This window comes from Phocoena sinus, chromosome 9, assembly GCF_008692025.1.
Source record: "Phocoena sinus isolate mPhoSin1 chromosome 9, mPhoSin1.pri, whole genome shotgun sequence".
Lineage (NCBI taxonomy): Eukaryota > Metazoa > Chordata > Mammalia > Artiodactyla > Phocoenidae > Phocoena > Phocoena sinus.
Window position 1 is genome coordinate 89,698,232 of NC_045771.1, and position 144,179 is coordinate 89,842,410.

At 40.1% G+C, this 144,179-nt stretch overlaps 1 protein-coding gene, 1 non-coding gene and 1 pseudogene across 3 annotated transcripts; 2 read left to right on the forward strand and 1 right to left on the reverse strand.

The window, feature by feature from the left end:
* The first annotated feature begins 32,154 nt into the window (after positions 1 to 32,154).
* Positions 32,155 to 32,257, forward strand: LOC116759891. Its single transcript, XR_004351563.1, has one exon. It is a non-coding gene; the product is annotated as a U6 spliceosomal RNA (small nuclear RNA).
* A 19,493-nt stretch (positions 32,258 to 51,750) lies between these two features.
* Positions 51,751 to 95,814, reverse strand: NAMPT (nicotinamide phosphoribosyltransferase). 2 transcript variants are annotated; one of them, XR_004351397.1, is made up of 13 exons: positions 95,447 to 95,814; positions 86,750 to 86,906; positions 84,686 to 84,789; positions 82,376 to 82,504; positions 76,903 to 77,061; positions 76,199 to 76,335; positions 71,570 to 71,795; positions 69,336 to 69,455; positions 65,633 to 65,773; positions 64,310 to 64,444; positions 58,793 to 58,921; positions 55,777 to 55,925; positions 51,751 to 55,029 (listed from the first exon to the last, which is right to left on the reverse strand). XR_004351397.1 is itself a non-coding variant. In XM_032642788.1 (11 exons), the coding sequence occupies exons 1-11, from the start codon at positions 95,501 to 95,503 to the stop codon at positions 58,811 to 58,813; spliced, it is 1,476 nt and encodes a 491-aa protein (XP_032498679.1). In that variant the 5' UTR covers positions 95,504 to 95,814; the 3' UTR covers positions 55,975 to 58,810. The 2 variants fall into 2 exon arrangements, 1 of the variants encoding a protein (XP_032498679.1); XM_032642788.1 differs by lacking the exons at positions 51,751 to 55,029; positions 55,777 to 55,925 and having other exon boundaries at positions 55,975 to 58,921.
* Positions 95,815 to 126,813: 30,999 nt separating this feature from the next.
* LOC116759170 lies at positions 126,814 to 127,434 on the forward strand (annotated as a pseudogene).
* The last annotated feature ends 16,745 nt before the right edge of the window (positions 127,435 to 144,179 follow it).

Sequence of the window (144,179 nt, forward strand, 5' to 3'; positions counted from 1 at the left end):
GTTTGTTTTTTTGATATTGAGCTGCATAAGCTGCTTGTAAATTTTGGAGATTAATCCTTTGTCAGTTGCTTTGTTTGCAAATATTTTCTCCCATTCTGAAGGTTGTCTTTTCATCTTGTTTACAGTTTCCTTTGCTGTGCAAAAGCTTTTAAGTTTCATTAGGTCCCATTAGTTTATTTTTGTTTTTATTTCCATTTCTCTAGGAGGTGGGTCAAAAAGGATCTTGCTGTGATTTATGTCGTAGAGTGTTCTGCCTATGTTTTCCTCTAAGAGTTTGGTAGTGTCTGGCCTTACATTTAGGTCTTTAATCCATTTTGAGTTTATTTTTGTGTTTGGTGTTAGGGAGTGTTCTAATTTCATTCTTTTACATGTAGCTGTCCAGTTTTCCCAGCACCACTTATTGAAGAGGCTGTCTTTTCTCCATTGTATAGTATATTCTTGCCTCCTTTATCAAAAATAAGGTGACCATATGTGTGTGGGTTTATCTAAGGTAATTATTGATATGTATGTTCTTATTACCATTTTCTTCATTGTTTTGGGTTTGTTATTGTAGGTCTTTTCCTCCTCTTGTGTTTCCTGCCTAGAGAAGTTCCTTTAGCATTTGATGTAAAGCTGGTTTGGTGGTGTTGAATTCTCTTAGCTTTTGCTTGTCTGTAAAGGTTTTAATTTCTCCATCGAATCTGAATGAGGTCCTTGCTGGGTAGAGTAATCTTGGTTGTAGGTTTTTCCGTTTCATCACTTTAAATATGTCCTGCCATTCCCTCTGGCTTGCAGTGTTTCTGCTGAAAGATCAGCTGTTCACCTTATGGGGATTCCCTTGTATGTTATTTGTTGTTTTTCCCTTGCTGCTTTCAATATTTTTTCTTTGTGTTTAATTTTTGATAGTTTGATTAATAGGTGTCTTGTGTTTCTCCTTGGATTTATCCTGTATGGTATTCTCTGCACTTCCTGGACTTGATTAACTATTTCCTTTCCCGTATTAGGGATGTTTTCGACTATAATCTCTTCAAATATTTTCTCAGTCTCTTTCTTTTTCTCTTCTTCTTCTGGGACCCCTATAATTCGAATGTTGGTGTGTTTAATGTTGTCCCAGAGGTCTCTGAGACTGTCCTCAGTTCTTTTCGTACTTTTTTCTTTATGCTGCTCTGCAGTATTTATTTCCACTATTTTATCTTCCAGGTCACTTATCCATTCTTCTGCCTCAGTTATTCTGCTATTGATTCTTTCTAGAGGATTTTAATTTCATTTATTGTGTTGTTCATCACAGTTTGTTTGCTCTTTAGTTCTTCTAGTTCCTTGTTAAACTTTTTTTATATTTTCTCCATTCTATTTCCAAGATTTTGGATCCTCTTTACTATCATTACTCTGAATTCTTTTTCAGGTAGGCTGCCTATTTCCTCTTCATTTGTTTGGTCTGGTGAGTTTTTACTAAACTAAGATAAACAAGTGCTAAAAACTAAGCTAAGATGAAAATCAGAAGCAAATCAGTCTCAGACAGGAAACCTCAAGCTACAGTTGCTCCTGAAGTCCACCACCTCAATTTTGGGATGATTCGTTGTCTATTCAGGTATTCCACAGATGCAGGGTACATCAGGTTGATTGTGGGGATTTAATCCACTCCTCCTGAGACTGCACACAGAAATTTCCCTTTCTCTTCTTTGTTCGCACAGCTCCTGGGGTTCAGCTTTGGTTTTGGTGCCACCTCTGCGTGTAGGTCACCCTCAGGCATCTGTTCCCTCACAGACAGGATGGGGTTAAAGCAGCGGCTCACTCGGGCCGTGGGGAGGGAGGGCTATGGTAGTTATAATTGGAATGCTGGGTGAGCCTGTGGCGGCAGAGGCCAGCGTGATGTTGCAACAGCCTGACGTGCACCATGTGTTCTCCTGGGGAACTTGTCCCTGGATCATGGGACCCTGGCAGTGGCGTGGTGCACAGGCTCCCAGGAGGGGAGGTGTGGATAGTGACCTGTACATGCACACAGGCTTCTTGGTGGCTGCAGCAACAGTGCTAGCATTTCATGCCCGTCTCTGGTGTCCGTGCTGATAGCTGCAGCTTGTGCCTGTCTCTGGAGCTCGTTTAGGTGGTGCTCTGCCTTCTGTGGGCAGACAGGGAAGGAATCCCCTCTCCTCGTGCACCCCGAAACAATGGTCTCTTGCCTCTTAACAGGCCCAGACTTTTCCCCAGACTCCCTCCTGGCTAGCCATGGCGCACTAGCCCCCTGCAGGCTGTGTTCACACAGCCAACCTCAGTCTTCTCTCTGGGATCTGACATCCGAAGCCCGAGCCTCAGCTCCCAGCCCCCGCCTGTCCCAGTGGGTAAGCAGACAAGCCTCTCAGGCTGGTGAGTGCTGGTTGGCACCGATCCTCTGTGTGGGAATCTCTCCACTTTGCCCTCCGCACCCCTGTGGCTGCGCTCTCCTCCGTAGCTCTGAAGCTTCCCCCCGCCCACCACCCGTCTTCGCCAGTGAAGGGGATCCCTAGTGTGTGGGAACTTTTCTTCCTTCACAGCTCCCTCCCAGAGGTGCAGGTCCCATCCCTATTCTTTTGTCTCTGTTTTTTCTTTTGCCCTACCCAGGTATGTGAGGGGTTTCTTGCCTTTTGGGAAGTCTGAGGTCTTCTGCCAGTGTTCAGTAGGTGTTCTGTAGGAGTTGTTCCACACATAGATGTATCTGTGGGGAGGAAGGTGATCTCCACGTCTTACTCCTCTGCCATCTTGAAGGTCCCCCCCCACCCACTTTAATCTCCAGGCAACCACTGCTCAACTTTCTGTCACTATAGATTAGTTTGGACTTTAAAGAATTTTATAGAAATGGAATCATACAGCTTGTAAGTGTTTTTGTTTGACTTCTTTAACCAGCATTATTGTTTTGAGAGTCGTCAACCTTGTTGAGTGTATCAGTAATCCATTCCTTTTCATTGCTGTGTAGTATTCCATTGTATGGATATCCCACAGTTGGTTTATCCATTTCCCTCTTCATGAACATTTGAGTTTTTCCTAGTTTTGGGCTATTACACATCAAGCTGCTATGAACTCTCATGTGCAGGTGTTTGTGGGGATGAATGCCCTCATTTCTAGGCTAAATACCTAGGAGTAGAATATGGTCTGAGTATGTTTAACGTTTTTAAAGACTTTTGTACTGTTTCCTAAAATAGTTGCTCCATTTTACTTTCCCACTATCAGTGTATGAGTGTTCTAGTTCTTTCACACCTCAACAACCTTGCTATGTTTAGTTTTTAAATTTTTAGACTTTTGAACAGGTGTGTAATGTTATCTCTTTGTTACATTTCCCTGATGCCTAATGATGTTAAGCAACTTATAAAATTTGTGTTTATTTGCCATCTTTGTATCTTCTTTGCTAAAGTGTTTGTTCAAATTCATTGCCCATTTTTATGTTGGTTGTTTTCTTGCTACTGAGTTTTGAGAGTTCATTATATATTCTGAAAATAAGTCCTTTATTGGATATATGATTTTAAAGTATTTCCTCCCAATCTATGGCTTGTCTTTTCATTCTTAAGAGTGTCTTTCATAGAGCAGATGTTTATTTTTATTTCTAGTGATGTATGGTTTAGCAATTTTTTCCATTTATTGGAATTGTGTACTTAGTATTATAGCTAAGAAATCTTTGTCTAACCCAAGATTTTCTCCTAGGTTTCCTTCTACAAGTTCTATAGTTTTAGGTTTACATTTAGGTATATGATCAGTTTTGATCAGTTTTAATTCTTGAATGTGGTGTGATGTGTGGATTAAAGTCCATTTTGGGGGTGGGCATGTATATAGTTGTTTCAGCATCATTTATGGAGAAAATGGTCCTTTCTCTTCTGAATTGCTTTTGCACCTTTGTTGAAAATCATTTGTCCCTAGTGTGGATCTACTTTTGGGCTCTATGCTGTGCCATTGATCTGTTTGTCTATCTTTACACTAATACCACACTGTCTTGATATCTGCAGCTTTATAATAACATTGAAGTCAGGTGGTGCTACTCCTTCAACTTTCTTTTCCAAAGTTGTTTGTCTATTCTATGTCCTTTGCATTTCTCTATGAATACAGTCTTTCCCCATTGTGTGTGATAGGTTTTTCATAGAAGCCCTTTCTCTAATTAAGAAAAGTCCTTTCTATTTTGAGTTTGCTGAGAGTTTTTATCAGAAAGATGTTGGATCTTGTCAAACATTTTTTGTTTTATCTATTGAGATGATCATGTGGGTTTTCATTTTAGTTTGTTAATATGGTGAATTATATTTATAAAACATTGGTAGATTGTTTTTTTAAATCAATTTTTATTTGAGTGTGGTTGCTTTACAATGTTGTTTTAGCCTCCACTGCACAACAAAATGAATCAGCCATACACATAAAGATATCCCCTCCCTTTTGGACTTCCTCCAATTTAGGTTACCATAATGCATTAGGTAGAGTTCCCTGTGCTATACAGTATGCTCCCATCAGTTGTCTATTTTATGCGTAGTATCAATAATCTATAAGTGTCAATCCCAGTCTCCCAATCCTTCTCACCCCACCCCTTTCCCGCTTGGTATCCATACCTTTGTTCTCTATGTCTGTGTCTCTATTTCTGCTTTGCAAATAAGATCATCTATACTATTTTTCTAGATTCCACATATATGCGTGATTATATGATATTTGCTTTTCTCTTTCTGACTTACTTCACTCTGTATGACACAGTCTAAGTCCATCCACGTCTCTACAAATGACCCAATTTTGTTCCTTTCTATGGCTGAGTAATATTCCACTGTATATATGTACCACATCTTCTTTATCCATTCTTCTGTTGATGGATATGTAGGTTGCTTCCATGTCCTGGGTATTGTAAATGGTGCTGCTATGAACATTGAGGTACATATGTGTTTTTGAATTATGGTTATCTCTGGGTATATTCCCAGTAGTGGGATTGTTGGGTCATATGGTAGTTCTATTTTTAGTTTTTTTAGGAACCTCCATACTGTTTTCCATAGTGGCTGTAGCAGTTTACATGCCCACCAACAGTGCACGAGGGTTCCCTTTTCACCACACCGTCTCCAGCATTTATTGTTATTGATGATGGCCATTCTGACCAGTGTGAGGTGATACCTCACTGTAGTTTTGATTTGCATTTCTTTAATAATTAGTGATGTTGAGCATCTTTTCATGTGTTTATTGGCCAACTGTATGTCTTCTTTGGAGAAATGTCTATCTAGGTGTTCTGCCCATGTTTTGATTGGGTTGTTTTAAAACATTGGTGGATTCTTGAATGTTAAATTAACCTTGCATTCTTGGGATTCAACCTCCATTGGTCATGATGTATTATCCATTTTCAACAGTTGTCTTTTAAAGAGTTAAATAAGAAGAAAAAATATTGGACCAACATGGTTATCATTTCCAGTGTTCTGCAGTCTTTTGTATGGATCCACATTTTCACTTGGCGTCATTTCCATTCCTTTCCCTCCTCATTCTTACCTTTCCGAAGGACTTTACCATTTATTTTGTAGTGTGGAACTGCCAATGAGAAGTTCTTATCACTTTTATATGCCTCAGTGTGTTTATTTCACTTACATTTTTATTTATTTTATTAAAAAATTTTTTATTCATTTTTTTTGGCTGCATTGGGTCTTCGTTGCTGCATGCTGTCTTTCTCTAGTTGCAGTGAGTGGGAGCTACTCTTTCTTGCGGTGTGCCAGCTTCTCATTGTGGTGGCTTCTCTTGTTGCGGAGCATGGGCTCTAGGCATGCAGCCTTCAGTAGCTGTAGCACGCAGGCTCAGTAGTTGTAGCTCACAGGCTCTAGAGCGCAGGCTCAGTAGTTGTGGCACACGGACTTAGTTGCTCCACGGCATGTGGGATCTTCCCAGACCAGGGCTTGAACCCATGTCCCCTGCATTGGCAGGCAGATTCTAAGCTACTGTGCTACCAGGGAAGCCTGCACTTACGTTTTTGAAAGATACTTGCACAGGGTATAGATGTTTTTTTTCTTTCAATACTTTAAAGATGTTGCTTCATTTTTGGCTAACTTATATAGTTTCTAACATCTTGCTTATTTTTGTTTCTCTGAATGTAAAATGTGTTTTTTCTCTGTTTTGTTTTAAGATTTTCCCTTTAACACTGGTTTTCAGAAATTTGATATATTATGTGCTTTGGTATAGTTGTATTTATATTTCTTGTGCTTGTGCAAGGAGTTTGTCGAACTTCTTGGATCTGTTTATAATTTTTGTCAAATTTTATAAAATTGCAGCCATGATTTATTCACATAGTTTTGTTTCTCCCTCTCTTTTCTCTCATTTGGAGACTCTAATTATATGTGTATTAGGCCGCTTGATGTTTTCCCACAGTTCAGTGATGCTCTGTTTATATTTTAGTCTTCTCCCTGTGTTTTATTTTGGGTAACTTCCACTGCTATGTCTTTAAATTCATTAATCTTTTTCTTATAATGTTTAATATGCTTTTAATCTCATTTTTTTGTACCACATATATTGTAAGTTTCATCACTAGAAGTTGGATCTTTTAAAAATATCTCCAATGTCACTATTTAACATGTTCAATATATTCTCCAGCCTTCTGGACATAAGGAATATAGTTATAACTACTATTTTATAGTAGGTATATACTATATTCCTGAAGTTGTGGCCTGTATTTTGAAATTATAACACATCTCTGTGAGGTAAAGAATCTGATTGGCTCAAAAAAGCTTAAGCCTTTATCTCCTATGTAATATAGCTTTAAAAACCTCTAAAGACCTTTTGTGCTAATTGGGCTGTAGGGCAGTGGTATTCAAATTGAGAACTGTTACTTTAAAAGTTATATAAATGGTCATTTTTCTTTGTCAGACAAAAAATCCTCAGACTCCATGTTTGTATCTTCGCCCTTTATGCCCAAGGCAAGTATATCAATAAACGTGTTAAATTCCTTGCCTTCCAGAATGTTGCTAGAGATGTATTATTGGCAAGAACAAAAATGGATCTGAAGCATCAAGTTCTAGGGTATGAGTCTACACACAGAACAAACAAAATAGAGCAAATGGATTTGGGTGATGGAACCTGGAGACATTTGTTAGGATTCTGGCACTGGAGGAACATGTACTTCTTGAAGGTACATATCAGAGTGTCAGAGGGGCTGGAAGCCACAAGATTAACACAACATATTGTGGTTCATCAATTTTACATGTTGATAAAAATTTATAACACGGTTTAAAAGTAAACAGATATATTATGATATAAAATGAAAAATTTGCAGGATTTTAAGGTAAAAATCAGACTTAGAAAAAGTATTGAGCCTTGGGTTACCTTAGGCCATGCCCTCAGAATTCAGAAGGCAGAGAAAAAGTATTGAGCCTTGGGTTACCTTAGGCCATGCCCTCGGAATTCAGAAGGCAGAGGAGGTCTTGATCGTTCTCCTGCATGGATAGGGCTATTTCAGTGGAAGAATTGAAGAGCCTTGCTCTAAAACTTCAGTACCCCTACAAGGGGGAGAGAAGGGCCCCTTATGGGAGGACTGCCACTGTGCAGGGGGCATGGAAAGAGATGTTGATGGGCTGAACCCATGCAGATACCCTGAAGAGCTACCAAAATGGGGAGAAGATCACCTCACTCACCCATCCATCCCTCCTTCCCTCCATCCACGTATTGAACCATCTATCCCTCCTTCCCTTTCCATCCACCCACCCATCCACCCACCCATCCACCCACCCATCCACCCACCCATCCACCCACCCACCCATCCACTCATCCACCCACCCACCCACTCATCCACCCACCCACCCACTCATCCACCCACCCACCCACCCATCCACCCACCCACCCACCCACCCACCCATCCATCCATCCATCCATCCATCCATCCATCCATCCATCCATCCATCCACCCACCCACCCACCCACCCACCCATCCATCCATCCATCCATCCATCCATCCACCCACCCACCCATCCATCCACCCATCCATCCATCCATCCATCCATCCATCCATCCATCCATCCATGCATCCATCCATGCATCCATCCATGCATCCATCCATGCATCCATGCATCCGAGTAATCAACCAACTATCAGTCCATCATCCATCTTATAAGCCTTTATTAAGTGCCTCCTGTGTATCTAAGATACTAATACTTGATGAAAACTAAAATGGATAAGAAATGGACTCTGATCTCAAGGAATTTAATGTCTAGTGCAGGAGTTCTCAAAGTTCTTCCTGCTGCAACATATATAATTACAAAATATTTGCTAAATTTATGAGCAGTGCCAGATATTGTTCAAAGTGGTTGACATGAAATAACTCATTTAATATTTACAACAACTCTTTGATATAGGTACTATTATTATTTCTCTTACACAGCTGAGGAGCAGGTGGACTGTGTTCTCTGGGCTGAGAGTCATTGTCTAGAGGGACAGGCATGTTTATAAATAATTATAATGCTATAAGTGTAATTGGAACATAAGAATAGTGAGACTAATTGTTTCTAAGGAAGCGGGGATCCCTGATTCCATATGGAAGACCAACTGAGCATGGAAACCCCAACATGGAAATTCCTTTTCTTTCCTGCTAATTATCACAGAATCACAGAATCTTGGGCCTGCTGCACGTATACCTTGTTTTACTGTGCTTTGCTTTACTGCACTTCACGGATATTGTGTTGTTCACATATTGAAGATTTTCTCCGCGTTGAGCAAGTTGGTCAACACCGTTTTTCCAATAGCATCCGCTCACTTTGTCTCTCTCTGTCATATTTTGGTAATTTTCGTAATATTTCAAACGTTTTCATTATTATAGTTGTTACGGTGATCTGTGATCAGTGATCTTTGATGTTATCATTGCAAAAAGATTATGACTCGCTGAAGGTTCAGATAATAGCATTTTTTTTTAGCAGTAAAGCGTTTTAAAATTAAGATACGTACATTTTTTAGACATAATGCTACTGTACATTGAATAGACTACAGTATAGTAGAAACATAACTTTTTTTTTTTTTTTTTTTTGCGGTACGCAGGCCTCTCACTGTTGTGGCCTCTCCCGTTGCGGAGCACAGGCTCTGGACGCGCAGGCTCAGTGGCCATGGCTCACGGGCCCAGCCGCTCCGCAGCATGTGGGATCCTCCCGGATCGGGGCACGAACCCGTGTCCTCTGCATCGGCAGGCGGACTCTCAACCACTGCGCCACCAGGGAAGCCCTAACTTTATAACTTTTATATGCACTGGGAAACCAAAAAATTCATGTGACTCACTTTATTGCAGTATTTGCCTTATTGAGGTGGTCTGGAACTGAACCCACAATATCTCTGAGGTCCGCCTGTGTGTGACTTTTCATAGCATTTGGCCTGTTTTCAACAGCTTCAGTGGCAAAGCACTCCTGGCCTCACAAGGCCTCCCATTTTGTCTTTGGCCAGGCCTGAATAGTGGGAAATTCTATGTTTTATCAAAATCTACCTCCTGATAATTTCTGAAAACCAGCCCTAGTTCTGTTTCTTAGGGCATTTTTTCTTAAGTTTCTGTGAATGGGATGTTAATAGACATCATATGGGAAATAGAAGAGAGTTGTGTACACAATAGATATGGTAAATAAATTCTAACACAGGTTTCTATATTAGAGGATTTTCTCAGAATCTTGTTTTCTTTTGTTTGTGGCTGTGCTACATGGCCTGTGGGATCTTAGTTCCAGACCAGGGATCGAACCTGGGCCTGCTGCTTTGCAAGCGGGGAGTCTTAATCACTGGCCCACAAGGGAAGCCCCAGAATCTTTTGTATGCTAATGTGCTTTGTGAATCTAGGAGGGAGATTGCCTTTGTGGCATTTTCCAAATTTATTCACCCTCCCAACTCTTTTTTTTTTTTTTAACATCTTTATTGGAGTATAATTACTTTACAATGGTGTGTTAGTTTCTGCTTTATAACAAAGTGAATCAGTTATACATACACATATGTTCCCATATCTCTTCCCTCTTGCGTCTCCCTCCCTCCCAGGCTCCCTATCCCACCCTTCTAGGTGGTCACAAAGCACCGAGCTGATCTCCCTGTGCTATGCGGCTGCTTCCCACCAGCTATCTATTTTACGTTTGGTAGTGTATATATGTCCATGCCACTCTGTCACTTCATCCCAGTTTACCCTTCCTCCTCCCCATCTCCTCAAGTCTGTGCTCTAGTAGGTCTGTGTCTTTATTCCCATCTCACCCCTAGGTACTTCATGACCTTTTTTTTTTTTTTTCCTTAGATTCTATATATATGTGTTAGCATACAACTCTTTTCTTGATAGGCCCGTATTTACATCCCATTGGAAATAGCTGGGGAAGTAAGGCTCTGATGTCTCTCAGTTAGAATTAGCGTGATCCTCCTTTCCCAGGCCAGCTTTTCAAGTGCTTGGGCTTGTGCTCCAAATATAGTATTTTCCAAACTAAACATCTCTGCAACTTTCAGCTTCCTTCATGGTTAGGTTTGCAGACCTTTCTGCCTCTGGTCACCCGTCTCCAGTTTGCCAATGTCCCCCCTAAAGTGTGCGGTTCACGGCTGAGTATGACAGTCCTGTGCTAGTCTTTGGGTTGGTTCCATTGGACACAATCAGAACCCTCAGAACACTGTCATTCTGGTTTTGTTTTCCACCTGACTGGTGGGGGGGTGAGGATTAAGTGACTCTCAGCACAGAAATGATGGATGGCAGGGCAAGAGAAGCTTGTGGAATTTGGAGCTGTTCAAGGAAAAACTAGAATGATTTTTATTTTTGAAGGTTTGAAATGTCTTAAATAAGCACAGGTTTGAAAGCCTATTATGTGCAAGGCACTATGGAGGGTAGAAGAGATGTAAGCCATTAGTCTTGCACGCAAAAAGCTGATTGTTGAACTAGGGAGATGGTTAACGGAAAAGGCCAAAAATACAAGATAGCATCAATTATGCAGATTAAGTAGGGTGGTAAGGATTTGAGGAAGATTCACTGTTGGCTGCTGTTTTTGTATTTTCTCCACAATATCCCATATATCCAGTGAGGGTGAGTAAACATTGCTGATGGGCTGACAGAGACATGCCTTGCTTTGAAGAGTCTATAGCTTGGTGGTGAAGTGAAGGTTTGATCAGTGACTATTTTTTTCCCGGTGATATTCTATAGTATTAGAAGTGTGTTTTCTGGAAGAAAATAATGTTTACTCCAAGTCAACAGTGATGTCCTGAACTGGAGAGAATTTCTAAAAAAGTACTATGTGTAAGTGCCAAAACAGAGAAGTTTTTTTAGAGTACAAAGTATTACTCAGAATCAGCTAAGGAACACAAATATTTTCTTCTCAAGGCAACTCCCGCCCCCAAGGCAGAGCGGTGTGGTGGCTAAGAGCACAGCCTTTGGAGCCAGACCGCCTGGTTTCCACTCCTGTCTTCCACTTCTCAAGAGAATGACCCCGGCTACGCACTTAATTTCTCAATGCCTTGTTTTCTCCTTTCCCTTCCCTTCCCTTCCGTCCCCTTCCCTCTCCTTCCCTCCCCTCCCCTCCCCTCCCCTCCCCTCCCCTCCCCTCCCCTCCCCTTCCCTTCCCTATGGGTCTTATCTCACAGTATTGCTGTGAGTGTTAATGAGGTTCTATGTGGAAAACAGAATATTCAGGATATCCCTTTTTATTTACTTATTGCTATAAAATACATCACCCCAACACTTAGCTTAAACACCAGAGTCATCATGTACTTTCTTTCATAGTTTCTGTGGATGTGGAATTCGGGAGCAGCTTAGGTGGGTGATTCAGGCTTGAAATTTCTTGTTCAGGTGCAGCAGATGTCTTCTGGGGCTGAGGTCATCTGAAGGCCGAATTGGAGCTTGAGGATCCACTTTAACTCACGTGGCTGGCAGTTGGTGCTGGCTGTTGGTGGGAGGTCTCCACGTACCTTCAGGTGGGCCTCTCTGCAGGGTCACTTGAGTGTCCTTATGACATGGCTGGAAGCTTCCCCTAGAGTAAGAGCTCTAGGAGACCAGTGTGGAACTGCAGTGTCTTTTTTAAAAAAAATATTTTATTTATTTGTTTGTTTAGGCTGCACTGGGTCTTCCTTGCAGCATGCAGACTCTTAGTTGCGGCATGCATGTGGGATCTAGTTCCCTGACCGGGGATCAAACCCGGGGCCCCTGCATTGGAAACGTGGAGGCTTACCCACTGGACCACCAGGGAAGTCCCTGCAATGCCTTTTATGACCTTTATGACCTAACTTTGGAAGTCACACACTGTCACTTTTTTTCTACTCTTATTCAATGGGGAGGGGACTACACAATGGCATGATTACTAGGTGACCATCGGTGGGGACCATCCTGGAGTCTGGCTGCCACACCCTTCGAGGAAGTACTGTGTTCTACTGGTGACTGATATTAGGTATAGGATACTTAAATACAGAAATTTTTAAAAAAATTAATTATTTTTGGCTGCTTTGTTGCTGTGCGCAAGCTTTCTCTAGTTGCGGCGAGCTGGGGGTTACTGTTTCCTTGCAGTGCGCAGACTTCTCATTGCAGTGGCTTCTCTTGTTGTGGAGTACAGGCTCTAGGCGTGCAGGTTTCAGTAGTTGTGGCACGCGGGCTCAGTAGTTGTGGTACACGGGCTTAGTTGCTCCGCGGCATGTGGGATCTTCCCGGACCAGGGCTTGAACCCGTGTCTCCTGCCTTGGCAGGTGGATTCTTAAGCACTGCACCACCAGGGAAGCCCTTAAATACAGAAAATTTTAACATCATATAGTCCATATAGATACTCAGCATTGTTTTCTCAAATGAGAGTTTTGTTAACATGACTCCATTGCTATAACTCACGTTATCAGGGGTTTTGGTTTGCACTCCCCTCAAAGTAGAGCCTGAGACAAGGACTTGGGTACCAGAAATTTATTTGGGAGGTGATTTCAGGAAGCCGGAGGGAGGGAGTGGGGATGTGAGGCAGGGAAGAAGGGAAAGCCGATATAAGGGTGTGTTATGGAGGCTGCTTGCTATGGTGAGTGTGGACTTGATGCCTCTGGGACCCACTGAGTAGCGTGCAGAATTCCTCCCAGCATTATCCTCCTGAAGGGAGCATACACCAGCTTCCAGCTCCCACTGACTGAGGGTTTCCCCTGGGAGGTGAACTTCCCTGCATGTCAGATCTGTACCTGCAGTCAGGCTAAGAGGCCCCTACAGTGTTAGGGAAGGCTCTGAGATAAAATGGAAACCTCAGCTCTTGCTGGAGGTGGGATGCTGTCAGCACAAGGTGAGTGTGAGCTCACAGGTGGGCTGAGGGATGTGAGTGGACCCCAGAGGCGTTTGCTACATCAGGTTAGGAGAACCTGGGAATTAAGTGGATGTGTTAGTTCAGCTCCCCCAAGTAGCAGATGTCAAGAGAAGATTAGATGTGCAAGGAATTTAATGGGAAATATGCCTTGAGGAAGATGGGGGGATCTGGAAGAGACTGGGAGAGCTATCAGACAGTAATGCAAGTCTGAGCTCTGGGGAGGAGAAGGGAAGGAAGAAAGGCTGGGTAGAAAGAGTCCTAGATTGTGGGGCAGGATTAAGAACGGTTCAAGCCAAAATCTCCCATCAAAAACATCCTGGGCTTCAAGGATGCCTGTCCTGATGTCTAGCCCGTGTGCAGCATGGCCTCGGGTTCACCTTAGCTTGGCCATCAGGCAATTATGCTCCATCAGTCAGGTCTCAGGCATATTCTCCTGGCAGCCACCATTAGTTTTGTGCATGGACAGCACAGGTAGTTGCAACAAGTCTTGTACTTGGGGGAACCAGAGGTCACTCACACTGAGATACTAAGATCTATCCTTCCTCCTTTGTCTGCCATAGTGTCTGAAACTCCTCCATAAGAAAGGGATCCCCTTGTTTAATTTTTGCCCTCTCTTCCAGCTCAACTCTGAGAGGAGTTACATACTGAGTCACTAACACTTTAGTATGAACAAATTATCCTAGTTATTTTATTTTATGACAGACAGAAAGAATCTGGGACAACATGAAAGCATGCAGGATTTGGGTGAATAGCACTTAAGGGAAGGGACACAAATGTGAGGGATAGGGGACCTCACTGGGTCCATTTTCCAATTCCTGCTGAGAATGGAAAAAACCAACATTCAGACTCTCCATAGTGAAATAACAAGAGAAACGTGCTTTCAGCAAGTGTCAGCACTCTTTGTCCAGCACCACTGTCCCCTACCGCCTTAATATTTTGAAGGAGGGTATATTTTTCTGGGTCGTTGGAGATAATTAAGTGAATGTTGTTAAGGTGGTTGGAATATTTGAGTTGGGAAGGAGGGAAGAGACTCTGAGATTTTTCAGAAGTTGGTCCATGAGTCAACTCTATCAGAATACCTAGAGCTCAGTAATGTACATTTCTTGCTTTCCCTCCCCACCCATGTCCCCCAACCCCAAACTAATTGAATTAGATTCTCTGGGGATGGGGCCCAAGAATCAGTATTTTATAAGCATTTCTGGTGATTTTTGTGAACACTAAAATTTGAGAACCACAGGTTCAAGGGGACTGTAGCTTCTAACACATAATCACAGCTGACCCATATCTTCTCACCTGAATTCCAGACACCAGCTACCTCTGACTTCCAACTGTGTCATTGACATTCTTTCTGAGATATGTACTGGGCTTCTCAGACTCAACATGTCCATAGCCAAATGCCCAGTTGCCTACCTGGCCCTCCTAGGAGGCTTCTCCACCAGCCTTAATAGCACCACAGTTAATGGCAACTCCATCCTTTCAGTTTGCTCAGACCAGATGCTTCCTGCCTTCTCCCTTTCTCTCGCTTTTTATATCCATCCAACTAGCTCAGCTTCAAAATACAGTTGACCGTTGGACAGCACAGGGGTTAGGGGTGCAGGCCCTCTGCGTGGTCAAATATCTGCATTATAACTTTGTAGTCAGCTCTCTGTGTCCATGGTTCTGCATCCTGGGATCCAACCAACCATGGATCCTGTAGCACTGTAGTGTTTACCATTGAAAAAACTCTGCATATAACGGACCCAAGCAGTTCAAACATGTGTTGTTCAAAGGTCAACTGTGTAGCCGGAATCGTTATACTTCTTTTCACCTCTGCTGCTACAGCCCTGTTCTGGTTGCCATAATCACTCCTCTGGCTTTATATAATAGCCTCCTAAGGCTCTTTCTGCTTCTGTCTTTACGAGTTGTCCCTTCCTCTCACCTCTAGGCTATTCTCAGCAGTCAAAGTGACCCTGTACTCAAATCCACACCATGGATTCCCCATCTTTCAAGTAGGAACCAAAGTCTTTATAGTGGCCTACCCTGGACCTTTTCTTCTACAACTCTCCTCATTTGCCCCGCTCCAGCCACGCTTGACTCTCTGCTCTGCTGGAATGCATTAAGCATGACCCTGCCCCAGGACTTCTGCACTGGCTGTTCTTCCTGCCTGGACCACTCTTCCCTCAGATATCTGAAGAGCTCCCTCCCTCACCTTCTTTCCTTAAAAGTTACCTTCTCAGGGAGGCCTACCATGACCACTCTATTTAAAGTTGCAAACTTTCACATTCTGGATCCCCTTTACCTATCCCCCCCCCCACTTTTATTGAGATATAGTTGGCATATACCACTGTATAAGTTTAAGATGTACAGCATAATGGTTTGACTTACATATATTGTGAAATGATTACCACAGGAAGTTTAATTAGTATCCATCATCTGATACAGCAAAATGAGAAAATATGAAAAGAGAAAGCAAAAAAAGAAAAAACCATTTTTTTCTTATGATGAGAACTCTTAGGATGTACTCTCCGTGCCTTTCCTCTCTGTTATACAGCAGTGTTAACTGCAGTCATCACGCTACACATCACACCCCTAGTACTTATTTATCTTGTAGACGGGAAGTTTGTGCCTTTTGACAGCCTTCCTCCTACTCCCCCTTCCTCCACACCCCAGACTTGGGTAACCACAAATTTGTTCTCTTTTTCTATGAGTCTGAGTTTTTATTTTTTTGTATGTTTTAGATTCCACATATATGTGAGATCATATGGTATCTGTCTTTCTCTGCCTGACATTTCATTTAGCATAATGCCCTCAAGGTCCATCCATGTTGTAGCAAATGACAGGATTTCCTCATTTTTAATGGCTGAATAATATTCCATTGTGTACATGTATACATATATATACATTCACACAATGGAATATTATTGGATATATATATGGATATATATATATATGGATATATAATGTATTCTTTATCCATTTGTCTCTTGATAGATGTTTCCATGCCTTGGTTTTTGTAAATATTGCTGCTATGAACATGGGGGTGCAGATATTTTTTTGGGTTAGTGTTTTTGTTTCCTTTGGAAATAGTCCCAGAATTGGGATTGCTGGATCATATGGCAGTTCTATTTTTAATTTTTTTGAGGAACCTCCACACTGTTTTCCATAATGGCTGCACCAGTTTACATTCCCGCCAACAGTGCGCAAGTGTTTCCTTTCTCCACATTCTCACCTGCATTTATCTCTTGTCTTTTTTTTTGCGGTACGTGGGCCTCTCACTGTTGTGGCCTCTCCCGTTGCGGAGCACAGGCTCCGGACGCGCAGGCTCAGCGGCCATGGCTCACGAACCTGTGTCCCCTGCATCGGCAGGTGGACTCTCAACCACTGTGCCACCAGGGAAGCCCTCTTGTGTTTTTGATGGTAGCCATTCTAACAGCTACCAAATGGCAGCACCAGAATTTGAACTAAAGCTGTGTTAGTTCAGAGGCCTTGTGGTTAGCCAGTACATTGTTGCTTCACAGTGTAGACATACCTAATGATTCTTAACCGCTGTCCTATGCCTCTTTACAAATCAGTTTACAAGCTTAAAGCTGTGGCTCACACACCATTTGTTTTTAAAAAGGTTTATTTTGATTTTACTACTATTACATCACTGTTTATTTAGCTAAGGGTTTCTGTTGGCAATTATGGGAGCATGTACCCCTTATCCTTGTGCATTTCTGAGATTTGAGAATCTGCTGATCTGTTGGCACCGCCAGTTCTTAAGGCTGGTGGAAGAATCCTTTCTGTAACTTCAAAGACTGTTTCCTCTCTCCTTCCATTGGACTTCTGTGACTCTTTAGCGGTCCCTCTGAAGGCAGTCAGCAGGGCTGCCTTTTTTTTTTTTTTTTAATTAATTTATTTTTGGCTGCATTGGGTCTTCGTTACTGTGTGTAGGCTTTTTCTAGTTGCGGCGAGCAGGGGCTACTCTTCATTGCGGTGCGCGGGCTTCTCATTGCGGTGGCTTCTCTCGTTGCGGAGCGCGGGCTCAGTAGCTGTGGTGCATGGGCTTACATGCTCCGTGGCATGTGAGATCTTCCCAGACCAGAACTCGAACCCGTGTCCCCTGCAACGGCAGGCGGATTCTTAACCACTGTGCCACCAGGGAAGTCCGGGCTGCCTTATTGTATTCTACTTAATTCAAGACCGCTGATTTCTTGAGTATTTCTGCCCTCGGCTCTGAGGGCACAGAGGATTAAAAACACGGTCCTTGCCTCCTTGGCTCATGGTAGAGCCAGGGAGAATGATGGAAAATGACACAGCAGCAGAGACAGCGTCTCCTGGGCTGGCAGGCAGGAGCTGAGCCCTGCTGCGGCAGAGGCTGGCGGGACAAGTCTGCCCAGCGTAGAGAAAACTCCCTGGGGAAGGTGAAGTGCAGGGTGCAGGTGGGAAAGGAAAAGCAGCAGCAATTCTAGCAGTAAAGAAGAGAGCTCGGGGCTTCCCTGGTGGCGCAGTGGTTGAGAGTCCGCCTGCCAATGCAGGGGACATGGGTTCGAGCCCTGGTCTGGGAAGATCCCACATGCCACGGAGCAACTAGGCCCGTGAGCCACAATTACTGAGCCTGCGCGTCTGGAGCCTGTGCTCTGCAACAAGAGAGGCCGTGATAGTGAGAGGGCCGTGATAGTGAGAGGCCCGCGCACCGCAATGAAGAGTGGCCCCCGCTTGCCGCAACTAAAGAAAGCCCTTGCACAGAAACAAAGACCCAACACAGCCAAAAATAAATAGATAAGTAAATAAATAAAATTTAAAAAAAAAAAAAAAAAAAAAAAAAAAGAAGAGAGCTCGAGATAGGGCTGGGTACAGTCACATGTGGTTTATTTGGGGGACGCTAGAGAACTCAGTGTGGGCGGGGTGCGCTGCAGTGATTGGATTCCAACTGTGAAGAGCCAGGGATGACTCTGTAACCCTTATGGAAGGAAGGTTTTGAAGGAGGGGATCCACGACCTGCTTCAGATAACAGTCTGCAGGTGGGGTGGCAGGGGTGGGTGGGTGGGGATAAGGGCCCATTAATCCGTCTAATCCGCTTTTCTGGAAGGAAACCTCTGCAACAGAGCAGAGCATTTCTCACTTATCCTTGTGTGCTGGATAGTGCCCTAAGCCTGTCAGTGCTCTGCTTAGAGCAGACAATCAGTAAATACACAGTGAAAAAAATGTTTACATACACACCCCCCAATTTATATTTCTCTCTCTTTTTTTTTCTTCTAAGTAGGGCAATTAAGAATAGATTCAGACAGCAGGAGGAAGTTCTCTGATCTCACACTGACTGCAGGGGACTATAGGCTTCAGTTTCTTTGCGCATTGATGGCGCTCATCGTGAGATGAAAGCATTTCCTCCTCTTCCTTTTTCATGGGTTTTATCAAAATTTTGACTGCTCCGAGCATCTTCCTCATCAGCACAAATGCATTTGGTACGGAACTAATAGTAGAATATTTTAGGGGTGGATTAACACGGAGAGCCTAATGGCTAGCTATCTGGGTTACCAGTGCTACTGCCTGCATACAGGTAAAGGGGAAAAGGTAAAACAAATTCATTTTCTTGCATCCTGGATTTCTTTTAATTTTCTCAGACATAATTCATAAATTCAAATAGACCAAAAAAGTATATGCTTTAAAGAAAAATGGGAAAGCAAGAAAAATCCCTACCAACTACAGTTTTGAAGAATGGAAATATTATGGATTTTTTTTCTTGACTTAATTAATATTCATTTTTAGTAGAAATGTGAACACGTGCCTACCACATTTTGTTGATGCTTGTGGATTTATTTTTAGAGAGAGGGAGAAACAGAGAGGAAGTTAGACTCAGAGACTGTCAGACATTTAGCTCCTTGTCTACATTAGAGGGTTTATTGAGATTTAGAATAAAAATTAGCAAGAAGCAGATATTATCCACAAAACGCCAAAGCTTAATCTGTGGCCAAAAGACTTGGCCTGGCACTTAGAGGTAAAGTTTAGCCCCTTTCTCCATACGAAGAAAGCACATCTATTTCCTATTCTTTGGGCACCATTTCCCCAAAGCACACACACTCATTAACTGATGGTTGTGATGGAATTCTGTCCTATTTAGCTTCAACCACGAGATTCTTAACCATTTAAAAGTTATTCAGAAATAAAAACCCGCTCTAGTCAATGGAGAGACCACTTTATAGGTCTGTATTATGCTCTATTTATATTTATTCTATTAAGTCCTCATTGATCCTGGGAAAATGATGAAGTCTTACATTTTTGCGTTGTTTTATTGCTTACAAAGCATGTTTCATTCATTACCCTATGGAAATCTTAATACTCTAAAAGGAAGGCATTTTTATTTGATTACACAGTTAGGAAACCAGAGATTCTGCTATTTCTTGAGATCACTTGGCTAGCATTTCACAGTGTCATGTCTAATACCTTTATAGTCTGACTCCTGTATCAAGGTTTGCTCGAGAAAAAAAAAAAGAAAGAAGGAAAGAAAAGAGAAAAAGGACTATAACACTACAGTAAACCTGCGAATCTTAATAGGGAAATCAGTTGTGTTCTAATTTCTAAGTACTTGATTCAAGCAGAAATTGAAATAAAAAGTATAAAATTTAAAATGAGCCACTCACATTTATTGATGACTTACTTACCATGTGCTAGGCATTGAAAAGTACATGCATCATCTCATTTAATTCTCCTGACAACCCTAAGAAGTGGAGAAATACAGTCGCTTCTGATTTTCTAGATGAAGAAAGAGTTGAGAGAAAAACAATTAAAAATAATGTTTACTGAGGGTTTCCTCTGCGTAGTCATAGTGCTATATGTTTTACATACAATTTCTCAGTTGTTCCTTAAATCTGTGAAGGAGAAACCCATTTTATAGATGGTACAACCAAGGCACAGGGAAGTGAAGTGTCTTGTCCAGGTTCACATAGCTAGTTAAGTGGCAGAGCTGGGATCTGAACCCAAATAGTATTCCGCCCAGAATCTGGGCACTTCCCACCTAGCTAGTGCTGCAGGCCAATCTCTTCTCATTCTGTTTTGGTCAAAGGTTGGGAAGATGTGTGTCATTCAGGGTACTCAGGGCTCCCATGTCACGGGAGCAGCATCATACCTTCTCGGACAGGCTGGTAATGAGCCACCTTTTCCTACAAGAAAAGGAAGAACTTAATAGGAACTTTTACAAGGACTTTGGTGTGGGGAGAGTCTGTCTGGAAATACCACATTATTGGGGCCTAAGCAGTAAATATGCTTCAAAGATTTTCACCGTAAGGCAGGGGTTTGGACCAGTTAGAAGTGTGTTTACTCCCGTGAGTCTGAAGAGAGAACAAGGTTAGGTTAAGTAGCTATCAATAACAGTTGACGGTAAGCAAAAAAAAACAACTCTGGGACCGTGGTTGTCACAGTCTCTTAAATAGATTATCAGGCTAATTCTTACTACTTGTTTATTTTATATTATTTGTTATTGGTTTCAGGTGCACAGAATTGGATTAATATAATCCTGCTTTATAACACACTGCACTGGTGCTTGCGATTTGTTTATACTGATCATTGTTTTAAATAATTCTATTTTAAAGCATAGTTTAGTGCTTCTAGGTACTCTGGACCCAGAGCTACAGCTCTGGTGCATGGTTTATCTGTGGAATCTTTTCCCACATTCTGGACATAAAACCTAGAAGGAAGTAGCTTTGGAGAATCAGCCCTGAAACCCAGAGGGTGGGGGCAGTGACCCTGCCATTGGTAAGAAGCTTGTCTCCTTTCCACCAGGGGTTAAGGTCTCAGGGCAGGGTCAGCCAGGGGCTTGGTAAAGACAGAGTATTCATGACATCCTCTGCACATTCCAAGGAGATGAAACAAACAAGTGGTCATTTTCCAGGAAAATTGAGGCCGTGCTTCCAGTGCCCTGAGAATCCTCATACTCAGCATTCATCTGCCAATTAAAAAAGCTGCTCATACACTCAACCCTTTTCCTTGGGAGGGCCAGCTGGGGTGAGGCCAGCACAGCTGCTTCTGAAGGGCAGTTGGGGAAAATGCATCTTGCCCGTGGCCTGGTTAGAAGTCTAACCAGGCACTTACGGGGAGAAGTTGAGGTTGCCTTGCAGAGAAATTGCTTCCCATCCAGGAAGACTTTCATACTTGTCTCTTTCTTCCTCATCACAACTTCTTCTTTCTGTGTCTGTGGAAAATATATTTGTTCCAACTTCCCCGCCCCCAAAGTGGATTTTAATTGTGATACCAAAGTGGGACATTTTGCGTTTCTAATGGTTGAGCTTATTGGAAAGACTATTCCTCTCTCCAGGGCATTGGGGTTAGTTTTTTTTTTTTTGGTTATTTGTTTCTAGTTTGGCAGCACATTGCAATGGCCAAGAGCATGAACTCTGCAGTCATGTTTACCGGTTTCAAGTTCCAACTCTACCTTTTTTTTTTTTTTGCGGTACGTGGGCCTCTCACTCTTGTGGCCTCTCCCGTTGCGGAGCACAGGCTCTGGATGCGCAGGCTCAGCGGCCATGGCTCACGGGCCCAGCCGCTCCGCGGCATGTGGGATCTTCCCGGACCGGGCCACGAACCCGTGTCCCCTGCATCGGCAGGTGGACTCTCAACCACTGCGCCACCAGGGAAGCCCCCAACTCCAACATTTAGTAGCACATTTCTTTTAAACCTTTGGCAACATATTTAAGTTTGCTAAATTTTAGTCTTTTTCTGAGGTATTGGGAACTACCTCATAAAGTTGTCATGCAGATAAATTAAAGCATCCTTTGTAATTCACTTAGCACAGCTCTCAGCACATAGTAGGTCCTCAGTAAATGTTAGCTGTAGATGCTATTATGAAACGTAGGTCTTAATATACTTGTACTTTTATTTCTCCTGGCTGGATGCCCCCAAGTAGGATTTTTGGGTTCAAGAGTGTGTGCATTACACATTTTATTTTATTTATTTTTTAAATTTATTTAATTTATTTTATTTTTGGCTGCGTTGGGTCTTCTTTGCTACACACGGGCTTTCTCTAGTTGCAACGAGCAGGGGCTACTCTTTGTTGCGGTGCGCGGGCTTCTCATCGCGGTGGCTTCTCTTGTTGTGGAGCACGGGCTGTAGGTGCGCGGGCTTCAGTAGTTGTGGCTCACGGGCTCTAGAGCTCAGGCTCAGTAGTTGTGGCACACGGGCTTAGTTGTTCCACGGCATTACACATTTTAAATCATGGTGTCTGATTACTATCTAAAAAGTTTGCAGCAATTTATAGTCCTATTAATTAGTGAACAGAGTAACCTTCTTCTCCAAACCTTACCAACATTGGGAGATAAGGAATCATCTCAATTTTGGCTAATTTGATGGGTGGAAACGGTTTCTTATTATTTTAATTTGCATTTTCCTGATCTTTAAAGAGACAGTGCATCTATACATAGATTTATTGGCCATTTTCGGACTCTCTTCTACATCTGAACAGTCTGTGTTTGTTCACAGCTTTTGTCTATGGGATTTTACAAATACTGCTATTTTGAATAAACAAATATTACTAATTTATAAGAACTCTCCATGAATTAAGGATATTATCTATGTTGAAAATATGTCTCTCATCCTATTATTTGTCTTCCTTTTCTCTTGTGATCTTTTGTTATACTGCCATTTACATTTTTTTATATAGAGTGATGTAACCATTTTTCTTTTATGTCTCCTGGGTCTTCTCTTATTTATCAAAGATGTTTGAGTGCCGTGTATATCCTAGAATCATACTCTCGTTCTCATTTCACTACAGCAATGGCTCTCAATTTTCTGTGGGCATCAGAATCACTTATGAAGCACTTTAAAACTGTGTTTTCTTGGGCTTGATCATAGGATTTCCAGGAGTGGAGCTTGGATGCATGCTTATGAAAAAGGAGAGTCTCATTTTGAAAAATGAGTCCTTCTTAAAAGTAGGTTCTTTGTTTCCCCCATCCCCACCCCAAAAGCAGGTTCTTAAATTGGCAAAATGCTGATATAGTTGTTGAAGTTGGATGCTGTTATTGGGGCCTAGTAGGTGGCCCCAAGATGTGCCTCAATGGCATACTGATAATTTTGAATGAAAGTTATTTAAGAAATGGCCAATGCAAGAGGGACACTGTGACCCTCTGCTGTCTCCTCCAAAGCAGGAGATCAATCTCTCACGTGAAAGGTGTACTCCTTACACCTGCAGGTAGAAGGACACCCTTATTTCCAGAGGTAGGGAATTTGGGCCCAGAAGCCTGTAAAAGTAAATCTTGTTACTTCTTTAATTTACTACCCCAAGCCCAAACTCTGTTTAGATTTTTCACTAATTGAGCACCTCAAACCCAAGTTTCTTTGTTGTGTCAATTCCTCACAAATTTGTTGCTTCTTTGTCTAAAAAGTATAAAAACTGCCTACTTTGGCTACTTCTTAGGTTCCATTTCTATGAGACCTCTGTGCACATAATTAGAATTAGTTTCTTTTCTCTTAATCTGTCTTGTGCCAATTTTATTAGTCCAGCCACAAGAACTCAAGAGGGGTAGAGGGGGAATTTCCTCCTCCCAACACTATAGATGGAATGTTTGTATCCACCTGAAATTCATATGCTGAAATGTTAACCCCCAGTGTGATGGTTTTAGGAGATTGGGCCTTTGGAAGATAATTAGGTTATGAGGGTGGATCCCTCCTAAATGGGATTAGTGCCCTTATAAAAGAGACCACACAGAGCTCCCTAGCCCCTTCCCTTCCCCTATGTGAGGTTACAGCAAGAAGAGGACTGTCTGTGAACCAGGAAGAGGGCTTTCACCAGAACTCAACCATTCTTATTTTTTAAAAAAATTAATTAATTTTTGGCTGCCTTGGATATTTGTTGCTGTGTGTGGGCTCTCTCTAGTTGTGGCAAGCGGGGGCTACTCTTCATTGCGGTGCGTGGGCTTCTCATTGTGGTGGCTTCTATTGTTGCGAAGCACGGGCTCTAGGCATGTGGGCTTCAGTAGCTGTGGCACACGGGCTCAGTAGTTGTGGCTCCTGGGCTCTAGAGCGCAGGCTCAGCAGTTGTGACACACGGGCTTAGTTGCTTCACGGCATGTGAGATCTTCCCAGACCAGGGCTTGAACCCGTGTCTCCTGCCTTGGCAGGTGGATTCTTAACCACTGTGCCACCAGGGAAGTCCCAGAACTCAACAGTTCTTGCACCCTGATCTTGACCTCCAGCTACCATAACTGTGAGAAATACCTTTCTTTTGTTTGTACGCCACCCAGTCTATGCTCTTCTGTTACAGCAGCCCAAATGAACTAAGACACTGGGTGGTAGGCACTTGAGAATTCATTATCTGTTCTCCTTACTTTTGAATATGTTTGAAAATTTCCATGAGCAGAGTAACCTTAAAAGAAAAAGTTCTGATAGCGTGTGAAGCTTATCAAAGCCGCTGTCCTAATCAGAGTTGGCTAAGCAGCAGAGATGTCAAATCGAAGGTCAGCTAGGAAGGGACATGGCCTCCTCGTGGTGCTGTTGAGCAATAGTGCAGACGCCCATGTGGGCGCTGAGCCAGAGCACGAGCAGCCTGCCAGGCCTGTGCCGGGTCCTCGGACCCTGAACAGTAGGGCCTCCTTTCTTTCCGATTGCTTCACAGCTTCTCTCTCAGTTCTGCAGGACCCCGTGAAGAGGCAGGAGCAGATATTTCCGTTCCTTGGAGAGGCAAGTAAAAAATGGAAGTCAGTCTTCAAGTCTCTCTTTGGGAAGGTAGCAGCAGATGGTGGGAGTGGTAGTGTTCTCACTTGCCATCAGACTGGCCTCTCTCTCCCTCCATTAAAAACCCTTTGTCAGTCATCTTACACGCACTCCAAACCTTCCATTTTCATCTCTCTCTCTCTTTTATCCCCAGCATGACGTTCTTTTCCTAGTCATGGTAACTTCTTGGTCTTGACTGTGATTTGCTTACTTACGCAAATCTGCAATGAAGTGTTAGGAACAGTATTAAAATAGAGGCCCTACCGCAGTGACACTTACCTGGAGCCCCGTACAGTACCTATTATTAACAGGATGCACAGTTGAAGGAGGGGATAAACACAAAACACACATAAATCAACCTGGGATGCTTCACCCAGACTTTCCCAATCCCTAGCCCTCACCTCGTGCAAAATACTACTCAAAACACAGCTCAGGGGAAGCCCAGGACAAACTGGCTGTCCATTTGTCAATGTGTAAGGCTAAAGATAACCAGGTAATTAAAGAGAACCATCAGTGCAAAGGAGGAGTTGAACCGTGAAGAAGCAGAACAACCTTCCACTAGGGGAAAATGAGATAATGCTGGGGAGGAAGAGAACTTTTGAGGTGGTCTCAGTAGAGATGGGAGAGATTCAAGAGGACATTATATCCATAAACTGAAAGCAGTTGCCATTGAAAGGGATAGTCAGAAAACTAGAGTTCTTGAAATTGAAATCTTGACAATATGATTATCAAAATTAATTTCAGGGACTTCCCTGGCAGTCCAGTGGTTAGGACTCCATGTTTCCACTGCAGGCGGTGTGGGTTTGATCCCTGGTCAGGGAGCTAAGACCCCACATGCTATGTGATGTGGCCAAAAAAAAAAAAAATTTTTTTTTTTCAAAATTCCACAAAAGTCTGAAAAATAAAATAGATGCAGCCAAGGACTGAATTCGAAATCTGGAAGATAAAGTTGAACAAAGAAATCTTCTGAAACTTAGAGACATGATGTCAAAAGAGATAAAAGAAGGTTGGGAAAAGATCGAAGCAGTTTGCCCTCCAATTCCTCTAATAGGAGTCTCAGAAGATGGAAAGAGAACACGGAGAGAGGATGTGACTTTTCTCAAAAGAGAGAAATGACTTGGTCTTCAGATTGAAAGGGCCCATCTCGATACATATTGGTGACACTTCTGCCCTACAGGGATAAAAAAAGAGTATCCTTAAAGTTTTCAGAAAGAAAACATAAAATCGCCTGACTAAAGCCACAATGGATCAGAAGACTCCAATCAGCAACACTGGACGTTAAAAGAAAAGGGAGCACCAAGTTCCAGGTTCTGAGGGAAATGATTTGAACATATAAATATACCCCAGCTAGGCGAAGCCTAAAAATACCTTCAGACACAGGCAAGGACTCTGAAAGATTGTCTTCTCTATCCTTTTTCTAGAACAGCTACTCAGCGCTGTACTAGAGCCAAGCAGAAAAGGAATCCAAGAAAGAGAAAAACATGGGCTCCAAGAAACCAGTCTAGGAGGACAGTGACATGACATCCCAAGACAATGACAGTTGTGTCGCACACCTAGACAGCAGTGAGTCCAAATTAGAACAGAAAGTCAGAGGGCTCCATGGAAACAGTTTTCAGAAAGAAAGTGGGTAATATAACACAAATCTTGTGATTAGGATCTAGAAGTCTCACCACAGCCTTCGATCAATGAGATGGTGGCAGAAGTCTTTTTTTTCTCCCCCCCCACCAACAAGAAAAAGAATGGCCACTAGATATTCTGAGAAATAAAAGGAAACACTCTACAAGAAAGTCATGGTCTGAATATGAAGCAAGTCAGATTTTGAGCAGCTAGTGTATATGAGAAATAGTGATACACCCTCTGAATTAAATAGCAATACAATCTGTCGATACAATCTGTTTGAACTTGTAATGGGTACTCGGTATACACATTTGCCTGTGTTGAGTGTGCTTTTTTATTCCTGAAAGTGGTTTGCCATTTTTATAGCATATTTTCTTTACATATCAGCTTTTCCCTAATAATTCTTTTGAAGAATCACCCAGAGAATAAACTTAGGTGTAAATTTTGTTCTCATTGTTTCTCTTTCCCTCTCAAAAAAAAAAAAAAAAAAGAAATATGATTTTGTGGTTTTTAACATAGTATTGGTGACTTTGTTTTTTTGTTCTTATGTCAAAGCTTATATTTATTGTCTATTTTATATTTTTTATTTTTTAAGTTAATGTTTATTGGAGTATAGTGGATTTACAATGTTGTGTTAGCTTCTGCGGTACAGCAAAGTGAATCAGTTATACATATACATGTATCTACTCTTTTTTAGATTCTGTTCCCATATAGGTCATTACAGAGTATTGAGTAGAGTTCCCTGTGCTATATAGTAAGTTCTTATTAGCTTTCTATTTTATATATAGTAGTGTGTATATGTCAGTCCCAATCTCCCAATTTATCCTCCACCCACCATTCCCCATTGGTAGCCTTAACTTTGTTTTCTACATTTCTGACTCTATTTCTATTTTGTAAATAGGTTCATTTGTACCGTTTTTTAGATTCCATATATAAGCGATATCATATGATATTTGTCTTTCTTTGTCTGACTTATTTCACTAAGTATGACAATCTCTAGGTCCATCCATGTCGCTGCAAATGGCATTATTTCATTCATTTTTTTATGGCTGAGTGATATTCCATTGTATATGCATATCACATCTTCTTTATCCATTCCTCTGTCCATAGATATTTAGGTTGCTTCCATGTCCTGGCTATTGTAAATAGTGCTGCAATGAACATTGGGGTGCACGTATCTTACCTTATCTTTTATTTATTTATCTATTTATTTATGGCTGCGTTGGGTCTTCGTTGCTGCGTGCAGCCTTTCTCTAGTTGTGATGAGCAGGGGCTACTCTTCGTTGCAGTGTATGGGCTTCTCATTGTGGTGGCTTCTCTTGTTGCGGAGCATGGGCTAGGCGTGCAGGCTCAGTAGTTGTGGCTCGCGGGCTCTAGAGTGCAGGCTTAGTAGTTGTGGCACACAGGTTTACTTGCTCTGTGGCATGTGGGATCTTCCTGCACCAGGGATTGAACCCGTGTGCCCTGCATTAGCAGGTGGATTCTTAACCACTGCACCACCAGGGAAGTCCCTGGGGCACATGTATCTTTTTGAATTACGGTTCTCTCTGGATATATGCCCAGGAGTGGGATTGCTGGATCATATGGTAGCTCTATTTTTAATTTTTTAAGGGACCTCCATCCCATTCTCCACAGTGGCTGTTACCAGTTTACATTCCCACTAACAGTGTAGGAGGGTTCTCTTTTCACAACACCCTCTCCAGCATCAGTGGTTTGTAGATTTTTTTTTTTTTTTTGCAGTACACGGGCCTCTCACCGTTGTGGCCTCTCCCGTGGTGGAGCACAGGCTCCGGCCGTGCAGGCTCAGCGGCCATGGCTCACGGGCCCAGCCGCTCCGCGGCATGTGGGATCTTCCTGAACCGGGGCATGAACCCGTGTCCCCTGCATCGGCAGGCAGACTCTCAACCACTGTGCTACCAGGGAAGCCCTGTAGATTTTTTGATGATGGCCATTCTGACTGGTGTGAGGTGATACCTCATAGTAGTTTCGATTTGCAGTTCTCTAATAATTAGTGATGTCGAGCATCTTTTCATGTGCCTCTTGGCCATCTGTATGTCTTCTTTGGAGCAATGTCTGTTTCGATTTTCTGCCGATTTTTTGATTTTTTTTTTTTTGATATTGAGTACATGAGCTGTTTGTATATTTTGGAGATTAATCCCTTGTCGGTAGCTTCGTTTGCAGATATTTTCTCCCATTCTGTGGGTTGTCTTGTTATTTTGTTTATGGCTTCCTTTGCTGTGCAAAAGCTTTTAAGTTTAATTAGGTCCCATTTGTTTATTTTTGTTATTTTCATTAGGAGGTGCATCAAAAAAGATGTTGCTGTGATTTATGTCAGAGATTGTTCTGCCTATGTTTTCCTGTTAGAGTTTTATAGTATCAGGTCTTACATTTAGGTCTTTAATCCATTTTGAGTTTATTTTTGTGTATAGTGTTAGAGAATGTTCTAATTTCATTCTTTTACATGTAGCTGTTCAGTTTTCCCAGGACTACTTATTGAAGAGACTGTCTTTTCTTCATTGTATATTCTTGCCTCCTTTGTCATAGGTTAGGTGAACACAGATGTGTGGGTTTATCTGTGGACTTTCTATCCTGTTCCACTGATCTATATTTCTGTTTTTGTGCCAGTACCATACTGTTTTGATGACTGTAGCTTTGTCATATAGTCTGAAGTCAGGGAGCCTGAGGACTTTGGATTTTGATTGGACAGTCATTTAAGCTCAGCATCTGGAAACTTAAACTTATGGACATGAAGAAGCATAAGCTTAAAAAAATACCCATTAACCTTAATGTCAGTCTCATATTTTCGTAATCTTTTTGAAGTGTTCCTTAGTAACTAATAGGTCTTGTTTTGAAGAAATATATATATATATATGTATAAAATTCAGCCACTCCTCTAGTTTCAGTTCACTTTTTTTCTGCTAACTCCAAGCAAAACGAAATGAGAGAAGTTTTTAGAAATTTTATTTTTTTATTGAAGTATATTTGACATACAACATTCTATTAGTTTCAGGTATACAACATAATGATTCAACATTAAAGAAATATTTACAGCAGTTATCTTTGGGTTGTGGGATTGGCATGGTGTGTGTGTGTGTGTGTGTGTGTGTGTGTGTATAGTTTCCTTCTTGATGCCCCACTTTCCACCAATCATTGCCTTCACACTTGCAGACTCATTTTTTTTTTAAAGGACCTCACCTACTTACTGATAGCAGGTGTAGGTTTTCTTGTTGAATGCTCCTGCCTACAAGATTTTAGTTTCTCAAGGACCAGGCCTAGGCCTCTATCCTGTTCCTCTTCCTCTGGCCTGTCTCACCCAGCCTCAGGGTGCCTCCACCAGGTCCTGGAGGGTGTCCTGGGCAGATGAGAGCCTCTTGGCCCTGTGCCCCTTGATCCCTGCACTCTCATGGGCACCCCACATGGGGTGAGGGAGAAGGGGAGGCAGCTGGTCCAGGTTCGGGTAAGCATGGTGATGGGAACCCACATCGCAAGAGCCTTGAGTTCTCTGTACCAATCATTAGACTTTCAAAGTTGCATAAAGTATAAATCAGAGGCCCAAATGCTTACTAATGTCGAATCAGCACAATAAAGTAATCAATAAACAAAATAGTCTGCGAGGAACAGACTAACCTCAGAGCCTCTTCCCATGAATAAGTATTTGTGGGGACAAAGCATTTTTGGAGAAGTGAATCAGCTCATTTATTTGTAGAGATTTGGGGAATTGTCATAAGGGCCTGAAAGGGTAATGAACATAGGAAACTCTCAATGTTGGTATCATCATGAAAAAGTCTTTCATGGAAAGGAGAGAGACTAGCACAAAATGTGTTTCCTCCCCTTAAACCATAGATTCTTCTCCTTGCCATGCTTTCCTGCAGACGAGGAAGGCCTCTAGCAGAGAGAGTGAGAATAGAAAGGGAAAGGAGAAAATGGAGAGAGGACATGGGAGGTGGTAGTGAGGATGAAACCCCGAGAGGCAGTGAGTACTTCAAACTGGACCATGAGTCATAGAGTGACACGTAGGTCTGTGGGTCAGTTTCCTTTCTTTGCTCCCAGATCTTGGCATTATCTTGACTTTCATCTCTATGTTCTGCTTGTAGCATCTATATTCCAAAGGGCGAGGCCATTTTTAACATCTTCATAGCTCGTACATGCTTCCTGTTGGAAGGCAAACTCGTTAGAATACATCTACATCCCAAATTAAATATAATTTTTTGGTAAACATTTTTGACAGGATATTACGTTGAACCATAGGAAATTACCATTTTTACAGACCCCCAGAGCAGTCACACATTAGCAATTTCATATTCAATCTAATAATTTTGTCTTTGAAAGTATTTGGCTGTAAGTTCTGCCTTTAATTTACCATTATTTGGAATTCCCTGGTGGTTCAGTGGTTAGCACTTGGTGCTTTCACTGCAGTGGTCCTGGTTGGGGAACTAGGATCCTGCAAGCCAAAATAAATCAATAAATCATAATTTACCATTAGCTAAGGTTTCTCTGCAACTACTACATAGAGGCTGGGAATTTACGTAAACTGAGAACTTGTAAGCTACAGATTATTATTCGAGGTAATGACACTTTAGATGCTCATAATATGAAAGGGGATAATTAATGGAGTTGACTTAAGTGGCATCTGTAAACTGTCCTTTAAACATTTATTAGCTACAACCTCCTCGTTGTTTTTATTTCGGGGCTGTGGCCTGTTGGCTTCTGGTGGCAGGCTCTGATGAGTGATTAGTGTGTGGGAGGTTTATTAGAGGAGATGCTGGGCTAGCACCCATGGGGGAGGGGAAGGAGCCACACTGGACAGAGGCTGGGCTGTAGGGTTGTCACAACCCGCCTCAGCAGCCGCATAGAGAGCTTGGAGCAAGGATGGTCTTCATGCTGTCCGGTTTGGGGCGCCGGTCGCTGGATGCAGGCTGCCATCTGCCCTGGGAGGGGACTGTCCAGAGAGAGCCAGCAGCTGAGGGCTTTAGCCAACGATGTTCCTAGCAGCTGGGGAAACAACCCTGTTGTCCTGACGTGGGGATCTAGTTAGCAAAACACAGCATCCACGACAGTGTCATTTTTTTAAAGGTCTTCTCGTAGCACCCTAGCACTGGGCCTGTGGGGCAGAGGGATCAATGGCCTGTGTGAGAAGCTGATGGGGCTTGAGGCTTTTAAGTAGACTTTTGCCTTTTAGGGAGAGAAAGGCTTTCAAATAGACTTAAGAGGAAAAGGGAGGGTATTGGGTGAGACTTGCCAGCAGATGTCAAGGTGGAGGGAGCTCTGGGTAGGGTCCCGAGTCCTGCCTGTTGGATCCTCACTGGTCTTACCTGTGAATCAAGGGGGGCACAGACCTGATGAACCCCATCTCTTCCTCCAGCCCTAGCACTGGGCAGTGCTCTGAGTCTCACCTCAGTGATCCCAAAGTAGAGCAAATCAGAGTCACTAACTGATTCAGATTTGAATTAGGCAGTTTGCGAATCTTTTCCTCGTTCCTTGTTCACTCCTGGGGATTGGTGAGGCAGGGTCCAAGCCAGGCCATTTTACAGACAATCACATTGCTTTCTCCTTCGTCTGGCTCGGGACTCTGAACAGGCACATGTATGAATAGGACAGTCCGTTTCATTACTGAGCAGAAGGCAGCAGGTCACAGAAAGAAAAAGAAGAAAGAAAAATTGGAGAGGAGCCAAGAATTAGAAAACCAGCGGCTGAGTCGAACGCCCACTGTGCTCACTTGGGCAGCACATGGAATAATACAGAGACAAGTAGTGTGGCCCGTGTGCAAGGATGACACAGCAACGCGGGAAACATCCTGTATTTTTTCAGGGGTGATGAAAACGTTCTGGAGATGGATAGCAGTGAATGGTTGTACAATAATGAGAATGCCCTTAATGCCAGAGAACTGCGCACTTAAAATGGTTAAATGGTAAGTTTTAGGTTATGAATATTTTGCCACAATTTATAAAATAAAACAGACATGGCTGTAAGGGATGGAGGGTTGGATAAAGATGTCATAAAGTAAAAGTCATGCAATTACACTGATGAAATCAATTACAGCCAAAAAAATAGCAAATGTCAAAACCCACATGCAGGCAGCAATGTGCACACCCTGGTATAAATACAAAGTAGTGGAAAGAGCCAACCTGGATATCAGCTGGGTTCAAAGCCTAACTCTGCCACTTCCTAGCTGTGTGACCTTGGACAAGACACCTAACTTCTCTGAGCCTGTTTCTTATTTATAAAATCAAAATGATGATATTGGGGCATCCCTGGTGGTGCAGTGGTTAAGAATCTGCTTGCCAACGCAGGGGACACGGGTTCGAGCCCTGGTCCAGGAAGATTCTACATGCTGTAGAGCAGCTAAGTCTGTGTACCACAACTACTGAGCCTGTGCTCTAGAGCCCACAAGCCACAACTACTGAAGCCCACGTGCCGCAACTACTGAAACCTGTGTGCCTAGATCCTGTGCTCCGCAACAAGAGAAGCCACGGCAATGAGAAGCCCTCGCACTGCAACGAAGAGTAGCCCCCGCTCGCCGCAACTAGAGAAAGCCCGCGCACAACAACGAAGACCCAACGCAGCCAAAAAATAAATAAAAAACAAAATCTATTAAAAAAAAAAATTCAGGATGCCTGGGCTTTAGTCATGGTTCTGCCACTGTGAAAACATGGGCAAGTCACTCACCCTTCCTGGATTTTGATTTTCTTGTTGTGAAGCAAAAGTTGTACTCAATGACCTCTATGATTAGTTCCTGCTCTAGCTTTTTTTTTTTTTTTTTTTTTTGCTATACGCGGGCCTCTCACTGCTGTGGCCTCTCCCGTTGTGGAGCACAGGCTCCAGACACGCAGGCTCAGCGGCCATGGCCCACGGGCCCAGCCGCTGCCACGGCATGTGGGATCCTCCCGGACCGGGGCACGAACCCATGTCCCCTGCATCGGCAGGCGGACTCTCAACCACTGCGCCACCAGGGAAGCCCTCTAACTTGCTTTTGAGCTTCACAATTTCAGAGCACTCCAGACCTTTACTGGAAAGTGTGTGTCCAGGAAAGGTGAAACTCAGAAGAGCCAGTTCTGTTAGTTTGCTAGGGAGACTATAACAAAAGTACCAGGAACTGGGTGGCTTGAACAATGGAAATTTATAGTTTCATAGTTCTGGAGGCTAGAAGTCCAAGATCAAGGTGTCTGCAGGGTTGGCTCCTGTGAGAGCTTTGAAGGAGAACCTGTCTCACACTCCTCTCCTAGCTGCTCGTGGCTTACCAGCAGTCCTTGGCGTTCTGTCTTCTCTGCCTTCATTTTCTTTCTTTCTTTCTCTTTTGCGGTACGCGGGCCTCTCACTGTTGTGGCCTCTCCCGTTGCGGAGCACAGGCTCCGGACGCGCAGGCTCAGCGGCCATGGCTCACGGGCCCAGCCGCTCCGCGGCATATGGGATCCTCCCGGACCGGGGCACGAACCCGTGTCCCCCGCATCGGCAGGCGAACTCTCAACCACTGCGCCACCAGGGAAGCCCACTGCCTTCATTTTCATGTGGCATTCTCCCTGTGTGTCTCTGTCTCTATGCCCACATTTCCCTTTTTATAAAGACACTGGTCATATTGGATTAGGCCCACCCTAATGACCTCATTTTTACTTGATTACCCTTGTAAAGACCTTATTTCCAAGTAAGGTCTCACGCTGAGGTACTAGGAGTTAGGATTTCAACATATCTTTTTTGGAGGACACAATTCTGCCAGCCCATAACAGCAATCACAATATGTGGTTAAATATTTCTGTATGGAAGGAATGAAGAAGTGGACTAAAAATAGGGTTTTGAATTTTTTCAATTAGGTGATACCATTTTTTTATTTCTCTGGAATACCTGAAGTTGAGTTTGTCAGGTATTATCGGGTTTGAGATGCAGTGTCCTTTCAAATGCTTCCCTCTGAGGAAATTTTACGCGTTCCTTTTTTTTCTTCTCCTCCCTACTTGCTTGTTCCCCTCATTCTTTTGTGTCTCCAGCTCTCGTTGCATTAATTCTTACTCCATTCTCCTTCATCGCCCTACCTGGATCTCAGAAAATAAGGGAATATCTGTTCTTCATTCACCATGCAGAGTAAAAATGCAGCCATCATTCTCACTGAATCATGACGTCTGCTTTCAAAGCCTCTCTTCTTCCTCCCCGCTTTTCCAGGGACTCAGAAACTTTGGGCCTGGAAGGGACCTGAGATGTTTTCTGAGCCCAGAGGTGGCTTGGGTCTCCTTGAACGGCCTATATTTTTAGGCTGGGCATGACCATCTCTCCACTTTTCAAGTATATTAGATATCTCTTTCTTATGTCAATTTAAAATCCGTTTCCCCATTCTGTCGCCAGTGAGCTCTCTAGAGTGTGACAGAATGAAGCCATTGCATCTCCCATGGGAAGACCTTGGAAGCAACACCAGCTACGCAGGTTCAGACTCCTCGTAACATTTGAGAAGTAGTTTTCTCTGGTTCTGCTAGTTATTTAACCAGTCAACTTCAGGGTCTGTGACTAATTAGTTGAGGTAACTCGGGTAGGTGATATAACCTCTTTGAACATCAGGGTCCACATCCTTGAAGTGAGTTACAGCTAAAAGACTTGAATTTAAAGGGCCTGCTTTCTTCCTGTCTAGCTTCACTTTTCTGAATCTCAGAAGACCATAGTACTGGGGGCTTCCCTGGTGGCGCAGCGGTTAAGAATCCACCTGCCAATGCAGGGGACACAGGTTTGAGCCCTGGTCCGGGAAGATCCCACATGCCATGGAGCAACAAAGCCTGCGAGCCACAACTACTGAGCCTGCACTCTAGAGCCCACGAGCCACAACTGCTGAGCCCGTGTGCCATAACTGCTGAAGCCCAAGCGCCTAGAGCCCGTGCTCTGCAAGAGAAGAGTAACCCCCGCTTGGGGCAACTAGAGAAAGCCCGCACACAGAAATGAAGACCCAGTGCAGCCAAAAATAAATAAATAAAATAAATAAATTTATTTTTAAAAAAAGATCATAGTACTTACCTTCCCTCATGGGACTGCTGTGAAATCAAAGGTGATAGTATTTGTCAATTTTTGTTGTTGTCGTTGCTAGTAACTACTGCTGCTGCTGCTACTATAAAGGGCCTGGCAGGAGTTCCTCTTTCTAGGCTGGGTTAACAGCAGAAGTAAATGAAAACCTTTTGCTGCAAGTCACCCTGAGCTTATAGGAAGTGGTTGGGGACAGGATGTGTAGGAAAGCCAGGAGGGTTATTCAAAGAATTATTTCCAAAAAAAAAAAAAAGAATGATTTCCAACCTGTGACCCAAGTTATGATTGTTAGCCAACTTCTAGAGCTGTCTGGGAAATGGCCAAATTCAGTTCTTAGAAGATCAAACCTGGGAGAAGTGCATTCACTGTTTTGGAACAATTTAAGCAAAACACAGGATGACTGGCATCCTTTTGATCCCCTCCCTCATCTGTATCAAGAGCTAGCTCCCTTTGATTTCAGAGACTTTAAGAAAAAAGGTACAGAAATGAGTTCTTTTGTTAAAAAAAAATCCCAAAAGAAAATAATAGGGGTTTGTATCTTCCTGGCTGGCCCTCTTTCTCACACATCTTTCTTCTGGCGTGAAGTAGGACAACAGAACTCTGTGTGGACAGACTACAGTGCACTTACCAATAGAACTGAATGGGCCCTCCCTCGTGGATGTGGCTCAGAGACTCCCACTTGGTAGCACTGATGGCCAGTTGGGTCCTTCCCGTGGAACCACTGAGCGTTATTTCATCCTTGGGTTTGCAGGGTGACTTTGCAGCCATCCTGGGCTTCTTGTCGCTCTAGTGTCTAAGAGAGCATCTGGTGGTCTTTTCAGCCACTCTAATGAAGAGAGAAGAGAGGTTGCTTTCAAGAGCCCAAGGGCTTCGCATCTGTCATGCTTACACACGCATGACTTTAGTATCTGGAGAATCACATCAGGAGCTAGTTAAAGCCATTCCTAAATTATTTATCTGGGTCAGATTTTGGTTCACTCTCTTATTCAAGATAAGGAGACTGTTGCTCTGATAGTATCATAAAACCTCTTAACGAATCTTCCATGTTTGCTCGGTGCCTCTCTGATACCCTAGTGATTGCTAATTTTTGTCTGGGACCTGACCTTGGTATAAAAATCTACAAAGTTTACCCAAGTCTTTATTACCTCTACGTGTAATCAGCTGAAAACTTGTTACGTAGCATTGGTGAAACCACCTGGTAGTGGTATGAATGTATATTTAGAGATGACAGAACTAAGGAATTTGAAACTTTATCATTAAAAAAAAAACCCTAAAGTAAGCAAAATATAAAATATACATAATTTTTAAAAGATTAAGGTGCCCGTATGAGATCAGTCATTCTCAAACTTTTCTATTTATCAGGGTTACTGCAGTAGGTCCTTGGCCTAACCTTTCAAAATCTGTTTTTTAAAAACTCCACTGATGATTCTGATAGGCTCCATTCCACAAAATAGTCTTTTATATTTTTAAATTCAAACTGTGTCAGCATTGGCCCTTGTGCTGTTAGTTGTTCTCACTAACCCAATTAATTCCCTTCATTTTAGTTATAAACCATAAGTTGAACTTATTTATTGCATACTTTTTTTTTTTGCTGTACGCGGGCCTCTCACTGTTGTGGCCTCTCCCGTTGCGGAGCACAGGCTCCGGACGCGCAGGCTCAGCGGCCATGGCTCACTGGCCCAGCCGCTTCGCGGCATGTGCGATCTTCCCGGACCAGGGCATGAACGCGCGTCCCCTGCATCGGCAGGTGGGCTCAACCACTGCGCCACCAGGGAAGCCCTATTACATACTTAAAAAAAAAAAATTATTTATTTTTGGCTGCGTTGGGTCTTTGTTGCTGCGCGTGGGCTTTCTCTAGTTTCAGCGAGCAGGGGCTACTCCTCATTGTGGTGGGAAGACTTCTTATTGTGGTGGCTTCTCTTGTTGCAGAGCATGGGCTCTAGATGCATGGGCTTCAGTAGTTGTGGCATGTGGGCTCAGTAGCTGTGGCTCGTGGGCTCTAGGGCTCAGGCTCAGTAGCTGTGGCACACGGGCTTAGTTGCTCTGTGGCATGTGGGATCTTCCTGGACCAGGGATCGAACCTGTGTCCACTGCATTGGCAGGCGGAGCCTTAACCACTGCACCACTAGGGAAGTCCCTATTGCATACTTTTAAAACATATAGACTAATTTACAGAATCTTAGCTAAGGAATTCTATTGCTCACAAAGTAATTTCTCTTTCATCCCTTGTTAAGCTTTTTTGTCTTTAATCCTCTTCCAGATAAAAACAAAACAAAAAAACCCCAAGAAAAACAAGAGGAGTGAATAAATTTGAGAAAAATCCTTTAAGTGGCCATGTACATGTGTCTTCATGCATGTAACTGTGTTAGCCTGGGGCTTTTGGGGTTGCAATATCAGAGTCTACCTCAAATGAGCTCAAGCAGAAAAGTGAATTTATCGGCTCATGGAACTGGAAAGTCCAGGGATGCAGCTGTGTCAGCTTGATTCAGAGGATTCGAATCACCCCAACTTCCTTCATAATCTGAGCCTTCTTTTCTCTCCTTGGACATAGGCTTTCTCCATGCGGCTAAAAGCAGTGTCCACAAGTGGCCTGAGATTCACAAACCCCTAGCCAAGTACCCTAATAGAAAGACCTCTCTTCTAATGTCTGCTTATTAATTCTATGGAAGACTCCATTTATTACCCCTGCTTGGGTCCCATCTCACTGCTGTGTTGGTGCACTGTGATTGACAGCACCACCTAGACTATATGGAATGTGGAGGAACCCTCCAGAGAAAAAGTTGCTCTGGAGTAGAGGTTAGCAAATTGGTTTCTCAAGGGCCATAGAGTAAGTATAGTAGGCTTTATGGGCTACATAAATCACTGCTGCACCTTCTTTTTCTTCTCCTACTAAGCTTTCTTTCACACTGAGGAAAAAGTACTGGGAGTAGGATCAAAATTGAGCAGAAAAAGGAAAATAGGGACAAAGGAAAGAGGGAATGCAGAAAAAATGGGTGAGGGTAAGAAATAATTTAGAAAGTATTAAGGAGCATAATTTAGAAAGTATTAAGGCCATATTCCTTATTCCAAAAGAACAAAATGAGCTCTGGAGCTGTGAGGCTAGAAAAATGATTATTGGCAACCACCCTTTGTGAGAGTAAAAGGAAAATTCATTTCACGTAAATAGGAGCAACTGGAAAAGACTGTGGTCAATGTCCATACAAAGTTCTTATAAGAAAAAAATATAAGGAGCAGAATAACGTTCCTTCAGATGATGAAAGCACACAAGAAGGACATGGTCACGAAAGAGATGAAAACTAAGCTAAATTTTAAAAAAGCTAAAATGAAATAAGAAAATGATAGAAGCGTGGAAGAACAACATAAATCAAAGGTACAGAAACTCATACATGAAGTATTTGGAAAAATAGGAATATATGAAAATAAAGGTGACAAAACTACCTCAGACAAGTATAGGTAACTTAAAATCATTTCAGAAATAAAGATTAAACTATACTGAATACAAGAGCAAATAAACACATATAATTCATTTTATTTATTTTTATATATTTTTGCTTTCTTGAAATATAGTTGATTTAAAATATTATATTAGTTGCAGGGTACAACACAGTGATTCAGTATTTTTATAGACTATAGTCCATTTAAAGTTATTATAAAGTATTGGCTATATTCCCTGTGCTGTACAATATATCCTTGTAGCTTATTTATTGTATACATAGTAGTTTGTACCTCTTAATCTCTTACCCCATCTTGCCTCTCCCCCCTTTCCTCTCCCTGCTGGTAACCACTAGTTTGTTCTGTATTAGTCCATTTCTGTTTTGTTACATTCGTTTGTTTTATTTTTTTAGATTCCACACATAAGAAATGACATACAGTATTTGTCTTTCTCTTTCTGACTTATTTCACCTAGCATTTATACACTCCAGGTCCATCCATGTTGTAAATGGCAAAATTTCATTCGTTTTTATGTCTGAGTAATATTCCATTGTGTGTGTGGGGGGGGGGGGATGGGGATATCACATCTTCTTTAGCTATTCATCTGTTGATGTATACTTAGGTTGCTTCCATATCTTGGCAATTGTAAATAATGCTGTGAACAGTGGGGTGCATATACTTTTTCAAATTAATGTTTTTGTTTTCTTTGGATATATACCCAGGAGTGGAATTGCTGGATCATATGGTAGTTCTATTTTTAGTTTTTAAAGGAACCTCCATATTGTTTTCCATAGTGGCTGTACCAATTTACATTTCCACCAACAGTGCACCAGTGTTCCCTTTTCTCCACATCCTAACCAACACTTATTATTTCTAATCTTTTTGATAATAGCCATTCTCACAGGTGTGAGGTGATATCTCATTGTGGTTTTGATTTGCATTTCCCTGATTAGTGATGTTGAGCACCTTTTCATGCACCTGTTGAGCCTCTGTATGTCTTTGGGAAAATGTCTATTCAGATCATCTGCCATTTTAAAAATCAGATTGTTTGGGGTTTGTTTGTTTGTTTACTACTGAGTTATATGAGTTCTTTATATAGTTGGGGTATTAACCCTTATAGGATATGTGATTTGAAAATATTTTCTCCTATTCTTTAGATTGTCTTTTTATTTTGTTGATGGTTTCCTTTGCTGTGCAGCAACTTTTTAGTTTGATGTAGTCCCACTTGTTTATATTTGCTTTTGTAGACTTTTTGCTTTTTGTTGCCTTTGCTTTTGGTGTCAAATCCAAAAAATTATTTCTAAGACCATCGTCAGGGAGCTTATGTTTTCTTCCAGGAGCTTTGTGGTTTCAGGCTTTATGTTCAAGTCTTTAATCCATTTTAGTTGATTTTGTGTATGGTTGAAGATAGTAGCCTAGTTTCATTCTTTTGCACATGGCTGTCCAATGTTCTCAATACCACTTATTGAAGAGAATATCCTTTCCTCAATGAGTGTTCTTGGCTCCTTTGTAATAAATTAATTGACCATATATGCATGGGTTTATATTCGTGCTCTCTATTCTGTTCCACTGATCTATGTGTCTCTTTTTATGCCAATACCATCCTGTTTTGATTACTATAGCTTTACAATATAGTTTTTAAAAATAAATCTCACTTTATTTTTTAATAAATTTATTTATTTTATTTATTTACTTTTGGCTGTGTTGGGTCTTCGTTGCTGTGCACTGGCTTTCTCTAGTTGTGCTGAGCAGGGGCTACTCTTTGTCGCGGTGCGCGAGCTTCTCATCGCGGTGGCTTCTCTTGTTGCGGAGCATGGGCTCTAGGTGCGCAGGCTTCAGCATTTGTGGCTCACAGGCTCTAGAGCACAGGCTCAGTAGTTGTGGTGCACAGGCTTAGTTGCTCCGTAGCATGTGGGATCTTCCCGGACCAGGACTTGAACCCATGTCGACTGCATTGGCAGGCGGATTCTTAACCACTGCGCCACCAGGGAAGCCCCTCTAATATAGTTTTAAGGCAAGCAGTGTGATGCCTCTAGCTTTGTTATTCTTTCTCAATGTTGCTTTGGCTACTCAGAGTCTTTCAAGGTTCCATCTGAATTTTAGGGTTATTTGTTCTATTTCTATGAAAAAATGCCATTGGAATTTTGATAGGAATTGCATTGAATCTATAGATCACTGGGTAGTATGACTATTTTAATAATACAAATTCTTCCAGTCCATGAGCACAGATGTTCTTTCCATTTATTTGTGTCTTCCTCAATTTCTTTCATCAATGTCTTACAGTTTTCAGAGTATAGATTTTTCACCTCCTTGGCTAAATTTATTGCTAGGTATTTTATTCTTTGTGATGCAATTGTAAATGGATTGTTTTCTTATTTTCCCTTTCTGATAGTTCATTATTAGTGTAAAGAAACATACTGATTTTTGTATATTGACTTTTGTATCTTGCAACTCTAATGAATTTATTATTTTTAACAGTTTTTTTATGGAGTCTTTAGGGTTTTCTATATAAAATATCATGTCATCTGCAAATAGTGACAGTTTTACTGCTTCCTTTCTGATTTGGTTGCCTTTTATTTCTTGCCTAATTGCTCTGGCTAGGATTTCCAGTACCATGCTGAGTAAAAGTGGTGCGTGGGCATCCTTATTTTGTTCCTGATCACAGCAGAAGAGCTTTTAAGTTTTTTCCCATTGTGTATAATACTAGCTATGGATTTGTCATATATGGCCTTTATTATGTTGAGATATGTTCCTTCTATACCAACTTTGATGAGAGTTTTTATCATGAAAGGATGTTGTTGAATGCTTTTTCTGCATCTATTGAGATGATCATATGATTTTCATCTTTCATTTTGTTAATGCAGTGTATCACATTGATTAATTTGCAGATGTTGAACCATCCTTGCATCCCTGGAATAAATCCCACTTGATCATGGTGTATGATCTTTTTAATGTATTGTTGAGTTTCGTTTGCTAATATTTTGTTGAGGATTTTTACATCTGTGTTCATCAGGGATATTGGCCTATACTTTTCTTTTCTTGTAGTATCCTTGTCTGGTTTTGGTATCAAGGTAATACTGGTCTCATAAAATGAGTTTGGAATTGTTCCCTCCCCCTCTATTTTTTGGTAGAGTTTGAGAAGGTTTGGTATTAATTTGTCTTTAAATGTTTGCAGAATTCACCAGTAAAGCCATCTGGTCCTGGACTTCTTTTGTTGGGAGGTTTTTGATCACCAAATCAATCTTCTTGCTAGTAATTAGTTGGTTCAGAATTTCTATTTCTTCCTGATTCAGTTTTGGTAGGTTGTATGTTTTTAGGAATTCATCCATTTCTTCTAAGTTATCCAATTTGTTGGCATATAATTGTTTGTAGTAGTCTCTTATGATCCTTTGTATTCCTGTGGTTATCAGTTGTAATGTCTCCTCTTTCGTTTCTGATATTTATATGAGTCCTCTCTCTTTTCTTGGTGAGTTTGGCTACAGGTGTGTCTATTTTGTTTATCTTTTCCAAAAACCAACTCCTAGTTTCATCACTCTTTTCGATTGTCTCTCTTTCTCTTTTTGTTTATTTGAAATCTTTCTCATTTCTTAATGTAGGCATTTATCACTATGAACTTCCTTCTTAGAACTGCTTTTGCTGCATCCTATAAGTTTTGATATGTTGTATTTCAATTTCATTTGTCTCACAATATTTTTTGGTTTCTCTTTTGATTTCTTCTTTGTTCAGTAGCATGTTGTTTAATCTCCACATATTTGTGAATTTTCTACTTTTGTTCTTGTAATTGATTTCTAGTTTCATACCATTGTGGTCAGAAAAGATGCTTGACACTATTTCAGTATTCTTAAATTTATCAAGACTTATTTTGTGGCCTAGCATGGGATTTATCCTGAAGAATGTTCCATATGTGCTTCCAATAGACTGTTTTTTTTTTCCTCCCCTGTGCTATGTGGCTTGCGAGATCTTAGTTCCCTGACCAGAATTTGAACCCAGGCCCCCTGCAGTGGATGCGCAGAGTCCTAACCACTGGACCACCAAGGAATTCCCTCCAACAGACTTTTAAGAATTATAAGACGATTGAGGAAATTTGCACACTGACTAGATAGATATTTGATGATATTAAACATTGTTATTTTCAGGTGTAATGAAATATATTACAAACAATGAAATTTGGGTTTCATTTAGAATGGGGTGAAAATGAATTCCTTCTCAATTCTGATATTCTATCATAGGAAGCAGCTCATTGATTATGCTAAAAATTTGTTTGGAATAGATGCTACTATTCTCATTAAGAAATGTGCTTATAGATATATGGGTTATTTAAGTGTCAAAAACTTTTGAAAAGGAGCTAGCTCTGAACACAGACATATAAATCTTCAGATATGTGATAAGCTGTGGAAACAAAAAAGAAGTCATCGACTATGCTATAGAATGCTATCTTTCTCACATTACTCTGAAAAACAGAGATAGGCTGAGAAACTAGTTCTTTTTAGTCTTCTTAAATCAAAACAGAAATACTAGTTCAAATTATTTGGAAAGACCTGATTTGTTCTTTCGGGCTAGAGCTTCTTTAAGCAAATGTGTAAATTCATACAAATAGAAGAACTGAAAGACAGTTTTTCTGCAAAGTACTAATTATCACTCCTAATGTGGGTCTCTTAGAGTGAAAGTGTTAAGTATAATCTCTTTGAATATTCTATATATTCCATATATCTCTGTATATCTATATTCTCTCTGCATATTCTTAAACCAGTCGATTTAGAAAAGTTTTCAAGAATGAGATTGGATCAGGATATGTGCTGAATTGGCACCTGGGCAGTTAGATTGCTTTGAGTATTCCAGTCTGAGGAAGGACATATTCCGATCAAAGGGATCTGTCCTGTGTCTAATAGGCTCAGCCCGCTTTACCGGGGTGTGAGTGCAGGATCTCCAAGTGCATAGTCTACACAGGTTGCTCCCAGTTTCCCACGGTACCACATACACTGGAAAACCTTTGAGAGCTTAAGGAAGAGGTCAGGGTGGAGAGCCCACCTCTGGCTCTGTTCATGGTTTTGCTCTTAGGGGTTGGTTGGTTGCGGATTTGTTAGGGTGCCCTCACCTCCCTCTTTATGTTCTTTGCCCTCTTTTCACCCACAGCCCGAGCTGGCTGAGGTAGCTGTCTGGATTGCTGGTGGACCTTCTGGATCGCCTGCTCTTTCTTTCCCCACTTGGAAAGCTCTGCACATGATTTCTTATTTTTCACCCCTTGTCCCAAATCTGCAGGCAGTCAGCTGCCTGAGAAGTTGTTTTGATGAGGTTGATACAGCCCTTCCCAGCTCCTCAGTGAACAGCCTAGGTCAGAGTCAGAAGGAAGTAAAAACAGATGGAAATGCCCTAGCTAGTCATTCTCAAGTAGCTGGGTCAGATGAGGCACCCGAAGAAAAGTAATAGAGACTGACATACAGCCCTGAGACCTGCAGGCGCTGCTTGATGGAAAGCCGGTGTGTGATTCTGGCAGCTGAAGAGCGATAGACACGCACGCATTCACACACACCCATACTGCACACACTTGACCAAGCACTGCAGAACCTCGTGGAAAAATAACGTGCCAGTTGTACGTCTAGAGTTTGGCGGAGAGTGGCTCTTGGAGGGGCCTTCCTGGAGGAATGACAGCAGGCCAGATCTGGAGTGAGATGCTGCACGTGGACAGGCACAGGGGTGAGGGAAAGAAGGAAGGACTCTTCGTCGTGGCTGATGTAGTGCAGTCAGTAGGGTGAGCATGGTGGCTTGTGGAGTCGCACAGCCCTGGCTGGAAGTCTCACTCTGTTCCTTACTAGCTGGTTACTTTCTCTTTGTTTTCGTCAGTTGTTTCACCTCCAAAGTGGGGATGATGACTACCACAGAGAGCTGCTGAGGGGGTTAAGGAAGGCCATTCACGCAAAGTACCTAGCGTAACATAGAGTACCTAGCATAACATAGAGTTAGCGAGCGGAAGTTTTCCTTTCTTTCTTCACCTAGGAAATGGCACAGTGAGAAAGTCTGTTTACTCACCACATTCCTGAAGCTCATCTGGTTATAGTTGGAGCCCCTAAGTTTGGCTTAGGAGCCCACATGATGTGGGGCTTCCTGGAGAGCTATGATCTTGTGCATACAAGACCAGGGTGGGTGATGCTGTACTGGGTCCATTTAGGCCAGTGGTTTTCAACTGCAGGTCATGACCATTAGTGGTTCAAGATCCCAATTCTGTGGGCTAGAACCAGCATTAAAGAAACCCAGTAGAGTAGGATATAACCAAACAGCACATTTGGCTGTATCAGAGGGCACTGCACCAAGTAAGGGTTTCAGTAACATACGTATATGTGCGTGACGGAGTTGCAGTATGAAATGTGTTTCTTACTGAAGGTTGTTGTCAAAAAGAAAAAAACAAACAGGCAAAAATTACGGTGTGGAGGATCAGAGATTTTATTTAGGGAGTTCTGACTACCCTGGGATTTCAGGCCTTCTGACCAGTGAATTCCTGCGGAGATCTTTGTACCACTTGTAGTAATCTGGGGGTCTGTTGGGGAACGATCTCATTTGACCGTTTTTTGCATAAAGCAGCTGGAAATTCTAGTCTGGAATTCCCCACAAGATGCAGATGAATGAGGGCTCCTTGAATGGTTGACCCATTCCCACTGACCTTTTTGCCTTAAAAAGCATGAGTATTTGGCTCCAGGTAACGAGGACCTGGGGGCATGGAGTAGGAGAGGCAGGTGGAGGGGTGAGATGTGGCTGGACCGTGAGGGATGGAGGGAGGAAGAAGTGAGTGCTGTAGGATTATGAAGCGCCATTCGCTCAGCAGGTACCTGGTGAATGTCTTCCGGGGGTCAGGCCCCAATTTAGCCCTGGGACATGCATGCACGGCTAAAAGGTCAGGCATTGTGCCTGCCAGCACAGAGCATAGCATCTAGTGGGGAAACAGATAAGGGCCTGCCAAAGTAGTTATTTATTTATTCCAATGAGTTATATTTTTTGCCTATTAAGAGTTAATGTGTCCCTGGATATAACATGGCACTGAAATAGCTTTTTAACTGTTTGCGGCACACATATTACTTTGTTCTCTGTTCCTAGTTTCAAAACTAGCTGACAGGGAATGAGGTATTTCTCCCTCTCTGTGCGTATACATACACACACACACACACACGTACACATACGTACACATACGTACACAATGCTAAATTAAGTTGCTTGTGAGTTTTGGGATCCTGTGTTTTTCAATGGGCTAGTGACTCCCAATGGCAGAAAGCTCTCCTCACCTACCTCCAGCAGTTGGAAAAACTCATTTCCAGAGGAGTGCTGGGCACCTCGCTGTCCTGGCTGATGAGGCCAGCATTTGTAATTCTGTTGATCAGAAATACTTTTTGTCATTTCTTGGTAACAACAGCAATTACTTGCCCCTTGTGGAGAACACAGATAGCAGAGTATAGACCTACATCTCTTTTGTACATGGAAATTCTTGTTAGAAACCTCTTTAGAGGTTAATTTTTTCCAGGTTATCCTATGTGAAGAGGAGAGGAAAGAACGTTAAAAAAAAATTGAAGCATAGTTGATTTACAATGTTGTGTTAGTTTCAGGTGCACAGCAAAGTGATTCTGTTTTATATATGTCATCTACTCTTTTTCAGATTCTTTTCCATTATAGTTTATTACAAGGTACTGAATATAGTTCCCTGTGCTCTATGGCAGGATCTTGTTTACCTATTTTATATATAGTAGTTGGTGTCTGCTAATCCCAAGCTCCTAATTCATCCCTCCCCCACCCCCTTTCCCCTTTGGTAACAAGTTTGTTTTCTATGTCTCTATTTCTCTTTTGTAAATAAGTTCATTTGTACCATGTTTTAGATTCCACATATAAGTGATATCATATATTTGTCTTTCTCTGACTTACTTCATTTAGTATGATCATCTCTAGGTCCATCCATGTTGCTGCCAATGGCATTTTCAGTGTTTTATTCTGGCTGAGTAATAGCCCATTGTGTCTGTGTGTGTATATGGGTGTGCGTGCATTACATTTTTGTCCATTCATCTGTTGACAGACATTTAGGTTGCTTCCATGTCTTGGCTATTTTAAATAGTACTGTTATGAACATTGGGGTGCATGTATCTTTTCAAATTAGAGTTCTCTGTGAATATATGCCCAGGAGTGGGATTTTTGGATCATATGGTAGCTGTAGTTTTAGTTTTTTAAGGAACCTCCATACTGTTCTCCACAGTGGCTGCACCAATTTACATTCCCACCAACACTGTAGGAGGGTTCCCTTTTCTCTACACCCCCTCCAGCACTTATTATTTGCAGACTTTCTGATGACCACTGTATTGACAGATGATTTGTAGACCATTCTGGCTGATGTGAGGTGATACCTCATTGTGGATTTGATTTGCATTCCTGCGATAATTAGTGATGTTGAGCATCTTTTCATGTGCCTACTGGCCACCTGTATGTCTTCTTTGGAGAAATGTCAATTACGGTCTTCTGCCCATTTTTAAATTGGTTTGTTTGTTTTCTGCTATTGAGCTGTATGAGCTGTTTGTATATTTTGGAAATTAAGCCCTTTTCAGTCGCATCATTTGCAAATATTTTCTCCCATTCTGTAGGTTGTCTTGTTTCGTTTATGGTCTCCATTGCTGTGCAAAGGCTTCTAAGTTTGATTAGGTCCCATTTGTTTATTTTTGCTTTTATTTCACTTGCGAAAGGACATGTTTTGCTGTTACTAGATGGAGATGGTTTGAAGTCATTGTCCTCTTTCCTCCCTGTAGGAAAAATGCTGTGACCTTTGCTTCCTCAGGCAGGCTAGGGTGGTGTCAAGTTGTATAAACCTCACTGAACCATTCTTGGCCATCTTTCACAGTGCCTTGTTCTCTAAGCAGAAAGGACACTGCTGGTGTTTGTAAAGCGCTTATAGTTCTGCATCAATATTTGTGTAGTGGTTTATATAGAGCAGTGAGTCTCAACCAGAGATGATGGGTGTTTATGAATTCTCTGGTGGTTTATCCAAACTACACAGACCTGCTGTACAGCACAGGGAGCTCAGTTTGGTGCTCTCTGGCGACCTAGATGGATGCGATGGGGGTGGGGTGGGAGGGAGGTCCAAAAGGGAGGGGATATAGGTATACTTATAGCTGATTCACTTCATGTACAGCAGAAACGAACACAACATTGTAAACCAATTATACTCCTAAAAAAAAAATTAGAAACAAACAAAAACAAAACAAGAAACAAACTACACAGACACTTGTAACTGTCATATCCAGGAACGTATCAGATGTTCAGGAGTAAGTGTATGTTTCAGAAAAGCCCCACAGGTAATTCTTACCCTACCCTCTCCTACTGCACCTACTGATGCAAAGGGGAATGCATGTAAACACTGCTCAAAGATACAGACAGTAGAGTTGAAAAATATAAACATTGGAAGCTAAAGGGTTCAGGACAAAAATAAACAGGAGGCACTATTTCTCAGATGCATCTTTTCCTGCAGTAGAGCGTCCACTGACATCCCTAAATGTGGCTTCCCGGGCATCAGCATAATCTGAGGGGAGACAGCTCTTTGCCAGAGGTACATATTATCCCCAAAGCTTGGTAAATACAGCTCTGAGCCAGAGCAGGGAGGCTCTCTTCCTTGTGCCACGCTTGGTTGGCACGGCTTGGGAGCCCAGTGATGTAATGTGTAGTTTCAGCCCGCCTTGTTCAGAAATCCCAAGCAAACAAGTTCTCTGATTTAAAGGTAAATAACAGCAATTATTTTCAGTAAACTGTTTAATTAAAAAAATATTTTCATCCTTTTGGCATCTTATACTTTAGACATGTCTCTTGTAAGCAGCAAATAGTTGGATTAAAAAACCCCATTAACTGTGTGTTTGTGTAGGATATGTTTATGTACTATTGACATATGTTATATATATTGAATGTATGTAGCATGCATCCTATTATTATTCTTTTGCTGTTTTTGTCCCTCTTGTTTTTGTTACCTTTTCTCTCACTTTTGGCCACCTTTTGAAAAATTTTGATCTTTTCCTGTTAGTTTGAAAGTAACATACTTTGTTCCTATTCCTACTAATTCAATATACATACTTAACCAAAGTCTAAAATTGATCAGTAAGTTTAACCACCTTCTGACGATTCAAGTGCCGTAGAACACTCAATTCCATTTACCTTGCTCCTGAGTTATGCTATGCCTATAGATTTTAAATATTTAATTTAAATCCATAAGACACCATCGTTGTTTCATACAGTCAATTTTGTTTAGTCGCCCCATATATATTTACTACTTCTATTGCTCTTCATCCATCTCCTAGAATTTTCTTTAGTGAAGGTATGCTAGGGACAACCTTTGAGTTTGGTGATCTGAAAATGTATCTTCATTCTTGAAAATTGTATTTCATGGGAGTAGGGTTCTACGTTGGTAATTATTTCCTCTTAGGTCATCGCATTGTCTCCTGGCTTCCACTGCAGCCTGTGGCATCTTAGCTCCCTGGCCAGGGATCGAACCTGGGCCCTCAGCAACGAGAGCACAGAGTCCTGACCACTGGACTGCCAGGGAATTCCCACAATCTCTTTTTCTCTGGCTGCCCTTAAGACACTCTGTGTACTATTGTTGATTTGCACTTTCACTATAACATGTCTGGGTGTGGCTTTTTAAAATGTATCTCGCTTGGGATTCACTGAGCTTCTTTATCTTTCACTTGTTGCTTTTCATCAGTTCAGGTAAACCCTGAACCCTCAGATCCTGAAATATAGCTTCTACCCCATTTTCTTTCTTCTTCTTCTAGAGCTCTGATTAGACATACGTTAGGCCCTTCCCCTCTCCCACGTTGCTCACCTTCTCCTTGATTTCGTCCATTTGTTTTGTGTTGCGTTCGGAATAATTCCTTCTGACCTGTCTTCCCTTTGGTTCCCTCTACAGCTATCTAATCTGATAATCTCAGTTTCTGTATTTTTTATTTATACAAATTCCATTAATCCCTTTTTCAAATCTGTTATTAAAAAGTTTCCTATTCCGTGTAGCGTCAAGCTATTTCATTAACAAAAATATTATGCATATTTTATAATGTCTCATAATTTCCGTATCTGAAACTTTTGGATTTTTTTGGTCACTCTCATTCATGGTGTCCTGTTTCCTTGTGTGATTACTTTTTGAGTTGCTCATTTTCCTTAGAATATTATTTTGGGAGTCCTCTGAGGCTTAGGATGAAACAGTATCCTTTCAGAGGATCTGCATTCTGGCCAGTGTTTAGGGAATTCCCCCAGTCCAGTTTAATCTAAATTTACAGCTTGAGGCTTTTGTAACATGTACAGGGTGTGAATTTGGGTTGCAACTAGGTGCAAGGGCTAGCTTGCAGTGACAGTTTGTCAGAGGTTTTTCTTAACTCGGTCTGCCCAGAGCTAAAGCAACTTTTCTTACAGTGCCCTAGTGGTGTTGGGGTAAAGGTTTACTCCTGGTTCACCGTCATCCAGAAGTAGCCCTTTGCAGGACCTGCTTTATAAAGGGTCTTTGATTTCTGTTCACATGTCCCGTCAGGCCCTGGAAACTGAAGCTCATACTCCTCAGGTTTGGTAGATGCCCCGGGACAAAGCTACCTTCCGTACTTGCTTCTCTATTCCACATCCCATTTTCACGTGGATTTTGACCTAGTCATTTCTTGCTGATGTTTTGTTAGTTCAATACAAAAAAAAAAAAAAGTTACCCATTAGTTTTTGTTGGCTTTTAGTGGAAGTCAGTCAGAATTACCTAGTCTGTTTACATTTCTGGAAACAGAATCGTCTAGTTATAAAAATACAGAGAAAGCTTTTGTCAAAAGTTTGGTGTTGCTTGGTTTACAGAGAAGATTCTGTTTCTCCATCTGTAAAAGAGACATTTAAAATAGCCACCAATTTTGGAATCTGCATCAATGAAGTCTGCAGAACCCCTTGCGAGTTGAATTGAAATCCCATTTACTTACTTTGCCTTGTTACAAAAACAATTTAAGGTGATTAAAACCTTAAAATTTCTAAGAGCACCAGTAGACGTTCAAATAAAGAGGGAAGGGCATTTGGTAGAGAGCACCCTTAATCTCTGCTCTGCAATTACAGGCATACATCATTATTTTACTGTGCTTGTTTTTTTTACAAATTGAAGGTTTGTGGCAACCCTGCATGGTCAGATGATGGTTAGAATTTGGCAATAAAATATTTTTAAATTAAGGTACGTACATTGTCTTTTTAGACATACTACTGCACACTTAACTGACTGCAGTATAGTCTGAACATAACTTTTATAGGCACTGGGAAAGCCAAAAGCGAGCCAGACTCGCTTTGTTGTGACGTCTGCTTTTTTTGAGGTGGTCTAGAAGTGAACCCGCAACATCTCCGACGTCTGCCCGTAACTAGGAGTTCTCATGGTGGAGTCTGTGTAGCAACCCCCTTAAGTTATATGCAAAATGTTTTATTTGCAAATAAGAGTTTTTCTCTGAAGAAGGCCCACAGCTGTAAGCACAGTCTCAGAGGTCTAAGGTCCAAGGAAAGTTATGAACTACTTAAGTACATACAAGGAATTCTTAGGCAAATAATTTATCCTCTTTGTATGTTAGTTTTCAAACCTATATTTTGATGAAACAAACACTTCATGAATTTACTCTAAGGGTTTTCCAAAAAGACAGTAATATGTGAACATGCTTTGAAAAAGTTATCCGTGTTTAAAAACACAACTTAGTAAAACGTTCTACTCGTTTTTTGTTTGTTTGTTTTTCAACACTTATTAAAGTGTTCAGGGTACTACAAAGGGTACTAAAACACTGTGGAAAAGTGTTCATCTTAATGACATTTATTCAACAAACATTTAAATGTACTGAATGCAGGAGATATAGATGAATAAAATACCATTCTATATTGCCTCATGCAGGACCCAGAACCATGGATTGTAAGCGCTGTTTTAGAAATACACTCAGTACCTATGGAGGCCAGAGGAAGGGCATGTGGGGTGGGGATGGCAGATGAGTGAGTTGTTGCATGATTCTTGGGGGTGTTACCACCTAACACCTAAAATGAGTTGGTCAAATGCGGCATAAGCAAGGAGAGGAGTGGGGAAATGGTGTGACGTGTGTGCACGTGTGGGAGTGTGTGTAGGCAGAACAAGTAGGTGATGCTGGCACAGAAAACAGAGGGCAAGACATGAGGCTGCGTGTGTGGCAGAGGCCAGATCAGGGAGGGTTTTGTGGGTTAGGTTGGATTCTGGGCATTATCGTGGGCTAAAGACAACACCAAATGCTTTAAGCAGGGGACTGAAATGATTCGATTTTGTTGGAACACGTTTTTGGTAGTACACAGCAGCAGGGGGAGGCGGCTAAGGATGTCAAATCTAGTTAGATATGTTTTGTATTGTTTCAGGAAGAGATTTGTGCGCCTAAAGTGGGAGTGGGAGAGAAGACGTTATTTAGTAGGTAAGTCAATAGGAATGTGTAATTGAGGACATGTGTAGGGTAATGGAGAGGGAACTCTCGCTCGGGCGGTTGGCTGAACCCCCAAATGAGGTAGAGAATCAGGAGGAATATAAGTTTGGCCTTGCCGTATGTGAGCAGGTATCTGGGTGGAAACGCATCACAGGTAGAAAAGTCTGGGCTAGAGAGAGAAATGCGTGGAGGCTTGAAGAAACAGGTGATTGCTGAGAGCATGAGTGGCTGAGATCAGCCGAGATAAATAAGGAGATAAGTAGGACTCGCCAAAATGGAAAAGGTGAGTGTGTGAAGAAGAGCCCCAGAGAGAGAAGGCACCCGAACTGTTCCAGCACAAGATGAAGCAGTTTCAAGGACTGAATTACTAACAGTGGCAAATGCAGGGGAGAGCCTCCGGTGAGATAAGAACTAAACATATTCGTTTGACAATCAAGAGGCGTCTGTTTTGTTTAATGAGGGATGAGAACCAGATGGGAGATGAACAGCAAGTGAGGCAGTGAATGGAGAGGAAGTGTACACAGAGTTTGGATATGAAAGGGAGAAGGGCGACTGAACTGGTGCTATCAAGGGAGTGACTTTTTTTTTTTTAAGGACTGGAGAAACAGGAACACGTTTGTTGGCTGAGGAGGAAGGACTAGACAGGGAGAGGATGAAGACTAAGAGTTGTTTTTTTCCCAGGCTCAGAGTTCAGGCTACTTAGGAAGAGCTAAAAAGAACTAAATTCGTAGTCAATCCATCAGGAGGCCTCCTGAGCCCAACAGCTGATCCATCCATCTTAATAAAAACTGCAGAACGTCTTCCCTAGTTTACCTCAAAGAAGTAACAGCTCAGTAGGCAATTATAATAATTAGATAAGAAAATAAAGTAAGTCAGGATAACTATATTTTTAATAGTATTTTGCTGGCAACCAAAGAAAGATGCTTCTTTGGGATGAACGTAAATCAATGTAAACCAAAACTGTATTTTTCTGCAAAGATTATGCTATAAACTGGTAGAAAAGTCAATTGACAGCTTATTCTACTCGCCAAGAGAACAGTACGAGCCCTGAAAAGTGGTAAAAAGATCCCTTGTGAATATACCAACTAAGTCACCAAGAGCCCTGTATATACCAATAAGGTGAGGGGTCAGTCAGCCCACGTGAGAGCACGCAGGCAAAATTCTTGATTACCAAGGACCCATTTTCACGTTAGTTAAAAAAAATTTTGGTGAAGTTGGTAATTTGAGTGAGTCTAAAATTCCATTCAAGAATATATTTCTCTTTGCTGGAATAACAAATAAATAAGTTTTAATGGAATGAAGAACTGTGAACCAATTAAGATAGAGTTGTCTCTGGGGGGAATAAATAATAATTAGAGAAACTTTTGAATAAAATAAACTAATTTGAGGTGGGAATAACCTGAATAAGCGGTGACCGATTTTAACTGGCGCAGAATGCTTTGGCTGGTTTCTTTAAAAAAGAAAATGTGACTCTTAAAACATTAAAAACAAAAATTCAAAAATATATTTAAAGGCTGGAACACTGGGGCCTATGTCAGTTGAAAGGGGATGCTGCAGCAAGCTGGCAAAACCGAGAAACTTTAAACCGAGATCATTCCTTCCTTCCGTCTATTCATTAACTCAACAAATAGTGCTTAAGCACCTGGTAAAGGACATCAAGCCTTTGGCAATACACAGAGCACTTTTTCATCAGTTTGTTACTCGTCCACGCATGTTTGGACCCTTCCAGGAGGCAGAGCTCCTCCTCTTGCAGGCTTGCCTGCGTCAGCGGTCTCCACTGCCTGATCCCTTTGAGGCTCACACCCCTCCTTGTTGCTGCCCCCTGCTCCCTTCCCTTCATTCACTGAACACACTGCCACCTGACTTAGTTTTCCTCTCCACTACGACTCTGGATGATCTTAATGTCCACCCGTCCAACCCACTTGTCTTTTTAGGCTTTGTGATCTTGTTTTGTCTCCAGTGATCTTCTTTAACTTCATGTAGCCACTGCAAGGTCACGCCTTGGATCGTACTACACCGCGAACTTGCTCTTCTCATATCACTAATCCAAGCATCCTGGTCTCAGGCTAGCATTTTCTCTCCTTCCCAAGCTGCTTGCTCAACAACTCCCAGTAGATCAGAGCTGTCGTCAGACTGCCCATTGGGCTGTCTACTGTCTTCCCAACACTGTGTGTTGCCTTCACGTCCTTACCTATTCAGTTTAAGTACCGTAGGACCCTTTTTCAACAACTCAATTTTAATAATTATTCAGCTATTGTCCTTTGTTCTAGTCAAGACTTATCTGGCAAAACTCCAAGTTATCTCTATTTTCTGCGCGTCTGTACCTAGGCATCAGGGTGTTACTAGGGAGGGCAACAGAAATAAAACCACAAGAGGCAAATTTTCAGTGTAGTTCTCGATCACCAACTAGTTGGGGAACTACAGAATGGTGTGAAGGACCCAACACCTCTGGGCACTTTACTCTCCACAATAACTGTTTTAAAACTTGGATTTTCAACCATCTGCCCTGGTCTCAAATTTCAGAGAAAACCAAAGCCTGCATACGCACTAGCCTCTCCTTTCTTCTAGGTTAAAAGCACTCTGTCCATCGGAAGCCAATCCTTTGGACCCCATCCTCCTCCACCTTCTTTGGAACCCAGTACCATGCTGATTCCTTAGACTCTCTGGTCTTCCACTTCTCCCTTTTTCCTGGGTCCTTCTCAGAGATAAAGCAGTACCTAAAAAGGGAAAGGGAGACACACTGTTGCCTCATTCTCTCCTCCTTCACACTTCCAACATTTGGGAGCTGTGCAAGGGTAGCTTCTTTCTGACATCTACCTCCTCTACTACCTGGAAGGGCATGTCTCTAAGCTGCCAGTTATTTCCAGGAGGTCAAATCCAATAGATGCTTTCAAATTCCTCACTCTACTTGATTTCTCAGCAGTATTCAACACCTGTGCAAAAAAAAAAAAGCCCTTCCCTGGGCTTCCATGACTTTCCTCCTCCTGGTTTTCCTTTCATTTCTTTAGCTACTGCTTGTCAGTCTCCTTTGCCTGCTTACCTGCCACTTAAAACTTTTGAGAGTGCCTGTGGTGTTGCCCTGGGCCCTCTCTTCTTTATAGCAGAGATCAGCACATTTTTTTTTTTCTTTAAAGGGCCATATAATAAATTATTCTAGGCTTTGCAGGCCATAAGGTCTGTCACAACCACTCAACTCTGCCACTGTGACGTGAAAGCAGCCATGAACAATAGTTTAACTAATCGACATGGCTCTGTTCCAATAAAACTTTATTTACAAAAACAGATGGTGGGTTGGATTTGGCCTATAGCCTGTGGTTTGCCATGCCATACTCTATACTCTGCCTAGAGAAGCATCCTCTCTTGAGTCTCCAATGACCATCTATACATCACATTCATATCCAAATCAGTATCTCCAGCTACCTAAAATCCACATTTAAATGTCTCAAAGGCATCTCAAATCTTACCTGAGGAATTGTGCTCTTTGCCCCCAAATCTGATCTTCCTCCAGTGTCCTTAGTAAAAGGCACTGCCATAGAGTGCACAAGGCAGAAAGTAAGGCATCCTAGATGTTTCTCCCTCTTTCATTCTCTAATTCTTTGAACTGGAAGAATACCTAAAAAAGGTAACTCTGTAAATGCCATTATTTGAAGCACACAGTCAAATTTAACATTTCACTAATAGAGCTAAACTTTATTTCCATGTTTATTACATGTTTATCTTTGATGTTGAATACATATTAGATTGATTTAACATACAACTTGGGAGAAAAGCTGACATTCTCCATTAGATGGGTTAAAAAGGAATGTAAAACTACAAAATACTTGTTTAAGTTTGTATTCTAAATTATGGCAAACAGAACAATAATTACCTTGCCATTTTTCTCTTTCTAGTTTTCCAAGATGGATTTCATTATAAAATGTTTTTCATAACAATTTATTTCAAGAAAGGAAATAAGGGATAATCATTAAAACCATTTTACTTTAAGTATAGAGTACAAATAAAGAGTCTTAACGCAGAACTCCTATCTCCTATTTAAAATACAAATAATACTTCAGGATATTATGAACTGAGGGGGACTGACTATTGTAAACTGCAAATCTAATGACTTGAGCAAACCCACACATGCCATTTGCTTTTGTCTGCAAGAGTCAGGCTAATTTAAGGGTGACACAACAGAGTTCTATTTGATATCGATGTCACCCAGTTTCTACTCAGAATGGGGATGGCCAAATACTAAGTGCTTACGTGATGGAGATTCAGGATTAATCAATTCCAAGTGGCTAAGAGCTAACAGAGTTAATCGTTCCATCCCCCAATCTATGGCCATGTACAAATGTACAGATTTTAGCATTCACTGAAAGTTTTAAAATAAAACTCCTCTAGATACTCTGAAACGGCTGAAATTCACAGTGTATAAAGACTGTTATCTGCAGTATAATTGCAGTGTTTCAGCAAAATCAAAATTATGGGTGGTTATCAGAGTTGTTATTGGTAATAGTTTCTTTTTCTTCTCTATAAGCCCCTTAGCATGTTTTGTGAAGCAAGGTGTGTTCTTAATACTCCTACTCTTTACTTAGATTTTAAAAATAATAAATCAGCTTAAAATTATTTTCTACCAGGGATTACAGGATGAAAACTCTTACTAGAAGTGTGAATGATGCCTACTGTTCTCATTAGACAGGTGTTTAGAATCAGCTGCAAAATCCCATATTCTTCTTAATAATAATGCTTATAAAAGATGTTTAATAAAGATAACTCGCTTCTAATTAGATTACTCTAGTGATAAAATATTTTCTCATGTAACTGTTTAGGCCAAATGATTTATGGCTTTTCCATTTTTAAGATGTCATGTTGTTAAAGCTCTTCTAAATACTCTTCTAATATCAGATTCTTAAATGAGAAAAGACAAAAGAGCGAAAAACTCTGTCTCAAGGCACACTCCTTTTCTTACAACAGGGTTGACACACTTTTCTGTAAAGGGCCAGACAATAAACATTTCAGGCTTTGTGGGTCACAGGGTCACTACTGCAATGACTCAAGTTCTGCTGTTCTTGTGAGAAAGCAGCCATAGACAATATGTATTTACAGAAAGAGTAGTCCGAATTTGGCCTGCAGGCCACAGCTGGCCAATCTCTGCCGTAGAACAGAAAGGACATCTAAAAAATCCTGGTCTCTAGTCCAATGTGATGACTGACTCAGAATCTAGCAGTTTAATCACTCTAGAACACGTTGATGTTGAACACCGAATTTAGCCAACTTTCCACTTCTGGTTCAGATTATTCAAACTCATGTCATCATGCTTTTCATTTGGGATAATTTATCTTCATTTAAGAACTTGCCTGAGCATTATTTATTGAGGGATTCAGTTTAAAATTAATAAATGATGTCCATAAAATTGAATATCCAATTTAATTTTTGAAAAAAATGAAAAATATAACAGAATCAAAACATTAAAAATAAGTACACTTACTACCCATTCCAGTAATTCATTTAAGTCATATCAACTATAGAATAGGAAAAATAAATTCAGAAGTGTAATTACTTTAAAATACACTGCTTCCATTTCTGTCAATATTTTACATTTACGTATATATTCTAGAGTGTAAGCAGAAATTCTCTCTAAAAATCTCCTTAAAATCTTGAGGTGCATATTAGAGCCACAGGCAATATCTGACATATAAAATTGCAGTACAGGCCTTTCAAATTTGGCATTTCACTGGTACAATACAATGACCAACGTGTATAATCACTGTACAGTGCCTAGACATTCCAGTAAGAACCATTATTTTCTTTAATGTAGAATGATTAATACATATTCTACAAGGGGCAGTGAGGTTTAGTAATTCTATTGGGTATGTCCTGACATAATTTTCAAATTGTACAGTAAAACAAACAGCTTTGTTAAGGCCATGTTTTATTTGCTGATTAATGGACAAAAGGCAATGTAATTTATTTTCAAGTATTTTCTTGAAAGTCTGTGCTCATAAAAATCATGAAAAGTTGGAAAGACTGTTAAATCACTGAAACTTTAAATATATCTTACACAATCTTGTTTGTACAAAAATACAAGTTAAATATAAACATAAAGCAATCATGATAATTTTATGCAAATCTGTTTTATGTGATCTTCAGTTATATATAAAAGTTTCTTGGTTCTGTTTGTGAAAAGATCAATACCAGATTGAATTACTATCTATTGGCAAAGGGCCCTAAAAAGCTTACTTTAGCAATTATCTTTTACATGGTTAAGAGCATTTCCTAATTTGAGATCACCTAAACACTGGAAAAAAGAAAAAATGAAAAGGGCAGTATGTCCATAAACCAACAAATAATGTGGCTGTAATGTATCATAAAACACAAAGAACCCCCACACATCTGTACAATAAACATTATGTATTACATACTCACACACACAGGTGTATACGTGTGTGCATGCACGTAAACACACACACACGCACACGCAGGCACGCACACACATACCCAGTCATAAAACAAAGCTTAATGAGGTGTTGCTTCCAGTTCGATATTCAGCTGTGCATTTTTTCTTACTTCATCAAATGAATAGCTTTTTGTCACCTTCCCATTCTTGAAGACAGTATGGAGAAGATCCTGCACAAATATAACAATATTAAAGTTTAATGATATTAGACTATCAAACAAAATTCTTAAGTGATGCTTTGATGAATGAGGTTAGTCAAATACACAGAGATGTTGATAGTGTTCAAATTATGAAATGATTTTATTCACAAAGAATGCTGGGAGAGCAGGCATGATCTAAAATGGGATGTAGAGATATTTAACTTTTATGGAAAGGAATGATCTGAGTAGTACATTCTTAAAACAGTTTTCCTTAAAGGAAAAATGAAAAAACACCTAGTTGACCCATCTCTTTTTTTTTCAGGTGGAAGATGCTTACTGCTTTGGTTGCCCAGAAGAACTATGGCTGTCACGGATAAGCATGACTGACAGATCAGCAAGGATAGCCTGCCAGACCTTCCCTCGTTCCTAGCCAAGACTCAACACCGATTAAACTTCTCAATTTGGAATTTACTAAACTTTCTAATCACGAGTTTTGGCCTTAAAGAAGCAAGCAAGCAAACAAAGCCAACACTGAAAACAAGCAACCAAACCCAGAAGAGAAACATAAATTGATTTCTTGACTAATGCACAGCCACTGATTTTAAAAACTCTGTGTATATTCCGGAAGTCACTGATACGTGTAATCCATTTGATCCACACAAGGATAAAACAAAGACAAGTTAAGAGAATTAGGACTGAATTCCCTTTCGAGTCTGGTAAAGCCATCCCTGTCTCACTAAGGAATTATCTGCCTCTAGTTTCTCCTGAAAAATCCACAGAAGTAATCTACTATGCCGAAGTTTTCCATCTCATCGGAAGGTGAGGAGCATACAATGTTATCTAACATTTTTGTCATTATGTTGTTTCCTTTTTATCCTGTTTTATTTTTTATTTAAAATTTTTTTATTGAGGTATAGTTGATTTACAATATTAGTTTCAGGTGTACAACATGATTTATTATTTTTAGATTATAATCCACTTAAAGTTATTATAAAATATTCGCTATATTCCCTGTGATGTACAGCATGTGTAGTTTTTTTTTTTTCTTTTTTTTTTTGCGGTACGTGGGCCTCTCACTGTTGTGGCCTCCCATCGCAGAACACAGGCTCTGGATGCGTAGGCTCAGCGGCCATGGCTCACGGGCCCAGCCGCTCCGCGGCATGTGGGATCCTCCCGGACCACGGCACGAACCCGTGTCCCCTGCCTCCGCAGGTGGACTCTCAACCACTGCGCCACCAGGGAAGCCCATGTAGCTTATTTATTTTAAACACAGTAGTTTGTACCTCTTACTCCCCTACCCTGCCCCTCCTCGCTTCCCTCTCCCCACTGGTAAACACTAATTTGTTGTCTGTATCTGTAAGACTGTTTCTGTTTTGTTATATTCATTTATTTTTTAGATTCCACACACAAGTAATAACATACAGTATTTGTCTTTCTCTGTCTGACTTATTTCACATAGCATAATACCCTCCAGGTCCATCCATGTTGTTGCATATGGCAAAATTTCCTTTTTTTTTAATGGCTGAGTAATATTCCATTGTATATATGTGCTACATTTTCTTTATCCATTCATCTGTTGATGGACACTTAGGTTGCTTCTGTATCTTGGCTATTGTAAAGAATGCTGCTGTGAACATTGGGGTGTATATAGGTTTCAAATTAATGTTTTCATTTTCTTTGAATATATACCCATGAGTGGCATTGCTGGGTCGTATGGCAACTCTATTTTTAGTTTTTTGAGGAATCTCCATACTGTCCTCCCTAGTGGCTGTATCAATTTACACTCCCACCAACAAGGTAAGAGGGTTCTCTTTTCTCCACACCCTCTCCGGCATTTGTTATTTGTAGACTTTTTGATGATGGCCATTTATTCTGACAGGTGTGAGGTGAAACCTCATTGTGGTTTTGATGTGCATTTCTCTAATAATTAGCAATGCTGAGCATCTTTTCATGTGCCTGTTAGCCATCTGGATGTCTTCTGTGGAAAAATGTCTGTTCAGTCCTTCTGCCCATTTTTAGATCGGACTGGTTTTTTTGATATTACGTTACATTAGCTTTTTGGATATTTTGGATATTAACCCCTTGCTGGTCATATCATTTGTAAATATTTTTCCCATCAACGTAGGCTGTCTTTTTGTTTCATTGACGGTTTCCTTTGCTGTGCCAAAACTTTTAATTAGGCCCCATTTGTTTATTTTTGCTTTTATTTCTTTTGCCTTGGGAGACTAAGAAAATACTACTATGATTTGTGTCAGAGTGCTTCGCCTATGTTCTCTTCTAGGAGTTTCACGGTATCATGTCTTACATTTAGGCTCATTACTGCTTTTGACACATTTTATATCTTTTTTGTTCTGTGTATCCCTGAACTACTTATAGGTGATTTTACTGTTTGTCTTTTAAACTTCCTTAGTATATGCTTGATGTGCTACCTTTACTATATAACTGCCTTTACTGATGAGGTATTTCCTTTTGTAATTATCATGTTTACTCCTATTAACATTTCTTATAAAGCTGGCTTGGTGATGCTGAACGTTTAGCTTTTGGTTGTCTGTAAAACTTTTGATATCTTCAAATCTGAATGAAAACCTTGCCAGGTAGAGAGTATTCTGGGTTGTAGGTTTCACCCTGTCATCACTTTAAATATATTGTACCATCCCTCTGGCCAGCAGACTTGCTGCTGAAAAGTCAGATTATACAGCCTTATTAGAGTTCCCTTGTAAGTTGTTGCTTTTCCCTTGCTGCTTTTAACAATCTAATTACAGTGTTTCTTGGTGTGGTCCTCTTTGGATTTGATCCTTTTGGGGCTCTCTGTGCTTCCCCTTCCCAGGTTAGGGAAGTTTTCAGCTACCGTGTCTTCAAATATGTTCTCTGCCCCTTTCTCTCTTCCTTCTGAGACTACTACAATGCAAATGTTAGTTGCTTGATGTCGTACTAGAGGTGTCTTAAACTGTTCTCATTTTTTTTTTCATTCTTTATTCTCTTTAGCTTAAGTGATTTCCATTACTTTGTCTTCCAGTTCACTGATCCATTCCTCTGTATCATTTCATCCGTTGATTCCTTCTAGTGTATTTTTAATTTCAGTTATTGTATTCTTAATCTCTGGTTCTTTATATTTTCTGACGTTTTGTTACAAACTTCTAAACTCTCACTCTGGTTAGCCAGTCTTTTCATGAGTGCTTTGATCATTTTTAAGATCATTATCTTGAACTCTTGTACGTGGTAGGCTGGTTATGTTTTCTGACCTTTGAGAAGCTGCCTTTTGTAGAACTCCTCTGTGTCCCAGCAGTGAATCCCTTCTGGTCACCAGAGCTATATGCTGCTGTAGGGCTCCTCCTATGTGGGTTGCTTGGGTCCTTCTGTTGTGGAAGACTGACTACAGCTTCCACAGTCTTGCTGGTTGCCAGGCCTTGTGTGTAGACTGCTCGCGGCTGGTTGGTGGGGCTGAGTTATAAGGCTGCTAGCTGTGGAACCCGGGGGGGGGGGGGGGGGGGGGGGCGGGTCCCGGGGCTAGTGTCAGCCCACTGCTGAGCAGAGCCAAGTCCTGAGGGCTGGTGTCAGACTGCTGGTAGGTAGGGCCAGTTGCTAACAGCTGGCTGTGGGGTCCAGGGTGTCCTGAAGCTTGTGTTGGCTTGCTAGTGAGTGGGGCTGAATCCAAGAGCAGCTAGCTGAGGGGCCCAGGGTGTCTCCAAGGTCAGCTACTGGGTCTGACTCAGGCTCCTTTCAGACTACTGCTTCTGCCCTGCGTCTCAAAGCATGTGTAAGTTTGTGTGTGCCCTTTAAGAGTAGAGTCTCTATTTCCCACAGCCCCCTGGGTGTCCCGAAATAAGCCCTGCTGGCTTATCTTCCTGGTGCAGGACCTGCCCCAGGCTGGAGAGGCTGAGGTGGAGCTCAGACCCCTCACTTCTTTGGAAGAACCTCTGAAATTATATTCTTCTCCTGTTGATGGGTTGCCCACTTGCAGGTGTGGGTCTTGACTATACTGTGACTCTGCCCCTCTCACCTGCCTCGTCATAGTTCCTTCCTTATAGCTTTAGTTGCAGATCTTTTCTGGTAGATTCTGGTCTTCCTCGTCAGTATTTGCTCTGTAAATAGCTGTAATTTTGGTGTGCCCGTGAGAGGAGGTGAGCTCAGGGTCTTCCCACTCCACCATCTTGAAACAATCTTATCTGTCCTTGTGTTGCTTCAAATCACACTGCTCTTGCTGTGACATTTTCTTTATAAATTTAACTTTAATCTATTGAGGAAAGGTGGTTCCTATTAAATCAAAAGGTCTAGATGATCATAAATTGATTAGTGACTCAAATGTTCTCGAGTATCATTCACATACTCTTAAAGTCTTGGCAGTACAAGAGTTAAGTGAAGGCTATGCAAAGAACTGCGTAACAGGCTATATAAAGGAATCTAATTCTAAAAGTTTTAGGGACTTATACATATTTTTCATTAAACAGAAAAATCATATTGTATTAATTCTGGCTCAAAATCTTAAAAGAATATAATAAAAGTAACATAAGCAAAATATGTGATGTGGTATAAAGGATCAAAAGTTAAAAACATCTAAAGTAATAAGTTAGTGTATTTATGTTTAGTGTAAACCCTCCTCTGAGAATATGAATATTCATGAGTAATTTTCCTCTAAAAAAGAGTATTTTCTTTTTCAATCTGGTGGCTTAAACTATTGAGTTCAGGAATATAAGTGTACTTTTGTATGTTAACGAGCATAGAGACTACTTTAGCATACTATACATGTTTCTAGTTTGGTTGACTAAAATCAGAAAGCTTGGTTAAGTCTAGGTTTCACCATTTATTAGTTATATAATCTGAATCAAGTCTCACTGTTTTCACATCTTACACTACTAAGATAACGTAACTTGCCTTAGAGCTGCTGGGAGAATCAAATGAGACTAAAGAAAACCATCTGAACTAGATTCTATTGTTTTGAAAAAGGGAATTGTCTTTAACAACATTTTAGAATTTGGATAGCCCTTCTTTTATCTAATAAAATTAACAAAGTTTTACTATAACATAAATAGCTATGAGCAGTCTAAGAAGAACATCCTTTAAGTATTCTTAACTATTCCCATTCAGAAACGATTCACTGCTAATTGGCAATGAGAGTAAGATCAAATATATGCAAACTCACTGAAGCTCATCAATCACTCCCTGCTGATCACTATGTAGAAAACCGTAATTTTTTTGGGAATGTTACAAAATATTTCACCCAACGTATGTAAAAGTCTCATATTTACTATCTAGCCATTTCTTGTTTTTCATCGTATTTTGGAAGGCTAGGTCAGCAACTGTAAACACTTTAAATAAAACATAAAAGCTTCCTTTCTTAATTTGAAGAGTCAACCTACTACTGTTTAAAAACCAAACCAAACCAAAAAAAAAAAAACCCAAATCAGCATAGATACATACATGACCATATTCTTCAAGGTCTCCTTTTCCTTCCTCAAGTGTAACAAAATTCCCTGCTGGTGTCCTATGCAAAGATAATCGGCCCTTTTTGGACCTTTTGTTGGGATCAGCAACCGGGTCCTTGAAGACATTAATCTGGAATCCAAATTAAGAAAGTTGGAGAAATACGAGACTAATCATCAGAAATGTTCACTCAACCCCCATTAAAAAAAAAAAAAGTGTGTACCTAATTTATATAAATTTTAAGGCACTTTGTACGTATAATTAATTAAACTAATCCACACCTGGCTTTTAGAGAGAAGACTCTAGCCTGTTTTGGAGGACAGAGTCCTCTGTGATGAAGAAGGTATGAACAAAGTCCAAATCTTGGATATCCTTTCTTACCAGTGTAGAATACTAATACTCCATCTGTAGTAAGTCTTTGAGGTTAACAATGTGACCCTTAAGGTATCTCCTTTTGTATTATGCCTTGCCCTTAAACTGATCTAAGTACAGCACATGTGTGTTACTGAAAAATCAATCTATGTCAACTCAATTATATAATCTGTGGCAAGGGAACGAGGAGTTTACTACGATAAAGCCTTTCCTATTTCATAACCATTTCCCTTTTGTTACTTTTTGTTCTATTACCTTGTTACTCTCAGAAGCAAAGAAGACCTAGAGAACCTAGAGACCTAGAGCACAATGTTTCAGGATCAGAAAGGAAGAAGCAGCTGGAGATGGCTATAAGAAGAGAAGCAGAAGAGGCAATCCCAGAACTCGCCAAAGAAAGCTGGTGGTGAACTAAGGTAGGGAACCAACCCCTGTGTTCTTAGGATCCCCTACACACACCCTTTAATACACAGACTCTCAAGAGCTTATGAAGAGCTAGGGAGACTGTTGTTCAGCTGCTTGCAGCTTGGGTTCCCTTGTTTTAAGGCTACCAGAACATGATTCTAGTAACACAACTCACACGTCATAGTTCACCTTCCTAAAACATTCTTTGACAGTGTTTACATACGTGATGGCTAGGTTAGCTGACATTCTCGTTCAAATATGGTCAACTTTTTGATTCAAAGGTATATACTGAAGTAGTGGAAATGAATTGACCTGCATCATCTCTCTTAAATAATCTCTCATTTTCCCAAATCTCCATTTTTTTCTGAAGTCAAGTTATCAGCCCCTGTCTCTTTTCCTTCTTTGTTTCTGCCTCAAGGTCAGGGGTACCTGACAATACAGTAACAGTTCAAGACCATATTATCCTTGGACTATTGTGTTCAATAAGTACATTCAACATACATACATAAATATTAACAACACAAGAGTAAAAGTTCAATGACATACCCCAAGGCCATTGGTTACAACATAACTACATTTAAAGGAACAATTCAGGAGATCTCTTGTTAACTTCTGCAGCAAAGCTCCACCAGAACCAAAGGAAACATTTTCTATGCTCCATTTTTTTTGCTTCATGCCTTCCACAATCTAGATTAAAAATAAGATATAAATAAATAAATTTAAGCCAAGTAATTTGGAAGAGGAAGGAGCTAATTATCCATGAGCCATATTGATGAATACACCATCCAAAGCTGTTTTATAACACAGTAAATAATGAGATAAGAATAAGGTCTACACAAAGTTACATTCCACTCTTTTCTTTTAAAAGACCCACCAACCACAAAAAAGGGCAGCCCAAGGGATAAGTGTAGAAGGAGGGGATTTCATTTAAAGTTCCTGAATTTGTGTTGTAGTCACAGTGATTGTGGTTTAGGTTGGGGGAATGGAGGAAATGAGAGGGAGAAAAATAATAGCTATAAATACCTAAGGTTACTTGAGTAAACTCTCATCTACCTCTTGCAGTTACTGCCCAGATGTCAGTAGCGCAAGCAATGGGGCCTGGATGTTTGCCCCAAATTACTAGATTCTAGAAATGACACTCCTCATCACTAATAAATCTCAATACATGTTATCACATGTCATATGTAATGGGGCATTTAAAAGTCAACGGATATTGGTGGTAAAACAGTATAAAACACCCTCTCCTGCGTAACAGTTGAGACACTGGCAGTCCTCTTACTCTGGCTGGTACTCCAGTGCCGTAAGCAAAATTATGAACTGACTGGGTGTTAAGATTTATCATTGGATCATTTTTGGGAGAATGATCATCTAAAAGCCAGAAAGAGAGACCTATATGAACAGAGAGTTCCAGCAACTAGAATAGTTCTTTCAAGGGACACATAATTTAAAAGTTACATTAATTTATTAATCTACATTATTATCAATATCATTTGTATTTCTTTTTCCTAAGCAGGACTTATTTACCTAGCATCTGTCTTCTTATTTAACATATTCCATCACTTCTATGGTAGACGGTGGCAAATAAAATTTAATAACCATTTTTAATTTCATAAGAATAGTCAAAAGGAAGTAACTGGAAAGTCCCGTTTCATTTTATTTAAACAGAACTTTCAGAAGTGATCAGAAAATCGTAAGCAAGTTTAATAGTTTTAAGTGAATCATTAATATAAATTTGCCATATTCCTCCCAATACCAAAAGTCTCAAACTGACCTTTTATCTATCCTTATTTTCAACCTTGCAAGACACAAATAGATAAACTCCAAGGACCTTCATCTTTTAACAAGCCCACACTTAAAAAAAAAATCTCAGCCATCTAATTCTCCTGGTATATGTCAGGAATCAAGATGGAAACATATACAATTGATTTTAAAGTGATTCCTTAGGTTGTACATAAACCCAGTCTCATGTCTTTTATTACTATACCTGAACCCAAAAGTACTCAAGGGCCCTGAATTCAGATTTATTTTTTCACTGAACTAACTGTAAACTAAGTATAACTAAAATAATAATAAAAACCTTATAAGACAACACAAAATTAAGGCATGTTCTAAAAAGTGCATTTCGATACTGAAGAAATACAAGGAGCAGAACAAAAAAATGGGGGAGAAGAAATGGAAACAGATGGAGGGTAAGGAGATTTGGGTAAAATATACAGAGAAAATAGTTTCAGAACTGTCACCTGTTTTAGGTAAGCCTCAGAAGCACAAGAAGGAGTAAATCACAAAGAACAGTATCACCTAATGTCATATCTCTGTATTTTAGGACCAATAAGATATTCTTCCCATATAGCTTTGCCAAAAGTTGTGAAATTTAGACAATTTAAAGTTTAAGTGAATTTTTCTGTTAATGTTACAGGAAATTATGGAATTAGAGTAAAAATTACTGTTTAAAAATATTTGCACATACAAATCAGAGGGAAATCTGACTAGACATAGCAAAAATGCTATATGAATTTCCTTTTCTTGCTTCTAAAGACTTACTTTGACCCACCTTCAGTATGAAGAAAGCAGGTAGCAGGTACTACCCCCTTTAGGTAATGAGCGCATCCGCATTAATACCAACTATTCATTCTCTGACCATTCTGTTTAAGGTTTCACCAATGCCAGAGAATATCTGTCTCAATATTTAACTTCTTGATCATGGAGTTTAAAAAAAAAAAAGTTCAAGTTCTGAACTGATTCTCAACTTTAAAAATGCATACACATTTTCAAAGTTTATTTAGAAAACAAAAAGAAAACAAAAAGAAAAAAAGGAAAGCCAAAGAGCTTCAGTTCTTAAAGGGAAGTTCAAATACCTGATGGAACAACCGAACTTAAAGAGCTGCCCCTAAGAACAAGTAAGGGTAGGTATAAGCAACGGGAAGCGCACTGGGCTAATGCGTATTCTGATATACGGTACCCTGCCCACATTTCTTCATCCGAAAGGGGGATAAGTATGTGTGAGGATACCCGCTACAATGGAGGTATGCGTACTAGTTCTTAACTGATACCAAGGTCAGAAACCTTCAATTCAGCTGAGCGACAGGACAACTGCAATTAAACATGCCAGCTGAGATTTCTATGCTCAGGTCCTCTTCCTTGCTGCAGATTTTTCTTCTGTTTCTTCCTTCCTTTTCACATCAAAGCCTTAGAAGAGCTGGGGAAGTTTCCACTTTTCTTAGGCAAGGCAGTTTGGGAGAGTTGGTAGAAGAAACCTCATTTCTGTTATTGCAAGACATCTATTCCAGACATCATTTTCAAACTCTAAATGCATATCGCCACAGAAGTACTGATAGTGATATGCAATAGTTCTTACTTTTATTTATTTAATTTTTATTTGTTTTTGGCCACCCTGTGCGGCATGTGCAATGTCCCCGACCAGGGGTGGAACCCTTGGCCCCTGCAGTGGAAGCATGGAGTCGTAAGCACTGGACTGCCGGGGAGGTCCCAATAGTTCTTACTTCTAAATGAATCTTTGGAAAACAAACTATTTATAATTTGGGTACTGACCCTTAATCTAACCACACTGAACTCTTTCAAGCAGAAAATTCCATGTGAAACTATATACATTAGAATTTCAGTGCTTTATAGTAGCTGACAGTCTACAGCGTGGTATCGCTGATAGTCTTTAATACCCAAAATACTCCATAAAAACTGAGTTCCTTAGAAGCTTATCCGAGAAACAAAAGAGGAAAAAGTTTTAAGATAGCATAAAACGTACGCTATTTGGCTAATAGTGGTAACAATGTTAAATTTAGAAGAGGTGACAAACCATTCAATAATTTTTGAAAAAGCACAGATGAATATCATTCAAGTTTCACACTGTTAGAGTAACATGAAGCTCCATTCTATTAAAACGGAGACCTATTTGTACAGTGTCAAGACTTTTTGTTGTATATACAAAAAATATTCCTTGACTGGCATTTTCTTGTTTCCTAGTGACACTTCTTTGGGCTCATCATCCAGGGCGGCCAATGAGGACTGGCAGTATGGTTTGGCCGGTACTTCTGTATTTTAAGTTAATATATTTTAAATATACTTCTATATTTTAAATTTTAAGCAATTAACAGAAAAGACATAAACCATCTTAAACGCTTATTAAAAGAATCACAGCTGTACTTAAATTATTAATGTGTTCTTTATCAAACTAATAAAAAGGAGTTTAATTATAAGGACTGCTTTATTGAAACTGTTAATATAAAATCCGTACCTCTTGTAAGGTATTAATATCCACTCCATCCCCTTGAATAACTCTAAGATAAGGTGGCAGCAACTTGTAGCCCTTTGAGTTCTCAGTAACAGGGAACTTCTTACCTAAAATATCCAAAACCTGTATGGAAAAATACACAGCCAAACACAAAATAACTAATACTGAAAAAAAAGTGCTAAAGCTTTCCAAAGTTTAAAAAAAAACCAAGATTGTTAGCAAAGCAAGGTCGAGAACATAAAAATTAAATTAAATTTTACAATACTATGTATAAGCCTTCTAAAATTTTGTCTCAATTCCTTTTGATTATGTTAGAAACAGGCATGCAATTTTTTTTTTTTTTTTTTTTTTTTTTTTTTTTTTTTGAGTATATCTGTTTCTGGACTTTATTCTGTCCCATTGGTCTATTTGTCTACCTGTGTGCCAGTGTTATACTTTCTTTTTTTTTTTTTTTAAACATCTTTATTGGGGTATAATTGCTTTACAATGGTGTGTTAGTTTCTGCTTTATAACAAAGTGAATCAGCTATACATATACATATGTTCCCATATGTCTTCCCTCTGGCGTCTCCCTCCCTCCCACTCTCCCCATCCCACCCTTCCAGGCTGTCACAAAGCACCGAGCTAATATCCCTGTGCCTTGCGGCTGCTTCCCCCCAGCTATCTACCTTACTACGTTTGTTAGTGTGTATATGTCCATAGGCATGCGATTTTCTACCAAGTCAACTTATACTGTAAAGTGGCTCAGAACACAAGTAGTTTTCCCTCCCTCACATTTTTCAAATTAGATTCAGGAAAAAAAAAACCCTTTAACATTAGGAGCTTACAGTGGTAAATATAATATTTTTCAAAGGTATATAAAACATCATTTTAAAAACATGATTATACTTTTGATTTGGATTTTTTTCTGCTTGTGCCCAATAATTTAATTTGTCTGACACGAATCCATCTGAATTACAAAGTTCAAAGAAATCATGATACGCAGATAAAGCTGGAAATGAAGCAGATAAAACCCATAGTTTCTCTGAGGTGCTTCTCACTTAACAATGACACCCATTTTTAAAACCAAATTGCTTAATATGCCAAGTTGTCCCACTTATTCATTAACTACTGCAAGTTTGGGAGCAGCTGAAATACCTCAACACTGACTGAAAATTTCTCAGAACGCTTGGTCAGAGATTCCAAAGATCTACCCAACAATCACTCCCTTTTCCTAAATAAACTGTTCTAACAATGAAAACATTCCATACTGATAACTCTGTTGATTCCTGAAACGAGGTTTGGATATTTTTATTAGGTAACAGGAAAAACATGCAACCTGTTCAGTTTGCTAAAACCAAATCTGTTCATATTTCAGGGCTAAGATCCGACCTTCAGATGGCCTATTAACAGGATAGGAAAAGACGTCCTTGATTCTACACCCCACTTTCTTAAGGGGTAATTCATCACCTAATCATCAGCTGGCAAACAGTGTGGTAAAGAGGGAAGGTGATAGCCACGAAGACCTACGTTGGAACTTGGCTTATTTTACATGTCATGTGACCTTGAGCAAGTTTATTTTAACCTCTCTAAGCTGGTCTCTTTGTCTATAAAAAAGAGATTGTAATATTGATCATAGGATTTTCAGAGATTAAATAATGACATAGCTAAAGCAAAGCACACATAGCACTATATTTTTCTAGTAGTAAGCATCAATAACCTGCTCTTATTAGTGCTTTTCAAAGAAGGTAAACCAAGTCCTAAACACTAAAAAAAAATGCAACAAGGCTATATTGAGAATCAACAGTATCTGTAAAGAATCTCTACTTGAAAACTATTTCCAAATTATTTTTATTCCACATTACATTGCACATATTTCTTTTGCACTAAAACCTTCAAAGGTACAGCAATGATAAAGGAAAAAGAAAGAACCCACAAACTTGGTAACCAAATCACAGGACTGGTTAAAATGTTAACACCATTAATTAATTTTGAAGGTAAAAAGAAAAGAAAGTATCTATTCAACAGTACTTAACTGTTTCTTTGACAGTATATAAATAATCCATAACTCTGGATATCCTTTCTCTGTTATTAATGCGTGACCTTGGGCAAATCTATTACTCTCTGGGTTGCAACTCTAAAATAAGGGGACTAGTCCAGAGAGTTCTGAAATGGTGTGTGTATAAATGAAATTAAAAGTAGTGTCGATGCAGCTGGTCTATAGGCACTTTAATAGTCAACTTACGTATTAAAATTTACCTTTAATACAGTGTCAAGAGGATTTCCAGAATCAGGTCTGATTATTAGTGGTGCCTCTGTACTTCTTGATACTATTAAATGTCTTAGATCTTCACCCCAGATTTTCTCACACGCATTATAAATGTCATAGCTATCGCTGACCACAGATACAGGCACTGATGAAAATTGTGTTACTATATGTTCAAAAGCATCTTTTTCATGGTCCTTCCCCCAAGCTGTTATGGTACTAGAAAACAAAATGAAAATACAGATTTACTTAGGCAGACACATTATATGTTCCTGAATCATACCTCATGTTTACTATACTACACCTTCAACACTGCAGAGAAGGTGAGTGATTTAGTTTAATAACTGCACATCAAAAGGTTAACTGAGTATCTGAGCCAAACCACTCCTTGGCCAATTTTTAAGACTATAAGTAATCTCATTCCTCTCCAATAGTTATTTAAACTCTTAAGTCATGTTCAACCAACTATAAACTACATTATTTTCTTTTTTAGTATTCCTGAACCTACCTCCTGAACCTACCCATTTAAAATGAGTGAGCTAAAAAGTACCTGCTGCAGACACTTTCTACGTTACACTGAGATGTTAGAAGGAATGAACACATACTCCCATTATTCTGCTAGGCCATGCAAGCATTTGGCTCCCTTCTGTGCATTTTCAAAACCATATACCAATAATAGAAGGGACACATTTTATCTTTCTTACATTTCAAAATCTTACACTTAAAAGCAATTACTTAGGCAATTATTTATACTATACCATGCATAGATACAGTAAACTAACTCTTTACCTGTTATATCTTCAGTTGGCCAGTAACAGGTAGTCATTTATTTCACTTACAGATTATCCACTAGTACTTAATATATGCTCCGGGAATAAGAATTATAATATTTAGTTTCAGCAAAACATAATTAAGATGGGAAATAAAGCGTGTGAGTTTCTATTAGGCAATTATTATTATAGTGATTTTTACACTGTCCTCAATAATGGTGGTTCTTTTTGGACAGATTAATGACATGTAACCTAAGTACTTGCTGGTTAACCAATATATAACATAAAAAATTTTTTTTAATTCTTAAAGAAAACTTCATAATGAATTTTAGAATTGTTACCATTTTCTCATGCCAAGTAATTTTTCTTTCTCCCTAATTTGCTAGTCTTTGCCTCTACCCCATTTTCCGAAGTAAAATGATGGAAAGTGAAACAACCCATTCATTTAACCCCATGCAGATATAAGATTATCTCAACACTGTTTGAAAAGTCATACTAATTTATTTTTGAAATTGTTGTTTTATTCTTATTTTTTTCTAAAGGACTGAAGTAAACAACTTTTCTTATGCTGGGGATGGCAGAGCATGCACATTTCAGGGGTGTAAAGACTTAGCTACCCAGAACTACTCTCATCTGAAATGGAGAGATAGCGTATTTATATAAAACTCATTTTACAGTGAACAAAGTAGCTATGATGCCAACTCTCCACTTAATGCAAGTATCTGCAGGCTAAAGGGAAAATTAAGACATGGATAAAGAGAAGCCCCTTCTTCATATCAAGAATTGCTATGGTCCCCTTTATAAGGGAGAGAATTAAGCTCAAAGAGTACCAACACTGGAGAGCTTTGCAATGTAAGAACAAACTCTTAAGAGTTAAGAGGTCACTGTTTATGCACTTATTTTTTACTAGCATTGTATCAATACAGTCAACTAACTCTGCTATTTGTGTGTATCACGTCTAGCAAACTTAATGGTTCATTTTTAGCCTTTATCTTACTTGCTTTCTCTTTGGCATGTGAACTTTCCTGAAGCTTTCTTTCCCAATGACTTCAATGACATATCCCATGCTTTGATTTTTTTTCCCCATACTTCTGTGGGTCCTCTTCAGTTTCCCCTAGATGCTCTCCTTTCTCAATGTGACCTGGGGCACTGGTCTCTCTCTACACCTCCCTATGTGAAAAACACTCAAAGCTTTTAAAAAATACCTTTGTAGTGAGAGTTTCCAAAATCTGTACCTTAGCCCAGGTTTTTTTTTTTTTTCTGGAATACAGATCCATTTTGTTAGGGAGGAAAATGAGTTTCTTCATCTCATCGTCCCACAGACATTCCCCACAGCACCCTCCACATAATCTAATCATAATAACATCTAGTATAATATTTGGTATATGGAGATCATAAATATTTGTTCAATGAATTCTACTTAATTTGATGCCTTTCCAAAGTTTGAGGAAGAGTTATATAATTGAATATTTTCAAGTCCAGATTCATATATTCTTTAAGAAAATATTTATAACAATGGCAATGTTCTAAATTTTAGTGTTTTCTTATTTTAAAGTTATCTTGGATGTTAATTCATTTTCCCTCAATGACCTTCTGATGTAGGAGATGTAAAATTTTAGCTCCTCCTGGATGGAGGAACTGAAGAACAGAGAGATAAATGACTTGCCCAAGGCCACCCAGTATGTCAGCTGTAAGGTCACTCAGATTTCCCAACTTTAAGTCTACAGTTCTTTCCACTATACTTTGCTGTTGTTTAAACGACTTGTCTATTTAAGAACATCTGACACATTAAAGAGTCAAATTTGCAGATGTAGTAAATATTACAAGACTATAAAAATACAATAGATTTTCAACCTGTTTTAACATAAAGCCCTAAAGAAGATATCACCTTTATTCTCAGATGTATAGTATCATACTCATGATGTTATTACTTTGAAACAAAAGCATCAATGAAGAGTCTAATATATGGGTACTACAAGAAGTTTTATCTAAGACCAAAAATAAAAATACTGCAACCCTAAAATCCTGGTCTGTTAATGTCACTCTTATTTTCCCAGTTTCACCAGTCATGAAACTTACATGTGAAAGTATTCATGTGCCTACTAATAAAGCAATGCTAATATATGTTAGCTGAATGTACCCTCTACTGAGCCCCAATTCAAATCATCACGTTCCAGCAATTTCATCTCCCTAGCCAATGCTCATGTTTATCGCCTTCTTTCCATTTATTTAGCCACTTGGATCTGAACCTCATCATCTGTCAAAATTATTGCAACAGCTTCCTATAAATCCTCCTAACTTTTCATTTCTATTTTTCAATTCATAAGATAGCCCGCTATTACTCTTTCGACAGTATTTCTCTGATGACATCACTTCTTTGCTCAAAAACTTCAATGCCCACTCCCATTTGAAAATGGAATTAGAATAATCTAGCATGATGAGCAAATAGTTAACATTTCAATATCAAAATAAATTTGAGGGTGTTTACTAACCTGTCTTTCCACTCTACCCTACATTCCCTACAAAATACATTTCAGCTCTTATTCCCTAAACACATCCATATTTGCCTCTTTCATTCTTGCTCTTTCAGGACAATGCTTAACACATGGTAGGCATGTAATAAATACTTAGAGAATGAATAATCTCCTAATGTCTGCCATTAAATTTTACCAATCATTCAAGAAGTCAAGATTTGCATACCATCTCTATAAAACCTTTCTTAATCCAACCCTATCAGTGGAACATGACCCTACTTCTCCTTCCTTTGCACTGCTAGAGCACTTTAATTGTACCTCTTTAAAAGCACTTAACAGAGCAGAACGCTGCTAGTGTACTATTTTTAATCCAAAAGATAGGATTAATTCTTTATATCTTTCTATCCCTTGTAGCACCCAGGAGACTGCCTGAGATCAAAGCTCAGCTTTATTCACTGCTGGTTTTAACACCCTGCAATATTCAAGTATGAGTAGAATTTAATAAACTGCCCCGAATTACATTAAATAATTTTTGTTATAAGAACCAGAAATAAGGTTTGGCGTACATTTTAAAAACTCCACTAACTTGCAATAAAATTAACTCTAGGATCAGAGCAGCTATAGCCTAGATCATAATTGTCTTCTAGTTTAACTTGAGATGCTTTAGTAAAATCAGATAAGGAAGCGTAAGAAGACTCTAACACTCTTCCTTTCAACAAAAGGGCTAACTTGCAGGCTTCCGTGGTGGTTGAGAGTCCGCCTGCTGATGCAGGGGACACAGGTTCGTGCCCCGGTCCGGGAAGATCCCACATGCCGCGGAGCGGCTGGGCCCGTGAGCCATGGCCGCTGAGCCTGTGCGTCCGGAGCCTGTGCTCTGCAACGGGAGAGGCCACAGCAGTGAGAGGCCCGCGTACCGCAAAAAAAAAAAAAAAGGGGCTAACTTGCTCATCTATAATTGAGGGTACTGGGTTCAGAAGATAACTTCCAGAACAAAGATAAGTGAAGTCATGTAGAAAGCAGGGAAAGGGAAAACAGTGACCAGGTTTCACAGTGAGGGCTTCTAGACTTAATGAATACAACCTATCTGCACACGGCAATAGAGAAGCTAAAAAAATCCTTAAAACCTACAGAGCAATATATATGAGTTGGAAACAAGCTCCTAAATTGTTTCTATTAGGACAGTTACAAGTTTTCTACCTCCCCGAGACCAGTCTTTATACAGAGTATGAATACTGAATTAGTATTGCTTAAATTCATGAAGATTTACTGTACTACCTGGCTCTGTAGTTAAACAAAACATCACTGAGTTACCAGAATGAAAAAATTTAGTTATAGAAAACCAAGGTTAGATAATAGGAGGATGAAAACAGAATTTTACCTGTGTTCTGCCGCTGGAACAGAATAGCCTGGAACAGGATCTTTCGTTCCATAGTATTTTTTAATTAAAGCAATTCCTGCTACTGTATCTGTTCCTTTGAAGTTAACCAAATGAGCAGATGCTCCTATGCCAGCAGTCTGCAAAATAAACCATAAACCAAAATCCAAAAAAAGAAAAGACCCATACTTGAGGTATAGAGCATAGCCCCCAAAGCAATTATTGTCTTCAGTTATTCTTAAAGAGATATTTAACTATTATCAGAGATAATAGTTTCTTATGACAAAGATCCAGTTTTTCCTAAATATTTAAGGATTCAACTGTTACCTCCTCAAAGAGACCTATTTAATAGCGATCCACCCCCACTTCCCATCACCTCCTTTTCCCTTACTCTGCCTTGGCTTCCCTGTAGCATTATCTGACATCTGCTAATATTTATTTTATCTGTTTATCCATCTGTCCATCCATCCATCCAATACGTAAAGGACAAGGATGTTTACTGAAGGCTGTATTTCAGGTATTTCTAAAATAGGCTAACACATCTTAGGTATTTAATGTATATCTCTGACTGAATCTCTGGAATTTCAAAATGTGGCCTACTTAGAAGCAAGATCAACCCCAGTAACTTCCCAAAAACTTTACAGTGGTAACCATAACCTAACCGACCATCCACATTTTATTAATTGAAGTTCACTTCCGTCTCTTACCTCTTGGGAAGAGACTCCTCTGTAGCCAAAATCATGTAACTTGTACTCCAGACCATCTAAGTTACCAGACGTTTCTAACAAATATTTGGCCAATATTTTCTTCTGCTCTCTAGAATTTGTGGCCACTGTGATTGGATACCAGGACTGAACAAGAATAGTCTGTAGTAATAAAATCAACCACAAACATTAATACATAAAAAATTGGGTTCTTTCTGAGGAAAATCCTAGCTTTCTCTGGAGGTATGTCCTGGACTTCCATACTACTAGAAATACCAATTGGACATTTCAACTGTATGGCAGGACGCCTACCACATGCATTTCAGATACAGTGCCGAGCTCAGCTCTCAAATCCGCAACACAGAGGATAAGCAAACTCGGTCCTCAACAGTAAAGAATGTCAAATTACCTATTTTCCATCCAAAGCTCCAAAGAAGCAAATAATATTTAGAAAGACTATCTGTGATGAAGGACCAATGTATTTTTTTATTTTCAATCTATTGTGGACCAATAGTTTTATAAAATATACTCACACTTGCATGTTGAGGCAATTGCCATCAAAGTTTCTAAACGCTTATCCTTGATTTCTGTATTTAATGTGGACCTGCATCTGTTCATGCACCAGCACTGGTCCTTGGACTACATCTTAAATAGTCTACATCTAAATAAGTTATTTATTTACTCCTCTAGGTAGTACTGGATCTAATTTTTCCTTGGATCTAACAGGACTACTGGTAGGTTATGTACTTGAGGTATTTTTGTGTAGCACTAGACAATTCTATTCATTGAGCTATGCTTTATGTCCTTGACTTTTATCAAAAGTCATTATAAGAGAGTCACATGAAACATTTCTGCATATGCTATAAACTTGTGAGGTCGCTGTCTACTTTGTAACTCAGTTCCTATTACACAGGTTCCCAAGTGAGGAAATGAAAGAATTGCTGGGTTCCTACTTTCTGCTAAGAACTGTCCCTTGCTTTCCCTTTTTTCCTTGGCTGCCAGGAAACTCCAAAGAAAGTATGATGCTTAATCACAGCAACTATACAAATTATTATAGCTTAGGAATTCACTCCTCCATTCTAGGATCATAATTTTCTATCTTTTATTTTGTAAACCAGATAGTCTGCTATTACAAGCAGCTTCAAATTTGTTTTAGAAAGAGCTGCTAAGATGACAACAACATCTGTGCTCACTCAAAAAGCTATTTACTTCCTTAATTAAGTTTTACAAAACAATCTTTTGCTGAATACCAGCTAAGTGACGAATAAATAAAATAAGTAAAAACAAACAAACAGATTATTTAACCTTGGACTTCCCAACTCAGTCGCCTAAGAAAAACTGCAGCATTGGATTCCTATGATTGATTAACTATGGCTCCAAATTCTTTGCAGCTCCTCCCATCAAGAGATGGAATCTATCTCTTCATCCCTTGATTCCGAGCTGTCCTTTTGATTTGCCTTTGACCAACAGAATGTAGCAGAGGCCATATTTATGACTTCCAAGCTTCTGTTTCAAGAGGTTTTATAGCTTCTACTCTCATTTTCTTAGAACCTCAAGACTGCTGTGTTATAAGGAAGCCTAAGTCATGAAAAGAGGTCCAGCAGTCCCAGTTACCTGAGCTGAGGCCCAGACATGGGAGTGAGGCCATTTCAGACTGTTTTATCCGAGCTGAACCCTCAGCTGAACGCAGACTCATGAGTCCAAGCAAGACCAGCAGAGAACCATCCAGTCAACCACAGAATCATGAGAAATAGCAGTTGTTTTATTTTGGGGTAGTTTGTTACATAACAGTAGAAAACTGACGCAACTCCTAACTTGAACTCTATGACAAATCACCTCTGTCTAAGCATTCCGCTCCTGAAATTATTCTTTCGTAATTGCAGTGATTCCACTGCCAGTGCCCATGATTATCCTGCTTCTAATCTTTAGCTTCTCTGACTTACTCTTTATACTGCACTGGTTATCCTTCCAAAGTTAAGAGTTTTATTCAGGTTTTGCCATTCCTTAAAATCCTTTAATGGCTATCTATTGTCCACAGAGGAAGATGGCCAATTCGTGTTGAAATTTGAGGGCTTTTACAAACTTGCCTTGTTTACCATCTAAAGACTTATCCCTTATGGTATTTTCCACTTTTATGCTATAGTCTCCCTTGGGCTACTTGCCATTCTAAGAATACCTCACCTTTTCCTGTCCCTTATTAAAAGCTTATTTTCCACTTCATGATATCTTAGACAGAATTCCCTATTTTTGCTACCAATGCAGCATTCCTACTTATATTAGTGGTCAGTTGAGAATAAATTGCTCCTCCTCCAAAGGCCCTTAAGTAAGACATAACTTACTCTAATTTCTGTGCCCAGCATTTTTTGGGTATATAACTGTAATCAATACTCATTTGCTGAAGTTAATTCAATCAACTCTCACATTTTTAATTTAACTTAGACTGATATTATCTAGGAGTATGAGAAAGATAGAAAACATAATGTGAAAAACTCTAGTTGAGTTATAAAGGTAGAAGATTGACCTTACCCCTCGAAAAATGCCAGGGAAGGAGAGAAATAACTATGAGACACAGTGATCCTTCACATCACCATTTCCTTTTCATAGTCCAACAAAATCAGCTTAAATTATACTCTTAATAAAATCACTCCCCTTTAAAAAAGATCACTGTAGGTGTAAGCAAGGGAAAAAAAGGCAAGTTAGTTTGGGTTAATTCAAGGTCTAACAAAGTGGCCTTGTTGGAAACTTCTGCAAAACAGCAATTTGCCCACACAAATCAAGATAAAATTTTTAGCTGAAAACTAAGACTAAAGTAAATGAACCTGCAAGTTTTATTTAAGAAGTGTTCATTATAACGTTACTGTCCAGGATAAGGAATCTTAAAGAACAAGAAATGGTGTGGTATAGTCGAAAGGGAACTGGACCTACACTGTTATCTAGCCCGTTCACCTCTCAGGGCTCAATTTCCTCATCTGTGAAATGAGGGCATTTGATCAATGTAATACTTTTAAAGTCTTCTTTCTAACAGCAAAAAGGTATTGTTTTGTTTTTTTGGTTGGAAGAAATGGTTAAGTTTAGCCCAATATGTTCATTCTTCAGCCCCTCACAAGTCTGAGACACCTCTGAAGAACACTTAGGCTCTCTTAAACATGTTTTGAAATCTGATTTGAGGGCTAAGGTTTCTTCTAGCACTGATACTGAAATTGATAAAGCAATTCAATAATTTTAGTGGATTTTAAAATTCAGTGTACAGTGAATCAAAGAATGTTATTAATAACTTTGCACCGGGAATTCCCTGGCGGTCCAATGATTAGGACTCAGCGCTTTCACTGCCCGGGTTCAATCCCTGGTCAAGGAACTAAGATGCAACAAGCTGCGCAGTGTGGCCAAAAAAACCCACAAAAAAACACCACACACACACACACACACACACACACACTTTACACATACTGGCAAAGGGAACTGGAAGGAATACTACTTAGTACTGTTATTTAAAATGTTTTAAATCAAGGATTTCCTGAAGAAAATCTCAAGTTTTTAAATAACAAGTTTGTTGGATTTGGTAACAGATTCCATTTATGAGGTGGTAAACTTGGGCTGGAGATGGATAAGAGGAAGTTGAACCTCCTCTAACCCCACACAGAAACCCATGAAAGAGGCAAAGTGACTCTGAGAAAGCGGCTTCTGGAGACTCGGTATTTAGATTACACACAATTTTTTATAAAACATAGGATCTATCACAAAGGAATTGTTTCAGAACATACATTTTTGTGCCTTAGATAAAAATACCTACCAAGGAATGAAATTATTTAAATAATATACATTAGAATAGGAGGTAAACTCAATAAGCAAATGAAAACAGGGAATTTTTTTTCTTCAAAATCTAACAGTCTCATATTGGATTTTATGTTTAATAATTTTTAAACTAAAAATATTTTTATATTTGCTAACAAACTGCTGCTAAGATGGCCGTATATAAACTTTTTTACTTTACGGTTTTTTTATAGTGAAATACACCAAAATAACGATTATTAAAACAGGTAGTTAAAAAAAAACTTTTTTTAAGGCTAGTGTTTTTCACTTTCTTAAGAGGATAAAGTAAAACATACATGAAAAGCAAGGCAGACTTGGAACTAGTTCTCTGCTGAACATCTGCTTTATGAAACTCCAATTCAACACAGGGGAAGAGTACTTATTGACTAAATCCTCAATCAGAAAACTAAAAAGAAAAAAAAGTGAAGCAAGGTGATTCACAAATGATGATTTTCAAAATAAGATTTATCTGTTTGGGACCTTTTGGCACTGAGCATAAAGGATACACTAGATGATGCGGTTCAGAGCTCTTCTACTCTTTATAATGCCTTCTCCTCAAAATAAAACATCTGCCAGTAAAATAGCATGAGAACTGTTAATAATATGTTTCCTTTTACTCTGAGTTCATGAGTTAATTCAAAGTTTTAAGACATAGCAGTAAACTATTTTAAATCTTTACTTTAGTTAATTGTTCACTGTTTCAGAGCCTGTTAGGCTATTATAAATTGATGGCCCACCCAGAGTCTAAAAAGAAAGTTTTAAATTTCCTGTCGACTTAGCAAAAATGTATTTCAAAAATATTCCTGACCTCTTACTTTTTCTAAACTTTTTCCAGTCTTTATAAATGAACCTCAAATGTATTATTTTATAATAGAACAAATTAGTTTAACCAATACATTAGTAAGACAAAAAGTACCAAGCACTAAGTAAACACCTCTCAGATAGTGGGGTGACATTATTCTACGGTTACTTCCTAGGATATTTCTTCTTATAGATAAAAACCTAAGCTATTGATAATCTAATTAGATTATTAATATCAAAGCGATGAGGGTGTGAAAACATGATTGCTTAAGTTCAGATACCAGGAAAGCAAACAAAGCCCTGTAATATAAACTCACAGCCTACAATGTACTCTCCTTTTGAGATTAGAAATTAAAACCATCAGTGAATCTTGAATATATTTAAATGAGAAATACCAGGTGGTAGAGTCTAGGCCCTAAACTGATTAGGTAAGAATAAAGAAAACAGTTACTAAGAAGCTGAACAAAATTCTTTTAATCTAACTGGAACAGAACAGCCATAAAATGTCTTAAGTTACTAAAAATACACCTGTGCTGTTTTTGTAATCTTTCCCTATGATGGTATATGTTTAGGATTGCAACAAATAAGATGGAGGCCAACTGAGCTTTAACAGTAATAATTTTTTACAATTTGATTTTAAGATCTCAGAAGACTAGATTTTACTGGAAGGAAACTTAAAGATTATTTAGTCCAACTGTCATTTTATAGGTGAGGAAATTGAGGCCTGGAAAGGTTTAGTAAATTTTAGGAGGTTACATAACTTTATTGGTAGCATTTTTTAAACTAGAATCCCAGTTGAATGGTTTTTACATCTACAATTAATGTTAAGTAAAAGTGAAAAGCAAAACAAAACAAAACAATTCACCTCAATCCAATTTGTAAGCCAGTAACACTCTGGATCTGTGTTTTCCACTGTGAAGAGAACATTTCCTCTGGGAATGACAGAGCCCTCAGGAACAGCTTTTACTTCTATTGGAAGATGCCCATCATATTTCTGGTAAGAGACAATAATGAAATTATTAATTCAACAGGTGGTATGCCATTACCTGTTTAAATAAGGTTCTTTATATTCTACAGAAGCTAAACTTACTGTCATAGAAATTGCAATTGCAGATCTTATTATATTGCTAGTAATCTGGTCAGAATATCCTTATCCTCCTGAAATAAAATTAGCTAAAATGATTAACAGTTTAGTACTAGCATTAATTTTTAAATTTTACGCTATAAAAGTACTTCTGCTAAGAAAATTTGTCATTTGAAGAGAATTTCAAACTGATTTCGAAACAAAAAAGTTGTTTTCCTATTCTTTCCAAAAAAAAAAGAGTTTATTCTAACATATTCTAAGAGGACTATCTTTCTTCTAAGTAGGTCATTTTCATAAAAGAAAGGCTAAAGACTGAAAGATAAAATAATGGACTGCTATTAGAGAGCACAACAAAATGAACAAAGAAAAAAGAAAAAGAGAGCACTCCTTGCCAGTAGAAGAATCTTAAATAGGTTTTCTCTATACTGGTAGTAGACCTGATACCATTTTGGTAGTAGACAGACCAATCATAAGTATACTTTCTAGAGCTTTGGCAGTCAATATCCAAGTGCAACAATTCTCTCCCAAATTAGGCTGAGGATATAGTGGCTACATGGTATGTTACTAGATATTTAATTATGCCTCCCCCTTTTTCAAGTTAAAAGCTGTGGCTAACTTTTGGCTAGTAAGGTTTATTTATGTGATTTGGGACAAGGTAACTAGATTAAAAAAAAATCATGTTAGAGCAGAAAGAATAATGCCTTAAAATCCTAGCTTGGATGCAAAAGCAGGTAGGAAACTGTGGGCAAGTCATTTAGAATCGCAAGGTCTCAGACTCCATGCTTGTAAAAGGGGTTACACAAGATTATCTCTAGGGAATCTATGAATCCCTAAGAGTCTCTGAATATAAAATAAAAAGGCTTACCACCCTGACCACTGAGAATTCTATTACTAAGCACAGCACTTAACTTACCTATAACTATAATCCTCACAACAAACCAAATGGGTTAAGTGTCAACCAAATGAGTTAGCCAACATAATCAAAATATGTTAGCCAACATATTTTACTGACCTTACCCAAGATATGGGAAAACTAGCAGCGTGCTTACTCAACTTCTTCAAAGACCAGTAATTACCAAACAGTAAAATTCAATATTATGATACAGGCAGGAAAGTTAAAGTATTTCTAATTACTTTGTGTTTGATAGTTTACAATGAAAAAGACATTCATTTTAAAGATAATGAACACTTAACATAGCAAGATGCCAATAGATCCCATTCCCAACCTATCTCTGTAACAGAGAAAACCACCAGGGGACATTCAACACTTATGACTCAATTCCCATGTCTTTGGATGCCCAAAAGTTTAAGCAAGGAATCCAAACATGTTAGGTAGGAATATTACAGTACAATAAAGAATGAAAATTAACTTCATAGATTTGCACCAAACCATTCTTCTAACTATTCAGTAAGGGAAATGTCCTAGAAGTATTGCATAGTGACAGACTCACAGCATCTATTTTCTTAGATCATGTACAGTCCAGAAAATAGGCTTAAATTTTCAAGTTGCCAAATAATCATGCTCTTTCTTAATTATAATGTATTTTCAAAGAAAGGATTAAATTACCTTTCTGAAAAATGTTATTTAAATTATAATACATATTACAACAAATTACTTAGATATGCTATAGATTTTAGATACTAATGATGTGTTACCAGGAAAAAAAAAATTAAACATTAACTTTTCACAAGAATGTCTAAATAGCCATTATATTTATAGGGTCACAGACAGAAAAGAGTTATAATTACAGTTGACCCTAGTACAATGCTTGTGTTAGAGGCACCCACCCTCCTCTGCACAGTCAAAAATCCATGTATAACTTATGGTCAGCCCTCTGTAACCGTGGTTCCTCTGCATCTGTGATTTTGCCTCTGCGGAATCAACCAACTGCAGATTGTGTAGTACTGCAGTATCTACTACTGAAAAAACTCCACATGTACATGGACCCATGCAATTCAAACCTGTGTTGTCCAAGGTTTGAATACCTGTGTTGTGTACAGTCTAATCTTCTATTCAAATTCCATGGCAAGAAATTCTGAACTAAAAGCAAAACCAAAATACATAGGTCGAAACATGAAACCATTTTTTACCTCAAGAATGTAGTTCCATCCCTTTTCATTAAAGACATCGTCTTGGAAATGCTCTTTGTACACCTCTTTGGCTTCCTGGATCTTCTCTTTGGTCACTACTTTACCTAAAAAAAATAAACATCTCCTGTTTACATTTCTAAAGGCATGCTGTGAGTTGCTGAGTTGTTAGGATTAATGTCTCTAGCTACTTCGCCCATTCTGTGGATTAAAAAAACAAGAACTGAGGTTAAATGATTCACCCAGAGTCAACTGCAGAGTCAGAAAAGGAATTTGCACTTCTAACCACTCGCTCTAAGCATAAATGTTAATTTCTTATTTGAAAAGCAAATTTGCAATAGAAGAGATTATTACATGTATAGTATTTTAAAAAAATCACAGTAATAAATTAACTTGGGAGATTTAAAAAAAAAATCTCTATTAATTTATACAGTCTTCAGATTTGAGAGTAAGCTTTTGATAGTTGGCTTTCCAGGTGAATCTGCTCACTTTATTCATAAAGGGTGTCTTTGGGGCTGATAATCCAATAATTTTTACAATGCCTAAGTTTTTGCCCCCCAAATATACTTTTAGCTAACTTTATCTGTAAAATGAAGATAATAGTACAGTACCTACTTTTAGAGTGGTTGTGAGGACGAAATGAGTTAAGACATCTGAATTAAAGCACTTAGAATAATGCCGGCCTATAACACAATATATTTTAGCTGTAATTAATAACATTTTATAAAGTTTTTAAGCTGTAGAAAATTGAAGTGTGACGTTAGTCTTTGGTAACTTTCTCTAAATAAGATCGCTAGTAAACTCATTTAAAATATCTTGGGTAATCTTGTTGCAATGAAGTGCTTTGGATATCCAAGTAGGTTTTCAATAGTATAACATATCTGAACTATCTGATCTTAAAATTGCCAAGGTTATAGAAAAACGTCATTATCTGCATAAAACTCAAGTTATTCTGTATTCAATTCTGAGATTACTTTTATGTGAAAAGGTTAGAAATGAAATTTTCCAAAATGTATAAAAAACTTGGGCATTGTTTCCTCCCCCCCAAATACCATTACAAAATAAGACTAGAAATGGACTTTCAAATAAGAAAGCACAGAAATTATTTCAGGGATTTTTTTCTTCTTTAAAATGCATTTGAGGGACTTCTCTAGTGGTCCAGTGGTTAAGACTCTGCCTTCCAATGCAGGACGCAAGGGTTTGATCCCTGGTCTGGGAACTAAGATCCTACATGCCGTGGGGTGTGGCCAAAAACTTAAAAAAAAAATGCATTTGAGACTAAATCCACCGTTACAGGTAGTTTTGAAAAATAGGCCTTTAAGGTAAAACTGACTAGCAAAACATATTCTAATTATAATTGCTACCACAATTCAAAATGAGTTCCCAGGTCAGTAACAAATCCTTTATTTTGAATTAATGACTAAAGTCTATTAACAAACCAGATTAGCCTCAGAAAATTATTCACTTTTCTAAATTTATTCCCAATCTTACTAGTTTCAGAAAATCTTTGTCATATTTAGAACATCAAGCACATACGTCAAATTATAAAATTTAATGCTTTCAAATTAACAGATTTCTAAAAATTCCAAAACAACCCCTAAAATAGTTAGGGTAATTAAATAAATATCAAACTAGGATTTCCCTGGTGGCGCAGTGGTTAAGAACCCGCCTGCCAAGGCAGGGGACACGGGTTCAAGCCCTGGACCAGGAAGATCCCACATGCCGCGGAGCAACGAAGCCCGCGCGCCACAACTACTGAGCCCGTGCTCTAGAGCCCGTGAGCCACAACTACTGAAGCCCGTGTGCCTAGAGCCCGTGCTCCACAACAAGAGAAGTCACCGCAATGAGAAGCCCGTGCACCGCAACAAAGAGTAGCCCCCACTCGCCACGACTAGAGAAAGCCCGCGTGCAGCAATGAAGACCTGATGCAGCCAAAAATAAATTAAAAAAAAAAAAATCAAAATTAGACTATTCAAAAAGGTACTTAAAATAATACAACAATATAAGAGGAAAACTATGATGAGGTATATAAAAGCAGTGTTTTAAACATATTAGGAAAAACAATACCTTTTAAGTACTTATTAAGAATGTACTGCAACCCATAAAATACTGTTTCCTCATATTTCACCTTCCTTATTTTGGAGTTTTCTGTCTTCTTTTCACGGCATTCAAAGTAGGAATAAACTTTGCTTGTATTGGGTGGGTACTGTTTATAGTGAGTAACCTATATGAAAGAGAAAATACCTGAATTAGAAAATACCAGAAGAATAGAATGTAAATTATGATAAAAAGAGCTTGAAATTATTTAAAACCAGAGAAACTATACTTATTTGCTATTGATCAGCTTCTTCTCCTGGCTATAAGGAATAAAAAGTAAGTATCATGCTTATTAAGATACTTTTAATAGTTCAGTATCTTAAATTCAAAACCGCAGGAGAGTATTAAATTTTATAAACAAACGGACTGAACTGAAGGAAGTACAAGGCCTCTAAACTGGACACCTGGAAAAAAAATACCAAGAAAGATCTCATTTACTCTTGGGGAACAGCCTTCATTCGGGAAAGAAAAGCAGCTGCCTGGGGGACAAACACATGATATAAAAGAATGAACTGAAAGCAGAATTTGGTACTGTTACTATTTAAGTGTGGAACTCTTGACAAGTCAATAGTCAACGACTTCTCACGACTCTGCTTCATCTGTATAGTGAGGTACTGAAAATGACCCCTTCTAGTCTTCATAATGACACTGTGAAAACCTGGATGAAAGCAATAGCAGCAGCAGTGGAAAAAATATCCTGTTTTGTAATCTTTCTTTTTCTCAAATTACCTCTGAATTGCGAAATAAATGCCTATCCAATGCAACATCAAATCCCTATGAATTTAAAGATACGAAGAGGCATTATCACAACTTTCTTTTCCATGAATCTGGGTAAGAGCCACTGTTGAAAATTTTTCTATTTTTGTTTTAAGAGAAAAAAAAAGTGTTCATTATAATTTGAATTTTATTATATTTTAATACGGTTACAACATTTTACCAATAAAGAATAACTGGAAGAATAGTGTGTATTTTCCCATTTGAAAGAAGAGGAATAATAATGCCTTAAAGCTTAAGGATAGGGTGGTGAGTCAGGGTAATGGTGGAATAAATCTTTGCAGACCAAGTTTCATGGATGACCACTGTGAACATAAACCATTTTTTCTGTTTAGCTCTGATCTCAAGTTTAGGAAAACTAATGTGTTCCTTGTTTGGCTGCACAATCTCAATCCTAGTAAAACTTGGTCTTAACCTAAAGAAACTTTGTGGCTTTGCACAAAAATTCTAAAACGAATACAGAGAGAGAGGAAAAAAAGTCACAAGTTTTTAAAATATGTTTCCTTTCTAACAGAAGCAAGTTGCAACTCTATAAAAATAGCACCCTGATGCAGCTCATAGGTAATCTTGGAGGTGAATCTTTATGTTAACATGTGGTTTGATTGCCTAAGTCAGGTAAGAGAGCTGGAACTTTCTGTTTTGATCAGGTACACATATCTATATACTACAAGGTATACGGAGGCCTCATCAAAACCTACAAGTATATGTCAGTTTTTTAAAAGTCAGAACCCAGGGACTGATACCAGTGTAAGTTTAAGATTTAAGAAGTAGCTAAGTGAAATAGCTAATACAGAATCCAGAGCACTTAAGTCCACTAGCCGATTCACTAAAATGCAAAAACATGTATACATATGAACGATACCATAGTAATAAATGACTACTACTTTAACTACTTCAGAAACTGATTAGAAAAAGATATCACCACTTGAAAATGTACCCAAGATGTATATAAAAACGAAAATGTCCAGTTTACAATCTAAATAACTCCAATTCCCTTAGTGGGAATAAGCAGTGAGGTGGAAGAAAAGTCAACCACGATGAAGTAAAATTTGAATAAAGTCAGATTCATAGCTGTGTCTCAACAGTTACGTCTGACCTTCTTTACAGTTCAGATACTTAATGGTGCATCTTTATAAATTTACTTTTCCTGTATCAGATTTAAAAATATGAGAAGGCAAATGAATTATTTTCATCTTCTGAGTAGACCAAGCAGCCAAAAGCTGAATGGAAACTGTCCCTAAGCCATTTAACTCCATCTTGGTCTAAAAGTATATTGAAAATTTTCCATCATACAAATACAGTTCCTGTTCAGGACAATAATTAAATATGTTTATAATTTTAAAGCTTCAGTTGTATTCTTTAATTATGGTACTTAAAACCCTTGCATAAATATTCAGAATGCCTCTCTGAAAACAAACGTTATTAAAAAGACAAAACTGTCTAGGCTTAATTAGAAATGAAGTATGACTTCTAAAATCTTCTTTGGAGAAACTTAAGAAAACTGTTTCAGAATCTAGCTAAAGAATCTAAGTCGGGTAAGGCAAACTCTCCGTCAATTAACTATGAAACATAATTTACTATCAACCACCTACTCACACCCAGTATGTTTAAAGAGGAATAAAATAGTATTATTCAAATCTATTTATATTGGCATATACACATTGTTTTAATGGGAAAAAAATTTAAACAGAGCTTCTCAGTAAATATTTTCTAAGAATATAGCCAATAGATAATTTTAGTTTTGCTAGGTTTACTGTCCTCTTCATTTTACTTTCTGCTAAACTTATCACCCTGAGTCCCCTGGAACTTTCACCAGAAAATGAGATGATATAGCAGAAGTGCAAATCAATAAATTGTTATTTTATAAATAGCTCCTGCATTCACAAATATATAGTCTGTACCAACTGTGTATCAGGCCCTGCTTCAGATGCTGAGGATGGGGAAGTAAAACAGACCGACTAGTCCTTCCTCCCATAGGGCTAGTGAGGGCTGAGAGATCATAAACAAAATAATTTGAGCTAGATGGATGCTATGAAAAATTAAAAGAAAATGATGGACTAGAAGGGGCCTGGGAGACTAAAGAGGAGGCCAAGAAGACTTCTCTGAGATAGTAACATGTGAACAAGATTTAATGACGAGGAAATAGGAAATATCTTGACTTCAGGGACGGAATAGAATGAAGACCACTGTGGTTGGTGCTTAGAGAATGGGGAGGAGGCACATGGTAAGGTCAGAGAGAGAGAGATGCACAGACAACAAGATCACGTAAGGCTCACAGGCTACCAAGGAGCCTGAATTTTACCTGAAGTGCCGTGGGAAGCCATTAGCATGCTTTAAGCTGGAGTGAATATGATCTGATTCACATCTGACAAGGATCAGCTTGGCAGAGATGGAGAATGGATTATGGGGTGACCAGAGTGGACACAGAGCATTAGGAGGCTACTGCCAAAGACTAGGTTAGGTGAGAGACTGGCTCAGTATCTTTGGAGAAGTAGGCTGATAGATTAGGTTTGGAAATAAAGAGGGGAAGGAATTAAGGATGTCTCCTAGATTTTTGGCTTGAGCAACTGAGTGAATAATGGTGCCATTTACTGAGATGGGGAAAGCCATGGAAGGACTGGGTAGGGAAATCAAGAGCTTAGTTTTAAATATGTTAAGTAAACACTAACAAAAAGTTTCATAATATTCAAAATTAAAGTGACCTGCCAAAAGGGAGCCCTTAAATCATGTTGTTTTCAGCATTGCTTTGACGTACATCACTAGAGAAAATAGTTGTACAATAAATTTAAAATTACTTATAAGATGAAGAGAAAAAAACCCAAACATTACCCCCCAAAATGTTTCCTCAAGTGGCATAGCCTTCCTGCAACTAACAGAGCACTGCCAGTACTTAAATATATGTGTGGTAAAGAACAGAGGCACACAGGAAAATGTAGCTCTTCTAATAAAACTTAGTTTCGCAGTTAGTTATGTGGTTGATTTACTTCATGAAAAAATAAGCTTCTAAAAACTGCAATCCCAGATATCCCTGTATAACAGTTCAAGAGAGGTATGAGAAATATTTAAGTTGCATAGAATCTTTCTGTGACAGCGAAGTATAATTTTCTCCTGAGCTTCTCTAGATTTCCCATATGGGTGACGTGATATATTTCCAAGAGCTTTCCTCCCACAATGGGATCAGACGACCAAAGGCAACTACTACTAACCACCTTTTACAGTTAATCACTAAGAAATAATCACAAGCCAACATTTTAACAGCACCATGTGTACGGAAGAGCACGTGGAATCACAGACTCAAAGTCACAAACTAAGCTATGTTACCTATGTAATATCTAAGGGCACTCATAAGAGGCACTTACATTGGCTAAGACTCTCTGCCTCTTCAAAGGTGATGTGCCAGAAACAGCAAAAATCGTAACTGATTCTTTCTTCTTTTCAATATTATTCAAGATTTGTCAAGCCCTGGACTTCTGCTGCCCCAGAAAATAATTCATTGCTATTTGGCTTTTGAGGTAATAACTTCAAAATACAACTTAAGGATTTTTGGATTACATTATTTTGGTGAAGGTGATAAATTGTAAAACCAGCCATTGTCATTATGCTGCCTCTTCCCTTAAATCGGGCAGAGTTCCTGGCAACTTGTACCTTTTTTTGCCGCACCTTTAAGAGAGATTTCATAAACTGACAAAAAGGATACCAGTTTCTGGTATTTTTGTTTTGCAAGATACTCTACAATCATTACTGACCTAATCCAACCTTCCTAGGAGGTATGTTCATGATTTACATGCAGGAGTTTATTTCTGTTGCCTGGGTTTTTCCTATAATTTATAATATAAAACTTACTGGAAAAACTCTATCCTAAGAATGAACAGGTACTCTCTGACATACAAACTGCAGCAGGACCACGTGTCTCACAAGGCTTAGGCTGCTGCTGTGACCATACTTAAGTGCCTGTTCAGAAGCTGTGAAAGAGAAGCAACTATGAAAAATAGGAACAGCTCAGAGGAAGACATTGCGTAGCTAAAAGTCCAAGGCAGGACTAACTTGCCCATAAGATTCTCATCTATCCCCAAATCTTTTCCTCCAAAAAGCCCCAAATTAAGATTTGTTATTCCACTACTAATGAGGAAACAAGCTCTTTTTTAAAAAAAGCTAACTTGGGTGCTTAATCATCATACATGAATTATACAGCCTCTTATAACTTTTCTAAAATCAACTTTCACCCATCTTAGATTGTAAGGGACATCTTTCGTATTTTATAATATGTAGTAGGTCTCCAATATTTATTAAATTAATGCATGAAAATGTGCTGAGTTCTAGATAACCATTTTTAAATGACCTTTTGAGAAGCAACCCACACTGGACAGCACATTTCATAACTAACATGTGATGTGGTTTAAACTGTAAATTGCTTAGGGATTACTTTCTTGTGCTATACATTATTTTTTCCAACTAGGGCTCAATTGACAACATCATCCATTTTAATCTGCTAACAGGTAAAATGTTCGGAAATGTTAAAATGATTCTCTGCTGTAGTTTGTTACAAACATTATCTACATAGAAGGGGAAGGAAGAATAGAACAGAAATGAATCTTTTAATGATCCGGTTATTCAGAAACTGATCAATGGCTGTCCCAGAAATAACTGAAAAAAACGACCTGTCTCTTTCACAAAAAAACGTTCCAAATGCTTTTTAAGCACTGCAATGGCTAAGGCCAGCCCAAACGCACCTTTCTCTAGCGGGCTTAGCACAATGTAAATATAACACAGTAGATAATTTTACTTTAAACCATTTTGAAAACATAAATGGTTAACACTTAAGATTAAGTGTCCTTTTCATTTGTAACAAGAACCCAGGATAAAAATAGAAGAAACAACCACATTCACCTATTTCCTTAGTTCATCAATATGTATAATAAAGTATGAGATTACAGAAATGAGTATGTACCTTAAATGCCTCTCCTTTGGCCCAAATTGTCCTGATCCCTCTGGAAAGGATACAAGTGAAAACAAAATTCCCACATGTTGTCATGCGCTTGGACACTATCCCATCTACTTGCAAAACACCTTTCTCTAGTGCCTAGACAGCCAATTATCCTTGCTTCAGTTCTAGAAAAAATAAATCAGCAATATCCTGCTCTCTTCCACCAATACATCTAAAGCTGTTAGCTCCCTACTTTAACTGGCCAACAGTATGCAAGTACTGATAAGGATATGCATGTAACATTCTCACGTAATTTCCTAATAAAAGTGTAATTTCACTACTTCTAGACTCAAGATTACCATTTCTGTCTCCTCGTCATCCAAGAAGATTAAAAGCCGAAAATGCTAAAGAGGCTATAAGGACCACTAAAAGTGTAAGGAAAATGAAACTTAAAGGACTAAACTGTGAGTGTGCAATACACTACGTATTTTACTGTACTGCTGTAAACCACTGGTATAAAACATAGCATCCTGACTGAATCCTCTTGAGGGTTTTTTGTGGGGAAAGGGAGGGAAATGAAATATCTTACGAAGGTGATAATCTTCTTAAAAGGTTTTATATTCGAAATGGGATAAAATACACCAGTCTGACCTGAAAATGTACAGGAATAAACTTTATTAAATAGATGCAAATTCTGATAGTGTTGTTAAGTATGCCTCGCTAGCAGATTAGAAAACTTTAAGGTAACTACTCTTACCTTTCATCCCAGGAAATTGATGTTAAAGCAATTTACATTCCTTATATATAATGGCTAGAGGAACTACAAACGAAAGAAGCTTGCACACTGTTTTGTAATGTTTAAACCATTTTGAAAATATAAATGGTTAACACTTAAGTGTCCTTTTCATTTATAACAAGAACCCGGGATAAAAACAGAAGAAACAACCACATTTACCTATTTCCTTAGTTCATCATTATGTATAATAAAGTATGAGATTACAGAAATGAATATCTATTTATTTAAATTTATTTATTGTATTTATTTATTTTTGGCTGTGTTGGGCCTTCGTTGCGGTGCGCGGGCTTCTTATTGCGGTGGCTTCTCTTGCTGCAGAGCATGGGCTCCAGGCGCACGGGCTTCAGCCGCTATGGCTCGTGGGCTCTAGAGTGCAGACCCAGTAGTTGTGGCCCATGGGATTAGTTGCTCCGCTGCACGTGGGATCTTCCTGGACCAGGGCTCAAAACCCATGTCCCCTGCATTGGCAGGCGGATTCTTAACCACTGTGCCACCAGGGAAGCCCTGAATATATACTTTAAACGTCTGTTTTGTTTTTTTTAAAAGTTGGACCAATCAACCTCCGTTTACATTTCCCATTTTCAATAAAATAAGTTACTACATTAAAAAATCTGAAAATTATTTTAAAGATTTAGTTAAGGATAAAGTTCTAGAAAACTATGCATGAGACCATTCTAAAATCACTATTAAAAATACTCAAAACACTATAATTGAACTAAGAGACCACAAGAGGAGCACAAGTAAAAATACCCTTGATAGCGCTATGATATCCTTGCAATTGTGTAGATTTCCACTTTAAAATTCCATTTAAAAGACCACTTGTTAAAGAAACTTGGTTCTACTTTAAATAATAACCCACCTAAATTATCATAAGTAGAATCTTAAACCAGCTGGGAAGGAAAGTTCAACAGAGAACTTAAGTAAAATGGGATTCTCCAAAATGCTTTATTGGAATATTTAAGAAAAAACAAAAAGCAACAAAAACCACAACAAAACCCAAAATCTGAAAACATTATGCTTTAATCACTACATTCCAAACTACCATGCTGCTCAAGTAAAAACGAAAATTTATTCTGCGAAAGTGGAGCTTCCGGTCTGACATGTCATCTTCTAGGTGTCCTGGCTAACAAAGCTTGTTAGCAAAGTATAATCCAGTTTATTTCATATAATTTGGAAACTAGGGGAAAGGATATTTGCCGGATTTCTCTTTAATCACTCTTCCCTTTACTAATGTGTGTGAGTTTCAAATAAAATTAACGGGTCAGCTATACATGCAAGCGTCCAATAGCCATAGTAAGAGAATGTTGTGTCGCTTCTCTCTCAACAAGTTCTCCAAGGTTAACTACAGTTCCTTTAACACCTCGTGTTTCACTTTCCTTTTCACAGAAACCTCACAGTGGTCCTAACGGAATATGGGCAGATCGGCCTTTCCAAGAAGAGGTACGGAGCGTGAGTGATCACCAGGAGCAAGGGAGTATGAAACGGAGCCCAGTGGAATGGGACGGGGGATCCAGCCGGGCCACAGGCACAGGAACGTGGCTGGCTGCTCTGGCACCCCTACTAGAACTTCGCCCACCCGTTCCTCGGGAAGGGGCGTACCTGCCGGCTAAGGCGTGAGCGCGCTCGACTCAGCTCCGCGGGGGAAACCCCACTTCTCAAACCCGGCTCAGTCTTTCCACCGTGGAACCCCAGGGGCCGTTACCTAACTGACCCGCTCCTCGGGCGAACCCTCGCTCAGCCCGGCCCGGGGCAAAAAGGCCGTGCTCCTGCGGAAGGCGTGAGCTCGGTCGGTGACGCCCCAGCCACCCCGGCCGCCGGCCCGCTGAGCCGAGCTGAGCCGCCCCGAGCCCCGGGCAGCAGGCGCGCGGCACCAGCTCGGGCCCGCCTCAGCCCCTCGCCGCGCCCACCCCAACCACGAACCCCCAGGCCCCGCCTCCTGCCGTCTATCCCTCCATCCCTCCTCCATCCGCCTCCTCCCCACTGCGGCGCCAGCCTCACCTGCCCCTAGTCGCCGCCGCCGCCGCCGCCGCCGCCGCCGCCACCGCTACCGCGCCTTCCCTCGGGGCCGCCTCGCGCCACGACCCCAGCCCGGCCGACCCTGCCCCGCAGCCTCGCGCTGGTCCCCGACGCGCCCTCTCTTCCTCCGTCACCTGCCCCCGCCCCGAGCTTCTACCTTGTACGAGTCGGTGGCCAGGAGGATGTTGAACTCGGCTTCTGCCGCAGCATTCATCTCGGGCCGGAGTGTAGGGGCCGCGCGCCGCGGGCTGCCCGGTGCGGCTGCGAGGAAGGAGAAAAATGGGCTTCACCGCGCTCCGTTGCTTAAGTCACCGCTCTGTCGGAGAGGGAGGGTGAGAGGAGGGGAAAACGGAGCCGGGAGGAGGGACCAGAGGAGGGCAGGCCTGGGAGCCGTGACGCGGCAGGGGAGGCGGCGCGCGCGCTCGCAGTCTAGGGACTCCGGCGGCCTCTTCACCCCGACTCCCCGCCCCCGCCCCATCGCCCTGGCGGGGACGCGAGGGGCGGGGCGCGGCCGCGCGTGCGCAGCGCGCAGGGGGCGGGGCGGGTAGGACGTGAGGCACGCTCCCTCCTCGGAGACGCCCATCCCGGGAAGCCTGAGGCTGCGAGGCCGCCCCGGCCCTTGACCCGGGCGCCGGCTTGGCTTTCGTTTCCCTGCCCGGCGCAGTGGGGCGGGGCCGGGAGGGGGCGTTCCCAGCCTCGCCACCTCTGCGATTAGCCGGTTCGCCCGCCCCGCTGGCACCTTCCTATCCTACCCAGTCCTGGCCCGTTTTCTGAGTCCTCTTGAAGTCACGCCACCCGGCTAGGGGCCAAGGAGCCTCCCTCTGCCCGTCTCTCCGTCCCCCTCGCGCACGTACTCACCTTTGTCTCTGGCTCGGATTAAGGATCGAGCCTTTTGCCTCCATCCCTCGTGTCCCTCCTGGTCCTCCTAACCCTCGCTTTAAAATCTGAAGAGCGGCGGTGAGGAATAGGTCTGGGGGTCCCCTTTAATCTGAAGCATCGACTCCGCTTTCCTCCGGCTCTATGGCTGAGCTCTTGATCCTTTGAGGATGTTTAGACTAGACTTTCCCCGAGAAAATAGACTGCGCCCAAAGTCGGGGGTTGAATTCAATCCTCACAGATAATCAAAGGACAAGACCTAGTTGAATCTAATATTGCCGAGAAGTAAACGGCAACGAGCCAAGTCTTTGACAGGGTGTGAGACTGACTTTTGTCATCGTTGTAATCGCTCAATCTTGGGAAACGGGTTGGCAACCTGGAAATAAAAAAGCGAGTGAAACGACGTCGGATGACTTCAGCCAAATGCGGACCATCTATTTGCGCAGTTCTCATACGTGGTTGCCTTTTTGCGTAAAACTAAGATTCCCTTTGTCCCCATGATCAATAGCTGCTTTTTTTTTTTTTTTTTTTTTAAGATGTAGGTTTTACAAGATACAAGTAGCTGGGAAAAAGCGATTTAATGAAAACCAGTACGGGAACTTTACAGATTGTCATTCAAATTAGTGAAAGTCTCATTTTATGGGGGTGGGGGGGTCGGGGTGGAGGCTGTGAATTGAGAGTTTCATTGCCCGAAAACGGACACCGCTTCAATTAAAAGCAACTTCAGTCCAGACAATGTCACAGAGTCAGTACAGATTCCTGACAAATGCCTCCATCTACAGGTAGATGCAGTACAAGCAAAGATCACAGAAGTAGTGAGATATCCCTAGGCACTCACCAAGGTAGTGAGATATCCCTAGACACTCACCAAGGTAGTGAAAAATGCTAATGCATTTAGAATTATTTTCAACAACAAGGTTTAAGACAAAAGAGGCTTTTTTGGTTGACCTTACGTGTGTTTACTAGGGGAAATTACTTTTAAAACTATTTAAATAATTAAAATATAAAAAATTTTATTAGGGGAGATTCTGTTATATTAGTTTAAGCAGTGCCATTCAAAGAAAAATAATCCTTTTTGCTCCTCTTAATTTGGAGCTTTTTTTCCTTCATTCATTTAAAATTTCTATAACCTACTTTACTTAAATGATAAATGCTTTTCGCTTAGCTTCCTGGAATCCATGTATGTATATAACTGACTATTGTTCTATGCACCTTATGCAGGAAAAAAAAAAGAATTCTGATTACAAAGAGGGCTTTGTTTATGGTAGCATTTTTTTAAAAAAGCAAAATAAAATTTGAACTGCATTCTTTGAGCTGAAGTTACAATTTTAAAGTGAAAAGCCTTAATATCAGTGCAAGTAAAAATGTTAATATTACACTGGCATTGCTTGTTAAACGCAGAAACTCATAAAGCCTGCACCCATATTAGCAACTTAAACCCTCACAGCAGTCTCCAGAGAGGAAAATGAAGTCATGTTACCAATAGAAAATGACCATTTGTCTAAGGTAGAATTAGACACACTCTATATGTAACTACACGGTTAAGCAGGAACAATTTTGAGTTAGTCAGGATTTACAACTATGAAATTATCACCAAATACAAAGTCAAGGTTTCATTTTGAAATGGCCTCCCCTGAAGGACAATTTAACAGCTAGCATTTAGTATGTTTATCTAGTAGCATATAAAAGATCTGAGAAACTGTTTCTCATAGGTCCCCGCAACATGACAAATAATGACGAAAACAAAGACTCAAATGGGCCCCCTCACTTTGTTCAAAGTCCTGGATTAATCTGCCACTCCTACCAAACAACCCGTCAAGCTTGGTGAATTGGGCATCCAGCTCTTTGTCTATCTTCCTCAGAGAGCTACGAAAGGCCTGTGACTCATACATTTGATCAAAGTGGGTTTTCCTGCACCATCCTGTTTCCACACACCCTTCCAGACAGCCTTTGGTACACTTTTGTATTTCAAAGTTGCCTCGGATATTCTAATCAAACCTTAGTTCACCTCAGTAATAACGCTGGAGAAGTAGGTGTGGGACTCACCCACCCGGAACACCTGACAATGGTCCTATCCATTACCCTACATAACTTTCTCTAGCCTAACCAAGGAGCAAAAGCTGTCACGAAGACAAATGTAAAAGAGGAATTTTAAAATTAAACTTAAAGCTTTTTCTTATTCAAACTTCCATGGCCCTTTGGGGACACCCCAGAGTTCTAATTTTGTAAGGAAAAGGTCTCATCTACAGAAAGACATGGGTCTTTGTGAATCTGATTATCAGCGCTGCCCACCCCTGACTCAGTTTGCTGGGTCCTCTATAATCACATAGAGACGCACAGAAAACTGCTGAGTCTTAGTCTAAAAGTATAGAAATGATAGAGTAAATGTGACCCACATACAGGAAGAATTAGCACACATACATGGATTGTTCATAGACCTTCCATTACAAAATGTTCTGGTACACTTTCTATAGTCTTGTGGTCTGACTGTGCTACACTCTTCTAACCAACTATTTTCCTGGGCAAAGTAAGGAAAATGTGTACGTGTTATGATGCTATGAGTGGGGATTTGGATGTCATAATTACTTATAAATTTTGCTGATGGCCACTTTTAGACTCAATGGCCACAATCAATGACTGAGAGAATGAGACTGTTAGGACTGTAAAAGACTGTCAAGATATTTTCATGCAGCGTTTTCCTGAGAGTTTTTATCACTGATGGTAGTATGTGGTACATATCAGTGGTACACAGATATGCGTTTTTATTTCAATTATTATGTATTTACTTTATTTTATTTTTTTGCGGCCTCTCACTGCTGTGGCCTCTCCCGTTGTGGAGCACAGGCTCCGGACGCTCAGGCTCAGCGGCCATGGCTCACGGGCCTAGCTGCTCCGTGGCATGTGGGATCTTCCCAGACCAGGGTACGAACCTGTGTCCCCTGCATTGGCAGGCGGACTCTCAACCACTGCGCCACCAGGGAAGCACTATGTATTTATTTTTAATGAGTTTTAGAAAAATATAACTAGCACACAAAACTCAATTTTCTTCTTGGGAATCATTACTTAGGATGAAGCCAAAGTTGATGGGCACTTGGACTGGTGAACTTTGTTATTTTCCTTGCCTTTCCTAACCTGTCAGCTGCTTTCATATCTTCAACAGAAGACTGGTTTCCTTGAAGAAGCTAAACAGGAAAGGCTACATACTGTATGATCTCATGTATATAAAATTCTAGAAAGGCAAAACTAGTGTGAAAGAAAGTGACTGTCAGAGGCTGAGGCTAAGGGAAGCTGACTGAATGCAAAGGGGCATGAGGAAACTTTTGGGGGTAAAGGAAATTATATGTGTGATAGTGATTACACAACTGTTCACATATGTCAGAATTAATTGAAGTCTATGCTTAAAATTGGTGAATTGTGTATATATTATATCTCAAGAAAACTAAAGACTGGTTTTCTTGAAATCATTTAAAATATTTTCCCCCTCTTTTCCCATTCTGTTTTCTTATGTTTCCATTTCCATGTTCCCATATTACTTTACACGATTTGGAAATGAGCACCATTTTGCTCTCCTTAGAGAAAGGATAGTTGTTAGAACAAAAAAATCTTACAATTTGTATGGAAACACAAAAGACCCCAAATAGCCAAAGCAATCTTCAGAAAGAAAAACAGAGCTGGAGGAATCAGGCTCCCTGACTTCAGACTATACTACTGATACAAAGCTATAGTAATCAAAACAGTATGGTACTGGCACAAAAACAGAAATATAGATCAATGGAAGAAGAAAGAAAGTCCAGAGATAAACCCATGCACCTGTGGTCAACAAATCTATGATGAAGGAGGCAAGAATATACAATGGAGAAAAGACAGTCTCTTCAATAAGTGGTGCTGGGAAAACTGGACAGCTACATGTAAAAGAATGAAATTAGAAAATTCTCTAACACCATACACAAAAATAAACTCAAAATGGATTAAAGACCTAAATGTAAGACCTGATACTATAAGACTCTTACACGAAAACATAGGCAGAACAGTCTCTGACATAAATCGCAGCCAGATCTTTTTTGATCCACCTCCTAGAGTAATGAAAATAAAAAAGTAAACAAATGGCACCTAATTAAACTTGAAAACTTTTGCACAGCAAAGGAAACCATAAACAAAATGAAAAGACAACCCACAGAATGGGAGAAAATATTTTCAAATGAAGCGATACACAAGGGATTAATCTCCAAAATATTCAAATAGCTCATGCAGCTCAATATTAAAAAAAGCCAAACAACCCAATCAAAAAATGGGTGAAGGATCTAAATAGAAAGTTCTCCAAAGAAGACATACAGATGACCAAAAAGCACATGGAAAGATGCTCGATATCACTAATTACTAGAGAAATGCAAATCAAAACTACAATGAGGTATCATGTTACACCTGTCAGAATGGCCATCATCAAAAAAAAAATCAACAGTAAATGCTGGAGAGGGTGTGGAGAAAAGGGAACCCTCCTACACTGTTGGTGGGAACGTAAATTGGTACAATCACTATGGAGAACAGTAAGGAGGTTCCTCAAAAAACTAAATGTAGGACTACCATATGATCCAGCAGTCCCACTCCTGGGCATATTTTGAAAAGATACAGACACCCCAATGTTCATTGCAGCACTACTTACAATACCCAAGACATGGAAGCAACCTAAATGTCCATGGACAGGGGAGTGGATAAAGAAGATGTGTTTCATGTATACAATGGAACACTACTCAGCTGTAAAAAATAATGAAATAATGCCATTTGCAGCAGCATGCATGGACCTAGAGATTGTCATATTGAGTGAAGTCAGACAGAGAAAGACAAACAGCATATGATATTGCTTATATGTGGAACCAAAAAAAATGGTACAAATGAACTTATTTAGAAAACAGAAATAGAGTCACAGATGTAGAAAACAAACTTATGATGACCAGGGGGCAAAGGAGGGATAAATTGGGACATTGGGATTGATGTATACACACTACTATATATAAAATAGATAACTAATAAGGACCTGCTGTATAGCACAGGGAACTCTACTCAATACTCTGTAATGACCTATATGGGAAGAGAATCTAAGAAAGAGTGGATATATGTATATGTATAACTGATTCACCTTGCTGTACATCTGAAACTAACAGAACATTGTAAATCAACTATACTCAAAGAAAAATTTAAAAAAAACAAGAAAGGATAGTTGTGTTGCAGTTGCTGAACATTTATAGAAGCCCAATGTCAAAAGGAGTTTCTTGCTATTGAGTAGGAAGCAGGAAAAGGAATACAATTAAGTTCAATAGGAATACAAAAACACCTAGTATATACATAGTAACGTACAAAGAAGCACGAAGACTTCAAAAAGAAATGTCACACTTGTCCTCTGTTCCTTTCCAAAGCAGCTATGAAGTGACTGGGATCTGGAGTTGGGGGAAAATAAAACAATACAGGTAGCTGATTCATAATTCCCAGTATATTCAGCATTGGACTGTAAAATCAAGGTAAAACTGCATATAGATATGACCCTTAAATACAGGAACAACTTGTAAGGAACAATCAAGGCCTGGATAAAGATCAACCACCTTCCACCCAATGTCCACACCCTGGACTTTTTCTCTACCAAGAACTGCTCCACCTGTGAAACTTTAAATTGCAGCCTTGCTTTCTCTGGTCAGTATATCCTGCTTTTCTCATTCACTCTCCTCCTGGAACTTTGTTGCTCAGCATTTGGCCATAAGACTTCACTCTCCTCCTTATCTAGACCTAGCCCTGTTCCTTCTAGTGTCAGCATCATCTGTGGCCCCCTTATTTCCTAGCTGGCCCTCGCCCTCAGATCCTTACCTTTTTTGCCCTTGGAGCATCCCGGCTGCTGAGCACCAGTAGGAAACATCACACAGCCATGAATCTGTCATCCACAGCAGGACAATGTGGTGCTGCCTGGCAGTCCTTTTATTCCCCCCATTCAGCAGTCTTTCCCATGTTGCTCAGCGGTGTTTTGAAATGTTTACCTCCCTCCTCAAACTCTTTACCCTCAAACAACTGTCTCCCTCTTAGCAGACGATAGAGTCCCCTATGTAAGAAAAACCAAGGTCATCAATAGGAACTCCCTAAACTACCATAGCTATGAGAGCAGTGGTCTGTCTTTTTTAGAAGTCTATTCTCGGAGCCACGTGTAGTGCAAGGCACACAGCAGGGGCTTAGTAAATATTTACTGGCTGAATGGAGCTATTTCTATCACCAGCAAAAGCAGGATGGACCTTGTGGTAGATTATATCATCTGCCCATGTTCAAAGTCCCTCTCTTTTGCATTGTTCACCCGTATTCAAAGTCCCTCTTCCACATCGTCATGCTATCAAACTCAGGCATGACCACAGGAATTGCTTTAGCCATGAAATGTGGACTGAGCTGATATGCAACACTTCCCTGCAGGAGCTTTAACTCAGGCATGGTTGCCATTCTCTCTTTTCTTTCTGCCACCAAGACTGCAGGGTTCCAGATGGGGGCTGAGCCATGAGCCTAAATTCTGAAATGTGGGTGACACCGAACCAAATCAGAGCCAACGGGCGCTGGACGTGTAATGTGAGTGAGAAATCAACCTTTCTCGTTGTCAACCGTGATGATTTTGGAGGTTGTCACCACAGCATAACTAGGATTATCCTGACAGATATAAACCTCTACACACGTTTTCTTCTTTCTCCAGGCTCAGGGAAAGAGATGCCCTTCTCTCTGGCCTGGCCCAGGCTAATCTCCCTCACCTATGCTCTGGATCCACCTCCTGCCCCTCCCCCCGCCACCTCCTTAGGTACAAGGCTTTTTAAGTGTTCTGTTCTGCTGAGCCACACCTATGATACATTAGACGCTCGTATAAGAAGTCACTGTTCTAGACTTCCTTTTGTTTCTCCAAGTCACACCAACCTTGTGGGACAATCAAGAACTTGGGAAACAAACAAAATGGTTTAGTATTTACAGTCTTCTCTTCCCCTTCCAAATTATTACAGCTCCTCCCTTCCCAAGGTTTCACAGACACTCATTTCAATGCATTGACCACTCTTGGATTGGGGGTCATTCTCTCCGCTCTTTGTTCTGACGCATGGTAGCCTCTTCTAGCCTGCTTGTCATCCTTCTGCAGCCACATGCCCTGCAGTTGTGCTCATGCAGTGGCTTTGGACTTCTGTAAATGGTAGTGCTGGGTAAGGCTCTTGGCCCACTAGTAATTACAGCTCGTAATACACCTTTAAAAAGAATTCTGGCTTTCATTGTCCTCTCATCTCAGATACTTGGGACAACTTTCCAAGGGCTTACATAGAGGGTGTTGGGATGGTACCACCCTGTTTCAGTAAACAGACCTCTCCTCACTTTTCTCAGATAGGATACTTTCGGTGCCAGGAGTGACACTATTGCTATTAAAGGTGGCTTAAGGAATAGGGGCTTAATTTCATCTACAACAGGAAGTCTTGGGGTAGGTTTTTCAAGGGTGGGTTCAGTAACTCAAAAATATCGAGATTCCTGGCTCTTTCTTTTTCCTCCTCTGTTATCCTCAATGTTATTAAAGAAGTGTCTTTGTCACACAAGTCACAAGATGGTTGCCACAGCTCCAGGTATGACTTCACACAAAAACATGCAGAAGTGAGAAAAGAAAGTGCGGTTTTGTTTCATGTGCACGTCTCTCGTTTTATTAGATGGAAAAATCTTTCCCAGAAGCCCCCAACAGACTTCCCTTGGGCCCTACTGCCCAGAGTTGGATGTATGCCCACGCCCTAGATGCAAGGGAGAATGCAAAGGTGAGAATGTTGGCATATTCAGTTTCTGGAATAGGAGGGAAGCTCCACCATCAAGGAAGAAGGGGGTTAGAAATGGAACTATCAATACCATATGATCCAGCAATCACACTCCTGGGCATATATCCAGAGAAAACCATAATTTGAAAAGACACACGCACCCCAATGTTCATAGCAGCACTATTTACAATAGCCAAGACATGGAAACAACCTAAATGTCCATCAACAGAGGAGCAGATAAAGAAGATGCGTTACATATAGACAATGGAATATTACTCAGCTATAAAAAAGAACAAAATAATGCCATTTCCAGCAACATGGATGGACTTACAGATTATCATACTAAGTGAAGTAAGTCAGACAGAGAAAGACAAATATGACATCTTTCATATGTGGAATCTAATTTTAAAAATGATACAAATGAACTTATTTACAAAACAGAAACAGACTTATAGATATTGAAAACAAACTTACGGTTACCAAAGGGGAAACATAGAGTGGGGGAGGGATAAATCAGGAGCTTGGGATTAACATACACATACTACTATATATAAGACAGAAAACTAATAAGGACCTGCTGTATAGTGCAGGGAACTCTACTCAATACTCTGTATATGGGAAAAGAACCTCAAAAAGAGTGGATATATGTATTATATGTATAACTGAATCACTCTGCTGTACAACTGAAACTAACACACATTGTAAGTCAACTATACTCCTATAAAATTAAAAAAAAGAAATGACTGTTGTGTGGGTAAGGACAATAATCTCCTTATCACTACCTGCTAGAAGTCCAGGTGCCTCAGGGATCTCCTGTCACAGAGTGAACTCATTCTCTCTCTACATGAAGGAATCTGTACCTAGACTTTGCCTCTTCTGTCTCCTTCCTTATTAGAGGGTAATAATCTCACCATTCCAGGTAGTTCCATCATTCCTAAAGTTCTCGTCATAATTTCTTCCAACAGCCCAAGGCAGTCTTAACGTCAGTGGAACGCTAGTGGCCTGCCTGGTACTCAGAAGGAACCCAAGCAGGATATGTAGGTTAAAGTCCTGTTTCTGCCACCCATCCTCCCATCCTTCCCCCACCCTCCCCAGTTTTGCTACTTTAAAGCCAGCAAAGCCACATTTATTCCCTATGCAGGCTCAGAAAAATGTGTGTTGGCTAGCAAAAAATGTTTATACTTTTTTCCAGAGTGATCATGAGTATTTCTAAGGAGTAATCACTAAACAATGACCTACTCTCATATATATTTATTCAACTACTCTCATTACTTTATAATCTTACATTACATGCTCACTGTTTCATTATACTGAATCTAATACAGCATTGGCTCTTATATTGTCAATAATAGTTTTCAGTTACCATCTGGATGCTTTAAATGTATTAATGCCTAGACTTTAAAAAATTAAGAAGAGTTTCTGTTCAATAAATTGTTATCACTATCATTTCAAAGCATTTATTAAGCATTTCATTCCATGTGGTACTATTCTAGCTGGTATATAAACAAAAGAAGGCAATACCTTTTGCCTAGAGGTTGAATAGTAAACATAGGAATTGTAATTGATTTAGTTAATATAAATATTCATAATTTTCACTGATAAAGAGGGAGACCAAGCTCAGCCTGGGCTCAAAGGGATGGCTGCATCTTAGAAAGGCCTTTATTCCATTTCCTGAGTACTTACTATACTCAAGATCTTTGTGGGCTTACAGAGAATGATATGATAGAAACTCTGCCTTCTAGGGGCAAACAATCTTATGGGGAAACCCAAGAACTAGTTTTCCCTCCTTCTGAAGGTCCTTTCACATCGCTTCAGAAACCGTACTTTAGCCTTGCTCTGCTGACATCCCACCCTGAACCACTGCTTACCTGCTGTTCTTAGGGCCCAGGATACACAGGCTGCAGCCCCCTGTGGGCTGATAGTACCCTGTCTACAGGGTCCTCCATGGAAGGCAGAGAAACACTGGACAGACGTTACCTCTTTAAATCCATGTCCCTTGTCGAGCACATCATTCCACATAAAATCTGTATTAGGATGCAGTTACACTTAGTTGGCTGTAAGAGAAACAAACAAACAAACACAATGGCCTAAATAATATTTAAGTTTACTTCTTTCTCTGAGAATAAGCAGTGCAGAGATGATAGAATGGTTCAGGAATCCACGCTCTGTCTTGTTTTGTCATCCTCAACGTGAGGCTTTGATCCCATGGTCTGAATTGGCTATTTCAACTCTGCTCATCAACTTTGCATTGGATGGCTGCTGTATGCAGAACAGACTGTAAGGGGTAAGAGAGTAAGTGAGGAACCCAACTAAATGACCACTGTAGTCCACATGAGAAATGGAAGTGGCTTGGACTGAGATCGCAGGAATGGAAAGAGAAAGAAATGGACAGATCTGAGATACCTGCAAGTAGAGTTAACAGGCCTTGTTGAGACGTAAGATGTGTGTGCAAGAGAGGAGGAGATTGTTGAGGGCTGTGTGAAGAGTGGAATTGATGATGATTCTTAGGCTTTGGCTTTAACTGCTGGGTGGTTCCATTAAATGAGTTGTGGGCAACTTCAGAAAAAATTTTAGGGGAATCAAATTAATAAGAGTTAAACTTAGGCAGTTAAAGCTTGAGATTTCTATTAGACAATTATGAGATGACCTGTTTGCCTACGGAATTTTTTTGTTTGTTTTTTTGCGGTACGCGGGCCTCTCACTGCTGCGGCCTCTCCCGCTGCGGAGCACAGGCTCCGGACGCGCAGGCTCAGCGGCCATGGCTCACGGGCCCAGCCGCTCCGTGGCATGTGGGATCTTCCCAGACCGGGGCACAAACCCGTGTCCCCTGCATCGGCAGGCGGACTCCCAACCACTGCGCCACCAGGGAAGGCCCGCCTACTGACTTTTGACTACTATCCGGATTTCTCCTTCCTGTGCCCTGATGCCTACATGGATACCTGGTCCCCAAATGCTTCCATAATTAGAAAGAGTTATGTTGCTCTCGGTTCTTCAGTTTTGTTTCTGGGGTTTCCTGGCCATTTGTTTCAGACCAGTCTTTGTAGATCTCAGTTTCCCCAGCTTCATTCTGCCTGGTGCTGGTTTCCTGTCCCCAGAGTGAGTTCTGATCCTGTGTTTCTATAGTCACAGGGTAACTTGAGACCAAGTCTACACAAATCAAGCTGTTGGGAATAGACAAATCGTTTTCTGAAAAGAAACAATTTCTTTCCAATTCTTGCAAAATTTCATCGTCTATAATTTTCTTCTTTTGGTGTTGTTCATTTATTGGCATATGCAAAGAAATAAAATGCATTTTTAGAAAATGTCCAAACACTAAATAAATATTAGTAAGTTGGATATTTACTACTGATATTTTCTTATTTTGAGAATAAATATCTATTGCAGATGAAGAGAGAGGCAAAAGAGAAGCTACTATGTTCTTTATGTAAAAAAAATAGCTTAAGGATATCTCCATGGTACTAGAGCTGGTCCAAAAGTAGTTCCATTAGGTTGCTGAAAGCTGATCAACCTATAGGGGACTGTGAAACACTAACTAAACCGACAAACAATAGACTGGTCTCCTCGAGGGAAAATTTAATACATTGCCATGTGAAATAAACCTGACTTAACAATGGGATCCTGTTATCTGTACAGCAGTTTCCCTCTAAAACCAGTTTACGTGTTAATAATTTGCTTGACAGATACAGAAGAGGACACAGAGTGTTAGATGCTCTCAAAAGATATCTCCACTAAGTCATCTAAGTCTGGGAAATTAGCTTTCTTTATTCTGGGGATACTTTTATCCAGATTAGAGCTCTTGGTCTTCTAGAATCAAAGCAGCCTCCTCTTGGAGAGTATTGGAAAACAGTGACAAATTCCACAGGTACCATTTCAACGTGACAGGCAAGCTACAGTGCAGTTGGAGAGAAGGAACAGTTTCATTTTACATTAGTGGCATTTGAGCCATGTCTTCTTGACACAGGGATTGGTCATTTCCAACTCTACCAACAACACATCTGTAAGTTGTCTCTTCAGCTATTGGTATTATGATTACATTCTGTTTTCACTTTCAGGTGATGACTTTTTCCTTATTCTACACCCACATTCTGGATATTCTAGTGTAGTCCTTCATGTGCCAACAACATTCAACTTTTAAGAATGACTTTAGGGACTTCCCTGGTGGCACAGTGGTTAAGAATCCGCCTGCCAATGCAGGGGACACGAGTTCGAGCCCTGGTCGGGGAAGATCCCACATGCACGGATCAACTAAGCCCATGAGCCACAACTACTGAGCCTGCGATCTAGAGTCCATGAGCCACAACTATGGAGCCCACATGCCACAACTAGTGAAGCCCACGTGTCTAGAGCCCGTGCACCGCAACAAAGAGCAACCCCCTCTCGCTGCAACTAGAAGAAGCCCGCGGGCAAGCAACGAAGATGCAACGTAGCCAAAAATTAATTAAAAAAAAAAAAAAAGAATGACTTTAAAGCTGTGTGCCACAATCATTACGTTTACTAGGAATTCACAAGGCTCTTCTCAATGAAATTATTCAAACTAATTAATGATGTGTGTGAATCTACTGAAATGTGATGACTTACATAAATTGGGAGGGAATAAATACCCCATGGGTGCCTTGAATTCCAATTAGTAAATGGATATGTGTTCAAAATCAATGAAGATATAAATGTATACATTTCACACTTATTTATCCTATTTGTTTTTACCCACTTAGAAGAAGTTTATATTATTTTTGATCTTGCAACAAAGGCTGTGCTGCTGGAAATATAAAAGTGGAGAGCTGGAAAATTATGCCATACATTTGATCATATAAAGTTTGTACGTGACTTAAACTTTTTAAAATTAAACAAGTATTGAACACATAAGTTATCTAGAATATTTATAGAATTCAGAAGTAACTAGGGTAAAAAGTATAAGCTGATTTTTATGTTCTAGATTGCTATTGATATAAATCTGTTTTTTAAACATGAATGAGCATTGACTTTTCTAAAATACTATTTTCTCCTTTAATTTTTCAGTGCCATAAATTACACAGAGTGATTACCCAATAGTGGACTGACCTTGTTTACCTAGAATAAACCTTACCTTGCTCATGTTGTATTATTCTTTAATATATTTCCATATTCAATTTGTTACTCTTATACGTGGGACTTTCACAGGTATGTTCAGGAATGATATTAGCCTAGAGTTTTCTTTTCTTTTTTAATACTATATCCTTGTCTGCTTTTTTTTCTTTCTTTTTTTTTTTTTTTTGTGGTATGCGGGCCTCTCACTGTTGTGGCATCTCCCGTTGTGGGGAACAGGCGCCAGATGCGCAGGCTCCCCAGCCATGGCTTAAGGGCCCAGCCGCTCCGCGGCATGTGGGATCTTCCCGGTCCGGGGCATGAACCTGTGTCCCCTGCCTCAGCAGGCGGACTCTCAACCACTGTGCCACGAGGGAAGCCCCCCTTGTCTGCTTTTAATATTAGAGTTATACTAATCTCCAAGAATGAGTTCAGAAGCTTTGCATATTTTCCAGTGTTCTAGAAAATTCATACAACATAATAATTTCTTGTTAGAATTCTTCTGTGAAAGGACTTGGCCTGGTGCATTTTCATTCTTTTTTAATAACTTTCCTATTATTGAGAAATTCAAACATATACAAAAATAGAGAGGATGACATAATGCAACTTGATGCTCCCATCACCCAGCTTCAACAATTGTCAACTGACAGTCAGTTGTTAAATCTAGTACAGGCGTACCTCAGGGATACTGTAGGTTCCATTCCAGACCACTGCAATAAAGCAAAAACTGCAATAAAGCAAGTCACATGAATATTTCGGTTTTCTAATACATATAAAAGTTATGTTTACACTACACAGAAGTTTCTCAAGTACGCATTATATCTAAAAAAACAATGTATGTACTTTAATTAAAAAAAACTTAATTGCTAAAAAATGCTAATTATCACTTGACAACACAGGGTTGTCATGAACATTTGATTTGTAAAAGGTTTTGTGAAGTGCAATAAAGCACAGGGCAAAAAAATGAGGTATGCTTGAATTTTAAATGTTATTTCAAAGCAAATTCTAGATGCTACATGATTTCATGTGTAAATATTCCAATATGGATCACTAAGAGATTAAAAACTCTTTATGAAAACATACCACAGTACATTTATCAAACAAAATATATCAATTCCTTGAATATATTGCCTGAATATTCCAAGGAATATTATTCTTTGAATAACAATAATTCCTTGGCTATTTGAATATATTCCTTAATATAATCAAATCAGTATTCAAATTTCCAGTTGTCTCCTAAATGACATTTTACAATTTGTCTGTTTGAATCACAAATAAGGTCCACATCTATACTAAAAATCTACAGTCATCAAAACAGCATAGTACTGGCACAAAAACAGAAATATAGATCAGTGGAGCAGGATAGAAAGCCCAGAGATAAACCCATGCACCTGTGGTCAATTAATCTACGACAAAGGAGGCAAGACTATACAATGGAGGAAAGACAGTCTCTTCAATAAATGGTGCTGGGAAAACTGGACAGTGACATGTAAAAGAACGAAATTAGAATATTCTCTAACACCATACACAAAAATAAACCCAAAATGGATTAAAGACCTAACTGTAAGACCTGATACTATAAAACTCTTAGAGGAAAACATAGGAAGAACACTCTTTGACATAAATCACAGCAATATCTTTTTCGATCTGTCTCCTAAAGTAATGGAAATAACAAAAAAAAGCAAATGGGACCTAATTAAACTCAAAAGCTTTTGCACAGCAAAGGAAAGTCAAAACAAAATGAGAAGACAACCCACAGAATGGGAGAAAATATATGCAAATGAGGTGACTGACAAGGGATTAATCTCCAAAATTACAAACAGCTCATGCAGCTCAATATCAAAAAAACAAACAACCCAATCAAAAAGTGGGCAGAAGACCTAAATAGACATTTCTCAAAAAAAGACATAAGATGGCCAAAAGGCACATGAAAAGATGCTCAACATTGCTAATTATTAGAGAAGTGCAAATCAAAACTACAATGAGATATCTATCACCTGACACCAGTCAGAATGGCCATCAAGAAAAAGTCTACAAACAATAAATGTGGGAGAGGGTGTGGGGAAAAGGGAACCCTCCTACACTGTTAGTGGGAATGTAAATTGGTACAGCCACTATGGCGAACAGTATGAATGTTCCTTAAAAAACTAAAAATAGAGCTACCTTATGATCCAGCAATCCCACTCCTGGGCACATATCCAGAGAAAACCATTGTTCGAAAGGATACATGTACCCCTATGTTCACTGCAGCGCTGTTCACAATAGTCAAGACATGGAAGCAACCTAAATGTCCACTGACAGGGCTTCCCTGGTGGCGCAGTGGTTGAGAGTCTGCCTGCCGATGCAGGGGACACGGGTTCGTGCCCCGGTCCGGGAAGATCCCACATGCCGTGGAGCAGCTAGGCCCGCGAGCCATGGCCGCTGGGCCTGCACGTCCGGAGCCTGTGCTCCGCAACGGGAGAGGCCACAACGCCCACGTACCGAAAAAAAAAAAAAAAAAATCAGAAAGTAAATGTCCACTGACAGATGAATGAGTAAAGAAGATGTGGTACATATATAAAGTGGAATATTACTCAGCCATTAAAAGGAATGAAATAATTTGCAGCAACATTGATGGACCTGGAGATTATCATACTAAGTGAAGTCAGTCAGTCAGAGAAAGATACATATCATATGATATCACATACGTGAGGAACCTAAAAAAATGGTACAAGTGAACATATCTACAAAACAGAAGCAGACTCACAGACTTAGAAAACAAATTTATGGTTACCAAAGGGGAAAGGAGGTGGGGAGGGATAAATTGGGAGTTTGGGATTGACATATACACACTGCTATATTTAAAATAGATAACCAACAAGGACCTACTCTATAGCACAAGGAACTCTGCTCAATATTCTGTAATAACCTAAATGTGAAAATAATTTGAAAAATAATACATGTATATGTATAACTGAATCACTTTGCTATATACCTGAAACTAACACAACATTGTTAATTAACTATACTCCAATATAAAATTTAAAAAAACAAACATTAAAAAAACATATAAGGTCCATGTATTGGAATTGTCGATATATATATTTTTTAATTTATTTAATTTATTTTTATTTGTGGCTGTGTTGTGTCTTCAGTGTTGCACGCGGGCTTTCTCTAGTTGCGGTGAGCAGGGGCTACTGTTTGCTGAGGCGTGCGGGCTTCTCTCTGTGGTGGCTTCTCTTGTTGTGGAGCGTGGGCTCTAGGCACGCAGGCTCAGTAGTTGTGGCACGGGGGTTTAGTTGCTCCGCGGCATGTGGGATCTTCCCAGACCAGGGCTCAAACCTGTGTCCCCTGCATTGGCAGGTGGATTCTTAACCACTGCACTACCACGGAAACGCTGTCCGATATATTTTTAAAGTCTGTTTTAATCTTGCTTTTCTTTTATAGTTTTTATTCTATCAACTTACTTGTTGAGGAAATTAGGTTGCCATATAGTTTCCTGTAGTCTGAATTAGTTTTATCCAATAGAAATAAAATGAGAGCCACATGTGTAACTTTAAATTTTCCAGTATCCACAATAAGAAATGTAAAAAGGGACAGGTAAAATATATTTAAATAATATATTTTATTTAATCTAGTATGTCCAAAATATTATCATTTCAACATGTAATCAATATAAAAATTATTGAGATATTTTACATTCTTTTTTTGGGACACAAATCCAGTGTTGTATTTTACATTTATGTCACTTCTTAATTTGGACTCAATTGCTCGAAGTGTCACATGTGACTCATAGCAACAGTACTGGACACCACAGGTCTGGCTTTTGCTGAATGCATCCCTGTGATGTAGGTTCCCGTCTTCCTCTAGACTCTGTATTTCCTGTCAGTTGGTAGCTCCTTTAAATCTAGAGGCTTGATCCTTAAATGTTTTATTTAGTCTCTTGGCAAGACTACGTCATAGGTGGTATGTTCTTCCATCAGGAGGCATGTATGTCTTGTGTTCACTCCTTTTGTGATGTTGACAGCCATGGAAGCTTAATGTTTACATCTATTAATTCATTTGGGGGTCATTCACTCTATTAACTCATTCGATCACTGTTTTTCAGCTCTTAGCAGAAATATGTCTATAGAGGGAAACTGCCCATCATAAACTATTTGGGTATCTGGATATATAGTTCATACAAGAAAAACAAAATAAATGCTTGATTCTGCCTTTTTTATTAGCTAGTTTTCAAAAGAATGAGTTGATTTTCTAGTATTCTCCAACTTAGACCAATACGTTTTATTATTATTATCTCTTCTAGCTATCCCATTGCTGTGTATTAAAAAAAAAATCACTCGAGCTTTAAAAAAATGTACTTCCTCTCAGTTTCTGTGGGTCAGGAATTCAGGAAGGACTTACCTGGTGCTCTCGGCTTAGGGTCTCAGATGGAGGCTGGAGCTGGATCAGTGGAGGGCTGGCACAACTGAGGATGGCTGGGCTTTCTCCCTTTTCTGTATCTCAGGGCCTTTTCATGTGGTCCCTCTACATGCACTAGGTTGGAAAACTCTCAATGTGTCAACCTTAAGGCAACCAGATTGCCTACATGGTGGCTGAACGCTTCCAGAGAGAGTATTTTGGTGAGTGAGATGAAAAGCTGCATTGCCTTTTAAGACCTAGCCTTGGCAGTCACACACCATCACTTCCACAGTCCTCTCCCTCATGGGAGTGGTGATTAGCCTTCTGGTCATGACTTATTTATGTATTGCATAATGATATTACCACAAGTGAGCAGCTGAAAACAACACGTGTCTACTAGCTCACAGTTTTTGTGGGTTAGAAGTCTGGACATGGCTTAGCCAGGTCCTCAGCTTCGCGGTCTCACGATACTGTAATCAAGGAACTGGTCAGGGTTTCAGTCTCACAGGAGTCTTGAGTGAGGAAAGATCCACTTTCAAGCACATGTGGCTGTTGGCAGCTGTCCATTTTCCTGGACTGACTGTTGAACCAAGGATTTCAGTTTCTTTCTTCTTTTTTTTTTTTTTCCCAGTTAGGACAATTTTTAAAATCAAAATTATTTATTCACACAGAGAAATTCTTTACACAAATGTTTTTGCCTGTGAGTTATTCAATGAGCATCTTTTTTCCACGTAGATTCCGCAGAATCAGTTGTTAAGTAAACAACTGGTGAAATTAGGTCAAACAACAGAAATTTAACAAGTTATTTTACAATTATAGGGTATACTTGTCATACAAATCATACAATTCTTTTGGGGAAAACAATTTGTTTTGAGAACCGAATTAGCTCCTTAAGCTGCAACTAGAGAAAGCCCGTGCAAAGTAACAAAGATCAAACACAGCCAAAAATAAAGATAAAATAAATTCAAAAGAAGATGGGTTGCAATTTTATGGAATGAAATCAGGCACATGTAATCAGGCCCATCTTAGTTACCTTTGCCATGTTCTATTAGCTGGAAGCAAGCCCAGTTCCCACCCATATTCAAGAGATGGGGATCACACAGGGCATTTTGGCTTTCTTTCAATTCCCAATATATGCCACGATCTGTCCTGTCGCAGGGCATTTGCATAAATTATTCCTCTTCCCCAGATGCCTTTTTTTTTTTTTTTTTTTTTTTTTTTTCTTTGCGGTACGCGGGCCTCTCACTGCCGTGGCCTCTCCCGTTGCAGAGCACAGGCTCCGGACGCGCGGGCTCAGCGGCCATGGCTCACGGGCCCAGCCGCTCCGCGGCATGTGGGATCTTCCCGGACCGGGGCACGAACCCGTGTCCCCTGCATCAGCAGGCGGACTCCCAACCACTGCGCCACCAGGGGAGCCCCAGATGCCTTTTTTTTCTTCCCAAGTTTACCTAGTTAATTCCTACTCCTCCTGCAGATTTCAACTCTATCCTAGTGGCTCTGTTTCTTGGGAGGGATTGTGGAGATTTAAAACTGTGCTACCACTGTCATCTTTCCCCAGAGCGTGTCTTTTTGCATAAAATTTTTAGATACCTTCTAACTTTGTTTTTTTCATCTATATCGTTTCTCTCTCTGTCTCCCTTTAAAAGTTTTGTTGTGTATATTTTCCAGTGAGATCATTCACTTCATAGAGATATTGGTCTTCAATAACCTCCAGAAGTTAAAACAAACCTCCTTCATCTCTACAGCTGTCTCCCTTCCTTATGTGGTTTATTTGGTGTTTCTCTCTTGTCATCATCACACTTGCCAAAGATCTATTTCATTGCTCTTTCAAGGAAATAACTTGTGATCTTACTGAACAAGTTGTACTGTCTATTTAATGAGTTTTATATTAGTTCTTTATTAATTGCTTTTATTTTCTTTGAGTTATTCTGTTTTTCTTGTGTCTTAATTTATTTTTAATTGTTCTTGATTTTTAATATATTATTTAAGCTGACACATTATCCCCTGAGTATTACTTTGGGTATATTACTTAAGTTTTAGATAATTTTTTTCCTCATTTTTAGTTTATTTAGAAGCAGTTTCTAATATTAGTTTTAATTTCCTCTTTAAGAGTTTTTCAGAAACATTGTAAGCGTTTTTGTCATCTTTTTAATTTCTAACTTTTTTCATTGATATCAGAGAATCAAGATTATGATTTCTGCTTTCAAGAATTTCTTGGAATTGGAGATATTTCTCTTTAACTGGGTTTATGTTCAATTTTTGTAGCTATTTCATTGGTGTTTGAAAACAATGTGCATGCTCTCTTTTTTTTGGAGGGGAGTTAAAATATATTTTTGATCAAGTTTGTTAATTATATTATTCAAATTCTTTTCATTCTTTCTTAAGTTCTGTTTACTTGATCTATCAATTTCTGATATATATGAGTTTCCCACTGTGTTTGGGCATTTGTCAAATTCTGTTTGTATTAATATTTTTATTTTATACTTTCCAAGTTATGTCAGGTAAAAGTTTTGACTGTTCTGTTTTTGTAGCTTGTTCTTTTCATCAATATAAAATATTCCTCTTTTTCCAAATTCAAAATTTTTCATCTTGAAATTTACTGCATGTGAAATTAACATCACCATACTTGCTTCCTTCTTACTAGCATTTACCCTGGATATCTTTTTTGGAAAACTTTATTTCAATTGTTTGGTTCATTTTGTTTTAGATATGGCTCTTATGAAAAGCATATGACTGGATTTTTTAAAAAATAGTTTTTTTCTGTTTGTTGATAAAGGAAGTTCATTCATTCATATTATTGGATCCTGTCCTGACATTTTTTTTTTTTTTATGTTTCCCATTCTCTATTCTTTCTTGTGGATTTTTCTCTTCCCTCTGAAGATCAAGAGAAAATCCTAAAAGTTCCCAGAGGAAAAAAGAGAGGTTACTGACAAAAAAATATGAGGCAGAATATCAATGAATTTTCCATCATCAATACAAGATACTGAAAGACAACAGACAGTGTCTCTAGTTCTGAGGGGAAATTATTTTTACACCAAAACTCTATAGTCAGCCAAATATGACCACGTTCAAATGTGAGAGAAAACAAAAAAGACCTTTTGGAACATGTCACGAATTCTGCAGGACTTGGGAAATGCCACTGCTGCCCACTGCTCAGTATGGAGTAGGGAAAACCACCCTGCAAGGGAGGGTCTCCTCTGGTCCAGCTCTGTTTACTGTGGTCTTTTTTATTCTTGCCCAACTGTGTTCCTTGTATTTGTGGCTCCTGAGCTTGGGGCAGGGGTCAGCAAACTATGGCCCTCAGGCCAAACTCACCCTGTCACCTGTTATCAATAAAGTTTTATAGCAACACAGCCATGTTCACTTATTCACATATCCATGGCTGCTTTCACCCTGCAATGGCAGAGTTGAGAAATTGTTACAGAGATTGCGTGACTCACAAAACCTAAAATCAGGGCTGGGACTAAGGTGTGGAAAGAGAGGTGCTTTGGGTGCAATATTAAGGAGGTGTTCCTTTTTTTTTGCAGTACGCGGGCCTCTCACTGTTGTGGCCTCTCCCGTTGTGGAGCACAGGCTCTGGACGCGCAGGCTCAGTGGCTATGGCTCACGGGCCGAGCCGCTCCGCGGCATGTGGGATCCTCCCGGACCGGGGCACGAACCCGTGTCCCCTGCATCGGCAGGCGGACTCTCAACCACTGCGCCACCAGGGAAGCCCTGTAGTATTTTTTTGAATTCAGTTATTGTGTTTCTTTAGCTCTGTGACTTCTGTTTGATATTTCATTTTCTATCTGTTTGTTAAAGTTCTTACTGTATTCATCCATTCTTCTCATGAGTTCAGCAAGCTTCTTTAGGATCATTACTTGAACTCTTTATCAGGCAAATTATTTATCTTCATTTCATTAAGGTCTATTTTCTGAGGTTTTATCTTGTTCTTTCATTTGGAACATTTTCCTCTGTTTCTTCGTTTTGCATGACCTTCTGTGTTGGTTTCTATGCATCAGGGGGAGTAGCCACCTCTCCCAGTCTTGAAGAGTTGGCCTTGTGTAGGAGATGAACCTTATCATTCAATCCTGCCCTAGTTCTTGGTTGTCTTTCAAACTTTTGTGATTGTCTAAGCAGCCTATTTTATTTTCAATAACTCTCAGTAGTTGAGGGTGGGCCAAGACCAGTCGGTGTCCCAAAGGGGATGATCTCAGTCAGTACCTAGATTCAGGTTATTGGAAGCCACTCAGGCAGCTTTTATAGAATGCACATATATGTAGTCTTATGGGACTGCCGGCACAATCTCCACGGGTTATCAGAGCCAGGTGATCTGGAGGTGTCCCCTGGGCAGCAGTCATGAAGATTGGGGCTCTAGACAAGTGTATAAGCTCCTTCTGGGAGATACTGGTGAGCTGTAGTTAGACAGAGGGAGAGCACAAAGTCGATGGACCCCAGCCTATGTTCCCTGAGGGCAACTCTGTAGCTCCTAGATGTGTGCTAAACCTTAAGCCTGCCCCTAAGTCCAAAGCTCTAGGATGAGCAAAGAAAGCCCCACCCGCAGCCTCTACAGCCAGGTTGTCAAGGAGTGTCCCTGGGTGGCAGACACAAAACTGGGTCACCAGATGTAAAGACCAGGGCACCAGATGTTTGTAGAAGCTCCCCTCTGGGAGATACTAGGGCTGTGGAGTGTGGGAGAGGGAAAGCAGGCAGATGGCTCCCACTGGCTGAAGTGAAGCAGAGGGTGAGTGCAAAGACGGCACCTGAGAAAAAAAGAAAGGAAAAAGAAAAGAAGCAAAGAAAAGAAAAAATAGGAAAAAAAAAAAAAAGGAATAAAAAAAAAAAGAAGATGGTTCCTGCCAGGTTTAGCAAGGCAGAGGGACAGCAGGAAGATGGCGCCCACAAGCTTCCATCCCCAGAGAGTATCGCAGCAGGCCCCTGTTCCTCAGATCAACACTTTAAAATTAGCAGATAAGCTTCTTTCACATAAAGTCTGGGCGCTTTTCACAGGGCTGCTTCTGCACTGGGCCCTGGGGTGGGTGAGTCTGTGTGGGAGTCCATTAGGAGCTGTATCGCAGTTCACCAGAGTCTCAAGGGTCTTGTGGGCATGAGCCCCACTGATCTTCAAAGCCAGATGTTTTGCGGCCTCATATCTCAGGTGCTGGTCTTAAAAGTTAGGGTGCCTGATGTGGGGTTTAAACCCTTCACTTCTCAGGGAGAAGCTGTGTGTTTTGAGTTCCCTTCTGATTGTGGGTCACCATGCCGGGAGGTGGGGTTTACGGTGAGATTGGGTCTCAACCTCTCCTACCCACTTCAGTGTGACTTCCCTCATTTGCCCAATGTGAAGGAGTTGCTCTGCCAGTTCCCCCCACCCCGCCTCCAGAGGAAACTGTTTCACATATAGCTGTAGATTCAGTGTGTCAATGGCAAGAGGTGAGTTCAGTATCTTCTTACATCACCATCTTGAACCAGACTTCCATATGTTCAATTTGGGGTGTTTGAGGGAGAAGTGCCTCTGAGACATGCCAACAAATATTTCAAAGAGCTATCTTGGTCCCGAGCTTAAAGGAAAGGTCCAAGATAGATGCACATTTAAGATATATGGTATTTAAGCTGTGGGTGTGTTTGAAATTGCCTAAGGAGGTAGACTAGAGAGCCTACAACTGAACCTTGAGGAACTTACAGGCAGCGTAAAAGAGGATGAACCAAAAAAGAGGCTGAAGAAGTAGCAGCCACAAATGAAGGAGGAAAACCAGAAGGGCATGGTATCATGGAAGCCAAAGGATAAGAGTGTTTAAAGAAGGGGTTGGTCATCAGTGTGGCTACTGAATGAAGATGAGGACCAAAATATAGACTGAATCTGGTAACAAGAAAATTATTAGTGTTAGTGATCTCTATTAAAATAGTTTCATATTTTGGTAAGAGAAGAATCCAGACGGAAATATGTTGAGAAATTGGTGGGAAGTAAGGAGACGATGTCCGCAAATGTAAATGATCTCCTCGTTGAGTTTAGTGGTGAAGGGGAATCTCCAAAAAGGGTAGTGAATTTAAAATAGTTTATTTTTCCTTTCTTGTCTTCCTTTTGCTTTTCTTTTCTTTTTCTTTTCCTGCTTTTATTTTTTATTTTTAGTGTGAGAAAATGGACAGAAGAGAGAGAAGGATGCAGAAGTTAAAGATTCTGGAGAGAATAGAAATAATAAAAAACATAAGGTCCCTGAAACAGATAGGAGAGTGTGGGATCCAGACCATGGTGGACCTTGGAGGCCTCGAAATGTCTTTGACCTCTCTGTCTCATGTCTTCTAAATGCTTAGGACCGTTATGTCTTTGGTTTTTGTGGATAGTTTTTGGCTCAGTGAATAATAATGAAACAGAGCAGGACCATTTAGGTCATTTGCTCGTGACATCATTATTCTAACATTACGTACACAGCCTTTTTTTTTTTTTTTTTTTTTTTTGCGGTACGCCGGCCTCTCACTGTTGTGGCCTCTCCCGTTGCGGAACACAGGCTCGGGATGTGCAGGCTCAGCGGCCATGGCTCACGGGCTCAGCCGCTCCGCGGCATGTGGGATCCTCCCAGACCGGGGCACGAACCCATGTCCCCCACATCGGCAGGCGGACTCTCAACCACTGCGCCACCAGGGAAGCCCAGCCTTTTCTTTTTAAAATACATTTGTGGCATGTGCTTTTTAGGGGATGAGGCCCTTCATATCAAGGACTCTTTGCCAAGATTGTTTTACATCTCCCCTAGCTCCCTTTGTGGCTTCAGTGTTTTGCCTAAGGCCTGGTTCAAATCACAGATAAGTGGGGAAGACGAGGTACAGGCAGTTCTCACTTTTCATCATTGGTGCTGGTTCCTCTGGCACTCCCCATACTTCATGTCACTCTGCTATCCTGCAGGCAGTGGTTTTTGCATATGTCAAAATGATGAAACCAACAACATGTTAGCTGTTGGAATAATACACATGACAGTCAAGAGTTTATCTTATCTCAAGGTGATTAAAGACTTGGTTTTCAGATTACATTACATCTAAAGATGATCTAACCTGTAGCTGAAGGTTGGTATTCTCTCAGTTAGCAGCCAGCAAGAAATATGAAAGCCCATTCCACATTAACCAGATAACCCATTCTAGAATTAAGTAGGTAGAAATAAACGCAAAAATAAACAAATGGGACCTAATCAAACTTATAAGCTTTTGCATAGCAAAGGAAATCATAAAAGAAACGAACAGACAACCTTCGGAATGGGAGGAAATATTTGCAAATGATGCGACAGACAAGAGCTTAATCTCCAAAATATACAAACAGCTCATACAACTCAACAACAAAAAAACAACCCAACTGAAAAATGGGCAGAAGACCTTAATAGACACTTCTCCAAAGAAGACATACATCTGGCCAGTAGGCACATGAAAAGATGCTCAACATCACTAATCATTAGAGAAATGCAAATCATAACTACAATGAAGTACCGCCTCATGCCAGTCAGAATGGCCATAATTAAAAAGTCTACAAATAACAAATGCTGGAGAGGGTGTGGAGAAAAGGGAACCCTCCTACACTGTTGGTGGGAATGTAAGTTGGTGCAGCCACTATGGAAAACACTGTGGAGATTCCTCAGCAAACTAAAAATAGAATTACCATAAGATCCAGCAATCCCACTCTTGGGCATATACCGGGACAAAACTCTCATTTATCAAAAAGATACATGCATGCCTATATTCAAAGCGGCACTATTCACAATAGCCAAAACATGGAGATAACCTAAATGTCCATTGATGGATGAATGGATACAGAAGATGTGGTACATATGTACGATGGAATACCACTCAGCCATAAAAAAGAATGAACTAATGCCATTTGCAGCAACATGGATGCAACTAGAGATTATCATACTAAGTAAAATAAGAAAGAGAAAGACAAATACCATATATCACTTATATGTGGAATCTAAAACATGGCACAACTGAACTTATCTACAAAACAGAAACAGACTCACAGACATAGAGAATAAACTTGTGGTTGCCAAGGGGGAGGAGAGTGGGGGAGGAAAGGACTCGGAGTTTGGGATTAGCAGATGCAAACTATTACATATGGGATAGATAAATAGTCCTACTGAATAGCATAGGGAACTATATTCAATATCCTGTGATGAACCATAATGGAAAAGAATATAAAAAAAAGAACGTCTATATGTGTATAACTGGTCACTTTGCTGTACAGCAGAGACTGGTACAACGTTGTAAATCAACTATACTTCGATAAAAAAATAAAATAAATTAGAATTAAGTAAAAAAAACCTAGCACTTAAAAAAACAGATGTCACTCATATCTTCTTTTGCATATCACTAAGTGATATTATTCATCTAATCAAGGGTGAAAATCTAGGAAAAAGTGTGGGATAAAGGAAAAGATAAGCTAACCCAGTAATATAATTACTTACACTTCTTATAATCATTTTTTACAAATAAGTCTCAGAACAACATTTCTTCAGCAGGCCTAGAAATCAATAATCCAAATTAAAAGGGAGAGTCAGTGTTCTTTAAGAAGAATAAAAATGGAATGACTTCCATGTAATAGTTAGCATGAGTAAGAAGCTGGAATCCATTCATAACATGGAGAAGAAGGGAGGTACTGCTTCTCTACAAGAAAAATTAAAAGTAATCAGAAATAAGAGAAAAACAAAAATCTATAAAAGAAAGTCAGAGTTCAATATGCACTTTAAAATGTGTAAAGCTTTTTGAATATTGGTGGAAGGGAAGAAGAATCCATTTGACCTTGACTCCAGAACATTCTGCTTTGAGTGGCATAGGGGCTATTACGACGGTATTATAAGGAAGAAAGGCACTCTTCGTTGTGACTGTGTTTCTTCTCTACAAAAGGTCATGGCTCCTGAAGGACAGCTCATCCCTGGAAATTCTGATAACTACTCCTTCCCTTGTCACTTCTGACTTACAGATTGCCAACCATGGGGAATCACCATCCTTTATTGGTTTCCCTTAACCCTGTCCACATTTTTGTAGAAGGTCCCTTCATTAAACTCTCTTCAATCACCTCTTTTGAGAGTGTCTGCTAGTATCCTGACATCAAGAGAAAGAGAGTGAGGCAATACCTTGAATTCCATTTACGTTCCACCCAGGGATGATTGTAGGCCCATGACGTAAGTGTGAGATGAAAGGAGAGACATGAATCTCCCCTTCTCTCTGCCAGTTTCAGTCCCATGTCCATAAGCCTCTCATACTGTGCTCATCTTGTGCCAAGTATGATTCTAGTGTTTGATTGTTCATTTGTTTGTTTGTTAGGTCCAAACGGCTCCTAAACACAAACGTACCTTGGGCTTAAGCGAATCAACAGAAATCAACTCCCATACCCACTGTTAACTCATGTAGAACGACTGTACGAGTTACTAAAAAGCTCCTGTCCCGCATCTTGGTGAAAAGATCAGGCTAGATCTGTTCCCACTCACCCCTCTGGAGACCTTCTGTGGGCAAGGCACAGCCTCCACCCCCACGTGCAGTGGCCCTTCCTGTCCGTATGTCAATGGAAAGGTTGGTTGTGTTGGACTTACTGAGAAACCTTTCAGTCTGGAGCTCTATACACTGATAAAACAAAATACTAAACTTTGAATAGCCTCCAAACCACAGCATAACCTTCCAAATCAATCTGGCTTCCCATGTTGGGTCATGAGAAGGGACTTGTCAGATGTTTCCATGTGATACCAACACGTCTCAACAAAAGCCCAAATCCAGGCATAAAGCTCATCAACTAATGGTTAAATTTTCTGTTTTTCAGGAAAACACCTCTCCTGATGTTCAGGTCAGCTCAACTGTAAAGAGCATTGCCTCTCCTCCATCCCCCTTCAGGTCCACTTCCATTTTGGCTTCCTTTCCCTCACTTGCCCAGTGCCAAAGCCCTTCCAAGTCTGCTTCACTCAGCTGCCCGGAGGCAACCACACTGTTTCTCCACACCCTGATTCCAAATGCTCGAGTAACCTGATTCAGTTGTGAAACAGACAACACGGGCTTCGAATCTTCCCATTCTGGGTTCTTTTCTCCTTCCTCGGTGCCCGCTTCTTCCATCTCAAGTTTCCAAGATCTTTTTGCTTGGAAGCAAAACCACTCACCCAAAAGGTTTTTTTTTTTTTTCAATTATGTATATTTGATCTGAATCTCCATTCTAATAATGACAAATCTTTGCATTAACATAGGGCTTGCTTTGCAGTACTTTGACATGGTCACGGTGCTACTGTAAGATTACCATTTTTGACCTGGTGTCAGTGTGGCCAGACTCCCCTGCTGGTTATTGATATAGCACGATCACCCTTCTCAACTTAGAGCAGTAAAAAGGCCCGTTTCTATACAGCACTAACCAGGTACTTGCCATTAAGTACACTGATTGATCATTGTGTGGGGTACTTCATATGTGCTGTTCCATTTAATGTTCACAGCCACTTTGGTGTTTTTATTATCCCCACTTTAAAAGAAGAGACTAAGCCCGTTTCTTCTTCCTAATGCTACTAAGTGTCTATTTCCTTCCTTTTCTTTTGAATATAGGCTTTTTGTTTGTTTTTAGAAAAAGGATTGTTCCAAAAAATAATAATAACAATAATGGCTATTTATTGAGCATTTACTATGTACAAGGCACTGTAATGAATGTTCTATAAAAATTGCCTAATTTACTCCTTTGAGGTGGGATTACCTTAGAACAGAGAGATGAGATACTTTGTCCTGAATTACACATCTAGCAAGTGATAGAGTAGGGTTTGGACCTGGAACCATCTCACTCCAGCTCCTCAGTACCACAATATCGCTAGTTTCTAGGTGGACCAATCAATACAGTGATGAATAATTTCACTGAAACATCAATAAAAAATAAAATGATGTTGTAAAAAACAAAACATGTTACGAAAATCACTTCTTGTTGGCTAACTGTGTAACAGAACATCTGTGGAACTGGAAAAGAAAAATTTTAAGTATTGCAAATAGTATCTAATAAGAAAATTGGAAACACAGCACTCATGATTTTATCTGAGTTGAAAGTACACACAAAAATTCAGCAGTGCCTTTGGTCTGGCTGTATTCCTTAACTGATCTATTGCTTCCCTCAGGGAAATATTAACAAAGTCTCCTACATCATCTTCTTAAAAAGTGGCTTACCCGGTAGATTCTTGAAATTCTATGTAAGAGCACTGGAAGCTAATTAATTGGTTGCTTGCCTTATTTCACTCTTATTCTCCCTGCCAGATACAACTCTGATGTTTATAAATCTAACTTTATACAGTCTCCATCAAAGACAGGTTGGCCTCATGTACTTGGAAAATAAGATGTCTTAAATTGAATGGGTCTCTCATGTTGAACATTTTATGCTATTCTTTCGTTTTTTCTTTCTCCAAAGTTTATTTTCTCTTCTTAAAAAAGTTCCTTAAATTTGCTACTTATTCTTTTTTGCTTCTTCTCAAATCCTTGTTCACTTCCTCAAAAATAAAATTAGAGCCATTCTCCAAGGGTTCTTCCCTGGTTCTGTGTCTGTAATTCCATTTTAAATCAGTGGTCTCTTGCGTAAATTCTCATATCCTGACTGACTCCCTAGGACAAGCTCTTCGCTGTCTCTTTTCTCTCTGCTCTACCATTCTTCTTATTTTGCATGTCATCAATTATTTTCTGATATATGTTTCTTTATCTTTTTCAACCTTTTTGCTCTACATTTATGGTCCTTTCATTGCTTCTGCCCTTTTGGTTGGCAGGACTGAGTAGCCCAACTACCATATGACCCAGCAATTCCACTCCTAGGTATATATGTGAAAAAACCCAAGAAACTTATTTAAAAAGATTACCTGCACCCCAATGTTCAGAGCAGCATCAGTTACAATTGCCAAGACATGGAAGCAACCTAAGTGTCCATCAACGGATGAATGGATAAAGAGGTGGTGTATATATATATATATACACACACACATATACATGCAATGGAATACTACTCAGCCATAAAAAAGAATCAAATTTTTCCGTGTGCAGCAACATGGATGGACTTGGAGGGCATTGTACTAAGTGAGATGAGTCAGACAGAGAAAGACAAATACGGTATGATATCACTTATATGTAAAATCTAAAAAATACAACAAACTAGTGAATAAAACATAAAAGAAGCAGACTCACAGATACAGAGGACAAACTAGTGGTTACTAGTGGGAAGAAAAGGGGAGGAGCTATATAGTGGTGGGGGAGTGGGAGGTACAAGCTATTGGGTACATAAGATAGGCTACAGGATGTATTGTACAACATGGGGAATATAGCCAATATTTTGTAATAACTGTAAATGAGTGTAACCTTTAAAAGTTGTATAGGGACTTCCCTGGCAGTCCAATGGTTAAGACTTTGCCTTCCAATGCAGGGATTGTGGGTTCGATCCCTGGTCAGGGAGCTAAGATCCCACACGTCTCGTGGTCAAAAAACCAAAACATAAATAAAGCAATAAGAAGCAACGAAAAAAAGAAACCAAAAAAAAAAAAGAACACCAAAACATAAAACAGAAGCAATACTGTAACAAATTCAATAAAGACTTTAAAAAAATAAAAAAATAAATAAAAAATAAAAATTGTATAAAAATAAAGAAGCTCTTACAAAAAGACTGAGTAGCCCATTTCTGCTTCTCGTTTTCTCCATTCCCCTTTTCCTCTCTCTCTTCTTCCCCCAGGGATGGAGGATTGGCTCCTGTTGGCTTATGAAACTTTTGTTTCTTTCTGCATGACTGTAGAACAGTGGCTATCAGATTGACCTGTGAAATTTCCCCACATAAATATTTCTCACCCTCCTATTTCTTCTACCCTTATCCTGATATTCTGGGAGTGGGGTAGCCCAGGAAACAGTGAGCAGACACACGTGTTTTGACAATGCTTTAAATGTAGTTTTCCTGCAGTGAACTTCTACTCTTCAGCCATGCCACTGATTGAGATCCTCCACTCTAGAAGCTTCCATTTCCTGAGTCAGAAATAGACACATTTGTTTAAGGCGGTATCCTGTCAGTTGATGAATGGGCCATTGGTTTAGTAAGCAGTAAGTGGAGCGCTTCTGGAGGGAAGATGTTAGTGACATGGGAAGGATGAAAATCGTCTTTTTCATCTGTTATAATCACTTGCTTAATGCAAGGGTTAAGGTTGAGCAGATATTTATTTTATTCTAATTAAGAGTAGTTTCAGGGCTTCCCTGGTGGCGCAGTGGTTGAGAGTCCGCCTGCCGATGCAGGGGACACGGGTTCGTGCCCCGGTCCGGGAGGATCCCACATGCCGCGGAGCGGCTGGGCCCGTGAGCCATGGCCGCTGAGCCTGCGCGTCCGGAGCCTGTGCTCCACAACGGGAAAGGCCACAACAGTGAGAAGCCCGCGTACCACACACACAAAAAAAATAAAGAATAGTTTCACATGTTGCAAGGAACTTATTTCTTGATGGAAGACCTTAAAAAAATTGCTGTTTTGCATTCATATCAAACCAAGTCTCTGGTTCATATAGTGTCTGCCCCAAATTCTTCAAGAACTGGAATTCTACTGAGTCCAAAGAAAAATACTGAAACAACTAATCTTCAAGCAATGTCTAGAGGTTATCTTCTGGTTTGGCTGACTTAGACTCAAAGCCTCGGATAGAAGTAAAAAGAGGGACACTGTGCATCTCCAGTGAAACTGAAGGAGTCAATGTCTGTGCCTGATGAGGCATTAAATCAACTGCATCCTCCAGAAGAACAAGACTTGATTTTCTTTTTATTTGATGAAGAGATGCAACAAATAGGAGGATGAAAAAACACATTTACTGATTGGTCTGATAATGATTCAGACTGTGAAATTGATGACTAAGATTCAAACAAGAGTTTGATTATAAATGAGACATCACTTTACCTGAGAAAACATCCTGGATGAGATCAAACAGGCAACCACAAATCTATGGCAAAAATTACATCTGAACTTGCTTAAGTTATCAATGATGGTCTCTATTATAATGAACAGGATTTATGCATGGAAATAGATGGAAACAAACATAAAGACAGTCATAAAGAAATTGACAAGATGATCTAAAGTTCATATGGAAAATCAAGGGACCCAGAATAGCCAAAATAATCTTGGAAAGGAAGAACAAATTTGAAGGATAACACTTCCAATTTGTAAAACTTACCACAAAGCTATAGTAATCAAGACAGTGTGGTATTGGCATAAGGATAGACATTTAGATCAATGGAATACAATTTAGAGCCCAGAAATAAACCATGCGGTAAGCTGATTTTTGAAAAGGGTGCCAAGACCATTCAATGGGAAAGGAATAGTCTTTTCAGCAAATGATGACAGGACATCCAGATGACCATGTGAGAAAGAATGAAACTGAACCATTACCTCATACCATACGCAAAAAATTAACTAAAAATATATGGAACGCTGTGATATTATGTTTTATAGTAAGAAATACATACTAGTCTTCACACTATTTCTGGCATAGAGCTCCTAAAACCCTTGGAATTTCCAAAGTGATGAGAACAGTAAAGGTATCTTTTGTTATGCTACTGAAGTGACTTTTTGACCTAAGGATGGGGCCTGTTTGCTAATCAAGCATGTGATTAGAGGGCTGAAACTTTTAGTCCCACCCCCTGACCTCTGGGAGGGGCGAGAACCTTGACGTTGAATCAATCACCAATTGTCAATGATTTAATCAATCACAACTATGTAATGAAACCTCTGTTAAAACCCAGAAAGTACAGGGTTTGGAGAACTCCCTGGTTGGTGAACACATGGAGGTGCCGGGAGGGTGGTGCGCTTGGAGAGCACATGTGAGCTCCAAGCCTCTTCCCACGTAACCTTGCCTTACACATCTTTTCCATCTGGGTGTTCCTGAGTTACATATTTTTATAATAAACCAGTGATCTACTAAGTTATAATGTTTTTCAGAGTTCTGTGAGCCCCTCTAGCAAATTAATCGAACTTGAGGAGGAGGAGGTTGTGGGAACTTCTGATTTATAGCCAGCCAATCAGAAATATAAGTAATAATCTGGGCTTACAACTGGTATCTGAAGTGGATGAGTGGGGCAGTTTTAGAGAATTGAGCCCTCAACCTGTGGAATATGATGCTATCTCTGGGTAGATAATATCAGAATTGAGGTGAATTCTTGGGCACCCTGCTGGTGTCTGATAATTGTTTGCTGGTGTGTAGGGACCTCCCCCCTGCCACCCACATTGGATTTGGGTCCAGGAACCCATTTTAAACACTTAAATGTAAGAGTCTAGAACTATAAAATTCGTAGAAGAAAACACAGGCATAAGTCTTTGTGAACCTGGATTAGGCAATTGTTTCTTATATGACAACAAAAGCACAAGAAAAAATACAAAAGAAAAAATAGTATATTGGAGTTCATCAAAGATTAAAACTTTTGTATTTTAAAGGACACCACCAAGCAAGTGAAAATCTGACTCACAGAATGAGAGAAAGTATTTGTAAATCATACCTAGAATACATAAAGAACACTTACGAGTCAATAATAAAAAGACAAATACTGTAACCTCATTAAAAAATGGGCAAAGAATAAAAAGATATTTTTCAAAAGAAGATAGACAAATGATCAATAGCACATGAAAAGATACCTGACATCATCTGCCACCAGAAAAATGCAAATAAAAACCACAAGGAGATAGTATCTCACACCCACTAGGATGGCTATAATCAAAATGACAGACAGTAACAAGTGTTGGCGAGGGTGGGGAGAAAATGGAACCCTCATACCCTGCTGATGGGAATGTAAAATGGTACAATGACTTTGGAAAACAGCCTAGCAGATCCTCAAAATGTTACATGTGATTCAGGAATTACAATCTTAGGTATACATCCAAGTGAAATGAAAACATATGTTCACACAAAAACTTGTACATGGATGTTCACAGAAGCATTGCAAAAGTGAAAAGAACCCAAGTGTTCATCAACTGATAAATGGATAACAAAATTTGGTATATCCATATAATGTAATATTATTTGGCAATAAAAAGAAATGAAGTACTGATACACGCTGCAACAAAAAGACATTATGCTAAGTGAATGAAGCCAGTCACAAGGACTACGTAACTGTATGATCCCATTTATATGAAATGTCCAGATGAAGTAAAGCTGTAGAGGCATAGGGCTGGTGAAGTAGAGGAGGGGAATGTAAGTAGCTGCTAATTGGTACCAGCTTTCTTTTTATGGTGATGAAAATATTCTAAAGTTGATTGTGGTGATGGTTGCATAGTTCTGTTTATGTAACAAAACCATTCAATTGTACACTTTAAATGGGTGAACTGTATCACCTATGAATTTTACCTTAATAAAGATGTTATAAAAAAGAAAACATGCTGTTCTGTTGGTATAGAATAAATTCTTTAAAAACAAGTTCTGAAGACATTTTCTTGCACAGAATCTCAAGCCATGCTAGTGACAGCAGGCTGACAGTGAAGTATTGTTTGATGTTACACTAGAAAGCTGGAGGAAGCTTAAGGAAAAAGGTAAACAGTATAATTGAAAACTACCTCTCTGATGTCACAGAACGTTCCTATTCTCAACAGAAAGATTTTATTTCTCAATTTTCTTACTCTTTGTGAAGTACAAGAAATCAGAAGAAAAGAAAGGAGAGTGGAAATGCTATTTCGTCATTGTTTGAGGCAAAGAACGTTCTGCATCAGGCAGACCTGTGTGCAAATCCTGACTCAGCTCATCGTGGAGCAACAAATGCCAAAGTTATTCATCTAATTGTAGCGCTACAGCTGAGGAACACTGTTGAAATCTGTTTTCTCATACATAGTCCGGGGATAATTGGGTATTTGTTTTTTACTAGCTAGGGTCAGTGAACACTAGCTAGTAAAAAACAAATACCCAATTATTCCCGGACTATGTATCCAGAGATTTCTTTGGGGGAAATAGCCTCCTCAACTCCTGTACTTCTGGCGTATATGAATGAATTCCTGGTTTTCCATATATGTGCCTCAAGCCTGGCTGATCAGCACATTCCATGGTTTAGGGATGGGGACAAATCAAATTTAGTCACTGGGATTAAGCTTATGACCTTTGTTTGAACTACTGAAGTGGAGTTCTCTTTGGTGCTGCTAAACTGAATCTGACAGTGTAAATATCTGGAGCTGCTCAACACTTATTGCACATTCACAGCCTGAAAGCATGGGTAGGATGGACACAGTAGAGAGATGCAGAGGGTCTGGGCCTTGGGGACATCATATATGGTCCTTGTTAAAAGCATATCAGCAACAGCCCTGGACCTCTCAGTTATATAAGTTGATACATATGGTTTTAAGCTTAAACAAGTATAAACTGACTTTTCAACTGTACCGAAATGAATCCTAAAAGTAGAATGATGTCTTGGCTAGTTTCTATGGCTGTGTAACAAATGACCCCCAAACAGGATGGTTTAAAACAAGAAAATTTCATGGTTCAAAAGAAGAAAACATTTATTTTGCCACAGTCTGGGCAAGGATTGAAGGTGGTAGCTTATTTCTTCTCTACTGGGTATTCAGCTGTGGTGGTTTGAACATTGAAGGCTGGAATTATTTAAAAGCTTGTTCACTTACATGTCTGGTGCTTGGTCTGGGAAGGCTCAAACAGTTGGGACTGGAGAAATTGGGGGTCCTTTCTCTCTAATTCTCTTTCCCTCCCCCCTCCCTCCTCTCTTCCCCTGTCTCTCTCCTTCTGTCCCTGCTTCCCTCCCTCCCTCCCTCTCTCCATGTAATCTCTGCATGGCAGCTTCAGGATAGCTGATGTCAGCAGAATACCCCCAAGGGAGAAAGAGCTGGGGAGAAACTCTAATGTTTTTTACGGCCTAGCCTCGTACATCATGCAGAGTCATGTCCACCATAGTCCAAGGCCCACCCAGATTCAAGAGGAGCAAACACAGACAGAGGAGTGGCAAATCATACTGTAAGAAGAACACGTGGTCGGGATACACTGGTGTGGCCGTCTTTGAAAATACCATTGGCTACACTTTGTGGGGTATTTGTAAGGATTAAATGGGGAGTTTTTCAAAAGACTATATTACAAAGATACAATACAGAACGGAAGACCAGAATGAGCTGAGGGACCCTAAGGAGACCAGTGTGAACTGGAAATAATTCTGTGGCCAAGCCAGGAAGATGCTAGAGAGAAGAGATGGAAGAGGAAGATGGATGGAGAAAGTAATTACCCAAGTTTTACCATGTTGAGCTTTAAGGGCAATATACACAGAAATTCGGTAAAGGAAATGTGAAAATAACATTTATGTCATAAATCCGTTGTTCTTTTTACATATGCTAGTATTTCTGATGAAAATTGTTTATTTACTTATTTTTGCACTCATGTTTGAGTAATAAGAGAGGGTGGGAAATGGTGCCAGCTTCTTCTCTTGGTTCAAAATGCCCATGACTGAAGTTTTACTCCATTAATCCCATGACTGGAGCCAACTGCCAACACTTCAGAGTTCCAAAAATGTATCTTCAATGCTTTTATTGAGAAATCATATAAGTATTTTGGAAGTGTAAGCCGTAAAATTAAAGTTACAAAGTGTGAGCCAATGTTGTATAAAATATGAATGAGATTATTGCTGAAGAATGAGAATAGAAGGTTAGGAGAATAGAAGGATAAAATGGATAAAGCCTGCAACTAAATTGATCGACTAAGTCATAGTAATAAAAAAAAATCCCCTTTAGATATGAAGTCTAAAATATTCCAAAGGAACTAGCTTTCCAACTTGATAAAAGTTATTTTGCCTCCTCTGAATGTCAGTTTCTTCATGGACAATACGAGCGAGTTGGGCTATAGGGTCCTGACTCTTGTGGGGAGGTTGTCAGACTTCTTTGATAATCAAACAAGAGTTCTGGACGCTCTTCCCAGAGAAGATGCACAGATACGCACATTTTCCACATGATATCAGGGCTATGGCCTCTAAGTCCAGGTTTAAAATTCCTGGACCCCTGGCTTTCTCTGTCTTCTTCCTCTAAGTTCTGTGGTCGAGGAGACTTGATTTTGATACAACTTTCATACCTCCCCACCTGTGGAAGGACTGTTAATCCTCCTTGAGTTCATCATCAATTCTTGGACCCAGGGCCAGCTTTTTTTTTTTTTTTGGCAGTACGTGGGCCTTTCACTGTTGTGGCCTCTCCCGTTGTGGAGCACAGGCTCCGGACGCGCAGGCTCAGCGGCCATGGCTCACGGGCTCAGCCGCTCCGCGGCATGTGGGATCTTCCCGGACCGGGGCACGAACCCGTGTCCCCCACATCGGCAGGCAGACTCTCAACCACTGCGCCACCAGGGAAGCCCAGGGCCAGCTTCTTGAGGTGTTATGTGTGCAATCACACATGGCCCCGTGCTCAGAAGAGCCTTACACTTAGTTTAATGCTCTATTGCCGCCATCTTGACATTCTTAATAACTTTTGGACAAGGAGTCCTATATCTTCATGTTGCACTGGGCCCAACAGATGATGTAATGGTCCTGCCCTGGCCACCCTTTGAGTCTCAACCCTTCCTTTTCATATTCCTGAGAAGTGGTCATCCAGTCTCTGTGTGGACTCATAGAGCAAGGAGGAGCTCCACACTTTTCGAGGCAGCTGTGTCAATCCTAGGTAGACCGGAGGGTTAGACATTTGCTTTTATATTGTGCTGAAATCTACCTCTCTCTAACTGCACTCACGGATCACAGTTTTCTGTGTCTTGTGTGATGTTTCTTCTGACATAAGAATGTTTTACATCTTTTAAGACAGTTACCATTCCCTGCCACCTTAAAAGAAATCTATTAAATTAAGGAAATAAATCTTCCCTTCTTTGATTGATCCACGGAAAAAGAAAGGCTGTAGAAAGCTCACACAAGATGAAAGACCACCTGAAAGGGCCAAATATGAAAGGGAAATAAAGTGATTAGGATTGACACCGGAGGATGAAAAATCAGGAGAAAATTAAAGAGGATCAGTAGGGTTTCTGCTTCTGAAATGGAAACAAGCCGTAGTAGTAGTGTTTTTTGCATCATAAAAAAGTCCCCAAAGAACAAACTATGCTAATGCAATTTGCTCTCATTTTGAAATTGGTGGTGTTAAGGAACAGATCTCTTTTTTGGTAAGGAAATGACTGAGCTTTGGTTATTTCTGAGGCTCTTCCTTTTATCTTATTTTTAATTTTATTTATTTATTTTTTTTGCGGTACGCGGGCCTCTCACTGTTGCGGCCTCTCCCGTTGCGGAGCACAGGCTCCGGACGCGCAGGCTCAGCGGCCATGGCTCACGGGCCCAGCCGCTCCGCGGCGTGTGGGATCTTCCTGGACCAGGGCACGAACCCGCGTCCCCTGCATCGGCAGGCGGACTCTCAACCACTGCGTCACCAGGGAAGCCCGAGGCTCTTCTTTTTAAATAAGTATCTTAAACAGCAAATAACATAAATAAATAGGCTTTAGCACCACCGTGCCAAAACGTGGCTATTTGTTACGTGCCCTGGCAGAGTATGTCCTTCCTCGGGAGAAACTTACATTTTATTCCCCTGTGTTTTGTTCATCTGTGTGCTCCGGCGTATAGTACAGTGCCTGGCACACAGAAGGCTGTCTAAATCTTTGACTCTGTAGTGTATGCTTCTGTGTCTGTGGCACGGATGAGCAAAGATGATTCTCCGTGTTGGGGGGATGGAGAGGCCTGTCTTGATGACCACACAGCTAATGGCTCCCTTCATTGGGCATCAGTGCTAAGCACATGGGAGTCAGGCAGGGTGCAGAAGCTGGGAAGCGTTCAAATGCCATTTTCCTTTTCACATGGTCCTCGTTACAAAGAGAAAGGCAGAACCTACTGTTTTTTCCATATAAAGGCATAGCTTTATCACTACAGACACAAAGGGCATCTAGAAACAACTAAAATTGGAAAACTGGCACCCAAAGGATAGGTGACAGCAACTCTACAAAGCAAAATGGATTGGCCTAAATAACTCCATCCAACAAGCCAATTCACTCGGTTGTCAGGGAGCAAACGTGCAACTCACCTTTTCTGGGGCCCCAACCAGGAGACCAGCTTGCACAAAACCACATATTTGGCAGAAGTCGTGTTCTTTTGTAGCACAGCCGACTGGCAACGCCTGCCCTGAAGTGTTCCAGGTCAAAACCGTTCTGTAGGACTCTCAGATGTCAGCAGTACACTTGTCCAGACCTAGAGAATTCAATCAGCCAGTTGCGAGCTGGTCAACACGTGAGGAAAGCAGTCTTGGGTATTATTAGTCAGCTGTTGCTAAGCTGCTGTATAGCACCAAGCAGCCCCTCAGCGGCTCCGCGGCTTTCAGAAACATAGGTTTCCTTCTTGCTTGCGCTACTTGTCCTTGGTGGGTCAGCTGCTCCTCTGGTTCTTATTTCATCCATTCCAGGCCCCCAGGGGGAAGATATGGGCCCTCTCTGGACATACTGATCTTACTGCAGAAGTAAAAGAACAGTGATTGAACTTTGCAGTGTTCTTGAAAGGCTCTGCTGGATACAGCTGCATCACTTCTGTTCATATTCCATTGCCCTTAACACACAACTGACTATTAACATGCCTCCCGAAAGTGTTTCTGGAAAGATACATTTGGACTATGATTTTAACTTGCACTATCCTCATATTCCAACTCTGCATTTCCAAAATAACCTCTTTTTTTAAAAAATTGAAGTATAGTTGACTTACAATATCAACTATTAGTTTCAGGTGTACAGCAAATGATTCAGTAATATAGGTATATATATCTCTATATATATCTATATCGATATATATATATATATATAAATTCTTTTTCAGATTCTTTTCCCTTATAGAAAAATAACCTCATTTTTATTATAAAACTTTTTATCATAAAATTTACATAAAGTCTGGCCAGAAACTTGTTCCCCATTCATTCATTTTTTTAAAAATATAAACTTATTTATTTATTTTTGGCTGCATTGGGTCTTCGTTGCTGTGTGCAGGCTTTCTCTAGTTGCGGCGAGCGGGAACTACGCTTCATTGCGGTGCGTGGGCTTCTCATTGCGGTGGCTTCTCTTGTTGCGGAGCACAGGCTCTAGCAGCACGGTCTTCAGTAGCTGTGGCTCAAAGGCTCTAGAGCACAGGCTCAGTAGTTGTGGCGCACGGGCTTAGTTGCTCCACGGCACGTGGGATCTTCCCGGACCAGGAGTCAAACCCAGGTCTCCTGCATTGGCAGGCGGATTCTTAACCACTGCGCCACCAGGGAAGCCCTCCCCATTCATTCTTTTTTCCAGCTATCTATTAATGATTTTACCATTTTAACTGTTTTAATGCATTTTATTTTTTATTAGTTATCATATGGGTCAAAATGTAAAAAAATATGAGCATACAATGAGAGGTCTCCCTCTCCCCACTGTAGCCTGGCCATCCAGTTTTCCCACAGGCAACCAGAATTATTTGTTTCTCCTCTATCCTTCCTTAATCTTTTGTGTAAGTATGAACAATGAAATCTCAATTCATTTCCATTTTCCTAAGAATGTGGTAATTACTAACATTGTCTTCTGTGTTTATGGTGGGGGGGAGGGACATAGCCCTATCTTCCCTTTTATGCCTTTCTGCTTTGATCTCCCATATTCTGACTTGTACAATTAGCCCTGAGCAGGCAGTGATCCATTACCATTGCGTTATTTATCCCTATGTCCCAAGGGAGCATAGCGCACAAAGTAACAAACAGTGTTTTCATGAAGAAACAATAAAGCAAATATTACTGTACTGGATCAGGAACTCTCCAAGTTATTTTCCATCCCCCTCTCCCATATTATTAATCTTCAAAGTGACCACGGTGAAAGGTTTTTCTGACAACGTATCAAGAGAGAAAAATTTTAGCTTGTCCCTTACTCGAGTTGGTGGGATATATCTCTTTCTTGTTTCCCTCTCTCCTCTACTATGGGAAAGAATGTTACTCTTTAAAAAGTTCACTACCAAACAATGCTTCAGATCTAAACTTTCTCATGAGGAGCACTTTCTACTTTTCATTTCTCCCCAACTTGTCTTCACCAGGGATGGAAGAAAGTCCTTGAGCGGATATGAAGGCAGATTGGACTTAGAGAAGGATTTTACCACTGGTTTATTGACTAGATTCCATTATTTTGTGTGCCCAGAACTCACCCACTTCCTTTTCTGTGTATTGCCTTCTCCTTCTAGAAGCTATCCCTTCTTCCTGTTTAAACACATGGTTGATTTCGGAGTAGCCATGTTAGTTCAAGTGTAGTTTAGACACTGGCTACAACTGATTGGTCCAGAGGTGGACAGCAGATCCAGCCTGGGTTAATAGCATTTTTCCCAGGGAATTTAGACTTTGGTTTGAGACTCACATCAGTCTCTTTCCAGATTGCTGAACCTACCAGTAACATGTAAAATTCTCTGGGTTATTTTTGCTGTTATAGGGATGGAAGAAATAGATGTAGATGGTCTGAAGAGAGAGAGGAAAGAAAGAAACAGATGAGATGGAGAGCTACTGAAAGCATTCCTGTCCCTGGCTCCAGCTGTTTCTGCCCTTGCTTTGCATCAGACATCTTAACCTTCGTTTGGTATAAGCTATTTCAGGTTGGCTTTCTGTTACTTGCAACCGGAGTCTAACAAATACTGAGGGGGTGTGACAGCACCAACCAGCCCTGCTTTCTACTGGGTAAGGCTTTGAGATCTAGCACCGTTCCCTACATAAAGCATTTTATCCCCTCTGCCAATTAGAAATTTATACCCTTGCAAAAACTTACCTCCTCAGATCATGTTTCTAACTGAAATATTTACCTGAAATAACTTTTCTTTCATAAACGTTGAATTACAGTTGACTGTCATTGACATGTTGCTTATGTGGCAGGAAAACACTTGTTTGGGATTTTTAATTTTTTTTAATCTAAGTATTTCCCCTCTCCTATTCAAGCAAAACCTCAGCAGTATTCTGACAAAAGCTACGTGTCTTGCATATGTAAAAAGTTGAACCCATAAAGGAGGTGATATTAAGTGCTTCTGGGGAAATGTATCAAAGCTAAGTAGGAATACCCCACCTCACCCCGAGGGATCCAGAAGCAGAGGAAACTTTATTTACCACGCAGAGCCCCTGAGAGGTGGCAAGACCCCAGGAAAAATGTGGAAATGGTGTGTCTGGGCAGAAAGGCAGCCATAGACATCTTTGCTGAGATCTGCATGCCCCAGAGAGGCAAGGAAAGCGCAGAAAGATGCCAATGCCCCCCACTCATGTCAGGAAGTAGAACAGAAGACAGCTGGACCTAAAGGGGCCTGTAAGGACAGGAACGGGGCATCTCAGCCCTGACCTGTGAAGGCCATGCCCACGACTGTAACTACAGGTGTCTCTGTGCATGTGTGTGGAGATAGGACTGGCGGGCAAGACGCCACCACCTCCGCCAGCGCACCCAATGCCTTGGCTCCATTGGAGGCCCCTGGAACTTCAGACAAACCTTAGGGAATGGAGGCTCTCAATCGGTAAGAGAAAGTTTCCCCGCATCTACAGAATGTAAGCCAGAAAGAGAAATTAAATCGAACAATATAGAAAATGAAGGTATATTTTGTGCTCATTTGAATTTCTGGACTGCGATTCATACATGGCTACCTGTTATTTCATCACTTTATATTTAGGGCAAACAATGTATTTCCAAACACAACTATATTCAGTTAAAATCTGTAATGAAAATCTAAGAAACTGTTGCTTATTCTGTTCATAATAACTAGTGAGCACTTCTGTTGTGTCAAGCATTGTGCTTGACTTAAAATTCATTATTATATTCAAAATTTATAATAATTTTAAAGGGTAAAAATTCTTATCGTTAGTATTTCATAGACGGGAAAATTGAGTCCTTGAGAGGATAAACTTCTTGCCCATTTAGGAATTATAAAGGATTCCATCCTATTTGGACCAATTGCTTCTGGCAAGAGACTATTTAGATGGGATATTTATGCCAGAATAAGAGTTCTCTAGGGATTCCAAAGTAACTACACAGTATATGAAGCCAAGATCACCATTAAGCAGCTTTTATAAACTGTTCATTAGCATGGAAAGGCTTTCAGTGAGGGCCAACTTGAACCAGAAGCTGTGCCAGGAGCTCGGGTTAACAATGGAATCCTCTCCTTTAAACAGACCTGGTCCTGGTGGAGCTGTTAAAAGGCTTGTCAGGAGACCATCCAGATTTAATTTCTTGAGCACACTAGCCATTAAGTCAGAAAAACACAGCTTTCAGAACTTGAAAGGACCAACACAAATCACTTCAACAGGTCACTGTCTCAGACAAGCAGGGCACCATTGTAATACTTCTGTTGGTGGCACAGTCAAGGCCCCGAGTGATCAAGGGATCACTATCCCCCCTTGACCTTTTATTTTGCCTTTGTCTTGTCTTTTAATATGGTACTCCTGCTGCACTATCACAGTGTTCCTCATTTCCTCCTGAAGCGAATTCTTTCTTTTCTAAAAAACTCTCGCGAGGGTTCAGATTACACGAGAAAACAAAAATCAGAAAATGGAAATTTATACAACTATATACAGGCATTTAGTTTAATCAAAACACAATGCCCCCATATTAGGGTTCTCCAGAGAGACAGGTCCAATAGGAATATGTACATAGAAATATACAAACATACACACACACACATATATATACACACACACACAGGCACACACACACACATATATATACATATATACACATATACATATATATAAATATGGAGACAGAAAGAGAGAAAGAGAGAGAGACTAAGATTGAAATTGAATGGTTGGCTTTAAGGAATTGGCTCACACAATTGTGGGAGCTGGCAAGTCTGAAATCCATAGGGCAAGCTGGCCGTCTGGAAATTCAAGTAGGAGCTGATACAATTTTAAGTATAAGCTATACAGGGAAGGCCACTCGGGCTGGAAACTCAGAGAAGCTTCAACTGGCAGTCTTGAGGCTAAATCCCTTCTTCTGGAAAGCTCAGCCTTTCTTTTACGGCCTCCAGCTGGCTGGAGGATGCTCCCCTGCACTGTTCCAAGGGAGTCTGCTGTGCGCAAGGTCTCCTGCTTTAAATGTTAATCACTTCTAAAAACATAGCTTTAGAGCAACAACCGGACTGGTGTTTGACCAGACCAGCTACAATCACTGACCCAGAAAGTTGAAAAGGAATAAGTTCTGCCAAAGACAGACTGCATGGAATCTTTTTTTTTTTTTTTTTTTTTTTTTTTGTGGTACGCGGGCCTCTCACTGTTGTGGCCTCTCCCGTTGCGGGGCACAGGCTCCGGACGCGCAGGCTCAGCGGCCATGGCTCACGGGCCCAGCCGCTCCGCGGCATGTGGGATCCTCCCGGACCGGGGCACGAACCCGTGTCCCCTGAATCGGCAGGCGGACTCTCAACCACTGCGCCACCAGGGAAGCCCTGCATGGAATTTTTAGTACGTGTTCCACCCAAAAAGTTTCCACGGTCAACACTTATTTGTTTAAACAATTTCAAACATATTTATGTATCGATGAAAGCCTTTATTATATGCTCAATATACTGGGAATTCCTCAAGTAGGGGGCTATAGTTTGTGGTGATCTCTGATTTTTATAATCATACAATCTTTTTGTGTGAAAGTCATCTCCTCTCTACCAGTGTTTCTTACTTTCTTTTTATTGAAGCATAATTGACTTACAATATTAGTTTTAGGTACACGACAAGTAATTTGATATTTTTATACTTTATGAGATGATCACTGAGATAATTCTAGTTACCATGTCACTGTACCAAATTATTAAAATATTATTAACTTTATTCCCTATGCTATACATTATATCCTCACGACTTATTTATAACTGCAAGTCTGTACCTGTTAATCATCTTCACTTATTTTATCCATCTCCCCCTGTACCGTCACGCCTCCTCAACCAGTGATCACCAGTTTGTTCTCTGTATCTATCGGTCTGTTTCTGTTCTGTTTGATTTGTTTTTTTATATCCCATATATTTACAGATTCCACTCCTGGAGAGTTCCAGCAGTTCCTGCCCTGTTGGCAGATGTATTTCATTCTCGTACAGTCTAGGTGCCCTTTAAACTACTATAATTTTGCTTTCACCCTCAGGGTGGGTGGGTCTGTGCGTGGGTTCCTCAGTAATACCCGTCCAAGTTGGGGGTAGGGTTCCCCTAGATACCATGCCTCTGTCTACCCTACCCATCTCTCTGTGGTCCCTCTATTGTCGGTTGTGCAGAAGCTATTCAATCAGCCATAAGTTCTCTTTCAGGAGGAATTGTTCTATATGTAGGTGTAGATTGGGTGTGTCTGTGGGAGGAGGTGAGTCCAGGGTCTTCCTATGCCGCCGTCTTGTACGGGACCCCTAACCGTTGTTTCTTGATGCAGAAACAGTGTTTTTGATCAAAATCAAAAACAATCTCTCTTTTTTGAAGCTGAGGAAACTGAGGCACAGACAGGTGAAGGGCCCTGGCTCACAGAGAGTTGGTGGCAACTCCAGACCCAAGTTTACTGACTTCAGTGTTCTTACCAAAAGGAAAATATAAAAAGCTAGTAGTAAGTGGTAAGGATTGGGGCCCTTCCTCGGGAGGTGTTTAATTGGGGCCGGCAACTGTGATGGATTCTGTACCTCTCTAGCATTTCTATGTAGCTGAAGGTAGACCTGCTGAACACGTATCAAATGGAAGATGGGTACATGATGGAACTGGAAGCCCAGCTGGCTTTGTCTTGATGATGACCGTGTGTGTGTGCGCGCGCGCGCGTGCGCACGTGTATACGTGTGTGTAGATTATCAACTGGTGGAACCCTCTTTTTTTTCCCTAGGGCCAGTGACAGCCCAGTTGCCAGCAGTGGGTGATGGGAAAAGCTGTTGAGTGGGTCAGTCTTGGGGTTTGAGGCAATTGCCTACACTTGCTATACTTTGAACCCAAAGATGGAAGAAATTCCCATCTGGTTAAAAAAATGATGAGAAAAATTACAAAGCAATGATGGCATGCCACTCAAAGAGGAGGGTATCAAAGTTAATAATTAACAGAGGAATGTTACCCCCAAAGCTCTTTCCAAGAGCGTTTAAAAATCCTTCTTCTATTGATTCTTTTTCCTTGACTATTGGCTTGGGCAGAGGATTGAAAAGCTATGATTTCAGATTTGATATATTCTCCTCCAGGAATAGACATCCTCCCAATGTGTGAATTTCTTGCTTTTTTTTTTTTTTTTTTTTTTAAGTTGAAGTATAGTTGATTTACAATGTTGTGTTGGTTTCTGGGTTTTTAAAAATTGAAGTATAATTGATTTTTAATTTCTTAGATTCATTTTAATCTTTACATTAAAGCTTCCTGGGAACTCTTTGGGTATCCCATGGCAGATGACATTATATAGCCCTGTTTGTATTTTCTTTTATGACAGAAGCATCACACATAGGTGTATCTATTTTATTATACAGTGTTCCTTAACACTCTAAAAAAACTGGATAGGACTGAGACATACTAAAACCATAAAACTATCCCATAGGGCCAGTAATGCAAACTGATCAATATTTTGTTTGAAAATGGTCTGGACTAGTCCTTCAGAAACTAATCTTGAAAAGTAGGAGATAATCACCATTGCACACCCCCTTTGTCTTTATAATTGTTATGGACTTGCCCCCAAATCCTCTTAGTTCTCCTAAATTTTCCTCTTAGGGTTAAGAGACTCTAATGTTTAATATGCATGGTATAAATCAGTTCTTGGTGGGGTTCTTACCCCTGCACTCTACCTGAGGTCAGCATGGTGTTTGAAAAATGCAGAGCAATAGATGCTATCGGCATTTGTACTTTATTTAAACCTGGTTCTTAGGCTGGGTTTCCTCACAGCAGAGCCTTCAGGAGGGATTCGTGCGCAAGTGATTTACCGAGGGAGTGACCTCTGGTGAAGTCTGTACGGGAGTGAGGGCAGCACCACAGAACTGTCAAACACTGAGCCTGGGCGTGGGCGTTGTATCCCTGTATCTCTCAGTTAATGGCTGCGGATCACCCCGAGGGAGCATGTGACCTCTCAGTCATTTCTGGGTGGCGGGGGTGGGGGGGGTACCACAACAGTTCTCTGAAGAAGGATGCAGCAGGTGGGGAGATTGTGCATTTGCCCAGTAAATGGGATCTAAGCAGGTCACCAAGAACATCTATCATACCTAGGCAGACTTACGGTCCTGAATCCCTGCTTCCGTTCTTATTCTCCCGGCCTTGGCTTAACCACCTAGAATGAACACTAAAGGCATCATAAGCTGAAAGAGCCAGCTCTTGGCAGTCAGCTCCTGCCTGCACCCTCAACCGTATAACCCAAATATCAACTGGATTTCCTAACTCTGAATCCCCAAAATTGAAACTGACGTCTTCAACCCTTGAAACCCTTTGCTATTTTCTAGTATTGTCAACTCTTTACTCAATTGACACCTTTTGTGATGTCAGATGTCAGGGGATTTTTGCCTGGATATCATAGAGTTTTTCATTCTGACTCTACAGAAGCACCACACAAAGGTTATACAAAGCTCTCTGCTTATCCAAATGAGACATTAATGAGAATTTGGCTAAGCCTGACCACTCTGAGATCCATGGGCTTTATTCCCTTTTCACTTCCGTGATGCTTTTCATTTGCTGTGAGACAGGAAAACTCTGTTGCATTGGCACAGGCAATACTCCTAACCCTCCCAACTGTCTTAAAAAGTGAGTAGAGGAAATGGAAGGAAGAGTTCCATATTCTTACTGTGGTTCAAAACAGATCCCAACCAAAGATAGTAAATATTTTAGGCTTTGCAGGCCACATACAGTCTCTGTCACATATTCTTCTTTGTTTTTGTTTGTTTACAACTCTTTAAAAATTTAAGAACCAGTCTTAGCTCTGAGGGCCATACAAACACTGGCCTCTAGTGGGATTTGGCTCATGGACTGTAGTTTGCGAACCCCTGCTACATTAAAGACCTTACAAATGCAGCAACGGCTCCAACAAAATTGAAAAAAAACCATTTAAGTACAAGTCACAGCCATTTGAGAAGCAAAGGTGCTGATTAAACAGCTATCAGAGTCTCAAAATCAACATTAAACGTCTTGCTAAAAGCAGCACATTCAGTAAAAAGGACCAGAAAACGAGTTATTTCACAGCAGAACTTATTGCCCCAAACAGGAAGTTACATAGTTGGTGAGACCCTGATAATATGATCAGGTACAATTATTGTAAGAAAAATGCTGGGACAAAACGCAGTACGAGAAATTAAAAAGGTTTCACACTGTCAAACAGTGTGATAAGTTGAAGTACAGTTGTCCCTTGGTATCCATGGGGGATTGGTTCCAGGACCTCCCCATGGATATCAATATCCACAAATGCTCAAGTCCCTTATATAAAATGGTGTAATATTTGCATGCAACCTAGGCACAACCTTCCAAATACTTCAAATCATCTTTAGATTACTTATAATACCTAATATAAAGGAAGTGCTATGTTAATAGTTATAAATACAATGTTAATGCTATGTAAATAGCTGCTGGCATGTGACAAATTGAATTTATGCTCTTTGGAACTGTCTGGAAATTTTTCCAAATGTTTTTGATTTGCGGTTGGTTGAATCCACAGCTGTGGGACCCACAGATGTGGAGGGCTGACTGTACTGATGACATGTTACATGATCTTGAAGAGGTTTCGTGAAACAAACTGAAAGACCACATGGCTTCTTTATCTAGACTGAGTCCGCAAATTTCACCAATAAATGTGATACTGCAACATTGGTAAGATTTGCAAATAAGTGTGAAATTCAAGAACACAAAGAATTGCCCGTAACAATCAAAGGCCAGGATATAGATAATATTTGGCCTTCATATCTATAAACAAAAGGTCTATCTTGGAAGAACAG

What these genes read in the sequence shown, in the direction of transcription:
- NAMPT (XM_032642788.1), bottom strand. Translation starts at nt 95,503, where the DNA reads ATGAATGCTGCGGCAGAAGCCGAGTTCAACATCCTCCTGGCCACCGAC. An exon ending in GTTCCAGCGGCAGAACACAG is followed by an intron (nt 71,796 to 76,198) that starts GTAAAATTCTGT and finishes TTTGTTTTCTAG; the next exon opens with TACCATAACAGCTTGGGGGA. An exon ending in TTGTAACCAATGGCCTTGGG is followed by an intron (nt 64,445 to 65,632) that starts GTATGTCATTGA and finishes TTTGGATTCCAG; the next exon opens with ATTAATGTCTTCAAGGACCC.